Source organism: Hoplias malabaricus, chromosome 13 (genome assembly GCF_029633855.1).
Source record: "Hoplias malabaricus isolate fHopMal1 chromosome 13, fHopMal1.hap1, whole genome shotgun sequence".
Classification (NCBI taxonomy): Eukaryota; Metazoa; Chordata; class Actinopteri; order Characiformes; family Erythrinidae; genus Hoplias; species Hoplias malabaricus.
In genome coordinates, this window is record NC_089812.1 from 22816809 (window position 1) to 22951320 (window position 134512).

The 134512-nt window shown below is 38.9% G+C and overlaps 3 protein-coding genes and 1 long non-coding RNA gene across 6 annotated transcripts; 3 read left to right on the plus strand and 1 right to left on the minus strand.

Annotated features, from left to right (window-relative positions):
• Nucleotides 1-2600: 2600 nt before the first annotated feature.
• On the plus strand, nucleotides 2601-19920 carry LOC136664720 (uncharacterized). Of its 3 annotated transcripts, XR_010795170.1 has the most exons (11): nucleotides 8549-8645; nucleotides 10670-10702; nucleotides 10793-11107; nucleotides 12702-13010; nucleotides 13128-13403; nucleotides 16100-16384; nucleotides 16464-16790; nucleotides 16890-17027; nucleotides 17158-17331; nucleotides 17458-17985; nucleotides 19761-19920. XR_010795170.1 is itself a non-coding variant. In XM_066642081.1 (10 exons), the coding sequence occupies exons 3-10, from the start codon at nucleotides 10927-10929 to the stop codon at nucleotides 17655-17657; spliced, it is 1890 nt and encodes a 629-aa protein (XP_066498178.1). In that variant the 5' UTR covers nucleotides 2601-2699; nucleotides 10670-10702; nucleotides 10793-10926; the 3' UTR covers nucleotides 17658-19376. The 3 variants fall into 3 exon arrangements, 2 of the variants coding, with proteins under 2 accessions (XP_066498178.1, XP_066498177.1); XM_066642081.1 differs by lacking the exons at nucleotides 8549-8645; nucleotides 19761-19920 and adding an exon at nucleotides 2601-2699 and having other exon boundaries at nucleotides 17458-19376; XM_066642080.1 differs by lacking the exon at nucleotides 19761-19920 and having other exon boundaries at nucleotides 17458-19376.
• A 38146-nt stretch (nucleotides 19921-58066) lies between these two features.
• On the plus strand, nucleotides 58067-86592 carry LOC136664719 (uncharacterized). The gene is made up of 11 exons (XM_066642079.1): nucleotides 58067-58138; nucleotides 68617-68649; nucleotides 68834-69148; nucleotides 70639-70947; nucleotides 76109-76393; nucleotides 76967-77254; nucleotides 78492-78779; nucleotides 84353-84679; nucleotides 84778-84915; nucleotides 85068-85241; nucleotides 85470-86592. Exons 1-11 carry the CDS (start codon nucleotides 58108-58110, stop codon nucleotides 85658-85660), a joined length of 2379 nt encoding a protein of 792 aa, XP_066498176.1. The 5' UTR covers nucleotides 58067-58107; the 3' UTR covers nucleotides 85661-86592.
• On the minus strand, nucleotides 85481-92496 carry LOC136664727 (uncharacterized). Its single transcript, XR_010795171.1, has 6 exons — nucleotides 92362-92496; nucleotides 88634-88698; nucleotides 88102-88295; nucleotides 87748-87822; nucleotides 86957-87051; nucleotides 85481-85610 (listed from the first exon to the last, which is right to left on the minus strand). It is a non-coding gene; the product is annotated as an uncharacterized lncRNA (long non-coding RNA).
• A 4967-nt stretch (nucleotides 92497-97463) lies between these two features.
• LOC136664726 (scavenger receptor cysteine-rich domain superfamily protein) lies at nucleotides 97464-113828 on the plus strand. Its single transcript, XM_066642090.1, has 4 exons — nucleotides 97464-97554; nucleotides 107928-107960; nucleotides 108157-108471; nucleotides 111957-113828. Exons 1-4 carry the CDS (start codon nucleotides 97509-97511, stop codon nucleotides 112292-112294), a joined length of 732 nt encoding a protein of 243 aa, XP_066498187.1. The 5' UTR covers nucleotides 97464-97508; the 3' UTR covers nucleotides 112295-113828.
• The last annotated feature ends 20684 nt before the right edge of the window (nucleotides 113829-134512 follow it).

Below are 134512 nucleotides of genomic sequence, written 5' to 3' on the forward strand. Positions count from 1 at the left end.
TGATGCACAGGGCCCTGCTGGACACTGCATCAGACGTCTCTCTAATGTCTTCCACCTTATTCCCCCAGGTTCGAGCCATTGCTCGACACGAAAATTGTGAGCTACAGCTCCAAGACTGTGCTCTTAAAATTCAGTCGTACTCACGTGCAGGCCTCACAATTCAATCTATGGCGCTAATACACTTAGCCATCGGACTGATGACTTTGGTGCATCCAGTTCATGTGTCTCCTCTTGAAACCATTCCCTTTCTCATCGTCAAAGACCTCCTTAACCAATTCGAACCACTGATTGACTTCAAAAGGTCAAAGATCTTTTGAAAATTTGTCCTCAGATCCCAGCAACCTAGGGTCAGGAGTGTGGTGTGTTCTCCCCATGTCTGCATGGGTTTCCTCCGGATGCTCCGGTTTCCTCCCACAGTCCAAAAACACATGTTGGTAGGTGGATTGGTGACTCAAAAGTGTCCGTAGGTAGGTGTGTGTGTGTGTGTGTTGCCCTGTGAAGGACTGGCGCCCCCTCCAGGGTGTATTCCTGCTTTGCGCCCAATGATTCCAGGTAGGCTCTGGACCCACCACGACCCTGAACTGGATAAGGGTTACAGATAATGAATGAATGCAGAAATTCAGTTCTTATATTAAAATCCTTGTTTTGGGATTTTTGTTCCTAAAACTCAAGAAAAACAACAATCTATGTTATTCCATTTGAATATTTATTAAAAGTCTAAAATCCATATTTAATCATTTCAAATACTAATATTCTGAAATTGCACACCAGAATGACTCAACAGCACGTGACTGACATATTTAGTTGGTGTACTATTATTCTGCAGTAAAATTGGTGTGTGTAAAATCAAAGATATTTTAAATGATAGTCTAAATATAGAGCGAATATAACTGAAATGTGATCATATAAAGTGCTACTATTAAGAAAGTACACACCAGAATGGCTTGATATTATGGGAGAGACATATCCAGGTGGGGTTCTATCATTATGAAGTGAAACTGGTATATGCAACCTGGAGAATTCCTTTTAATAACAAAATTAGTGCAAATTTAGGCAAATTAGGTTTAGGCAAATATTACAAATGTGAACATATTAAGGGCTTCTATTCTGAAATGACACACCAGAATGTCTTGATATTAAATGAGTGACATATTCAGGCAGTGTGCTGTAATTCTGCAGTGAAAATGGAGTGTGCAAACTGGAGAATTCATTTTAAAAACAATAAAAACACAGCAAATATAACTGAAATATTATCATTTGAAGTGCTACTATTCAGAATGATGAACTAGAATGACTTGATATTAAGTGAGTAAAATATTCATGTGGTGTACTCTCATTCTGCCTTGCAAAATCCTTTTAATAATTGTCTAATTTGTAATTAAAACTTCAGAGATGTGATAACATCTTACAATGCTTTGATATTAAACATTTGACACATGTGAAAATGTGAAATCTTTACAAACTGAAGCATTCAATTTTAATTTTAATAACAATCTCAATTTAGAATAAAACATGAACAATAGAAATATGATCATTTAAAGGGCCTTTATTTTGAAATGAAACACCAGAATGCCCTGATATCATCATCGCATCCACAGAATAGCAAATCCTATTTTTTTTTTTTTCATTTTTCCCACGTACAGTTTTCACAAAAATGTTTATTTATTTCTCAAAGAAAATCCTATTTATTTGTTTGTTTACATTTGTGTATTAAATTAGAAGAGATTTTTATTTTTATAAAATGTATTTTATGAACAGGAAATCACATTCACTTCCTGTCCGCAACTTGTGGCTTTTCTTCTGAAAAAAACAGAGGGGGGCTAATTTGACCGAGCTTTTCTAAGTGGAGGTTGGCTTGACCACAGTATTACACCACGGTGAGGGAGCTCTGCCAACAGTCACCAGTCACTTTTCTTTTTCTTTAACAGTGTATTTAAATGATGCTGAATGGACCAGTAGTAACAACTGAAATGGTCCAAATGAAATTACTTTCCATTAACTCATGCAAAGTTAAGATTTTTTATTGTCATCCCACCTAAAAGTTACTAATTTGCTTAAACAAGGGTCTTCAGACAGTGATGATTATGCTTTTAAGAAACACGCTGCTTAAACTAAAAAATAAGAGCCACAAGAAACTTGTATGTTACACCATCTAGTGGTGATCCAGTTCATTAAAGTAAAACTTTCTGCAGCCAGGAAATATAACTGAATATTGTACAATGACTCTTTGCAGATCTTGAAATGATAAAATTAGAAAATTCATACCTTTTTAAAACACACAATTTTACACAGTGAAAAACTGAAGCATCTCAGATCACTTTCTGGTGTGGCTCCTGAACACTTGATCAGTGGATGGAGAGTGTGTCACACAGAGTTTCAGCTTTGAATCAACTCTCATGACTTTGTGCAGATCAGGATTGTTTGTGCTTCTGTTTACACAAGAGAAAAGTGGAGATGGTGTGGACCGTGTCCTAAATCCTGTCTGTACACTGTAACATTAAGTCTGTCTTTCTGTTCTGTAGAACAACAGCGCAGACCACAGGGTCTCTCTGGACGTTGACCTGTGGGATAAGTTCAGTGAGCTCTCCACAAAGTGCAGCATAAAAACAGTGGAGTTTGCAAAACAGCTCCCAGGCTTCACCACCCTCACCATCGCTGACCAGATCACACTGTTGAAAGCTGCCTGCCTCGATATGTTGGTGAGTCTCACTCAAAAAACCTTATGTCATGAGTGTGTTATATGCAGCAGAGTTTGGGCTGTTTGAGAGTTTCCTTTCATGGTGTCAGTGATGTTCTCAGGCTTTATCCAGACCCAGACTGTTGTCTTATCTGAACCTGGGCCTGCATCTGATGAAAAATTGAGCATGATTTAATTGTTGTTTGTTTCTTTTTGAACCAGAGTATTTTTCTAGCATTTTACAGTAGCAGTTTACTCAGGACACTCTCAGACCTCCATTTCTGTACATTTAATGAGCTCAGCGACCCACAGCTGAGGTACGAGGTGAGAAATAGTGGTTTGAGAAGAACGCAAGTCAGAGGAAGAATTTAAAGTGTGTGCTCTAAAAAGAGAAAAGCTGAAACAGAGCTGTTAACCAAAAATGGACAGAGTAGTACATGTTTCTTTTTCTCACGGTCTGTTAGAAACATGTCTCGTGTTCTGACACTGAGGCAATTATTAAAAGCAGCAGTGAAGCTCCTCTACGAGAGGCTTTATTTGATTTGACGCTCAGTTGCTGATGACATGAAGTGTTGATGTAACCAGGCTATTTCAGAGTAGTTTTTCATTGGTGCATTGTTACGATTCATAGTCACTTTTTAAATAACCACTGAAATCTAAACCGGGATTTGCTGTTTCACACTTGAAACAAATTAAAACAGCTGTGAATAACGTATATTTAAATCTGCAGCATTTATTTTCCTCATTTTTGAATTTGTTCAACTTCACCACCTCTTTGTTACCTGTATCTCAGAGAATAGATTTAACTATCCAGAGTGAACTGTTGTCTATTCAGTTTAGTACAAACAGGTCACAGTCCAAAACCTCCCTGAAATGACACTGGAGATTGTGCTGCTGGGAGAATGAACATTCACCTGTTAGTGCTGAGTTTCAGAGAATATTCTTATCAAAACTTGTGGCTTAAAGAGGCTAACGAAGCAAACCCAACGGCTCCTAAATTTTTGCTCCACCACTCGACTCCACATTATGCAAAACAAGCACAAACGTTGATGTGAAAGTGGGGAAATAAATCTAATGTGATGTCAGTACCCATGTGGAACACCAGGGTTAGATTAAACCGTCTAAAGAGCTTTAAATGGAATTCTAATAAAATAACAGTCATTATTTTAAGAGACAGATCTGTTTTTCTCTGAAAACTCTCAGACACCAGGCGGTGTATTGACAGACATTTCATGTGTTTGAATGTTCAGTGTGTGGTAACTCTGTGGGAAACCAAGTCTAGTTCTTAACCACCACTCTGCGCAATGCCCAGTGCAGCACATTCAGTTCGCTCTGAATAACTCTGTTTACAATAGAACCATTTCATTATGGAGCAGTTTTCAAAGAGATGACTGAATATGTCCTTTAAAGTGGACAGTTCATGAAACTGATCCTCCGTATTGACACAAACCTGCCTCTCTGTCAGCTCAAGTGTTACAGCTAATCATGATTCAACTAAATCATAATGTCAGCTGAATTGTGGGGTTTCACTCTAATCCAGTTTTCTGCTATAGATCAGTGTCGGGGCCATCACTGTACCTTTCTTGCAATACCTCCGCCTCTACGCCGTGTTCAGTGAGAAACTCAAGGCCGTAGTTTGAGCTGAAACCTTTCGATAAGCTCAACTGCTGCTGGGGTCTCACTTCCTCATTTCACTTCAACTATGCACACGACTTGCACATGAAGTTGAGCGTCCACTTGCTCTGAACTCCCGCTGGCTTCTCAGAAACCTGTGTTTTGTTTTTAAGCGTATGTGTGTATATGATAATGCTGATGTGAGCGATTCTCTGGACTCTAGATACTGCCCTGATGTTTCACTGCCAGTGAGCCACGGTGTACGGTCGTCCCCTCACAACTACACACCAATGAACAACTGTCCATCTCAAACACACACACACACAGTGTCCAGCACAAGACACAGATCTGTACTGCTCTAACACTTGTTACACCATCAAACGCACAATAAAAATTGTCTCTTGTATCAGTTCCCTGGATGATAAGAATAATCTTTAATAAAGACTCATGTTTTGTGTGTGTTTATGAGCAGTGTGTTTATGCTTCTTTACTGATGACGATTCTATGCACAATATGACAGAGGGTCAAGCCCCAACATAGCAATAAATATGAAGAGAAAAAGGAGCTCTTAACTGTTGACGTCCAGTGAAAGTGATTTACAGGGTCAGGTGTTTATTGTCCAATCACAGCTGAGGATATTAACAAATGATGAGCTTAGACATTTCCAAAAGAAATCTATAACACCATTAAATTGAGTCTCAGATCTACTCTATAGGATTTAAATGTGGACTCTGATTGAAACAGGATCCAGATCAGCTTCTGAATCATCTTTTTTGTGGATGTTGGTGCTTCGCTTTGGGAAGTGGCTCACTCTCGTATTTTATTCTATTTTTGTTGTAAATATCATTAAAAGTGTAATGTTTTAACCTTTTTATTATTATTCCTTTTTTTCACTAGAGAGTAATCTATTTAGGCCTGTTCCAGTTATTACATAATCATATGATCAGGTATTTAAGAGGTTATTTCCTATATGTTACACTCACAACAAACAGGATGTGAACTGGGTGGCAATGGTAAATTCAGTCAAAGCAAATAAAGGCAAATGTGAACTTTCAGAGAGCTGCTGTATCTTCAGAGTGCACAGGTTAGAAATGTCAGAGTTCTTTCTGTGGTCATTTGAGCACGAACACATACTGACAGCTATGAAGCAGAGTAGGATTTAGACTTTTTTAACACAATGAACAAAAATACAAACTTGCTCACTGTTCTTTAAAAAGGCAGTAAATCTTCAGCAAGTATTTCACACAGAGACTGAAGTTATTTCAGATCAGATTTTAGAGAGAGAGAGGTGAAAATGCTTTTTAGATTAAATTTCTTTCTAGAAATGAAACACTTATAGGAGTCTGAGGACCCCTATGTGTCCCATTGGTCATGAGTCATGTGCTGCTTCATGTTTTGTTGCTTCTCACTAAACTGCAGCTTCAAGTCTTTTACAGCCAGAGGAAATGACTGAGAGCCTAGTGCTTGGGTGTGTGTTTATATAAACTCAGGGTGTAGTGTTTAAAAAAAAAAAGTTTTGACCATATTTAGTTCAGAATAATGAGTTTCTGCTCGAGCTACTGAGCCCAGCTACAAAATATTTTAATTTATGAGAAGTGAAACATGGTGATTTCCTTAGACAGATTTATGGGAATTTGATTGTTTAGCTTCTCAACATTTGTACCAGCACAAACTGATTTTTATTGCAGAAAAAAAAATCTTTAATAAATATGCTCTCTCTCTCTGTATAGTTCTGATACGCCATTTCAGAAACACAAAATACCACTCATTAAACAGAATACACAAAATCTGTCCATTGGTATGTTACCGCCACCTGCAGCCTCAATTGTTTTAAAAGTGAAAAAACCCTGAAAACACCTAATGTCATGAATGACAAACCATTCTCAGTTGTTGAGGGTGAAGGATTGCCTCACATGAAGCCCCCAGATACAACACTGCTTCTTGAATATTGCGTTGTGAGATCTCACACCCAGCTCCATGCCATATTTCAAAAATGGCAATGAAAGCCGAGACACGTTCAAAATTTAACATAAATCAAAACACATTCATGACCCAAAATACATGACCCAGACGTTTCATTTGAAAGTTAACACTGTTAGAACACACATATATATTATTATATTATATATCCTATCACAGATATTACAGTGATAGGAGAATAAAATTGTCGGCCAAGTTGTTTATATATTCTTACACACTTGGCAGATACAGATGAGAATGCCACCCAAACTCTTCCAGCAAGATGTGTCCACGGCCTGAAAAATAATTTAATTCATGCTGGAGAGTCTGCTTGAGCAAAAGGAAGCCCTAACCTCATTCACAGTTGATTATAATCTGCCCGCAGAATTCACTAAACACCAGTGGCTGTTAATAGAAAACATTTGTGTAAGTAAAAAATGCCATAAATTCACTGCAGAGGTTAGTCCTCTAGAAGCAGAAGTGGAAAAATCTGCTGGAAAAAAATATTGTCACTGTCCACTGAGTGAAAATGATCACTCAGATCCAGGATCAACTGGATTTAATGGAAATTTCAGCTGACAATGAAGAAAGAATCAACAAACCAAAATTTGAGACCGACCACAAGAGCAGTTTCCTTACTGGAGTCCCCCACTCCAGAAATGATAGCCCTCTTCAACATTGGCACAATTTCTGTCCACTTTCCCAAACATGCACCCACAGCACAGAGATACTAATCTTCACCAGGCAGAAAGTGAGAATAGATAGTGCTGCTTATTGCAGTACATCATGTACTTGAGAAAGGTTATTTCATGAGAAAGCTTCTATTCTACAGTAGAACTTGACCCTATTTTAAAGAAAAAACAATAAATAAATAATTACAGCCCGTTTTCTAAGAGTGTTTCTGTTTGTGTAATCAGTTGGCAACATGCCACAGACCTGCCTTCTACAGCTAAGAGTCAAATTAGTTTCAGTACTACACTAACTATAACCATGCATTACAGTGTGCTGTTGTTGTTCAATCTCACCAGTTGGGTCCTGGATTTAATTTCAGCCAAAACGTTTTGTTCTATGCTTCAGTAGTTAGTTTTAAATCATATTAAATATAAAGGGCACATTTTAGAGGAAGCATTTCTACGAAAGGGCTCTGATGTCATATGTATATGTTGTCTGATGTTTTATATATATATATATATATATATATATATATATATACATGCTATTTTTGTAACAGCCATTTAAAACACTTCCCCACGCTTTTCCTCTAAACTCAGTAATGTGAGACTTTAATAATGACATGGTTCATCTGTTTTCAGCTTTCATCTTGTCAGCTTTCCTTTACACAGTCCTTATTTTTACCATATTTTCCAAATGGTAGCTGTTCAACATTGGTCCTACATTGATGATATAATGGTGATCTCATTTGTTTCAGATAAAAGAACGTATAATGCTTCTGACCAGAAACATTTATTTATCTGCAACTTTAAGTATTACGTATTATTAAGGTCAAAACCCAGTGTTCTCTCTACACAGAGAGCATTAAAGCGTGCTTCCTCAGCTAATGCAGTGGGGCATTGGTATCATCTTAAAGACGAAGTAAAAATGAGACTGACTTCTCTTTTCTAGAGGCTTCCTCTCTCTACATACAACTTTTTTGAACATTTTAGGAAATCATTATTGATTTTCTAGTGTTTTGAGTCTCTTATCCCCCACTTCAAACACAAACAATTAAAAACCAATTAAACAATGGATTTGTACCTTACTTTTTAAAGACTAAGGAAAATACATGTTATTATATCTTTATCTTGCTTATAAAATTAATGATTGTAGTAAATGTCTTTGTTTTGTATGCTGCTCTGTTCATTTAAAGACAGCCATAGTTAAAAGTGGGAGAAATATTGCCATACCAACCTTAGAAAGTGTTACAGGATCATAATTACTGAAACTGAATCTGACACTGATAACCTTCTAACCATTTCCACAGAAAAACAGGGACCAAGAGAATGAGACTCTTGGAAGCAGTTGCAAAGGAAACTATGGTCACCATGTCCAATGCCAACGGTGGGCTAGATGAGTATAAATCCCCCAGAACTGGGATTTTGAGTACTGGCTAATATCCCTAGTATTACTATATAATAAAGGGTATGAATCAAAAGTCCTGGACTATGCCTAATCCTTGTTTTGGAAACAATACCATAGTGTATTTGTTTTAGTTATTACTTTTACAAAACAGGAAAAGGGACAAAAGAAGAAGAGAAACTCGTAAGACGCTGCAATCAGTACTTCAGAGTGAAAGTGTCTGAACACAGCAGCAGTGCCCACTGCGGTGCAAACTGAACATTTTAACAAGGATTCAATGAAAGCAAAATGATTAGACCTCATCTCACCTTTATTCTCGGTAAATTCATTTGTTTTATTCTTTAAATTTGACAATTAATTGTTTTTCAGCAGAAATATTAACCGATTAAACTCAGTTCATGCTGTATGTGTAATTTATTCACAAGGCTGGGTACATTGTTTCCTTCAACAAAGAACATTTCTTGGAGACTAAGCCACTTGAATGGCTCTTTGAAATGAAAAGTTAAAATAATACCAATGCTATGGTTATGTTTTTTCAATATTGTATTGAAAAATATTTATGTAAATATTATGATGTAAATATTTATAACATTTGAGATAAATGAACACAGTATAGTATCATGTAATAATTTTTTAATATATCTGAGAGAGAACTTTATAATATTTACATTCAAATGCTAGGATGTATTATTTAATATAAATAAAACTTTTATATAGTAATTTTAAATATTTTTAAATATTCTCTTATATTCTCTCTATTTTTTAATTGATGATTAAATGAAGATGCACTATCGATGCAGCCAGTCACAGTCGCGCCAGGTTGTGCTTTTTAGTGTGTTTTTATTATGGGTTAAAATTTGTCTTTTCACATCTTTATTGTATGTCTATGGGAATGTAACATGTTATTTGACAAACTGGCTAAATAAGAATGACTACTTATAGAGCGTTTTCAGTATGAATGCACAGTGCCTTATCGCATTAAGCTTGTCCGAGATGCACTGCTCCTAACCTTGGAGGTCAGCGAGAGTAGCCAGTTGCATATGGGAGGGGAGAGTAGAAAAAAAGCCTTCAAGATGGACAGCAGCCATCTGTAGTCCATGAAATCTCTGACAGATCTCATTGTATTTCATGATATGAAACATCATAATTAAAATAATAAAGTAAACAATTCACTCTACAGTACAGCATGGCATTGTTATCGTGCCTTTAAGAGAGATAATGGAGATTTCACATTTTAGAATGAAAAGAAACAAAAGTCAAAACTGTCAGCTGACCTTCTAGCCAATGAGGATTAAACCATGCCTCTGGAACCTTCCAAAGACTCACATTGGCGAGACTATAACAGCATGTATCAATGTGACACACCAGTGGTGCCAACAGGAAGTTGGACAAAAAACTATCTACATGTGCCCCACAGAACCATGAGGCGATCGGTCTGCACAGTCCCAGGTTAATGAACAAGCCTCATGCTTACTCGGGGGATCAGCAGTTTATGCAACAGCTTTTTTTTTTTACCTCTTGGCTGGAGAAGCTCACAGAGCTGAGGTGGCCATACTGTGCCTGCCAAGTGAGGAATGAGCCTTGGAACAGGAGAAAGGAATGGAATGGAATGGAATGGAAAGGAAGGGAATAATAAACCAAACAAATGTTCTGGACACAGCGAGAATATAATGAGTGCAGCATTCCTTATTTCACAAAGTCCTGGCTCAATCAGAATGCACCAGATGTAACCCTAGTCACATCACAGTGAAAGAAGTAACTTGTCACATCCAGACACGTGTGTGGTGGGAATGTGTCTGTACTATTTGCAGAGAGAATTCACGAACTTGGTCATGTGTGCAGTGTATATTCCACCTTATGCCAATGCAGACACACCATGTGATCCACACTACCATCATGAGAGTGCAGAACCAAAGTTCCTATGTATTTACTGCAGTATCTAGAAACATCAACTACATTTCCCTCTCATTCCCGTCTGCCCATATTCAATCAGTTTGTGATGTACAGGACGCTGCACTGTTGTATGCCAGTGTTAAAGGACCATATAACTCCGCAGTTCTCCCTCCACTGGTCAATATGACCACAAACTTGTAATCCTCACTACACAAAAGACAAACTCCTGATTGTTACTGTTAAAGAAAACTGGATAAACCAGTGGCAAAGAACATTAGGCTTTACACTGTAAGTGAATATAAGATCAGCATACGAAAAAATAAAATGATCACATTTTTTTAGAACAAAATTCACATATAAATCTACAATATGAAAACTGACCAGTGAATTATTGTCTCACAGAACTGAATTTTTGTATTTTACTGTTTAAACTAATCTTGTTTATTTCAGTACTCAGTGCTGTGGGAGAGACCTGGTTTGCTGGTAAGTTTCTGTTTAAAAGTACAAATTATAGACTGCAGTTCTGTTGACTCAATCAATGTCAGAGTATGTTCATGTTCTCATTTGTGACAGATGCCTTAAACATACAACTCGTCAATGGCAGTGGTGTCTGCTCTGGAAGAGTGGAGGTGTATCATAACGGCGAGTGGGGAACAGTGTGTGATGACGGCTGGGACGTGAATGATGCGGCGGTGGTGTGCAGACAGATGGGATGTGGGAGAGCAATCAGTGCCCCTAAAGAGGCCCGCTTTGGTCAGGGAAGTGGTCCAATTCTTCTGGATGATGTTGGTTGTTCTGGAAGTGAAAGCTCCATTACATCATGCAGTCATAATGGATTTAACAAACATGACTGTAGTCACAGTGAAGATGCTAGTGTCGAGTGCTTAGGTAAAACAAAGTCATTTTCATTTTAAAACACTGTAATTGTCATGTTACACATACGCACACACACACACACACATCTCACTTTCTCTCTCGCAAACACACTCACAGACAAATTCGGAGCCAAAGGATATTCACACCGGTCAAAAACAGCTCTTTATGAACATTTCTCTTTATCTTGCTCAAACACATGGAGAGGAATATAACAGTTAGCATTTACAGTACCTTCTGTTACTAATAAAGTAGTTTCTACAGTAGTTACAGTTCCATTAACAGTCGTTGCTAGCACTATTTTACTCAATGTACATTATGTTTAGCACATCAGCTATGTTGCTGACTCAGTAAAACTAGGTAAAAAGTCCAAAAACAACAGAGAAAATCTCTACAATGTTGCCAATTCAATTAATATAAAATCAAATTACTGGCTGTGGTGTACTCGTCTGTTGTCATTCTGAGAACATTTTCAGATTTCCCCCTAACCATAACCTCCCACTTGCCGGTATCCGCCTATTAACTGGTCTCCGGCCTGTATGTCCCTCGCATTTGGTGGTCAAGCCATCCAATCAAAAATTACCTTTGTCATTTCTGATTGGCTGAAACTGAGGCACTTTGTAATGGTTGTAAGTGTGGAGGGAGCGAGCATGACAAGAGAAAAGATATGCAGGATATAGTGTGCATTTAAGAAATAATCTTGCTCTCTAAAAATATCCATGTGCAGAATTGTTGCCCAAAAGTAACGCCATAGAAGCAAGCAGCCCGCAGAGCAGTGAGAGAGGCAGTATCCTCCCTATTACAGGTCAGAAGAGCATTAAAATCATTTTGAATATATTTTCAAAATATTATACGTGGGTGCACATTGTGTCGTCTATATCATTACCACCATCACTTGGCCTTCGTAGAGCAAAATATATTAATCAAAAAATACCAGTGTGAAATTTTTTTTTTAGTTTAGAATTTTTAAATAAATTTTTTAAAGCAATCGTCAGCCCCTGCACAGTAATCAGCAAAAATCCATCCATTTCTGTTCAGGGTGATGATGAGTCAGGAATTACTGTGTGCAAAACAGGAACACACTTTGGACGAGGCACCACACGTTCAATCCACCTAACGTGTTCAGACTGTCGGAAAAAAACAGAGCACCGGGAGGAAACCCATGCAGACATGGGGAGAACACATGAAACTCCTCACGGAGAGTGACACGGGGTCTAGTTTGAACTCACAATCCCAGGACCCTGGAGCTGTGTGACAGTGACACCACATGTTGCGCTCTATTCACTGTGCCACCTTAAAATAAAATCAATTTCTTAGAAATGAAATACCTCTACAACCTACTCAATTAGAAAACAAACAGCACTTAAAAAGAAAAAGAAGAACTTAACTGTTTTATGCAGATTTCCATGTTAAGAGTTTCCATGTTCAAAATGTTAACAGTCATTCATAAAGACATTTTATTGTCTCTATATGTTTACAGTCAAACAATCTCTGGTGCTCATGCTTGATTGCATGGCAAAACAAACAAACAAATAAATAAATAAATAAATACTTTTTTAAAAATAATGATTTATTAATTTTTTTTTAAATTTTATTCTTGACAAATTAGACAATATTAGGCTGGTTAATGGAGGAGGTTCCTGCTCTGGTAGAGTGGAGATCTATCATAATGACAACTGGGGAACAGTGTGTGATGACAGCTGGGACATGAATGATGCGGCGGTGGTGTGCAGACAGATGGGATGTGGCCGGGCGATCAGTGCCCCTATAAAGGCAAGCTTTGGTCAGGGAAGTGGTCCAATTGTTCTGGATGATGTTGGTTGTTCTGGAAGTGAAAGCTCCATTACATCATGCAGTCACAGAGGATTTAACATTCACAACTGTAGACACAGTGAAGACGCTAGTGTTGAGTGCTCAGGTAAAGAAAGTTAGTATGACATTCTCTGTAATGATGATATTGCTGCTGTAGTCACTTCTCTTGCAATCCTTTTTTATTGTACAAATGCTCACATTTATGAAACTATTTCTTTTACAGACACCTTACAGAGCCCTGTATTGTCCTCAGACTCTACCGTCTCACCAGGAGAAACTGTTCAGATCAAATGTACTTCACCCATCCCAGAATACATATCTGCAGAATACTGTTTATACAGAGATGGGAGAACTATAAAAACCCAAACAGCTGAATCTTCAACAACATTTAGTTTCACAGTGGACTCCTCAAGTCAAGGCCAGTACAGCTGTGACTATTCCTACTGGAGACGTCCTTCTATCACATCATCCAGGAGCAACTCTATCAGCATTACTGTGGGTAAGGGCACATACAATGACTCAGTACATTTTAAAACTGTTTGGTAATATGTTTATTTGACTTCAGCCTAAATTAAAGGGGACATATATTTTTACCACACGTGAACATATTGTCCGCCATGTTGTCAATTTTGATATCAGAATCTGCGCAGTAGACACCAGCTGTGGAGACAAACCTGCCTCCTCATTTGGGTAGAAACGCTCTCTTCACACACTTCACTACAGAACTCCTTGGCAGCAATGGAGCAGAGCAGATTTTTATAAGCTGCAAACAACTTTAATTTATTTCTAAATATGCCTTCAACATATACTTGTTGTAGTGGAAATAGTTATGTACACGTTGCGGTGGCATAAGCACTACATAGCGGAGTCAATGATAATTAATTATTAATTGTTTAATAATTAATTATTTAATTAATTTGGTTGAGCTCCATGTTTGGGAGCCTTTAAATAATATGTAGTGTCTTTACCTGTCTAATTTTAGCTTGGAGAAGTTGGTCATCATGTTAGATGACTTTACATATTATATAGCAGAATTAGCTAGAATTAATTCTTATTAATGAATTATGCTCATTGACCCGCTGTAGGTTCTGTAGGCTCCGAAATTGAATCTGAACTAGAAGGAATAATTCCATACATGTAAGGTGTACACACAAACAAATAATCAAGGATTGGTTTTATCACACAACTGGTTTATTAATAATAATATCAAATAATTAATATTGGTTATACGCTCATATAATGAAATGGATTACAGCAATACATGAGGGAGCAGGGAGATTAATATATGAGGGTATTTCTCTATGATAATTACCCTAAATTCTAGAAAGTCTATTGTTTATCCCAGCAAGCATTCAGCACCAATCTCCTGAGCTATGAAAGGAATGAAACCATGTGACCTTACGTATCCCTGGAGATAGCTGGGAGTATGTCGCTGGCGCGCGTTGCTTTTCAGCGCGGCTTCCTAGAGCACTGCAGCCATGGACGTTCCTTTTCTCCCCCTTTTCAGAGACACGCCGACCCCTCCGTCGGAGCTGGTGTTGTTCTGAAGTTCTCTGTGGGGATTCTCCATCCTCACTGATCTGCCGCCTTGTGAGAGACACGTCCATGCAGGTCTCTCCTGGGCCTAATCTCAGAAGGTCATCCTGAGGTTGCGTGTGGCCGTTTTGTCCGTCGCTGGTCCGGAAGCTGTTGTCATCACTTTGAGGGTCAGAGGTCTGAGGTCTCCTCATGCCCTGGGTGGCACTGAATTTTGCTGGAATAAACTACAGCTCTTTTTACTATAGTTTTCTACTAGAGATAAAATTAAAATACAACTTCTGTTCTATCTGGACCACGCTTGAGGGGCCCAAGACTGTTTAGGGGAGCCATGAGAGAGTCTTTGCCTGCAGAGAAGTCTGCAGAGCTGGAGAGCTCTCTGACTACCCTATCTGAGAAGCACTGTCTGCTGGAAACAGGAGAAAGACGTTTTTCAGAAAAACTCACCAAAATTCTCTCGCCAAAATTTCTCAAAAAGTGTGTCTGTGTCATTTCGTGCCACTGGGTTTTTTATCCAGAGTTTAAAAAACCATACTTTGCACTATAAAAGATAATATGTTAACACAAAGTAATATCATTCAGACCATGTTTTACATAATTCTTAACCAAACAACACACAGAGTATGTGTCTACCTAATTTCTACATAAATTCATATAAAAAAACTGACTTTAAGCACATGTAAATTATTCCCACCCATTTTGATTGTCCAAATGGAATTAATTTCAAACAGTTGTGCCCATAGGCAACTTGTTCATCAGGTAAACCAAGGAGCTAATGAATATGATTATTTTGTTTAACAATCTTTCAAAATGTGTGAGAAGTTTTAATCAAAGTTGAGTCTGTGTGTCTCTCTGCATTCTGCATTTGAGAAGAGTTACATGACCCTCCAAGACCCTGTGTCGAAAACTGTCCTTAAAAGGGCCTGTAGTGTCAGTTTTATGACTCTCTGACACAGACCTTCAGGCACCAATTTGGGGCCAGTTAATGCTCAGATTCCAATCATGGCTTGGTGTGGCTTGGGGATGTCTCTGAGCTAAGAGAGGTCTTTCAGCATAATAAGATAGCTTTGGCATATTAAGTCCCCAAAAATATAATATCTTTTATTAAAATTAATCATCTGTTCATCTCCACTACATTGTAGTGTGAGAAGGACTTGCTTGACTTAGAGGAGAGAATGTAGCTCTATTTTCTACTTCCCACCAGAAGGCCAAATCTTCTCTTTATGAAGAGATTAATAAACATTTTTTTTACTTTACTTTCCTTAACCATTATTTAACCATAAACAATTAAAACAGCTTCTTATTTACAATGGCATGGCATTTCTGACAAGAAATGGAATAGATAACAAATACAGTATAAGACTACAACAATAACACTAACATATGTAAAATACAAAACTATATCATGTGAAATGTTTGGTTTTTAAAGTTTACAAAGTACTTTAAAAGCATTTTAGTGCAACAGAGAGGAAACAAAGAAATGCTAGAGTGCTCAGGGATGAAAAATGGAACACAGTGGGAAATGTATATGAATTTGAACATAAATTGAATAATAAATCTCTTTTTAGAAACAGTTTTTAATCTTAGTTTAATTAAACAAAATAATTACAAATAAATGCATTTTATATTTCTCATGGTAAAACTTTTATAATTTTACAGTAACTCTACCAACTCCACGGATCTCTCTCCATCCCTCAAGAGAGGTCACATGGGGAGAGAAGGTTGATATCAGCTGCTCTGTAGAAACCCAGTTCACAGGTGGATCCTTCTCTCTGATAAACAGCTCTGGGTCGTTTAGAGAAACCAGTGGGACATCAGTCACCTTCAGTTTAACAAAAGTGGACTTTGCTCATGAGGGGTCTTACTACTGCCAGTACCAGACCAGAGTCTCCAGTCGAGATTTCAGCTCTCCTCAGAGCAGCTCTGTCCGTTTCTCTGTTGTGGGTAAGATGGGTCTTGTTCGTAGTTCCTGTCAAATCGGAGCCATCATTTGCTTCATATTCAAGTCCCTCTTGTTTTTCAGTGAACCTGCTGCAGCCCAACATCTCTTTCAGTTCTTCTCCTGATGGAGACTTCCACTGGTGGCTTCAAAGCTCAGAGGTGACCAGGGGACACAGCTTCTCCATCATCTGCTTCACAGAGCCACAGTATCCAGGGGGATCCTTCCACTTGGAGTTCAGTGGTTCCAGCATCACCAGAACACAGTCAGCTGTGAATCACTCAGCCTCCTTCTTCTTTCCTGAGGCAGATTTCACCCACCAGGGAAACTACAGCTGTGTTTATGAAGTAGCCGTGTCTACACGCACCTTTACCTCCACTTCCACTCCATTACTGAGCGTCACAGTGAAAGGTAAAGTCTAATAAAGTACTAATATTAGTTCGTTATGCTCCTAAATGTGAAGTCAGAAATTTGAAGTGGGGTAAGTTTTGATGGCGATTTCTCCTGCAGCATCCCCTGTTCCCATCATCGCCTCAGGAGTGTCAGCAGGACTGTTCCTCATATTAGTGCCTATCATCATTTACTTCATAAAGAGAAGCAAAAAACAAGAAGTTCATCAGATGGATGTAAAGATGGATCCCAGACATCGTAAGTACAGACTTTTCTGAATTTATAATATATTCTTCTGGGGCTTTGCTGTTAACTTTATTATTAACAAAAAAAAGTACTTTAATAACACTAACCATAACCCACCCCACCCTATCCCAATCTTCTGTAGGAGTCAAAAACACATATGGAACAACTGGAGGGAACAATGAGACAGATGATGAAGATGATTATGAAAACGCAGAAACGGTTCTTCACCACGAAGAATATTCAGATGCTTCTGAAGAAAACTACATCAATGTAAACGCTGACAAAGTGAATAAAGCAGTGAACAAAAACAATGCAGGTGAAGTCTGTGAAAATCTTTTCCCTCTGCTATCCAGTATTGTCGTTCAAATTAAAAGAACCTCAGGCACTTTTACTGAAAGTTCTTTCTTCTTTAAGTAATTGTATTTTGAAAATCATTCCCCAGATGCCAACGACAGATATTGGACTGAGGAGGCATGGGATGAGACGGATGATGAAGATGATTATGAAAATCAGGACGGCATTGTCCATCAGGAAGAGGATGACTATGATGACTATGACTATGATGTTGATACAGATGAAGAGGCAGAGAAAAGTGTAGTGGACAATGACTATGAGGATGAGCAGATTTATGCAAATGTGTAGTATGGGAAATTATGCATCACTTTTATTGAAATTTGAAAAAAATATATATAATTTGCACATTCACGTATAATCAGAGGCAGTTTGTAAAACATTGTCTCTAAAATGTTATGTAGATGTTTGCACTGTGCATTCCACAGGCTGTTTAAATATCTCATTTTAACTTAAAAAATCATCAACCAGTCTTTATCTCCAATGAGTTTTCAGGTTATAAAAAAGCCATTATACTGACACCTACTGGCCTGGATTTGTCAGAGCTGTTACGGTCCCCTTTAGGGGACAGAGAGGATGTAACATGAGATGTGTGTAAAACAGTGACAGGAGACGACAGGTAAGACAGACAAAAATGCTGCTCTTAACCATGTTTACCTTGCAAGATGTAACAATACCATACACTAAAACATGAGTATTTAAAGTAACAAAAAACAAGTGATGCTACATTCGGTGTCTGCAAAGTTCAGCTGTGCTTTAAATAGCCAATTTAGCGTTGGCTGAATATTTAGTAGCAACATTAGCTCTGTATCAGTAACATTAGCAAGTTAGCAGCAACATTAGCTCTAGAACATTAACATTAGCAGGTTAGCAGCAACATTAGCATTTCATTAGCTTAGTAGCCGCAAAATTAGCTCTATAAATATAACATTAGCAAGTCAGCAGTTTGTGCACTCACATAGTGTTGTATGTTCTTTTTTTTTTAATAAGCTATAAGGTTCAAGTTTCCGTGTTGAATAAGTGTCTAATTGTGGTCTGTATTATTAGTTTTATTATCTGTGATGATATAGGGAGTATGGCACTACTTTGGGACATGGCCCGGGCTCCTCTACTGACTGACACAGAGCTGTTTACAAATGTGACACGGATATAATATCCATCATTTTAAAATCTAAAGGAGGACTACAAGTGTTGACAGAAACATTGAAACAATTTAAATATGACTGTGTTTATTTAAGTTGTGTTTGAGTAATGACTAGGTCAAGTAACTCTACTGTGACAACAGATTCATCACATAAATATGTAATATTCATTTCTAAAACGAAAGAAACAAGAATATGTAACATTAATTTAACAACAAGCACAATAAATAAATAAACAAACAAACACAACACACAAGATACAAACCAACACCTGCAACACACTCCAAAAACATTTGGAACTCAGGCATGTTTCCATTTGGTTCAACCACCTTACTGACACAAAGGCTACGTTCACACAGCAGGTAAATGTCGCCCATTCAGGAAAACTCTGAAAACATAGACATATTCTACATAATTTTGTTGGATGACTGTCAAATTTTCATGTGGGCTTAAGCTATTTCAGTAATGTCAGCAGATATTAAACTTGTTAGTTGGGATTTAACATTAGTCTGTCAGTCTGTGCCCACACTGTTATTAACAAGGCTGCTATTGGTTGAAGCATTTACTCAGGCATTGTGTTGCAGGTCGTCTCACAGTGTCACAGGTCATATTTACAATGCAAATCTGACTGGCAATCGATTTCTGAGATAATTCTGGTCTTTTTTGATATGATACAGTACCACCTCCCATTAAAAAAAACTTTCGCCTGATCCAATATGGTCACTTTCATGATGGCGGGCATGATTTGGACATAATCCAGTCTCCCACACCCATTACTAGCTGGGATATTCAGATATGTCATTTTCCCTTTAGCTTCTGCAATAAAACAGTGTCCTTTGACTTTTGATTCATCCTGTACATATAATAAAACAGCAATGTTGATAAAACTAATCTTTGGTTATTTATTTGTGTGTGTGCTGTTTTTTGTATGGAATTTTGGACAGATTCAGTTTCTGAGCCAAGAATCATTCAAATTAAAATAATTAATTATAACTTATTCTACTACACTGGGGAGTACGAAAACTGGAAAACATTTTGTGTGGTACTGGTGCCAATGATAGAATTGTATGCTATAAAATGAATAAAATAAATGCTAGAGAGGCTGTCCCTATAAATCTCTCACCTATTAAGCTCAATAACTCCACCATCTACCTGAAGCTTTATTTCTCACCTGGGGAAGTGTGCACACTGTGAGGATTATGTTATTATTGTTTTCATTCATTCATTATCTGTAACCGTTTATCCAATTCAGGGTCACAGTGGGTCCAGAGCCTACCTGGAATCCAGTCCTTCACAGGGCAACACAGACACACACACACATATGGACACTTTTGAGTCGCCAATCCACCAACCACACAGACAGTCATCCAGAGCGGGAATCGAACCCACAACCTCCAGGTTCCTGGAGCTGTGTGACTGTGACACTACCTGCTGCGCCACCCTTATTATTGTTTTGTTTATTCATTCATTCATTATCTGAAACCGCAATTCAGGGTTGCGGGGGTCCAGTACCTGGAACCATTGGGCGCAAGGCAGGAATACACCCTGGAGGGGGCGCCAGCTTCACAGGGCAACACAGACACACACACACATTCACTCACACCTACGGACACTTTTGAGTCGCCAATCCACCAACCAACGTGTGTTTTTGGACTGTGGGAGGAAACCGGAGCACCTGGAGGAAACCCACACGGGGAGAACACACCAACTCCTCACAGACAGTCACCGGAGCGGGAATCAAACCCACAACCTCCAGGAACTTCCTGGAGCTGTGTGACTGCGACACTACCTGCTGCGCCACCGTGCCGCCCTTATTATTGTTTTTTTTTCCAGTGCTTTTAGCACCATTAAGCCTAGGCTCCTGAGGGAAAACCTGGAACATTTACAGATGGGCCATCACTTATCTAACTGGATCCTGAATTATTATACTGTCTTTGAACAAGGGCCAGACATATTCACATAAATACTTACAGTGAATTCTGCTGTAGCATATGCTTATGCTATTTTTAAAAGCGTGTATATTTGTCACTTCACACATATCTCAACTCAGCACAGGCTACTAATATGGTTCCTTAATGGTCAGCTTTGATGTACACAGACATTTTCATATCTCCTTTTTATTTTTTTAATTAGTACTGTTCCACTACACTCACCAGCTTCACAGACATCTGGTGCATGTTATGGCTGCTAGCCTTGCTGTATGATGTTAAAAATATAGGAAATATTCAAATATCCAGAATATCTTGGTATGCTTTACACATTAATATTTCCCTTGTTATATCAAAATGTAAAACTGAGCAATCTTAAAATTATTCACATTATTTACTGTGCTATCAGATACAAATTTGAAAGTTTGAATGGCAAATATTATAATTAACAGAATTCTTTTATATGATTAATTGCATCTCTGCACAGCCCAGTCTGTATATTGAATATATTAAATGTAATTACAAGCAGAATTGCAAAGTACAGCATGAATATGCTTTTAAATGGGATGCCATGTGTATGCACTTTGTAGTTCTACAATTACAAGGTTTTAGCTCCTTTTCACTTTGTATTCCAATGCTCAGGACCACCGCAGATCTGGTAGATGACTTTCAGACACCGATGCGGTTAGTGTGTGTAACAGGACCAATCAGTTTGCTATTTTGGCATAACGAGTAGGAAGAGGCGTGTAGCCATTCAGAGTGCAACTGGCAGAATCCTGACAGTGAAGCCAGATTAACACACTTAAAGTATCAGGCTCAGTCAACTTTTGAGCGGAGCATCTGTGGCTGAGTCTAAGGTCACTGTGACCAGTGCCAGGGGAGTTTATGTTCCACACCTGTAGAGAGGTAGAACTGCTCTCTGGAGGGATGGCGCTTGATCAAATACCTACATCAAGCAATCTCAAAAAAAAAAGGAAGAAAAAGAAAAGGTTTAAGAAGCTCTAGTTGAATCCAGTGAAGTTTGGTACCACACCCTGGGCATGAAAGATACCTCAGGCCTCAGAACCCTGAAAGTTGTTTTGTTGCTTCTTACTGAACTGTAGCTACAGGTCTCTTACAGCCAGAGGAAATGACTGGGAGCCTGCTGCTTGGCTGTGTCCTCCTACAAATGCTGGGTATTTTATTTATTGATTTTAATTAATTTTTACAACTGATGCTGTCACAAGCAGCTTTATAAAACAGAACAGATAACAGTGTGAATGAAACACTCCAGGTGAGTAAGCCAAAGGAAACAATTCCCTTGAGGAGGAACAGTAACTCACAGGAAGGGCCCAACTTCCTCAGATCACACAAACAGCAGACATAGACATTAACAGTATCAGCAGTAAGGTCTATTATTATGCTCTAGTGTTTTTATATTATACTACTGATGTAAGAGGGATCTAAGTAATGGGGGTTAAGTCAATAATAATAATAATAATAATAGTGATAATGGCAACAATCTAGGGCAATGAGCTTTGTATTGGCCTGCTGGGCTGCGCTGCACAATATTTTTATTTTTGAGAAGTGAAACATGGTCTTTTACCAAGAACAGTAAGAAATTTCCTTAAACTGAGTTGTTCTTAACAAAATTTCAGGCTCAGTCATTTATCACATTGATGCACCAAATAAAATGTAAAGATTAAATAAAGATAAAGATGGTAAAGATTGTTTACCATCTCAAAATTGATAGCTGCACAAAAGAATAATCGTAAATAAAGACTCATGTTGACTGGGTGGCATCTGGCCTTGCCCTTCAGTACTTTCATTCATACCTCGCCGACAGACATCAGTATGTTACTATTGGTTCTCATAAATCTTTTTTGGCCCCGGTAGGTTGTGGTGTTCCTCAGGGATCAGTCCTTGGTCATTTTCTTTTTATTATTTATATTTTTCCTCTTGGTTAGATTATCCGCAAGCATGGTTTAAAATTACACTGCTATGCTGACAATATCCAAATCTACATCAGCATTTCTTTCCTTGCTGCCTCTGCCCAGGCTTTGAGTACATGCATTATGGAGTTAAACATCTGGTTACAAAACAGCTTCCTCAAACTAAATGCAGACAATACCTAAGTTTTATTAGTTGAAATGAAGACATCACTTTCTCGTGTATGAAATCTCTCTGACAGTATTAATGGTGTTGATATTAAGTCAGGCTCGTTCCGTTAAGAACCTTGGCTGCCTCCTAAATACGAGTCTCGCTCTTGAGTCTCATGTTAATCTAGTCACTAAAACTGCATTTTATCGTCTGCGGAATATTGCACAATTACATCCCATTCTTAGTGACACTGATGCTAAATTGTTGTTGAATACTTAGATTTTTTATTGTATTGTTCTATGTACTTCCAGTCAAACTGTTAAACTGTCTTCAATACAATCCAGAATTCTGCAGCTAGGGTCCTTAAATCCACCATGCGTACATCACATATTACACCTGGTCTCCTGCAGCTGCACTGGCTTTCTGTTGAGCTTTGGATTAAATACATAATCCTTCTCACATTCAAGGCTATACATGGTCTGGCCCCTTCATATCTGTCTGAACTAATTTCTTTGTATTGTTCTTCCCCGTCTCTGCTCCTCCAAATCTGGGTCTCCTCACTGTCCCCTCAACTAAACGTTCTACTTTGGGTGATAGATCTTTCAGTGCTGCTGACCCTAAACTTTGGAACTTTTTTTTTTCTGTCCCACTTTATGTAGTGTCCTTGGGTTTGGGAAAGGCGCTAAATAAGTTGAACTTATTAGAACTTATATATATATATATACACTTATGAACTTATATAGTGTAGCTGGTGTTATGAGTTCTCACTTTTACAGAACAGGAAAAGGGGCCAGGGAGGAAGAGAGGCTTGTAAGTCACAGCCATCAAAACCTCAGAGCAAATTATATCTGAACACAGCAGCACTGCGGTGCAAACTGAACATTTAACAAGGATTTAAATGAAACCAAAATGCTGAGGCCTCATCTCGTCTTTATTCTCGGTAAGTTCATTTGTTTTACATCTTTTACATTTGATCAGTAATTATTTTTCAGCTGAAATATTGACAGAGTAAATTCAAAATACAAAACCACTTAATTAAATAATTATAATCTGCTCATCAGTGTGTCACAAATCTTAAATAATCAATAAGACAGCAGAACAATGGGTATTGTTTGAACAGAGCTGCAGAAGATAATATGATGGAGAAAATGAAAAACATCAGGAGTATGTAATAAAATTACATTCATTTAGAATAATAATAAAAAAAGTTCAACTTAACAATATACTTAAGATTATAATATTTAAATCCAAATGCTATCATTTATGACTGCGTATTTCAAATAAAATGATTTTATATGTTAAATTATACTCTAACCTATGTTTTCAATTCAGAATTTTATAATTATTTACTAACTTATTATGAGTGAATAGATTTAACGTTACCTTGGTCTTTCGATACGTTTTGTTTTGTATTGTGTGTTACTGCAGGGGTAACTAAATACTAAACTAAAGCTTAGTTTAAATACTAAACTAAAGCTTTAATACTAAAGCTTAGTATTAATCCATAACATATCAGCAACTCCTCTTAAATGTTTTGATTTATCCACTGGGTGCATGCTGAATTCACAGTTTGAACGTATATAATGGATAGACAGGTGCAATGTGTTTTTTAAAGCCAGACACTGGGTAATTAATTGTTTTTGTCAAAATTGTAATAATCTGTAAGATAATTTCTGGCAAACTGTAACAATAAAAATAAACAATTTCTCTCAGACAGAACAAGATTAAAACTGTCATTCAATGCAGTTTATTTAGGAGAGCTTGGCTGCTTTAACATTTAATCACACATGACACATCTTCAACATGACTAATGCATTAAATCAGAGTGTGTGTGTGTGTGGGGGGGCTTTATGCAGCATCTACCTGTTTGCCAACTTTCTGAATTGAAATGAATCAATGTGAGAATTGTTAATCTTGTATGAAAGCATCTATTGTGATTTTTATGTATAAAAAATTACTTATAAAGATGCGTTGAGGGAGAATGAAATGTAGTTTCTACAGGATATGGCGCTAACATTAGTTCTATCTAAATGCAGAGCTGTAAGCTCTCAGTGCCACTGCCAAAAAAAAAAAAAAAAAAAAAAAAAAAAAAAAAAAAAACACTGTAGGAGGGACTGAGACTCCTTTGGCTGCAGAACTAAATGATAGACAACCCTGGCTGCTGATTGGCTAAATGGAAGTGACGACCAATAAGAAATGCACTCTGCAGGGCTCTGGTTCTCTGTTGCAGTGGAATATTTGCCCCTCCTTCCAGCGGAAGGAGAGTTGCAGAGCTTCTTTTTGCATCAAGCAAATTATCATCTTTAGCCTGGCCCACATTACAGGATACATTTGAAGGTGATTCAGTTCTGCAGACAATTGCAAGAGGTCTCTGAATTTTAGGGTGAATGTAAAGGATTATCCTCCCAGATTTTCCTATAGTGTGGTTAGTCAATAATCTAATCTTTATTTCTCCAATCTTTTCCCAGTGCAGTTGGGGACATGTTCAGTATGTACTCAGGCTCAGAATCCTGTAGTGTAGGGTGGTCGCCAATTCTCAGGTGTGAAACTCAATGTTAATGTCATGCCTGAAAGGTGATAAACCAATAAGAGTCAAGCTGGGATTTTTTTTACAATCATCCACAGAGTTTGTTTACATCCAGGCTGTGTCTGAAATGAGCGGAGTGCTGTTACTGAGGCAGTATTCTGAGCGAGTCGTAGCTGTAATTATTCTAGCGAAGGAGTGCTAGTGTACAGGTGCCCTGGCAATGTGCTGAAATATTGAATACTCCAATGTGACCTGGTTATAAATACCTTCACTTCTAAATGCTAAAGCAACAAGAGTGCAAGGTGTCTTCTGCTTTCTGTTTCGGACACGGCTTGAGTGTGTGAGAAACTCCTGCCTGCTCTCAGGAAAAACTCCCGCAAAGTTTTTGAGGAGCAGAGCTGTCTGTAAGTGTGTGTAATCTGAAAGTGTGTGGTGTTCCATTCATGGTGAATGGTGTAATAAAAATATATTATTAAAAAAATAATAATAATAATATGACATTTCCAAGGCACTAACGCTGTTACAGTAGGAGGACACATAAATGACAATAACATTTGGACAGTAAACAAAATGAAAAGAACAAATATTACATAACACAGTACAAAACTCAGCAGGAATAATAGAATGAATCGGCCTCAGATAGACTACAGGAAGTGCAGAGGTTACAGGCAACAGAAAGTGTGTCGAAAGTGCTCTTCGGTGTGTAAGGTTGACGAAGGTCTGATTAATAAGAAGAAGCTAAATGACTGAGATTTGAAGGTGAGAAGGAGGATTTTTAACTGTGTTTTAACTGAATGAGGAAATGAGTAGCAGAGTTCTGGACCATCTGAAGTTTATGGAGTAGTGGAGCTGATGCAAAAAGAAGTGAGTAATTGAGATTCTTGGAGACAGTAATCGAGAGGTTCAGCAACGGACTGGGAAAGAGTTTACGAACCACAAGCGAGGGGGACAGAGCAATCATCAATTGAGAGTGTGAGAGAACTGGTTTTATTTAGGGTGGATTGGAGCTAGTGAGGATGAGATCGGTTTTATTACTGATGTGCAATTCCCTGTCAAGCATTTAATAACCATGTTGTAGTTTCTAGATATTTATTTGACAGTGCTAATGCCTAAGTCCCCCTAATACATAATTCACCTGCTGTAAGCCATGGTCTATTTAAATTCCACATAGTCTCTCCTCATATGGTTGCTAAAGCCCTAAGCACTATCAACATTAAAAATGTCACAGGATAATATAAACTTGACCTCATCTTCCTGGAGCTTGCCTCTCCGGTCATTTTAGAACACGTTACAAGCAGTATCTGGAAAACTGCACAAGTAACTCCAAACTCTCAAACTCTCGTTTGTGTAAACTCGGTTCTGTCAGAATATCAGTCTTGATTTAGAAAGAAGCACAGCACAATCTCTGCTACCACACTCATTCTAGATGATCTTCTAACTGCCAAAAAGAAATACTGTGCTCTAAAGCTGTTGATACAGTTGGGACAAAGAAAAACAGAACAGCTACAAATCACTAAAGGTGTCCCCCAAGGATCAATTCTTGGACCAACACTTTTTAACCTTTATATAATCTGATATTGACACCCCCACAGTTGATTGCAAAATACATCTATTTGCTGATTTATATTCACTCTTTTATATTGATCAGCTGACCGCCTTACAGTCTGCCTTTTTTAACCACAAACTGGTTTTAAATGCTGAGGAATCTAAATGTATGCTATTTTCCAGATCACCTATCATAGATTTTAACACTTTTAAAATATCAACCATGAAGGGATCTGACATGGAAACAGTTAGTGAATATAAGTACCTTGGCCTATGGCTAGACGATAAATGTACTTTTAAACAGCATGTACCAAATTTACAGGTAAGCTGAGGCAAAAAGTTTTCTTCCTGTATCGAAACAAACCATGTTTTCAAAAAGAATAAATATTGCCAAAGCAACACTGCTGTCTGTGCTGTATTATGGTGATGTGATTTACAGACATGAATCTGCAGCTACATTTAAACCATTACATTCTATATATCTTTCGGCTTTAAGGTTCATTACTGATGACCCCTACAGCGCTCATCACGGTTTATTATTTGAAAAGATTGGCTGGACGTCTCCTGCTGTGTGCTGAGAAAAACATTTGTTTCTTTTTATCTTTAAAGCACTTTCTGGCCGTATGCCATCACACAGCAAGGCTCACTGAAAATAACACAAATTACCCAACTTGAACTTGCTCCAGAGACTGGATCACCCTTCAAAATCTGCTTTTATTTATAGTGCACCAGCTCTATTCCCTACAGGAAACACTAAAGCTCGCTGGTTTATTGTCTTTTTGTAACTTTTTTATTATTTTTTTTTATTATTGATTATTTTACTACTGTTTGTCTTATGTTTTTAGGTTGCACTGTTATTTATTAATTTACGTAGTTTATTCTTATATTATTCTTCTTTCAAGTTTAACTTCTATATTTATCATATTTATTTATTCTTTATTTTGTCTTATTCTTGGTCCCTTTGTTGTAAAATTGTAATGCTCGGCTACATTGTAAATGAGGGTTTCCATCAAAGTACTTTTAAGTGAAAATGAAGGTTTGATTGATTATGACTGGATATTATATTGCATTTTTAAATTTGCACCTTTTAAGGGGTTATAATATGTAGATAAACCAATTTGTGAGTAATAATGCAGACATTTAGCAGGCATTATAAGGTATCATGTATTTCATATAATGCATTATCAGTGTATTTATAATGCATTATAAAAACAGAATTCATAGGAAGTTTTACCAAAAGATCTTTTTTTCATTTCAGTAGTCAGTGCTGTTGGAGAGACCTGGCTAGCTGGTAAGTTTCTGTTTATAAAATAAAATTTTAATTAGCATATAGTGAAAAGTAGGGCGGCACGGTGGCACAGCAGGTAGTGTCGCAGTCACACAGCTCCAGGGACCTGGAGGTTGACTGTCTGTGAGGAGTTTGGTGTGTTCTCACCGTGTCCACGTGGGTTTCCTCCGGGTGCTCCGGTTTCCTCCCACAGTCCAAAAACACACGTTGGTAGGTGGACTGGCGACTCCAAAGTGTCCGTAGGTGTGAGTGTGTGAGTGAACACTGTGAAGGACTGGCGCCCCCTCCAGGGTGTATTCCTGCCTTGCGCCCAAAGATTCCAGGTAGGCTCTGGACCCACCGCAACCCTGAACTGGATAAGCACTTACAGATAATGAATGAATGAATGAATGAATGAATATAGTGAAAAGTGGTTTACTGAAAAATACCAAAATAATTTAATTTTTAATAATTTGCTGTAATGCATGTAAAATTAGGACTTTAATTAATCAATACTTTGTACAAATCCATGGAAACTTAGCAACTGCCATATACAGCTTACATTCTCTATTTGTGACAGATGCCTGTAATCATGCTGATGTGTGCCCAGGTAAAGAAATTTATTTACGTTTTAATGTTTTGAGTAAATAAATTGGTTGATTGATGGATTGAATTGTTGGTCCTAGCCTAACTTAATAGACCCAATGTCATAGATTCATAAGGATAGGCTGGCAACTTATTAGCATTAGGGGGTGTTGTGGTTGAGCAGGGCTCATGGGCACTGCTTGTGCATAGGGCACAGAATTTGGTGCTACACCCCTGCAGATCTCCGATACTTTTCATGCACATCTTTAGAAATGTAATACACGTTTAAGCACAAAGTGCAAAGGCTAAGCACCACTTAATTGACCTCCATTAATATTTCACATTATTTTAGTTACTGACATATATAAGTATGAATTAAAATGAAAATAGCAGCTTAATTTGCTTTAAAACTGACAATTTTATTAAATTGATGGAAAAACCCGAGCTTGCTACGGAAATTCTTGAAATTCTTGTCCACCATCTACGTCACATGCAAGACGACTATTAGAGTTTCAGAACACCGTTCTGAATCCTTGAATTAGTAAGAAATAACATGTTTTCTGACTATCAATAAACACAAGTTAGGAACTCAAATTCCACTGTATTTATTTGTTTGACACTTTCATAGAGCTGGTGCTTAGCCTTTAGGAAGCAAATGCTAAATATTAGGCATTCTTTGTTTTTAAGACAATTGTCAGGGTAGCTTTTATCAGTTCTTAGACTATTTAACAATGTATTTTACTGGCCAACTACTTTAAACCAAATGATAAAAATGATCCATAACATCCAAAGGTAGATATAATAAATTACAAATCTGAAGAATATCAACATGGTCTTTTTCTAAATCTCCAGGTTGAATTTTCTTCTCTCTCCTGAGCAGTTGTAACCTGAGCAGTTCAATGCTGCACAAAGTTAATGCGTTTAAATAAGTCTATGATTATCCTGGGAATCATCCAAAACATTGGCGCACAGACAAAGTATAGTGTATATCATCAATCACAGCCACTTTTCCTTTGCAAAGTGAAATATTTTCATCATCAGTCTGAAATTTTATTTAAATCTAGACACTGGTCAAAGACAGTTTTTAAAGCAAATATTTATGGAATTAATCAAATAAGGGTTATATTTATTTTGAGCCTGTGAAATTATACAAATTATAGTATTATACAAATACTTTCACAATGTGTAGTTATATGTTACCTTTGGCGTGCATGTGAAAAAAAAAGGATCTGAATGTGAATGTGAAAAAAATTCTCAGGGCACAGCAGTGAGGAGCAAGGAGCAGAAGCTTTGTTTTTAGCCATATTCCCTCTGTTCATCCTTTTGTTCCATTCTCGTTTTCTCAGTTTTCATTCTGTATTCAGAAAAACTTACTGGGTGGGTTTCACGGTATGTGAGTTGGTGGGTTCCATATCCACAAAATATGAACAAATTAAAGATTAAAATGCCCCTGTCTTAGGGCTGACAAGTCCTCTTCACACAGAGCTCCTTGGCAGAGCAGGAGTGGTTGCGAATTTTAATCAGCTGCAAACATCCTTAATTTCTTATTTTCATTTTCTCAAACCACACCTACTCTGTGTCTGAGAATTACCCATTCCACCTTAAACAGTGCAGCATTTAAGGTGAAATGGATAATTCTACATGGACCACATTGAAATCCCCTGTATTTGAGGTGGAATGAATCGTTAGCAGGTGACTTATGTTTTTTAAACACTCATTTATGTTCAATAATATACATATGGATATGGATGCGCATGACGCCTTCTGTCATTATGTGGGCAGTGATGATTACAAAGGACATATTCATTTACATACATTAATGGATTATAAATGAGTATTAGGGTAGAATGCATAATTATACTGGGACAAAATAATTTCTCCTCAATTTAAAGTTAAATTGAAAGTTGTGTATGTGCCATAATGTAGCTGTAACACATTTTAAATTAGAATTGTACATTCTGTAGATGACAGAACGTAACACTTGCACCATTTATGAAAGAGAGGAAAGCCAATGCCACTGTGCCCCATTTAAATTGGAATGAAATGGTGGTAAACACCAGTAAATTCTGTACCTTTTAGGGAGAGGTCTAGTAAGGTTGGTCTTTGAGGCTGAGAAGCACATGATAGTGTTTCTGTTAGCACAACTAACAGCAGAACATTACAAGACTTTCTAAATTGATCAGGTATAAGAAATTATATATTAGATAATAGTAATGCAACTAGACAGCTGCCTGTCAGCTCCACTACAAAAAAGCCTTGATTAGGTTATTGTGAAGTGGGCATGTCCTGCAGGCTGTCTCAGACCAGCAAAGGCTGTCAATCACTTTTGTAAGTATAACCCCGCTTTGTCATTATATAGCAGAATAACATTTGAAAATTGATTTTTATTTGTTCCCTTTGTCTGGTTTTCTTTCTCCTGTCTCTCTCGTGCTTTGAGATGTCCTGCTGCTCTCTAGGTGTTGCCCTGATCAAGCCCCTCTGTGTCCTGTACAAGATCCTGGCCTTGTCTCATCTACACTATCATGCTTGGCTGTGCTGTTTTATCTCAGATTAACTCTGCACCTAATTTTAACTCACACAGAATCACTGATCACCTCCTCCTTCCTCAGACTCATATATCACTAATATTCTACATTCACATTACTATAACCCCTTCATCTGTCATCAGTTCACTTTTACTTCTGTTCTCTGTTGTGTCTCCGGTGTCGACCCGAGGAGGATGGGTTCCCCGTATGAGTCTTGGTTACTTCCAAGGTTTCTTCCTCGTGTGCTGAGGGAGTTTTTCCTTGCCACTGTTGCCCCTGGCTTGATCATATGAGGCTTAGACCCGGATCTCTGTAAAACTGCTCTGTGCTGACTTTTTATTGTGAAAAGCGCTATATAAATAAAATTTGATTGATTGACTTCTAGTATGAGACTGAAATTGATTCTATTTGATATATTTTGATACATGAATCTATTTTTATGAAGTTATTTAAACAAAAATAATTAGAAGTACATACATTTTATCTTACTTATCATAAAATCTTCCTTTTCCAGTAACTCTACTCACTCCACGCATCTCTCTCCATTCCTCAAGAGAGGTCACATGGGGAGAGAAGGTTACTATCAGCTGCTCTGTAGAAACCCAGTTCACAGGTGGATCCTTCTCTCTGATAAAGAGCTCTGGGTCATTTAGAGAAACCAAGAGTGGGATCTCAGTCACCTTCAGTTTAACAAAAGTGGACTTTGTTCATGAGGGGTCTTACTACTGCCAGTACCAGACCAGAGTCTCCAGTCGAGATTTCAGCTCTCCTCAGAGCAGCTCTGTTCGTTTCTCTGTTGTAGGTCCAATCGTCGCCTTTGGAGTGTCAGAAGGACTGTTACTCATATTAGTGTTCATCGGCATTTACATCATACAGAAAAGCAAAAAAAAATATAAGCGCATGGATCCCAGCCATCGTAAGTATAGACTTCTGATTATTATAATACATTTTCGAGGCTTTGCTATTGCCTTTATTATTAACAAAATATCTGTTTTCAGTTTAGAAAAATGTGCATTTTACTATCAACCATAACCAACCATAACCCACCCCACCTCAAACACACAATCTTTTGTAGGAGCCAAAAACACGTATGAAACAACTGGAGGGAAGAATGAGATAGAAGATGAAGGCGATTATGAAAATGCAGGTCTAAATTCTGTTTATATGTTGTTCCCTTAATTTCCTGAAAAATTCAACTATACAGTATTTTAAGTTAGAATTAAAGAACCTCAGACACTTAGGAACTTCTGTTTCTTGGGAAAACAGTTAAAACATTTAAACAAACAATACATTGTTACTCTGTAGCATGTGCTTTACAAGGTAATTTTCTTTAAAATAATTATATTTTGAAAATCATTCCCCAGGTATCGACTTCACATATTGGATTGAAGATGCAGAGGATGAAACGGATGATGAAAACGTTTATGAAAATCAGGAAGACATTGTCCATCAGGAAGACCACTCGGACAATGATGACTATGTTGATATAGATGCAGAGGCAGAGAAAAGTGTAGCGGACAATGACTATGAGGAGATACATGTTTATGCCAATATGTAGTATGGGAAATAAAAGATTGATTTTATTCAAGTTAATGCATGTGAACGCACGCTGGAATCTAACATGTTAATATTTATTTTGCTTAATTAATCATTTTACTCAATTTGGCCACAGATTCCTCCCATATTCCACACTTTTAACAGAGTCTGTATTAGCGGTGGTGTTTGGTGTAAACACAACATCACTACTGTTGATTTCATTTTATTTATGCTTAAATATGTCATAAATATCATAAACCTGACTGTCTCTCTCTCTCTCTCTCTCTCTCTCTCTCTCTCACACACACACACACACACACAGAGCTCCTGTTTAAATGTTTGAGCTCATAGAGGCGCTGTAGCGTAAATTTTCTCTATTTAAGCTTCTCTCTGGGTCAGCACAGTGGTGCAGCAGGTAGTGTCTCTATCACAGCTCCTGGGACCTGGAGGTTGTAGGTTCGAGTCCCACTCCGGGTGACTGTCTGTGAGGAGTGTGGTGTGTTCTCCCTGAACTGGATGAGGGTTACAGACAATGCGTGAATGAAGTTTCTGTCTGATGCTAAAGCTCTCTCAGAAAATTCAGAGATACTAATCCAAAAATCATCAGAACTGAGATCTTATAATAAAGTAGAAAAAAGAAGGGATTCCTCTCACCAATTTGTCATGAATATCCCAATGACACAAAGTAGTACTAGAATTTTAACTTATTTTTGTGATTATATTTTTTCAATCAATAGACATTAATATGAATACAACTGTGTTTGTCTAACATTGATTTATTCATTGTACATTTAAATATCCTTTATTCAAAGATTCAGTCTTCAGAAAGTGATCATGTGATTAATCTCCATTAATTTCAGAAAACTGCAGAAATGTATTTTAACAGATCCACAGCACCATTAAATACATTAGGAAAACACATTCTTAAGTTTAATGACAGGCAGTTCACACCCAGCTGCCTCTAAATTCAGATGTATTTGCGTAATGCTTTCCACTGGCTGTTGAAGCTTCTTAGTTTATTTAAAGAAGCATTCAGTCATTCTCTTTAAGTTCTTCTTGAATTTAAATAAACGCTATTATACTGACACCTAGTGGATTTTATTTTAAATAAAATGAACATTTTTTCATTTCTGCATTTATTACCTGTCCTCCATATTTTCTGTACAACACAATCACTAACTAAAAACCACATGTAAACAAAGACATTGATATGAAGCACCAAAGCTTCCCCGGACCTTCCAATAATAAGGCTATGTATTTTGGGCTTTCCTGTTTTGGAAATACCAGAAACACCTTGCCTAGTTTATCTTTTCTCTTGTTTTTGTTAAAGGGGAGTCAATGTGTTTAAATGACAGCGCTATGCTCTTCTAGTGCTAAGCTGAAAAATGATGATGGTTATTAATTACTTCAGCACTTTTGTAAACTCACAACACACTATGATAAAAATGAACTGATACCTTTTGTTTTTTACTTACTACTTAAGGGCATTTTACTTTATGTGTGGTGACTGAAGTCATTAGTACCAGGGCATGTACAAAAGGCAGCATCCCCAGTGAATGAATTAGTAGAATGAGTGTGAGTGAATGTGTGAGTGTGTGTGTTGCCCTGTGAAGGACTGGTGCCCCCTCCAAGTTGTGTTCCTGCCTTGCACCCAATGATAGCAGGTATGCTCCGCACCCACCCTAGATAACTTGATAAGCGGATACAGATAATGAATTAATGAATGTTGAATTTAAACTAAGAAAAAGTCTATGTGAATTTCATATGGAGTTTATGTGAACATGAATTTGCTGATGTGTTCATATACATATGTTTTGAGGGGGAAAATGTTATTGTTCTGAGATGTGGAGTATAATTTCTGAACGTGAAGATTGTATTCATAGTAGACGAGCAGTACACTGTACTACTGTTGTATATACTACATATTGGATTTACTGCATGGGTCAGCTTTGATGGTGAGTACATCCCATTGGATCCTGGAACACTCTTCGACCTACACAATGAATTGGAGCTGAGCTGCCAGAGCTTTGGAACTTTTGACTGTGAACTGTTCGTCTTAACAGGAATCATTCATTCATTTATTATCTGTAACCGCTTATCCAATTCAGGGGGTGGGTCCAGAGCCTACCTGGAATCTTTGGGCGCAAGGCGGGAATACACCCTGGAGGGGGCGCCAGTCCTTCACAGGACAACACACACACACACACATTCACTCACACACACACTTAAGGACACTTTTGAGTCGCCAATCCACCTACCAACGTGTGTTTTTGGACTGTGGGAGGAAACTGGAGCACCCGGAGGAAACCCACACGGACACGGGGAGAACACACCAACTCCTCACAGACACTGCTGCGCCACCGTGCCGCCCTAACAGGAATCAGATAAGCACAAATATACATTCGCTTCCCAGGAGTCATGGGCCCTTACTTTTTTCAGAACTGACTTTCCTCAAAAGCTCTTGATATTATTATTATTATTATTACTGTTACTTATTTCCTTTCTTTGAATGGCCAATATTAGAAAAAACTCCAAATAAAAACATGCACTTTATAATAAATTCAACCAATTTGTATTAAGTACATTAAGTAAGTGTTTTTCCACACCTAAGTAATGTTATTGTGTGGTTCTTAGTTGTATTTATTTTGACTCTCTGAGAGTAAACTGCTACAGAAATGCAAAACAGAAATATCATCAGATGGATGTAAAAACAGATTCCAGACATTGTTATTATTGACATTTCTGAAATTATAATTTTTTTTTATGCTTTACGGCTAACTTAATTAATGTTATAATATATCTCTGTCTCAGCTGTGCCCTTCACTCCTAGTTACAGCTCATCTTACTCAGTTTGACCCAATTTCTCTTGAGGAATTGATTTCTATTGTGCAAGGCTTGCATCCACCCTCCTGGCCTTTTGATGTAGTACCATCAAAGTTTTTAAAACAGATTTTGTCGGATGTTGCCCCTTGCCTGTTACAGATGGTAAATGCATCACTCACCTCAGGTTGTGTTCCTGTTTTTTTTTTTTTTTTTTTTTATCAGGTTTGTATTGAGCCATTTCTGAAAAAAAGCCAAATTGGACCCATCAAATTTGAATAATCTTAGGCCTATTTTCAAACTTCCTGTTATTTCCAAGATTGTTGAGAAAGCCGTCTCAGCTCAGCTAGCACAGTTCTTTGAAGACAATATTTCTTTTGAAAAAAATCTATCTGGGTTTTGTGCAAAACATAGCAGTGAGACAGCCCTAATAAGAGTTTTAAATGACCTCTTAATGCATGCTGACGCTGGTGAAGTTTGTGTTTTAATTCTCTTAGACATTAGCCTGGTCTTTGATACCATCAACCATGGCGTTTTATTAGAAATAATAATATTTATCAGAAATGGGTGGGTTTTTCTGGGACTGTACTTAAATGGTTTTACTCTTACTTACTGAATAGGTCGTTTGTGGTGTCGGTGGGAGATAGGATGTTAACCCCAGCATCTCTTACCAGTGGGGTGCCAGAAGGCTCTATCTTGGCTCCTCTTTTATTTTCCTTGTATATACAACAACACCCAGATGTGATTAAAATCTGGATATCATAAACCTTTCTCAGGTTGAACAAGGACAAGACAGAAGGCCTAATTGTGGGTCCAGAGGGGGTGTCCAAAAGGGTGTAGTCAGTTCTTTGTTGTGCAGGGATGAAGGCTAGGCCCTTTGTTAAAAATCTGGGTGTGACCTTTGGCCCTACCTTCAACACTTCACATTAGGAAGCTTCTTCAAACATGCTTCCTTCACCTTAGAAATATCACTAAAGTTAAAAATGTTCTGCCCTTTTTGGACACTGAAAAACCCAAAATGCTTTTATCTCCTCCCAGTTGGACTACTGTAATGCCCTGTTCACCTGACTTACTAGACTCAACATTATGTGGGCACATTCAGGTAATGTACAGGGTGGGCCATTTATATGGATACACCTTAATAAAATGGAAATGGTTGGTGATATTAACTTCTTGTTTTTTTTGCACATTAGTATATGGGAGGGGGGAAACTTTTCAAGATGGGTGGTGGCCATGGCGGCCATTTGGATCCAACTTTTGTTTTTTTCAATGGAAAGAGTGTCATGTGACACATCAAACTTATTATTTTTAATTATTGGGAATTTCACAAGAAAAACAATGGTGAAAATTGTTGTAAATTGTTTTAACGTAACTTTATTCTTTCATGAGTAATTTACAAGTTTCTGACCACTTATAAAATGTGTTCAGAGTGCTGCCCATTGTGTTGGATTGTCAAACAGGAAGTTAATATCACCAACCATTCCCATTTTATTAAATCCATATAAATCCATATAAATGGCCCACCCTGTGCTATCATTTGTAGTACGGAAGTACTACATTAATAATAATCAAATTTATATATATATATATAGTAACAGTTTCCAAAAACCAGTTTCAGTAACCGAGGATCAGAATGCCAGGGCCCCCGACCGCCACCCGATCCACAATGCACCAGACCCGGATAACTACCTCTCCCACGGGTGGTGGGCCCATGGGAGAGTGGACCCATGTATCTCCTTCGAGCTAAGCCCGGCCGGACCCCATGGGTGAAAGTCCGGCCACCAGGCGCTCGCCAAGGAGCCCCTACCTCAGGCCTGGCTCCAGGGTGAGGCCCCGGTAACCCTGCTCCAGGCAAGGGAGGCTGTGTCCATGCTTGTATCTTGTTCATCCGAGTCTTTATGGATCACTCTTTGTCTGGCCCATCACCTAGGACCAATTTGCCTTGGGAGACCCTACCAGGGGCTATTGCCCCCAACAACATAGCTCCTAGGCTCACGCAGGCACGCAAACCCCTCCACCACGTTAAGGTGGTGATCCAAGGAGGAGCCTTCCTGGACGCCTTCCTGGAGAGGTGTTCCGGGCATGTCCAACGGGGAGGAGGCCCCGGGGCAGACCAAGAACACGCTGGAGAGACTATATGTCTCGACTGGCCTGGGAACGCCTCAGTATACCCCCGGAGGAGCTGGAGGCGGTGGCTGGGGAGAGGAAGGTCTGGGTTTCTTTGCTCCGACTGCTTCCCCCGCGACCCGGACCCGGATAAGCGGTGGATAATGGATGGATGGATGGATAGTAACAGTTTACTTAGGACCTCCATTTCTGTGCATTTAATGAGCTCAGCGAGGTACGAGGTTTGAGAAGAACGCAAGTCAGAGGAAGAATTTAAAGGGAGTGCTCTAAAAAGAGAAAAGCTGAAACAGAGCTGTTAACCAAAAGTGGGCAGAGTCGTACATGTTTCTTTTTCACACCGTCTGTTAGAAACATGTCTCGTGTTCTGAGACTGAGGTGATTTTTCAAAGCAGCAGTGAAGCTCTTCTACAAGAGGCTTTATTTAATTTGACGCTCAGTTGCTGACGACATGAAATGTTGATGTAACCAGGCTACTTCAGAATAATGTATCTGACTGAATAAAGTTACTGACTGTAAAGTATCTGACTGTGTTTACAATTACTCACTTTTGAATATAAAGCTCTTGTTTGCTCTGCTATAAGCTACATGCATGAAATGTCAGCGCATGTGCTGTCGAAATCGGGCAGGTTGCGCAAATCGGGTAACGACAGGCCCCCTCAATAACCTCATGTTTGCCTTCACTAACCAGCTGCTGCCACTGGAGATGGACAAGGCAGAGACGGCTCTGTCCATGGAGGTACTGCAGGCTCTGAGTTCTTAGGGCTGAGCTGACTGCTGTCTGCTCAGTTCAGTACAAATGTTTTTGTTTTATTTCAGTCTCCTCCCTTGTCTCCGCCTTGTCATCAGTGTTTCCACCTGTGTCTCCTTTGTTGCCCTGCCCTTGCCATACCCCTTGATTTCAGTACTCCTTTGTTGGTTCTTGTGTGTGAATGTGTACTTGACCGTATATGTCCTCAATGGTTCATTGTTGTTTTCAGTTTGTTTCTGCTTCAGTTTGTTCCATATATTCTAGTTTGTTTGTCTGTTTATCCTGCTTATCTTCTGTCTGTGCTTTTGTCCGCCTCCTCATCTCCCGACAACCTTGAAAATATGAATATATGAATATCTATATTGACAGGAAAACAGAACAGATCATTTGAAATGTTTGTCTTAGATGAATGATGCAGGAAAAAAAAATCATATTTTACTCTTCGTTGTTCCAGGAGAATAGATGTGTTCTGCCCACTGTCACCTTCACTGCAGGAGATTGTTGTGGAGGGTTATGGAGATTGTGTTTAACTTTGGCAAAAAACTAAATCGCATGGTTCACATCATGTGCACTTGCACTCTCACGCAACAAAACCAGTTAAAAGCAAAACTAAAACACACACACACACACACACACACATCATTGTAAAACATCATTGTTTTGAGTATTTTATGACGCAGTCAAAACCAGACGCCCCGTCAGCAAAGAGACGTAACCTCTGCCCCATTTCCCCACTGCCTCATGAACCCTACAACACCACTGCCTCGGTCCTTTTGAACAATCACCACCACCAACAACACCACTGCCTCCGTGAGACAATCACTTTACCTGTAGCTCCCCAACAGCACTGCCTCTGTACGCTGCTGGTCTACAGCAGAACCCTGGACTGAATCTGCTAGCTGATCCTTATTTGTGCTGTCAGTGATCTAATCTCGCTGAAAATCCTTCAGCACTGGAGCATCTCCACACATTATTTGGATCTTGAGTCACACATGATTTCCTCGAACAAATCCTGGCCGACCTCTGACCCAAACACAGAATGTGGGGGTTCCATTATTTGCCAAAAGACCATGATGCATTTAATGTTCATAGTTCATAGTTCAGTGTTTGAGCTGTAACCATGGTGATGGAGAGGGTGTGTTTAGGTGTGAAGTAGTTGACTGTAGATTTCTTCACAGTGGTGGTGAATTTGTACACAAATACAGCTTTTTATTCCTGCTTCACCAGCAGCAGCAATGACCTGCCACCCGTCTAAAGAGCTACATATGGAATTGTAATGAAATAACACTCTGTGCAATACCCAGTGTAGCACATTCAGATCGCTCCGAATAACTGTTTACATCAGAAACATTTAATTATGCAGCAGTTTTAAAAGAGACGACTGAAAATCTCCTTTAAAGTGGACAGTTGATGAAACTGATCCTCTGTAAAGTCATTTCCAGCACCCCAATTGAGGAAATAAAACCTCAGTTACCGACAGACATTTATACAGCATCCTCTTCTCTGGGTTTTGAACAACTTATTAATTAAAATAATGTAAGAAAACAAGAGTCTGTTCCTCTGTTGCAGAAATTGAAGTGACATGCTTTATGATCATGGTACATCCATGCATACAGTGTAGCTGTGGTTGCCTGTATGTGTTAACAGTAAGTCTTATTGCTTTTGCAGAACAGGAAAAAGGGCCAAAGAAGAGAAGCTTGTAAGGCACAGACATCAGAACCTCAGTGCAAAAGTATCTGAGCACAGCAGCAGTGCCCACAGCGGTGCACACTGAACATTTAACAAGGATTCTGTGAAACCAAAATGCTGAGACCTCTTCTCCTCTTTATTCTTGGTAAATGTATTTGTTTATTCTTACTTTATATTTGTTCATTAATTATTTTTCAGCAGAAATATTGACAAATTTAATTAATGCTGTATGTGTAGTTCAATCAGTAAAGGCATAATTCCCACAATGAAGAGATTATTTTCATGGAAACAGAGCCTCTTGAATAGCTCTTTGAAACTGAAAATGAAAACAATAATATTACCACTCAGAAGTGATTTTTGATTTTTTTTAATTATGCAAAGTCGATTATTAAAATTATTGTATTCTCTTCAACTCATGTTCGTCACAACTTTTAGATAATCAACAAGAACACAGAAAACATCAGGAATATGTAATAAAAGTAAATTAATTCAGAATTTTGCAAAAAAAAAAAAAAAAATTAGAGGAATATTAATTGAAGTTATGTAATAACCAGAGGTGATTGCTCTAAGACTGCAAGGGAAGCTCAGCTTCCCCTAAAATGTCAAAAAATAAGTGATCAAATATATACTGTTGTGTGTACATGTCATTGAATAAATATGCACTACAACACACTCAACCTTTGTTCAGAATCAGCTTCTTATCACTGGTAAAGACGCGTCTTTCCTCTCAGTCATTCCCGCAGCTTTCACAGTGATTTAAACAGCTTCCACAGAGTTCAATAGCAAAGCAGCGAAGTGCAGCGAAACGAGAAGAGTCATTAAATAAATGCTGGGCCTTGTCCCGCCCATCGGACGCTCAGCGTCTCTGTGGGGCAGTGTGGGGGTCTATGGGGCAGTGTGCTGGCCTCGGCTGGCCTGGACGCTCAGCTTCTGCATGATGATTGGATGATCTGTCTGAGGCTGAATCCCTTTTTGATTGACAGCGAAATGAGCGAATCAGTGATCCTTTGGTGTAAAGATCCGTGGGAGCATTACATTTTCATTCTGTTCTGAGTTGCACCGGAGACTTTCTTAATCCTCTTAGCGGCATTTTCTTTGTTAAAAACGAGTAGTGACAAATCTAGCTTCTATTTCTGGTGGGTTTTTTTGTAGCTGCTTGTGTTTGGAGACTTCTATCACTCTTTCTGACTTCTATCGCAGTTTCTGTCCAGCGGGTGCTGCTGAGCCCCTCCACCATCACAAAGCACTCAGAGGCGGGTACACTTCACATGGGCCAAGGCCGTTTAAGCAGCCTAGCTCTGCTGGCCACTGAGAGGACACTAGTCAAGTCCCTGGAAAAGACGCCTTGATGATACGACAGGGTCACAGATCATTTTCTTGAAAAGGAACGGAGGGTAGAATTTATGTATAAATAAACCGACACATTTTATGATGTAGGCCGAAATTAAGCTTCCCCTCCTTGAAAGACCAGCATCCGCCACTGGTAATAACACAATTTTGGGATTAGGACCACGGCCAAACTCCTCCTCTCAGCCCTATACATAACCCACAAATTCACGCCATTTCCGCATCAGACAAACTTTCTTCATTTAGTTCAGGAGACGGATCTCAACTCGACTGCTTCACTACGTCAGCTCGCTCCTCCGAGCTGGGTCATTCCTGCTGATCCCCATATTCTGAACCGTGTTCGGCCATTATCAAACCTACCGAGCCTCCTGTTTTAAACTTGCTCCCACCTCCACCCCGTCTTCACTTCTTTCTTGTATTCATTTATGTGGGGTGGGGGGGGGTGGGGTCCGGCATCATGTGCATTCTTAAGCCACCCTGAACTCCTCCGCAAAGACTTCACCTCCCCGTTTCAGCCTCTATGGGCGTGGTCCGTACTAGCAAACTGTATATTATCATGTAAAACTTTTTACACATACAGTTTATAATATTTAAAAATTATGATCCAATATAAAAATATAATACATAATAATTTGCAGCGTGAGCAGTATTGCCTATTTTGTGCAATATAACGCAACATTACCTTGGTCTGGTGACACCGTAGGCTCTGTATTGTGTGTTAGTGGTTTAGTGAAATCTCACCCACGCTCAGTTACATTTAAGAAAATTAAGAACACTAACACATTAAACAATCAAAATTTTGCCTATTTCTTGTGCAATGTTATTAGTTTGAGTTTAAGACACATTGTAAGCATATCTTTAAAATAACCTAGAGAATCATGCAGTTCATCTTAAAGTCATTTAAGATGGATGCTCTGATATACAACCATTTCCAGAACAGCTGTGATTTGTGTAAAATACAACTAAAAGTATAGCATTTATTGTTATTTACTTATTAGAATGACAAAATCACAATAATTTTTTCAATGTCCCTGAACAATTTGATTGTGTTTCTCAATTATATTTTGATGCCTGCAACACACTCCCTAAAATTTGGTAGGGAGATGAGTTTTCTGTTCCATGACCCCACTGTAGGAGACGGATTGGGACTGCAGGGCAGCTGGCATGTGAAGCCCTTGCACTGTGTCAACAAAATCACTTTGAATTGTCTAAGAGACCCATGCCATGGGCAAAGATGCACCCCCAATACCATGACAAATGTTGGCTTTCAGAATAGTGCTGTCATAATACCAATATTATGACTTTGATAAGATGCCTTTCTAAATATCTCAAAACAGATACTAAAACAAGTGCCATGGCAAACACTTTAGCATCAGAAAAAGTAATGGAATAATAGGTATGGCCCCCTCCAGGGTGTATTCCCGCCTTGCGCCCAATGATTCCAGGTAGGCTCTGGACCCCCCGCGACCCTAAATTGGATAAGCGGTACAGATAATGGATGGATGGATGGATAATAGGTATGGAGTATGGAATTCTTTTTTATTCAATAACAAAAAAGGAAAAGATATTTATTTTCCACTGTATACAAGTAAATAATCTCTTCTGTTTTGCCAACAAATTTATTTCCCTTTGCTTAACTAGCAACTTTAGTTTGTTACTATTATTTTAAATTATGATTTTATTGTGGTTACCTTTGTTTATCCTTTTATATTTTATAATTTTTTCTTTTTAGAAAATCAGTAAAGAATGTTGTGCTACATTTACACATGGCAGGTATTACTCAAATAAAAAAATATTATTATCATAACATTAATATAAAAAATGTTTCCTCACAAAAAAAAAAATAAATAAATAAAAAAAAAAAAATTCCATACCACCACATACTGTAGATGTGTAACTGTGTAGGTTTTCCACTAAAATATTTTGCTGCAGTACATGAAATCACCATTACAAACCTCTGCAAATATCAAATACAGATGGTGGAGATGTGACAGACTGTGATCAGCTGAGCCGTATCACAACAATATTTACAAACATGAAATACATTTCAGAATCGCTGCCCTCGAGAAAAAAGCTCAAACTGAAGCTGCTCCAGAGTCATTAGTTACACACTGCTTTCACAGGACCAGCTCTCTGCAGTTCTAGAAAGTGTGTTCTTCAAACTGGTTGCGCTGTGTGCATGAGCTTGCCCTGACTGTCAGCTGTTTACAGTGCAAGTGAATGAAAGGTCAATTTGCTGGATCAAAAATGACCAAAATTTCTTGGAAAAAAATCCACATCTAAATATACAATGTCAAAATGACTAAAACTGTCTCACAGAACAGTGTTTTCTGTTATCCCTGCCTTAAAAAACTCTTTTTATTTCAGTAATCAGTGCTGTGGGAGAGACCTGGTTGGCTGGTAAGCTGTTTAAAAAATAATAAAACTTAATATATAGTGTAAATCTGTTTTCTGAAATTACCAAAATAAATTTAGATGTAATGCATGTAAAATTAGGATTTTAAGTAATCAATACTTAGTACCAGTTTATGGAAACCTAGCAACTGCCTTAAAAAGAACATGTTCTCCATTTGTGACAGATGCCTCAAACATACGACTTGTCAATGGCAGTGGTGTCTGCTCTGGTAGAGTGGAGGTGTATCATAACGGCCAGTGGGGAACAGTGTGTGATGACGGCTGGGACATGAATGATGCTGCAGTTGTGTGCAGACAGATGAGATGTGGCCAAGCGATCAGTGCCCCTCAGAGTGCCAGCTTTGGTCAGGGAAGTGGTCCAATTCTTCTGTATGATGTTGGTTGTTCTGGAAATGAAAGCTCCATTACATCATGTCGTCACAGGGGATTGTAAACATGATTGTAGTCACGGAGAAGACGCTAGTGTTAAGTGCTCAGGTAAAGAAAGTCATTTTCACTTTAAAACACTGTAATGGTCATGTTGCTATTATGATGATTTCTTTAAACATTTCACCTTAATCTGTCCACATTATTTAAAATGACTTTAATCAAATTGTTTCTGACATGCATAAAATTACATTTCAGTGTCCCTTTACCTTAAAAGCACTATTTAATCATGACTTAAAACATAATGCTGTTTTTTTCCTTCTAGAACAATTATTTAAAAAAAAATATATATATATATATATATAGATAGATAGATATTTTTCATTTGTGGTACAAATAAAATGGAAGATTTGGGGTGAGGCAGATATCAAATAATTTTCCTACTGTAGTGAGATGAATGTGCTTTAATTTCTAATAAGAAATCTGACTTTCTGGGTTTTTAATACTAGAATTTAGACTGGTCACTTTCAGATACATCTTCACTTCCCCAAGCCAGATTGAAATCTGAGATGGCACCCAGACGTTCATAAAACCAACACTACAGGTCAACCCAGGCCCTGTTTATGACCCAAGGTCTCTAAAAGGGTCAAGAAATGAATTTTTGGTGATGTCAGAGACACTTCAAGGATCCACTTACGATCTCTGTAAAACTGTTTAATCAAGAACTTTTCAAACCGTAGAATTAAGCCTTAATTCCCATTGGTTTAAAAAAAAGTTGGATATGGGGTAAAATTAGTTCCAGTTCCAGTAATCCTGTGTTTAAAATGCAACCACCAAGGTCATCACATACTATGTGTGTGTTATTTCGTTAAGAATTATGTAAAAAATGGTAAAACAAAGTCTTTGTCTTGCCAAATGTCATAAATTATATATGATGTCACTACTTAAGGGAGGTTTTAGTCTAAACGAACATCCAATCAGAGGCAAAAAATGCTCCAATCCTCAATCCCTGAGGACCAATCAGGCCTTCAAGGCAAGGTTCCTGAAACCTGGTTTGAAAACCAGAGGTGATTAAACTTTTCATGTGAATTTTTTTTTTTTTTTTTTTTTTTTTTTAGTTCAGTTCAGTTTCCAGTCTGTAGGAACAAGAGAAATTTTACTTGGGAAACTTGGACTCCCATTTTGGAAGTTCCACACTGCAGAAATGAAGTGAGATGAAATAAATTAAACTTAATCTACTTCATTTAAGTTTAGAGCCCTGTGAAGGACTGGCGTCCCCTCCAGGGTGTATTCCCGCCTTGCGCCCAATGATTCCAGGTAGGCTCTGGACCCCCCGCAACCCTAAATTGGACAAGCGGTTACAGATAATGGATGGATGGATGGATTTAAGTTTAGAGCTGTTGCATCAAGGCAATAGGAAATCGCAAAGTTTTATTTTTATTTCAATTAGCAAAATTAGAAAGCTATAGTTTAATCCAGCAAAGCAAACATCTCAAACATAAAACTTATTAATTGCAAACAAAATATCCAGCTCCATGACTTGAGGACTCCAAGAGTCCTGTGTGTACTCTCTCAGGCTTGTGCGGAAGCTGCACAAGTTATGTGCACGAGCTTTCTGAGTTTTGTGCGCCTGATCCAAGTTTTGCAGGCAGTTTTGGCACAAACCTCTTGCGTGGGCAGGTTTTCTCAGCGGTGCCTTCTCATTGACTAATGAGTTTTTGAGTGTCTGTGTGGGTTTTCTCCCATGGTCCACAAAAGTGGAAGTTGGATTGGCGACTCAAATATGTCCATAGATGTGAGTGTGTTGATAAATGTGAATATGTTGCCCGGCGTTTGACTCCTATAACAGAGCCAGCCTTCTTAACCAATTTGTCCAGTTTGTTCAGGACACTTTTGTTGATGCTGTTGCCCCAGCTCCTGCAGCATCCACTGTTCCCATCATCGCCTCAGGAGTGTCAGCAGGACTGTTACTCATATTAGTGCTAATCGCCATTTACTTCATAAAGAGAAGCAAAAAACAAGAAGTTTATCAGATGGATGTAAAGATGGATCCCAGACATCGTAAGTACAGACTTTTCTGAATTCATAATATATTTTTGAGGCTTTGCTGTTTATTATTAACAAAATATCAGATAAGAAATTAGAAAAATGTAGCAATTTACTAACCATAACGCACAACCTCTCCACAAACACACAATTCTTCTGTAGGAGCCAAAATCATGCATGGAACAACTGGAGGAAACAATGAGACAGAAGATGAAGACGATTATGAAAATGCAGAGGTCATTTTTTACCACAAAGAAGATTCAGATGATTCTGAAGGAGACTACATCAATGTAAACACTGACAAAGTGAATAAAGCAGTGAAGAAAAACAAAGCAGGTGATCAAACAAACTCTGTGTAAATCTTGTTCCCTCTAATGTTCTGAAAAATGTAACTATTCAGTGTTGTAGCTGGAATTAAAGGAAGCTCAAGCACTTTTACTGAAACTCCTGTCTCTTGGGAAACCATTAAAATAAACAATAAAGTGTTATTCTGTAGCATGTGCTTTAACAGGTGATTTTACATCTCTTTAAGAAATTTATTTTGACAATCATTCCCCAGGTATCAACAACAGATATTGGATTGAAGATGAAAAGGAAGAGACAGATGATGAAGACGATTATGAAAATCAGGAAGCCATTGTCCATCAGGAAGAGGACTCGGACAATGATGACTATGTTGATATAGATGCAGAGGCAGAGAAAACTGTAGCGGACAATGACTATGAGGGGATACTTGTTCATGCCAATGTGTAGTATGGAAAATGAAACATTGTTTTTATTCAAGTTAACGCATGTGAACGCACACTGGAATGTAACACGTTAATATTTATTTTAATTAATAATTTTTCACAAATTCCTCCCATATTTCACACTTTTAACAGAGTCTGTATTCGTGGTGGTATTTGGGGTAAACACAGCATCACTATTGTTGATTTCATTTTATTTATGCTGAAATATGTCATAAATATCATAAACTCCATGACTCTGTCTCACACACATACAGTTCCTGTTTTCATGTTTGAGCTGATCACATGCACTGAGTGAATGTGTGTGTGTGTGTGTGTGTGTGTGGCCCTGTGAAGGATTGGCGCCCCCTCCAGGGTGTATTACTGCCTTGCGCCCAATGATTCCAGGTAGGCTCTGGACCCACCGCGACCCTGAATTGGATAAGCGGTTACAAATAATGAATGAATGAATGAATGAATGAATGAATGAATGAAAGGTTTTTGTCTGATGCTAAAGCTCTCCCTGAAAATTCAGAGGTACTAATCCAAAAATCATCAGAACTACCTGAGATCTTATAATAAAGTAAAAAAAAAAAGAAGGGATTCTTCTCACCAGTTTGTCATGAATATCACAAACGACCAATGTATCTCTCTCCCAATGACACAAAGTAGTTCTAAATTTTAACTTATTTTTGTGATTATATTTTTTCAATCAATAGACATTAATATGAATACAACTGTGTTTGTCTAACAATGATTTATTCATTTTACATTTAAATAGCCATTATTAAAGGATTCAGTTTTCAGAAAGTGATCATGTGATTGATCTCCATTAATTTCAGAAAACTGCAGAAATTTATTTTAACAGATCCACAGCACCATTAAATACATTAGAAAAACCCATTCTTAAGTTTAATGACATGCAGTTTACACCCAGCTGCCTCTAAATTCAGATGTATTTGCGTAATGCTTTCCACTGGCTGTTGAAGCTTCTTAGTTTATTTAAAGAAGCAGTCAGTAATTTTCTTTAATTTATATAAATATTTAATATTTTTATATTTAATTTATATTTTTCTTCAGTTTATATAAACGCCATTATACTGACACCTAGTGGACTTGATTTGTCAGAGATTCTGTAGTAAATCTATTTTAAACACAGCCATATTCCATATGGGGGACCTGTCTATGGAGCATAAACTGGTTCATTCAAGGACTTTTTTTTAAAAAAGTAATTCGATGCTTCATCTCATGTGAGCAGCACTTTAAACAAAAAAGAAAAACAATAAATATTTACTCTCTTAAGTATAGTTTGGGATAAACTCTTTTAAAAGTTACCTACACACCCTAGCTTCTGCTAATCATGTCCTTAGTCGGGAGTGGCTGTGAAAGGGGTGAATAAACCCCTCACTGGCTCACAGCCCCATGAGCCTGGACATATGCTTGTGAGAAATGAAACACTATTTACACACACACATTTCATATATAAATATCACTTTGTTTAATAATATCTGGGTAAGTGCCTGCTAAAACTCACATTGTTCCTCACGGGGCGCGTTGGTCTCGTGGTCGCTTCAGTTTTTGCCATGTTATATGAATCGGAGTTTTCATTAACATCGGGTATCCGTTCAGCGTGTGGCCATTTGTTTTCATAATGGCGTTTTCTGTATGTTAATAGGTGGACGTGTGGCTAGTGAGGTACCCACTACCACACGCTCCATTTAAACGATGGTAACATGTTTTAAAATACCGCTGTGAAAACTTGCACCCACACTGATGCGGGCGTTTCCCACTTCCACATCCATTATTAGGGACCTGGTTGGAACACGCACGCTGCTCTTAATGGCCCTTTATTGGAGGTTCTGGGGTGGAAGATGCCTGTTTTAGAAGGAGGGGTGTAATTTATCTCTAACATGACGGTGGTATTTACATTGTGCATGTTTTAATTTCTCAGTTCAATAATATGAATAATGTGTTGTATTTGGGTGCTTGGTGTTATTTTAAAGTGATAAAAAGTGATTTTTGTTTCTTTAGGAACTGCATGTTCATGGCTTACCATACCTTCATGGATGGTATATCCCAGGTAGGGTTAATGAGGGGAAGGTATTTAAACATGGGGTGTGAGGAGGAAAGTGGAGTTGGAGTGGGCCAGCTTGAGGAGAGGCTGCACCCAAGATAGCTCAAGAAATTTGTGTTTTCGTTTCCTTTTTTTCCCTCTTTGTTTTTGGTAATTATACCCAATAAAACAAAAAGATAAACTTACTCTGCAGTGACTGTACCTCTGCCAGTTATTGATACACGCAACATCGTCACATTTGGTGGCAGCGGTGGGATTTGTGTGCAACCAAAGAGACTGGAGGACAGGAGTGCTAGGAGGTTCCTCACACGGCAGGAGATGGCCTACAGGAGATTGGCAAAGGAGGACGAGGATCAACCCTCTGAGCCTGCAGAGGTGCTACCACTACTGTCTCCATCTGCAGAGGTGCTAGATGGAGACAGTAGTGGAGGAGCAGATCCCAGAGGAGGGAGCCTGGCCTCACTCTATCAGCTGCTGCAAAAGACTGTTAAGTCTCAGGAAAGGGAGGCTTTCAAGCAGGAGCAGCGATGGAGGAGTGTGCAGGTCCAGCTGGACCAGCTACGGGATGATCTGGAGGCAGATCGAGGTGAGGGAGCAAGGACAGAACGACAGGGACAGGAAGAGCAACCACCAACAAAGGAGGACAGCGCCACCGGGCCCACCATGCCCCACCATCCAAGTCCAGATACCAGCTGATCGGTGGCCAGTGCAGAACCTCTAGCATGGACCAGGGCGATGGTGCCAAAGCTGGAGGAAGGAGATGACATAGAGCAGTACCTGGCAACATTTGAGAGACTTGCATCAGCTTACCGGTGGCCAAAGGAAGACTGGGCGATCTACTTAGTCCCATATTTGAGTGGGAAAGCACGTGGGGCATATGTGGCTATGGACATGGGGGAGTCAATGGACTATGACAAGGTAAAAGATGTCATCCTTCGGAAATATGAAATTAATGAAGAGGTTTACAGGCAGAGGTTTCGGAATCCAGACATACGACCTGGTGAGACCCCCCGTGAGTTATACCAATGCCTGAAAGATTTATTCTGGAAATGGATTCGACCTGCTGAGAAGACAGTGGAACAGGTGGGAGAGATCCTGATTCTGGAACAGTTCCTTCGTATCCTGGGCCCTGAGCTCAGAGTATGGGTCAAGGAACATGACCCTCCAACTGGACAGAGGGCCGCACAACTGATGGAGTCATTCATGGCGGCGCGTCAAGGCACAAGGAGCTTCCGTTATGAATCAACCCTAAAGATGACAACCAGGGGTAAGTCTGAAGGGTTCAAAGGGGGAAGTGGTCCTGGGATTAGAGAGTTGGGTAAGGCACCGAATATGTTGCCCTCAGTACACTCTCACACAAAGTCTAGCCACTCATTGGGAGACAGAGCAGAGGTGGTATGTTATGTGTGTGGTCAGAAAGGACATATTAAGCCTGATTGCCCAGTAAGAAAAGCAAAAGCAGCCAGTCAATGTTGTCTTCCAAGACCTGAGGGGGAGGAGTCTGAGTTTATGGGGAGGTTGCAGACAGTGAGTGTGAGAGTCAATGGCAGGACAACCCAAGCCCTGTTAGATACGGGTAGCACCCAAACCCTAGTGCAGCCAGCTTTGGTCGATGGGAGAGATCAGGTAGGAGATAAAAGGCTTAAAGTACTGTGTGTTAATGGGGATGAGCACGAGTACCCTACAGCAGAGGTTTACCTGGAGGTGGGAGGACACATGTTTCTGCTCACAGTGGGGGTGGTCAACAGCTTGAGTCATCCGGTGATATTAGGGCAGGATGTTTTAGTTTTACCAGAGTTGGTACAAACAACCAAGCCCGTCCAGGTGGCATTCACCCGTATGCAGGAAAAGCAAAAGGGCGAGGGAGATAGTTCTGAGGTCTGGCAGCTATTACCTTTTAGAGGGGTTGAACTGGATAGAGAAGACCAAGGGAAACAAAGGAAGTCTCGCAGCCAAAGAAAGAGTGAGAAGCTTGTTGGTTCCTTATTAAAAATACAGCAGGTGGAGGGTGCCCCGAGGTCGGGGATGGCAGTAGAAGAAGTAGGTCCCTCTCAGATAGAGCAGATGCAGAAACTAGACCCGTCATTACAGGCGGCTTTCGCTAAAGTTGTTCAGGTAGACGGAGTCCCACTGTCGGGGGAGCATTGTTTAAAAAAAAGGGGCCTGCTTTATCACCAACCTGAGAGAGACCTGGGAGGAGCCACATATAGCCCCGAAAAACAGTATACTCTCCCATGTTTTAAAGATGAGGGAGAAATTGGAAGAAATGGCAGATTTGGTTCGGGAGAACATGAAGAGTGCTCAAAAGCGGCAGAAAGTCTGATATGACAAAACAGCCAGACAAAGGACTTTCCAGTCAGGACAGAAAGTTCTTTTGCTACTACCCACCACAGAGAACAAACTGCTGGCACGGTGGCAAGGTGGATATGCCGGGAAGGAGGAAACAGACACAGGTCTTTCATGTCAACCTGCTGAAAAAGTGGACAGAGAAGCAGGGGCTACCCAGCTTACAGCTTTTTGTACGAACTGTGGAGGAGGAGGAGGACTGTCCCAAGCCATCAGAAATCAGCATCCTTGAATCTGTCCCATCTTTCCCTACAGCAGCAGAAAGAACTTGCAGCAGTTATCCCGGCAAAGTTGTTCCAGGAGAAGCCTGGGGCTACGACAATGGTGGAGCACTCCATTTCCTTGAGAGATCCTATTCCATTTTGGCAGAGGATGTACAGGGTACCTGAGCGCCTACTCCCATCCCTCAAGGAGGAGTTAGAGGTGATGCAACATCTTGGAGTAATTGAAAGGTCCTACAGCGAATGGAGTAGTCCGGTCGTGCTTGTACCAAAGAAGGATGGTTCCATCCGTTTCTGTATTGATTTCCGTTGGCTAAACGCTCAATCCCACTTCGATGCATATCCGATGCCCCGGATAGAGGATCTGATCGAGCGCCTAGGGAAAGCACACTACATCAGCACACTGGACTTGAGTAAGGGCTATTGGCAAGTACCCCTGGCAAAAGAATGTCGGCCATACACAGCTTTCCGGACAGCACAGGGGCTCTTCCAATTTACAGTGATGCCCTTTGGTCTCCAAGGGGCCCCGGACACTTTTCAGAGATTGATGGACTGTGTCCTGGCAGGTATGGAGGCATTTGCGGCCGCATACCTTGATGATATTGTGGTGTACGGCTCCACCTGGAAGGAGCATCTTCATCATCTAGAGGAAGTGCTGCAGCGGATCCACCAAGCAGGGCTGACTGTCCATCCGCACAAATGTGCTCTGGCCCGTCAGGAGGTGAGGTACCTGGGACACGTCTTGGGTCGTGGAGTGATTCGTCCACAGATGGACAAAGTGGAGGCCATACAATCCTGTCCACGGCCTCAAACAAAAAAGGAGCTCAGATCCTTTCTGGGTTTGGTAGGCTGGTACCGAAGGTTCATTCCGGGATTTGCAACTCGAGCTGCCCCTCTCACTGACTTGACCTGGAAATCTGGGTCGAATCAGATTACTTGGGGTGTGGAACAAGAAAAAGCCTTTCGTCATCTGAAGGACATGTTATGCAAGGGCCCTGTCTTGCAAAGCCCAGACTTCAGTCGACCATTCGTGGTACAGACTGATGCCTCTGGGGTTGGCCTTGGGGCGGTTTTGCTCCAAGGAGAAGGAGTGGACCAGAAGCCAGTGGCGTACATCAGTCGCAAACTCTTTCCCAGGGAGACCAGGTATGCTGCTGTGGAACTGGAGTGCTTAGCTATCAAGTGGGCACTGGATACTTTCCGATACTATTTGCTGGGTAGAACTTTTAGATTGGAAACAGACCACCTAGCCCTTCAGTGGCTGGACCAAATGAAAGACTCAAATGCCAGAATTACTCGCTGGATTTTAGCACTGCAACCGTACCGGTTCCAGGTACGGTATCGTGAGGGAATGCAGAATGCAGTGGCAGACTTCTTATCTCGCCACCCTGGTGGCGAGCCTCAGAAGGAGGAGGAAATGTGAAAGGGGTGAATAAACCCCTCTCACTGGCTCACAGCCCCATGAGCCTGGACATATGCTTGTGAGAAATGAAACACTATTTACACACACACATTTCATATATAAATATCACTTTGTTTAATAATATCTGGGTAAGTGCCTGCTAAAACTCACATTGTTCCTCACGGGGCGCGTTGGTCTCGTGGTCGCTTCAGTTTTTGCCATGTTATATGAATCGGAGTTTTCATTAACATCGGGTATCCGTTCAGCGTGTGGCCATTTGTTTTCATAATGGCGTTTTCTGTATGTTAATAGGTGGACGTGTGGCTAGTGAGGTACCCACTACCACACGCTCCATTTAAACGATGGTAACATGTTTTAAAATACTGCTGTGAAAACTTGCACCCACACTGATGCGGGCGTTTCCCACTTCCACATCCATTATTAGGGACCTGGTTGGAACACGCACGCTGCTCTTAATGGCCCTTTATTGGAGCTTCTGGGGTGGAAGATGCCTGTTTTAGAAGGAGGGGTGTAATTTATCTCTAACATGACGGTGATATTTACATTGTGCATGTTTTAATTTCTCAGTTCAATAATATGAATAATGTGTTGTATTTGGGTGCTTGGTGTTATTTTAAAGTGATAAAAAGTGATTTTTGTTTCTTTAGGAACTGCATGTTCATGGCTTACCATACCTTCATGGATGGTATATCCCAGGTAGGGTTAATGAGGGGAAGGTATTTAAACATGGGGTGTGAGGAGGAAAGTGGAGTTGGAGTGGGCCAGCTTGAGGAGAGGCTGCACCCAAGATAGCTCAAGAAATTTGTGTTTTCTTTTTCCTTTTTTTCTCTTTGTTTTTGGTAATCTCACCCAATAAAACAAAAAGATACTTACTCTGCAGTGACTGTACCTCTGCCAGTTATTGATACACGCAACATCGTCTCAGTGGCCATTGCAAGGCATGGTGTAAACACAGGCGGGCTCTGCTGTGTTGTGTTTTGCTTCCATAAAGAAAGTGAAACCAAAGGAGAGAACTGGAATGTGGCAAGAAAATAAAGTGGATGTGTATGAGCTCTGCACACAGAGGGTGTTGTCATATAGACCAGCAAAACTATTTGTATGTCTCTGTACCTCAGTACAGAGCTAGGTCATCTGTGCCTACAGAGGCTGAACCAGAAACAATATGTTCAGATTTTGAGCAAATGTGGTATATTTTACTACCCCAAGGCAATGCAATTCTGTTGTTAAAAGTGCAGTAGTTCTTTAAGTGAAATGTGATTTAGCTGACATTTTCCCCACTCATTTTAGAACATGCACATATAAAGCTAGCAATCATTATCATTCAGAAATTCTAATCTTATATTTAAACCCTTGTTTCTGGTATATCTCATGTTTTTTTCAATGCCAGCAACATGTGCCAATTAAGGGATGTTTTTATTGAGTCCCTCTACTTTTCCTTTACTGACACTAAGCCTGTGGGAACTGAGGTGATTAATCACTTGATCAATTTTCCATGGAAAAGGGTTTTTTTACTTTTCAATTCAATGTCTGATGTATGATACTGTTAAGAGTCAAGTTATTTTGATTCTTGTAAATCCTTTAAATCAATAACACATTAATTACAACATGCGTGCCTTACAGTCCACTGTTGGTGTTTAATCTCACCAACTGGCCAAGAGTTTCCTGGATTTCATTTCAGCCAAAATGTTTTTTTGCCTTATTAATTCTATTTAAATTGTATGAAATAAAAAAGGGTGTGACTTCAAGGGCACACTGTTCTTAGAGGAAGGATTTCTGTACGATGGCTTTGACTTCCGCAGCACGTGAATATCATATATGCCAATGCTATTTTTGTAACAGCTGTTTAAAACAGTTCTCCATGCAACTTCAACAGCAACTTTGACTCAGGACACTAACATAGTTCATCTCTTTTCAGCTTTCACACTGTCAGCTTTCTATAAACATCCCTTTTCATGTTTCTCTAATCATCAGTTTCACAACTGCTCCACTCACTGTTTCTCTGATGGTTGTGTGTATTACCGTTAGCCTGAAATGGCAGTACTGAACCAGATCTGTGCAAGATCTGGTTGTCCCAAAAACAGGCATCAAATCTCTGATCCTTATCATTTAGAACAGCTGTGTTTCTTTTTTTACTGAATCACACTGTCATTAATACTTTTAATACTTCATTAATACCACTTTCTTTACATTTATACACTAATAATGTTTGTACAGAAAGAGATACTCCTTACGTTTTAATTTAAAAAATACCAGAGTAACGGTAGCAGAAAATAACCTCCCATACTTGCTATAAATAAATACGTTTACAATGGCTCTTTAAACACAAGCAATTATTGTTATCCAACAGTTCTGTAAGAACTATAGGGCCTTCATAAATCAGTCATCACTTCATTAATACCTCAAGCACACCATCATTCCAGAGAACATAGTTCCACTTCTCCACAGACCAATGATGGCAGAACTTTAATACTTGTTTTGCTTTAGCTGGGCATTGAGCACAGTAACATACGGCTTATGCGCAGCTGCTCCAGAGCCTCACATTTAAAATCACGTTGCTCTAAAAGCATTACACACCTGTGTGAACATAAAATTAACTAATCCTAAAGGGTGACTACAAATATTTAGACATATAATAATGTGGCGCAGCAGGTATTGTCGCAGTCACACAGCTCCAGGGTCCTGGAGGTTGTGGATTCAAGTCCTGCTCCAGGTGACTGTCTGTGAGGAGTTTTGTGTGTTCTTCCCGTGTCCGCATGGGTTTTCTCCAGGTGCTCCAGTTTCTTCCCATGCTCAAAAAAACACACAATGGTAGGTGGATTGGCGACTCAAAAGTGTCCGTAGGTGTGAGTGTGTGTTGCCCTGTGAAGAACTGGGGCTCCTCCAGGGTGTATTCCCACCTTGCGCCCAATGATTCCAGGTAGACTCTGGACCCACTGCGAGCCTGAACTGGATAAGTGCTTACAGATAATGAATGAATGAATGAATAATAACATTTTATGTTAAAAGCCCACTTCAACACATCCAATGACACTGTATAATAATGGAAGATATAAGTTAAAAAATATAAGATTAAAAAATATAAGATTAAATATAAATATTAAATAAAATTTTTTAAAAAGATTAACTAATTATATATATAAAGGTGGGACCTCAAGCTACTTTAGACTTGAGGGACAAAGAGTACGCACTAGAAAGTATGAGCAGTACATTAGTAAAATCTGAATTTTACAAAAGCATGGACTATGGTTTCAGCAGCAGTACGGGTAACAAAAGAGAATTTCTCCATCGCCCAAGACCCATTACATCTGCTAAACAATTCAAGCGGCTAGTATGTGTGGGAGGGTTTTGTATACATTCTTCTGTGTCCTGCTTCAATGACTATCGTCCCGTTGCACTCACACCTGTCATCACAAAGTGCTTCAAGAGGCTTGTCATAAGGCACATCAAAACCCTACTTCCCCCCACACTGGACCCTCTACAGTTTGCGTATCGTCCTAACCGTTCAACGGACGATGCCATATCCACCACGCTCCACCTGACACTCACCCACCTGGACAAGAAGGACACATACGCCTGAATGCTGTTCATAGACTTCAGCTCAACATTCAACACCATCATTCCTCAGCACCTGATCGGGAAGCTGAATATACTGGGCCGTAACACTTCTCTCTGCAACTGGATCCTGGACTTCCTGACTAGGAGACCTCAGTCAGTCCGGATCGGTAGGAACACCTCCAGCATCATCACACTGAACACTGGAGCCCCCCAGGGCTGCGTGCTCAGTCCACTGCTGTTCACACTGCTGACCCATGACTGTGCAGCGATGCACAGCTCAAATCATATCATCAAGTTCGCTGATGACACGACTGTGGTGGGTCTTATCAGTAAGAATGATGAGTCAGCATACAGAGAGGAGGTGCAGCGGCTAACTGACTGGTGTGAAGTCAACAACCTTTCTCTGAACGTGGACAAAACCAAAGAGATGGTTGTAGACTTCAGAAAAACAAGGGGTGAGCACTCGCCGCTGAACATCGACAACTCTGCTATGGAGATTGTCAAGAATACCAAATTCCTTGGTGTTCACCTAGCGGATGATCTCACCTGGTCCACTAACACCAGTAACATCAGAAAGAAAGCCCAGCAACGTCTCTACTTCCTGCGAAGGCTGAAGAAGGTCCATCTCCCACCTCCTATCCTCACCACTTTTTACAGAGGAGTCATCGAGAGCATCATGACCAGCTGCATCACTGTCTGGTTTGGGAACTGCACTGTGGCAGATCGCAAGTCCCTCCAGCGGATCGTGAGGACAGCTGAGAAGATTATTGGTGTGTTTCTTCTCTCCATCACAGACATTTACACCACTCGCTGCACCCGCAAAGCACTCAGCATTGTGGGAGATCACACACACTCTTCAACCTACTGCTGTCTGGAAAAAGGTATCGAAGCATTCGAGCCCTCACATCCAGACTCCGTAACATCTTCTTCCCACATGCTATCAGACTCCTAAACACCTAGAGACTGAGACTGCACTGAAGAAGCGCACCCACACACCTTCACAAAACACTGGTTTGTTGGACTTAAAATGATATACGGAAAACGAGTGAACTGTTTACAAATCCTGTTTACATCATGGTTACATCCAGTTACCGTTTACAGCACAAATACACTTTAAATTGCAGTGTCTCTCCCCCTCAGCAACCCCCCACCCCCGTACTTATGGTTTTACACTGTCCTGTATTGTATTGTATTGTATGGATATTGTTTTGTATTTTCTTAACCATGACTTTTGCACTTTAATGTGTGTGCACTGTTTTATGTTTGCACTAGCTTTGCACTAGTTGCATTTTAATGTTGTGTATTGTTTTGTTTTATGTCTTTTGCACTTTAATGCGTGTGCACTGTTTTATGTTTGCACTAGTTGCACTTTAATGTTGTGTATTGTTTTATGTAGCACCTTGGTCCTGGAGGAACGCTATTTCATTTCACTGTGTACTGTAAACACTGTATACTGCTGAAATGACAATAAACTTCTTGAACTTGAACTTGAACATGGAGCTGTGTGTAAATGTATGTGATGTAGTTGTGGTGTTAACAGTATGAGTATCCGCTTTTACAAACAGGAAAGGGGGTCAAAGAGGAAGAGAAACTCCTCCTGTTTCTTCTCTTTCCTCTGCTCTTCAGAGTGAAAGTGTCTAAATACAGCAGCAGTGCCCACCACAGTCACCACTCAACTTTTCAGCAAAGATTCAATGAAACCAAAATGCTGAGACCTCATCTCATCTTTATTCTTGGTAAAGTCTATTCATAACTTTTCTTTCCATTAGATTGCTTATATTTTTGTAATATTTATAATAATACATTAATTAGGTTAATTAAAGGTTAAAATCTTATGGAAAACAATTTGAGACAAAATACAGTATATTATCATATAATCATTTGTTGGACACTGTTTTTGAAATTACTTTTAATAAATTGAGTACATAGTTTACAATATTTAAAGACTATACCATATTTAAATATAAATATTATGCTATGTTATTGCAAGTAAAATACATATATGATACGTTAAAACCTACAACCAAATTCCAAGTGCCCATTCCTTTCAAAACTTCCTACAGAAGTAGTTCTTGAGGAATTTAGTGTATTTCTTTGCACTGAAACTGCATATTTATGGATTTTTAATGATCTTTTACTGCTACAGATTCAGGGGATTTTGCCATTCTTATGATTTTTAATTTCACATTTGAGTTTGACACCATAGTGTCTCTAGCTCTCATTTGGAGTAATGTGTTGGCATTTAAGGAACTGCTCTGGAGTGGTTTATGTCTTATTTTGCAATTGTAAATTTCCTCAGAGCCTCCCAGGTGCCTCTCTCGTGTGGGCCCCCGAGGGTTTAATTTTTGGGCCGAATTTATTTTCACAGTATATGGTCCCCTGAGAGTTCAAATTTAGGAAATAAGTGAGTTTCCGTTCATTACCAAGCAGAGAATATACAGATATACCCGATTATGTAATTTAAACTTGTGTGAAATAAAAATAAAACTCAAGTTTTTGGAAACATGTACGTCTCTGATGATTACAGGGATGTATAGACACACACACACACACACACAAATATATATATATATATATATATATATATAAGAGATTCTGTAAATAATATAGGTGTGATAATGAAGATCAAATTTAAATTTAAAGAAAAAACAGATCAACCCAGTCATTAAATCAACTCCAAAGTCAAGCCCTTTTTATGTTTTAATAATTCTGTAAAGTTAAAACATGCTTTTTTATTACCCAGATTTGGCTAATTTAAAGCCATTAATGTTGGTGTTGGTCAGGCCTCCATCTCACAGTTTACAGTTGGTCTAAAATGCTGCAACTCATATTTTAAAAAGAACACACGAGTGAGCACATATTTCTCTCACACTTTTTTCCCTCTATGTTTTAGGACTGATTTTAAGATTTTGCTGTTTGTTTTTATACATCTGAATGGGCAAGCTCATATCTGGTTCTCTGAACTGTTACAACCATGAAGTTCACTTAGATGGCCCATATATGTAGGTTGAAGCACAGGGGAGGACATGCTTTTAGTCCTAGGCCCTTTTTATTTTTTTTTACACTGTAATTAGTTTGGGGGTATGACACACTCTAACCACATTTTATAAATACTTTCCAAAGTCTTGCATCATTTAATTTTCTGTTCTTCATGTCTAAATTTGACTGCACTTCCTTTTGTATCCAGCAATGTGTTTATGATGGAAATGTTGACATTAGTGAAAGCATTTGATTAATCTGGAAACACATTAAAATTTTTTAATGCAAATTAATCATTTTACTCAATTTACTCCCATAATATAAACATTTTACAGAGTCTTGTGACATATTAGCAGTTTCACTATGCGATGTAAACACAGCGTCGCTACTGTTGAGTTCAATAGGTAGATTACATATATTTTTTTTGCTGAAATATAGATTAAATGTTATATTATTATATTTCTCTCTACCTTCAACCCACTAAAAGAGTAAAGTGTAAGTTTTTATTCACTGTTTGAATTAACACAGAGTCTTGTTTTTAACTCGAGTTGTTTAGGCGACTGAGAACTTTTATTGTTGCAGTTTTGCAAGTGGAAATGTTGCCCACTCTTGTTTTATACAAGTCTTTAGCTGCTCATAATTGGTTGATTCTGTTCTTGATTATAATCTTAAGAGAAATCTGGACTGCAGACAAGTCAGGCATGCACAGTGCATATGGCATGCATATCACTGCTCTTCTGGGTGATCACCTGCAGTATTTTGGAAATGTTCCCTCTTTATCCTGTTTTCTGCCCTCTGTTTAAAATAAAATGTGCAAAAGCACCCCTCCAGTTTATTAGGCTGTAATTATCCATTTCAAATTAGCTCATGTTCAGAAACTTTACATATCCATTTCCAACACTGGACAAGTGAGCTAAAAATATGGGAATGGCTGATAGGTTCATAGCAAAACTCAGATGCTGGACTGAGGAAGAAATATGCAGAAAAATACATGGTCAGAATACTTGAGATGTTAATAAAGTTTTACTGAGTACTAAAATGTTAGATATAGAACTGGAGCTTTTAAGATTAGTGTCTGACTCTAAGTTTTATTCTGATGCGGTGGTGGTGTGCGAGTGTGTGTTGTCCTGTTATGATTGGATCAGACACTGAAGTGATGCTGAAATTTGTCAACCCCAAAATTTAACTGATAAACTGTCACAGAAGGAGATTTTAAGATTAGTAATGCAGGTTTTATGTTGTTTACAAATATTATTTAACAGAATGTAATGTACCTTTAGGAAACACAACTGAACTTTTTTTCACCATGGCACCTTTAAAGGCACATTTACACTGTCTGTAACTTTACTGATAATAATGAACCAGTACTTTTTTTTCTGAGAGTGTATGATCAAAAGTATGCAGAGAACTGCTCACTCATTATTCTTAAAAAGCAGTTCCCCTGCTCCATGGCCCATACTGGTCAAGAACATCCTGTTTCATTTTTTGTTCTTCTACAGCAATATAACAATATAAATGTGTGTGTGTGTGTGTGTGTGTGTATACACACCACATTAAGAAAAGGACATACATTTTTAGAAATGCTGTATTGTTCTTAATCTTAATGCTCATCTTTCCTGTAGACAGCTGTGTCATGTGTGTTTTTGTATTGTCTCCGCTCCAGTGATTTTCCCTCAAGCACCCTCTTTGTAAATGTTGTAATGTGACTCAGTTCATCCAATTTCCTGCCATCATGTCTCCGCTTTCTGTACACAATATTTCACTTTAAAAGCCCTCTGCATGCATTTCATAAAACTGAAGCAGTGCCTATTTTAACTTAAATAACAAAGCTCTAAAATGCAAATGTGTTTAGTGCCATGGAATCTCCTTTTCCAAATCATATGTGATATTAAAGCCAAAGATTTTGCAGGATAATTGTAATTTTGCTGTAAGAATGATATAATCAATAGAAAATTGTATTTTTATCAGTCTATATATAGAGAGAGAGATTTAACCAAAGACAATCAAGTGGACAGAGCAGGAGTCTATTGAAATGTGTTTATTTTTATTTCTAAAATATTATATAGAGGAGGTTTTATAAACTGGTCAAATTCATTTTTTAAGACTTTTAAAGGTACATATAAGTTGTGGGTTTTTCTGGCATTATTTTTGTGGCTTTTTTATGTCATTTATATTAATGTCAAGATGAAATTGTAGTGAAATTAAGAACTATATTGTGATATACATTTTGGCCATAACACCAGCCCTAACAATACTGCTGTCAGAGATCATTTCCAGGCACAAATCTTTCTCTAACTGTCTACCATCTGCAAGAGACTATATAGTTCTTGAATGAATTGATTTCATCCTTTGATGAACCACTTCATCCTTTTAAGGTTTATGGTGGGTCCAGAGCCTTCATGGAATCATGGGATGCAAAGAGGAAACACATCCTGGACAGATCACCAGTCCATCACAGGGCATCATACACTCACCCAGTCACTCACCCCTATCCCCCCCACCCCCCACACACTCTCACACTCACACCGCCCTGTTCAGAATGGCTGGTTAAATGCCCCCTTTTAAAACCGCAAATGTTCATTTCCTCCAATAATGTCTACAACACATGTAAGAAAAAAAATGCAGTTGTGGTTTTAACAGTATACATTTTTGGCATTTACAAAACAAGCCAAAGTGCAAAAAAGGGGGAGGGAATTTGCTCTTGCAAAGCACAGCCATTAACACTTCAGAGAGAAGAGCTTCTGAACATAGCAGAAGGGCATCTGAACTTTTTAACAAGAACTCAAGAACCAGTATGTCGAAACCTCACCTCCTCTTAATGCTTGGTAAAGTTATTTTCTTTTTGTTCCATTAAATTTAATCATAATCAATTTTCAGTAGACATATTGACAATATCAAATTAATTCTATTATGTGTTTATAGTTTAGATTATAAAGGTGTATCTATTCTTACAGAAAATATTTTGTTTTTAAGGCAGGCGATGTCTACAGAGTTTGATACTGAAACAGAAAGATTAGAATCACTGCACTAAAGAGAAACAATTCAATTATTATTTTATTAAATCTGTTACAAAATATGTCAGAATTTGGCACAAATACCTGTTATGTGTCTAAAATCCCAAAAGAGAAGTTAATGTGGACAAAATTATCTTGTCATTATCAAACTCTGAGGCATGGAACATCTTAGGAATCTGTACAGATTTGCTACAAAATATAGATATAATTTAGCTTCCACGTTATATAAGTAATACATCTATTAGATTTTCTATTTAGATAAACATATCCCAAATTCTAATGAAGCTTACAGGATATTTAATTCACCAATTAGTAGAGAGCAAGGAATTGAGTGATTAGGCCCAGTAGTAAACCTCCTGTCATATCAAATTCTTTACAGAAGACAGTCGCTAAAACAGCTGACAGAATATTCTGACTCTTAAGCGCTACTTCAAACCTAGCACCTGAGATTTAGAAAACACAGGAACGGCATGTTGTAATTTCCTTGATGTTACCATTGGTTTAAAGTGGTAGTTGGGCCAGTTGTTTGTTAAGACTGAAAGAGACGTTTGTCTCTTTCCTACATTAGCCCATATAAACTTGCAATGGAGGCATAAAATGTGATGGAGCAGACATCATTTGAATACCCAAGTACTTTTGTTGTTGTTAATTTGGTGTTCATGTGTTTATTTAGGCATTTTAGGCTGTCTATGGTAAAAAAGTTGAGATGACTACTGACAGTTTTCAGAGTAGTCATCTCAGTTTGGTCATGAAATGCCTATGCAGGCACACACAAATAATGCGGGTTGGGGTGCACACAAGAGTAATGTTACAGGGTCTGGTACCTTTCCTGACTTAACGTGGCCTACTACAGCAGGGAAAGAAATCTGACTGACATGCAACAAGACCAATCACAATGTAAGGAGGAGGCATGTAACCAATCAGAGTACAACTGGTAGAATCCCGATAGTGAAGCCAGTCGACTAGTTGGCGGAGCCTCTTTGTCTCTAAGGTCACTGTGACCAGTGCCAGGTGTGGCACATAAACTCCCCTGGCACTGGGAGGTAGAACTACTCTCTGGATGGATGGCGATTGATCTAATACTTTTGGGAAATATTTGAGAGGTGTTTGTGCTCCAGAACTAATTATCTCACAACAACTGCAAATTAATCATTTAAAGCACGGCAACAGTCACAATAAAACAGATGTTTTCTGGAGGACCCTGAAAGCTGTTGCACCCCTAAAGATGTGTGATGTGTGTACAGAGACCAAAGCCCTGCCAGAATCTGACTCCATTCGTGTGCGTGTGTATCATGAAGCACCACAGGCCCAACAGATTACTCACGTCTCCTGTGGTTTCTGTTAAAACAAGTGCTAAACTTGATGTTTTCCTTACATCAAGCACCAGGAAAATACTGAAGCAATAGTTGTACTGCATTTAATAAAACGATTACCGTTTGGTTTACTGGTTGGTGTAGAACACAGGATTTTTTTAATCAAACACATCTAAAAAAATTAAAATAAAAATAAAATAAAGGAAGAAAATGAAGAGGTTTAAGAAGCTCTAGTTGAATCCAGTGAAGTTTGATGCCACACCCTGGGCATAAAATATACCTGAGACCTCAGAACCCTGAAAAGCATTTTGTTGCTTCTTACTGAACTGCAGCTACAGGTCTCTTACAGCCAGAGGAAATGACTGGGAGCCTGCTGCTTGGCTGTGTGCTCCTATAAATGCTCTGTGTATTATTTATTTTTTAAATACATTTTTATATCAATTAAAAATGATTTGTATTGCACCTTTACAACTGATGCTGTCACAAGCAGCTTTACAAAACAGAACAGATAACAGTGTGAATAAAAAGCTCCAGGAGAATAAGCCGAAGGAAACAGTGTCAAAAAAAATTCCCTTGAGGAGGAACAATAACTCACAAGAAGGACCCACCTTCTTCAGAATTTATCTGACTTTTATTTTATTGAGGCATTTATAAATATTTTTTTTACGGTCATGAAAATAAATATTATGTAAAAGCTTGTAAAAGTAGAAATTAATATATTTTGTCTTTTGTTTTATGTATTTTCCTCCCTCATAGCAATATGCACACACACATTTTTTCAGAAGGTACCACACTGTTGCAACTCATGCTCATGACCTCACAGCTGCAAACAGTTCAACCTTGAGTTTTATCACTGGTACTTAGATTGCGGGCCCCAATCTTACCAAGAATTTAACAAACCAATAGGTAAACTATGAGTTTAATCTTCAAGAGAATTAGTAGATCTGATAAAGTGCATGTGCTTTTGGTGTGAGTGTACATCGCCCTGCAAAGGACTGGCTCCCCATATAGGGTGTGTTCCCTCATTGTACCCTGAATCGATAAGCGCTTACAGACAATTAATGAATGTTTAGTGCAATTTCTTGTGAACTTAATGAGAACAGTTCTTTCATGTGAAAAGGGAAAAGATAAGTTTCTGCGTCTATGGGAAAAAAAAAATTCAGAAAAAAATAAAAACGTAACAACATTAAAGTGCGATTTTGTTTGTGTAATCAGCTGGCAACAGGTCACCAATATGTCTGCTACAGCTAACAGACAAATTAGTTTGAGTTAATTGTTAATTCATATAGTTTCAGCTGAGACTATTTTGTGAAATCCAACATTACATTAATTAGAACCATAAATAATAATGTACTCTTGCTGTTTAATTTTAAAAGAAAAGAAAATAGGATGTGATTTCAAGGGCAGGTTTTTCAGAGGAAGTGTTTCTATGTGAAGGTTCTGTTGTCATGTGCCTGTGGTAAATTCTGCAGCATGTGAAAATCATATATGACAATGCAATTTCTGTAACAGCTGTTTAAAGCATTGCCCCATGCTTTTCCTCTAAACTCAGTAATGTGTGACTTTGGACACTAACATAATCCATCTGTTTTCAGCTTTCACATTGTCAGCTTTCTGTAAACATCTCTTTTCAAATTTCTCTTAAATCATCTGTTTTACAACTGCTCCACTCACTGCTTTTTGTGTGTTATTTCTGCTAACTTACAGTCACCATGCACAATGTCAAGGGTGGTCTAGAGGGTATAAAGCCCCCCAGAATTGAGCTGTGGAGCACTGGCTGAAAACCCCATTTTTTAGTCCTAAAGAAATTCAGCTTAAACCACCAGGTTTGCAGAATGATAACTGAACACGAGGTCTTTGCAAAAGGACAATACACATTTTGCTAGTACGGACCACGCCCACTGAAATGGGGAGGTGAAATCAGATATATTGTTTTGGTAGGAGTTCAGGGAAGCATTGGAATGTGTGTAAACCCATCACCCCCCCCCCCCACACACACACACACCCCCCAGGGCTCTATACCCATCTAGCCTAAGCTTGGCATTGAGCATAGTGACTTTAGAATTATGTGCAGCTGCTCCAGAGCATTACATTTAACTTTTAAATGTTTAATTTAAAATTAGCTGAATTAACTAATCCTAAAGGTTGTTTAGACATATAGTGTAGCTGGTGTTGAGTTCTCACTTTTACAGAACAGGAAAAAGGGCCAGAGAGGAAGAGAGGCTTGTAAGTCACAGCCATCAAAACCTCAGAGTAAAAATATCTGAATACTTCAGCAGTGCCCACAGCGGTGCAAACTGAACATTTAACAAGGATTTAAATGAAACCAAAATGCTGAGGCCACATCTCGTCTTTATTCTCTGTAAATGTATTTATTTTTCTTCCTTTAAATGTAATCATTAATTATTTTTCAGCTGAAATATTGATATAGTAAATTCAAAATACAAAACCCTTCATTTTAATGATTTTAATGTGCTCATCTTGTCACAAATCTTAAATAATCAATGTGACAGCAGGCAGATAGAATGATATATACTACGATTGCATAGTATAAATAAAAATAAAATTAAACCACATTAAATCTATAATAACAATCATTCAAATTCAGCTCATATGTAAGTACAATTTATTTTGATTACAATATTTTGTATCCAATAATGCATATATGTTGGAAACTAATATATACACAATTTCCAGAACAGTTGTGTATTTGTGTGAAATATAACTTAAACAAAAATCTGTGTATATTTTTATTTTTTTTTTAACAATTATTTAAATGACCTCATCACAAAGACCATATTTCCAATGTTGTATCTGAATAACTCGATTGTATTTTGTAAATATAAACACACTCCATAAAAGTTAGGAGCGAGATAAGTTTTCTGCTGTGCTCCATGACAGCGTCGCAGGAGAGGGGTTGTACACAAGTCAAGCTATTGTCTTGACTTGTGTACCACACACTGTCTACAAAGCTATACACTAAATAAGACCTGTCATTGTCTAATGGCGCGTTTCCACTGCATAGTACCTGCTATATTCAACTCTACTCTGCCCAACATGCTTGGAACTTTATTTGTTTTTCCACTAAAAAAATTTGAGCGTTGTTTACTCATGGTGTATTGGCGTGTTGTTGTTGTTGTTGTTGGGGACAGAACACAGCTCCGTCATTAGTTCAGACAGTTCAGTAGAGTTTGTTCCTTCCTTGTTGCAGCGTCAAGCTCTCGCTGGATTTTTTTTCATCGACCACAGATCCAAGGAGCACATTAATAAATGAAAAAAGAGCCTTAAAACATTTCTGTTTAAATCACAATTCATCTAGTGATATTTTGGCCACTTTAACATTGCATCAACATTATTTCTCATTTTTATTACTTATTTTCCTAAAGAATATACTTAGTGTACCTAATCACTGGAAAGCATCTCATTGCAGTGCCGATCCCAAATGCTGGACAAATGAGGAGAGTTGTGTCAGGAAGGGCATTCAGTGTAGAACTGTGCAAAATTGATGGTGCAGATTGGTGGATGCCCTATGGTAACCCCTGACGGGAACATCCAAATGAAGAAGGAGATTTTCCTTTAAAATATATTTTTCCTCTTTATTTACTTTCTATTCTTTTTTCACTTTCATTTAAAATTATGATTTAATTGTGCTTACAGTTTAATAGTTTTTTTTTTCTTGTAGAAAATCTGTAAACCACTTAATGCTGCATTTATTAATGAAAGCTGCCATACAAATAATTGTTATGTAATAACATAACTTTGGGAGTAGGACGACGCCCAAACTCCTCCTCTCAGCCCTATATATACCCTGCAAATTCACGCCATTCCCGTGTCAGACAAACTTGCTCCCACCTCCACCCTTTTCTTGTATTCATCTATCCAATGTGAGGTCCGGCTTTATACACATTCATAAGCCACCCTGAATTCCTCCCCAAAGCAAATGAAAGTCAGCAAGGAAACAAAAAAGGGGAGGAAAACCCAAAACAGGGCAAAAGCCTGACATACTAGCAAAGTAAAATATTTTCACAATCTATAGTCGTGTATCACCTATTGTGTGCACATTATAAAATTAAGAGTTCACCTCCCCATTTCAGCCTCTATGGGTGTGGTCCATACTAGCAAAAGATTCTTATTATTAAACTGGCATAAAAATAAAAAATTCCTCATGGTTTGATCAAAACAAAAAAATTGCATGCCACCACATGGATGTGTTGGCTCCTAGGTCTGTGTAGGTTTAAAGGAGTTTTTCTGCTACATATATTTTGGTGCTGTGGTGGCTGCTTCAAAGTTTTAGGAAATTACATAAAATTGCTTTTAAAAACTCTGTGAGAATTTTATTTTTAAACATTTACAAACATGAAATCCACTATAGAAACTCTACACTTGAGGGAAAGGCACATAGCGAAGCAGCTTCAAAGTCGATAGATAAACACCGTTTTGACAGAGACCTGGAGGTTGTGGGTTTGATTCCCGCTCCGGGTGACTGTCTGTGAGGAGTTGGTGTGTTCTCCCTGTGTCTGCCTGGGTTTCCTCCGGGTGCTCCGGTTTCCTCCCACAGTCCAAAAACATGTTGGTAGGTGGATTGGCGACTCAAAAGTGTCCGTAGGTGTGAGTGAATGTGTGTGTGTGTCTGTGTTGCCCTGTGAAGGACTGGCGCCCCCTCCAGGGTGTATTCCCGCCTTGCGTCCAATGATTCCAGGTAGGTTCTGGACCCACCTCAACCCTGAATTGGATAAGCAGTTAAAGATAATGAATGAAATGAATATATAAAGAAAAGTAATGTCAAGAAACATTAGATCATACAGTGAATGAAATGCCTGGACATAATTTGCTGGACATAAAATGAGCAAACTTTCTTGGGAAAAAAATTTTCTTTTATCACTGCTTAAAATATCTTCTTTATTTCAGTAGTCAGTGCTGTTGGAGAGACCTGGTTGGCTGGTAAGTTTCTATTTAAAAACAGAAATAAGTATGTAGAGGAAGTTTACTAAATACCAAACTATGTTCATTGTATAAATTTGCTGTAATTCATGTAAAATTAGGATTTTAAGTAATCAATTCTATGTACTAGTCTATAGAAACAAAGCATCTGCCTTAAACAGCTCAAATTCTCCATTTGTGACAGATGCCATAAACATGAGGCTTGCCAATGGCAATGGCGTCTGCTATGGTAGAGTGGAGGTGTATCATAACGGCCAGTGGGGAACAGTGTGTGATGACAGCTGGGACATGAATGATGCGGCGGTGGTGTGCAGACAGATGGGATGTGGCCAAGCGATCAGTGCCCCTCATAGTGCCAGATTTGGTCAGGGAAGTGGTCCAATTTTTCTGGATGATGTTGGTTGTTCTGGAAGTGAAAGCTCCATTACATCATGCAGTCACAGAGGATTTAACATTCACGACTGTAGTCATGGTGAAGACGCGAGTGTTGTGTGCTCAGGTAAAGAAAATCATTCTCATTTCAAAACACTGTAATGGTCATGTTGCATCACCTCATTTTATACAAATAATTTAAAGTAACAGCTTTTATCAAATTGTTTCTCTTGTGCATAAAATTATGTTTTAGTAACCCTTTATTTTAAAAACATTAATCATTATCTAAAACATAATTTGCTTGGCTTTATTTTCATCTTTTTTCTTCTACACTAATTATTCAAAAAAACAGTATCAATGTGTAAATGATATAGTAAACGTTGGGCTGAGGCAGATATCTGATGGGTTTCATGCACCTGCATGCATCTGTAAAAATGTAATGCTAGTTTAAGAAGCCAAATTCAAGCTTCCTAACAAAGGAAAACAAAGGGCTATATATACACAGGACCATAGACAAGAAACACCTGGGAAAAATAACGAAAGTGTAGGGCCACAAAGAAGGCACAAGTGGGAACACTAATGACAAAGTGGGGACTAAGGCAGCGCTAATACAGAGACAAGTACTAAACAAAGCAGAATCATGTGTTAAGAAGCAAATGACAGTCAGCAAGGAAACAAAAGAGAAGAGGAAAAACCAAAACAGGGCAAAAGCCTGACATACTAGCAAAGTAAAATATCTTCACAATCTATAGTTGTATATCACCTATTGTGTGCACGTTATAAAATTAAATATATGAAATTTCATGTTTGTGAAATAGTAGTAGTCACTGTGACCCTGAAATGGAAAAGCGGAAAAAGAAGATGAGATGAGAGATGAGAAATAGTAGTAAAGAAAAAGTAGTAAAGTCGCAAAATTACACACAATTTTCAGATATGTAACCTGAAATATTCTGCGTATGAGTGATTACAATTTTTGCAAGATTATTTTTATCAATGAGGTTTCACATGCCAGAGGTGTGGACACACACAGTTCATACATATGTGCGTAACACTGAAGTTACAAGCTCGAATCTCAAAACACACACACACGGCTCCCTATTTACATCAGCCTAAACAGATCTGATTATGATACAATTGTGTCCTAATTTCAATAATAAACACAAAAAAATTTATTTGAAAAAATACAATCACAGTGTGTCTGGAATCATTGGGCACAAGGCAGGAGTACACCCTGCACAGAGTACCAGTCCTTAACAGGGCATCACACACTCACATGTTCACTCACTCACACCTGTGGACACTTTTGCTGTCCATCCACCCAAGGACACAGAGGGAAGTCACGCCAAACTCCTCAAGGACACCACTTGCACCACTGTGCCACCATAAAATAAAATCAACTTCTTAGAAATGAACTAAGACAACAAATTTAAAAAAAAAAAGCACACAGAAAGAACACTTAATTCATTTTCTGCAAACTTCCATAAAATACAAACTTTCGTAATGATTTATACTTTACTTTCTGTATATTTGTTTACTGTCAAACAAGTTCTGTTGTTTTTGCTTCTTTTTGTTACAAATAATAAAATAAATAAAATAACATATTATTTTGCAAATCAGGCAATATCAGGCTGGTTAATGGAACAAGCTACTGCTCTGGTAGAGTGGAGGTGTATCATAACGACCAGTGGGAAACGGTGTGTGACGACAACTGGGACATAAATGATGCAGCGGTGGTGTGCAGACAGATGGGATGTGGGAGAGCGATCAGTGCCCCTCACGGTGCCCACTTTGGTCAGGGAAGTGGTCAAATTCTTCTGGATGAAGTTGGATGTTCTGGAAGTGAAAAATCCATTACAGCATGCAGTAATATTGGAATTAATAAACACGACTGTAGTCATGGTGAAGACGCTAGTGTTGCGTGCTCAGGTAAAGTATGTTTTTTCACATTCTCTTTAATGATTATATTGCTGCTGTTGTCATATTTCTGTCAATTAAAAAAATATAAAATAATTGGAATGGAAAGGTGGTAAACGCCAGTAAATGCTGCACCTTTTAAAGGAAAGTGATAAGAAGTTTCTGAAGATGAGAAGTGCATGAGAATTGTTCAGTGTTTCTGTTAGTGCAACCAACAGCAGAACATGACAGGACTGTGTAAATGTAATAGTCATAAGATAATTGTAATTAAATATGTGATAGATATAATAAATTATATCTAATTAGCTGCCTAACAGATCTACTACAAATATGCCAGTCTTGAAAAGGTCAGTGAGAAAGGGACAGCTGCTGCAGACAGTCTCAGACCAGCAAAGGCTGTCAATCACTTCAGTCCTCAGTATAAATCCACCTTGTCATGAAATAGCAAAAAATAAAAAAAATGCCTGGGAGAAAATAAAAGTTAGCACAGGGAAAACTGGGAGACAAACATTTTAGAGGAGAAAAATGAGATTGAAAATGGGCTGCTTTGCCACAAAAAACATGATGAAAGGCAGTTTTACATCATCCAGCAACCAGCCACTAAACCTGTGCTGACTTCAGCGTTATGAGACATTTTGCTCTCCATTTTATTTACAGTCATTGGTGTCTGCATATTTAAAGTCTATTGTACAAGGCATTTTTTTAATTATGTGTTTAACATACACTTGTAGTTTGAGACTATCCTGTTCAATTAGAGGAGAGAATGTATTTCTAGTTGCTTCTTATTATCAGAAGGCCAGACCTCCTCTTTATGAAGAAATGAAACTAAAAGAGAAAAATGAGGAACAGGCAGGAGACTGAGGTGCCCAGTCATGAAATAGGAACACAGAGAAAGAAAGTATAGTAAGATTTTAAGGAGGCTTTAGGAATGGTCATTTTCCCAAAAACATTTTATGATTGTAGAATGAGAAGTACTTGGGTTTGTATTCTTGGTGAGACTGAGACACCGCAAAAATTCTAATGGATTATATTACTGCTGAGTTCTTGGGTTGTGTACAGATTAATAATGGACTAGAAGTACTTGACCTAAGGAGGATTCAGCTTGATCTGGAGGCAAGAGATCAAAGTATTACTTCTTAAATTATTTGACCAGGGACATGGACTATCTCTGTTGTAGATACTAGGATCAAGATGGCGCCGGTGTGTGTGGCTGGCCGTCTGCTGCTCTCACTTTGCCTTGTGTTGTTAGTGTTGCTAAGCTTTGGCACTTCACATGTGAAGTCTCTACTGGTGTATGATCGCCAGTTTCTCCTGGATCTTAGATATAATACCTGTGATGTAGGTGTTTTTAATCATAGTGGACAGAATCCTGTGCCCCCGCACCTATCGTGTATTCCGAATCACCTGCGCCGGGCCTCGGCCTTCAGCGAAAGCGTCGCCGCGGTAAACGTGGCGGTCGGCTAGTGAAACTAAAGGTCTACCTCTCACAATCGTCATCCAGTTCCCGGCCACGACGTGGATTATCCCCCCAATTCGTGGTGTCCTGGCGTTTCCTGGAGCCCATCAGCATCTCCCTGGTACCTGTCATCGGCCTGGATGAGGGATCCCGTCCCCGCCGCCCCTGCTTTTCCCCGCAACCTGAGGACGCCGCTTCGTGCTCCTAATCTGTCTAAAGCACAGGCCTCAGCTCCTGCCAGGATCGGCCTTGTGAACGCCAGATCACTGGCAAATAAAACTTTTATCCTGAGGGACTTCTTCTCTTCTCAAAGCCTGGATTTTCTTTTTGTGACAGAGACTTGGATTGGTGCTGGTGAGTACAGTGCTCTCGTTGAACTTCTGCCGGCTGTCTGTGGTTATTTCAATACCCCGCGGACGTCAGGCCGAGGAGGAGGAACGGCGACTGTTTTTAAAAATAATTTTAAATGTAAACAGCGCGCTGTATCACCCTCATTTTCCAGTTTTGAGGTCACTTTATTTGAGGTGGGCCGCTCTGACCCGGTGCTGTGTGCTGTCATCTATCGACCCCCTAAATACAATAAGGATTTCATAAATGACTTTTCTGATTTTTTGGCGGGACATATGCCGAAATATGATCGCATCCTTATCGTCGGGGACTTTAACATTCACGTGTGCTGTCCAGATAAACCGCTGGTGAAGGACTTTGTTAACATCGACTCTTTTAATTTAGTGCAGTATGTGTCCGGGCCCACACATGAACATGGACATACCTTAGACCTTGTTCTTTCTTATGGGCTGTCTGTGTTAAATTTAGAGATCCATGATAGTGGGTTTTCTGATCACATGCCTGTTTTATTTGATGTTGTTTTCTCCTGTGCTGCTTTTAAACCTTGCGCTCCTGCTCGGCTTGGTCGGAGTTTTAACTCTTTCACTGCCGGTCAGTTCACCTGCGCTTTCGACCAGCTTTGTCCTCTTCCTGACTCAGCCTGTGTTAATACGGAGGAGCTCAGCTCCTGGTTTCACTCCTCCTGCCGAATCATACTGAACTCAGTGGCTCCATTAAGAACGAAACAGCCCAAAGTTAAACCTGAGCCCTGGTTCAATGACCGAGCGCGTGCAGCAAAGCAGAAGTGTCACAGAGCTGAACGCCGATGGAAAAAGGATAAGCTGCAGGTTTCATTTCAAATGTTAAAAGACTGCTGGCGTTCTTACCAGAGCACCATCGAAGAGGTTAAGAGAGAACACTTGTCAAATATTATTATGGCAAATTGTCATAAGCCACGTGTGTTATTTAAAACCATTGACTCTGTTCTTAAGGCCCCTCAGCCTGTCTGTTTGGAAGCATCTCCTGACATGTGTAATGACTTTCTGCACTTTTTTATTGATAAGATTGTTACTGCAAGAGCTCTTATCACAGCTCCTGCTGTTGACCCCTCTGACTCTGCCCCTTGCTTGGCTGTGTTTGATAGGTTTGAGCCGGTGACTCTGTCGCACTTGGAGGATGTGGTGGGCCATTTAAAGCCCTCAGGTTCTCCTTGTGATGTTTTGCCTCCTCACTTTCTTAAAGAGATTTTTCATACTCTAGGGCAGCAGGTTCTGGCCATTATTAACAGCAGCCTGTCTTCTGGTGTTGTTCCTGTGAGTTTTAAACATGCTGTAGTACTACCCCTGCTCAAGAAACCTGGCCTCGACCATACAGTATTGGCTAATTATAGGCCTATTTCCAAGCTGCCTTTTATTTCAAAGATCTTGGAGAAAGTTGTTTATGCTCAACTGAAATTATTTTTGGATGAGCATAATATTCTGGAGGTTTTTCAGTCTGGTTTTAAAACCTTGCATAGTACAGAGTCAGCGTTGCTCAGGGTTTTTAATGACATTCTCCTGGCCAATGATTCTGGGGACCATGCAATTCTTGTCCTGCTGGATCTAACTGCTGCTTTTGACACAGTGGATCACAACATTTTAGTTTCCCGCTTGCAGCATCTAGTCGGCATTTGTGGTAGTGCTTTGGACTGGTTTAGGTCCTATCTGACGGACAGAACTTTGTGTGTGAGTTTTGCTGGCTCAGAATCCTCCTCAGTTCCCCTATCATATGGAGTTCCACAGGGCTCAATCTTAGGACCCCTCCTTTTCTCACTTTATCTGCTCCCATTGGGCTCTATCTTGAGAAAACATGGCATTGCATTTCACTGTTATGCTGACGACAGCCAGATATATGTCCCTTTAAAGAAGAAAGATGCTTTCTCAATTAAACCACTGTTGTTATGTCTCAATGACATTTAAAGACTGGATGGCTTTAAATTTTTTACATTTTAACGACAACAAAACAGAAGTGATGGTGTTTGGTCCCAGTGGTCCCTGTGAAGCCCCTCCAGTTGATTTGGGCCCCTTGACTTTGTATGTGAAGCCAACTATCTTAAATTTGGGTTTTAAGATGGACAGTGATTTTAAATTGGACCGCCAAATAGGCACAGTAGTTAGGTCCAGCTTTTTCCACCTGAGGCAGCTGGCAAAGGTGAAGCCAATTCTCTCTTACGAGCACTTTCAAACAGTAATCCATGCCTTCATCACATCCCGATTGGATTACTGCAATGCACTGTATTTTGGAGTCAGCCAGTCCTCCCTCAGACGTCTCCAATTGGTGCAAAATGCTGCTGCCCGACTCTTAACGGGATCACATAAGAGGGAACATATCACTCCCATTCTGGCCTCTCTCCACTGGTTGCCTGTGCATTTTAGAGTACATTTTAAGATTCTTTTATTTGTTTTCAAATCTTTAAATGGACTCGCCCCACCTTACCTCACTGAGCTGCTACACCCCCACGTCTCTGCTCGGTACCTCAGGTCAGCTGATCAGCTGCTCCTGGAGGTGCCGAGGTCAAAACGTAAGCTCAGAGGAGATAGAGCTTTTTCAATTGCTGCGCCGAAACTGTGGAATAGCCTACCATTACAGATTAGGCAGGCTTCTTCACTTTCGGTTTTTAAAACTTATCTTAAAACCCATTTTTATTCCTTGGCTTTCAACTCAGCATGAGACGTTTGTTTTCTTTTATTAATTTTATTAGTGTTGTTTTTATTTAAGTTATTTATTTTTCATTATTGGTTATTTTATTTTGTTTTAGTTTGTTTTATAAACATCTTTTGTACAGCACTTTGTTTTAACTGTTGGTGTTTTTTAAAGTGCTCTATAAATAAAGTTGAGAGTTGAGAGTTGAGACTAAGAAAGAATAACAGATACACAATCTCTTACTCTATTTGTTTTTTTGACAAATACTTTCCTTTATTATACACTGTCCAAATGAACTAGTATAATTACTCACAGAATATTTGGAAATCACTGGTGTCAGTGGCATTCATCTAGTCAATATGTGACCCGCCTCGGGTCACTGCCTAAGCGGGTTTCCTCCAGATGGTCTGGTTTCCTCCCACAGTCCAAAAACACATGCTGGTAGGTGGATTGGCTACTCAAAAGTATCCTTAGGAGTGAGTGTGAGTGATTGTGAATAAATGGTTAACATGATAAGAAATGTACCACAAAAGATTGATCTGAACCTTTTTAACCTTTTTTACCTTGCTGTACCGCACAATGAACATTTGAACTTTAATCAGTTTTATATAGAGCGATGTGTCACTTTGAAACATTTTATCAAGTTAATAAAATAAAACGAAATTCCTGATTTTTCCTTTGTTATAACAAAATCTGTTCCTTTTCCAGCAACTCTACCCACTCCACGGATCTCTTTTTATCCCTCAAGAGAGGTCACATGGGGAGAGAAGGTTACTATCAGCTGCTCTGTAGAAACCCAGTTCACAGGTGGATCCTTCTCTCTGATAAAGAGCTCTGGGTCATTTAGAGAAACCAAGAGTGGGACCTCAGTCACCTTCAGTTTAACAAAAGTGGACTTTGTTCATGAGGGGTCTTACTACTGTCAGTACCAGACCAGAGTTTCCACTCGAGATTTCAGTTCTCAAAGCAGCTCTGTTAGTTTCTCTGTTGTGGGTAAGACATCTGAATTTTACAATTTCCCTACTGAGAGTTTGTCTAATGTTTTAGACCCTTTCAATACAAGTATCTAATGTTTATTTCTACAGAATGTTAAAACAATTGCAATTAATGAAGGATTATCACTTAATTTTGTCTCATTTCCATATGATACTTGAATAATGTTTTAAGTCAGACTGATTAGTTAGCCACTAAGCCAGAACTCCTGGACTAAGGAAGATCCTGCCAGATCTGCAGGATTGTGATGAGTATTTTGTATTTTGAATATGATGAGACATGCTTAATGTCACAAGGGATAATTAGTAAGAAAGTTACAATAGTTTATATCTACCTGTCTCCACGAATCCATGGTTTTCCTTTACTACACATTACTATTGCAGCCTAAACTTAATTGACCAGGTTAAATATTCAAGAACATTTTGAAATCACTGCCTTCATTCCTATTAATCTGGAAACATTTCAACCTATTATGAAATTGCATTAAGTTATACGATATAAATTAACTGGAATTTCTTTTTCTTATTGTAAACGAATTATAGTAAATTTTAATTAAAAACGTTCCTTTTCCAGTAACTCTACCCACTCCACGCATCTCTCTCCATTCCTCAAGAGAGGTCACATGGGGAGAGAAGGTTGATATCAGCTGCTCTGTAGAAACCCAGTTCACAGGTGGATCCTTCTCTCTGATAAAGAGCTCTGGGTCGTTTAGAGAAACCAAGAGTGGGACCTCAGTCACCTTCAGTTTAACAAAAGTGGACTTTGTTCATGAGGGGTCTTACTACTGCCAGTACCAGACCAGAGTCTCCAGTCGAGATTCCAGCTCTCCTCAGAGCAGCTCTGTCCGTTTCTCTGTTGTAGGTAAGACATCTGAATTTTACAGTTTCCCTACTGAGTGTTTGTCTCATGTTTTAGATCCCTTCAATATAAATACCTAAAATGATTTCTACAGAACATTAAACAACCAATTCTATTACAATTAATTAAAGATTATCACCTCATTTCCACATTACCTTTGAATAATGTTTTAAGTCAGTCTGATTAGTTATCCACTAAGCCTGAGCCCCATTTGGACTAGGATTACTAGGATTCTCCACTGGGACACATCATCAGTTGTGTACCAGAGCAACACAGGATGTTTCAGCCATCTATCACAAGACACCATCAGCTGGGGCAGACCCACCACAGATTGATCAAGCCTGGGTGTGTGTATCTGAGTTGATCTGTTTGCCTTAACAGCCCAGATGTTATTTTTTTTTCATCCACAGCCAGTGACTGGTCCTCTCGGCCATGTCGATAAGCTCTTTGCTTGCTCAACTATGAGCCTGTCCCCTGACTCCAATCTCCCTAAGAAGCTCTGCTGTTGTTCTGGCTACAAAACCCCTGCACCCTACCTCCATCTGGCACACCTTAATCTTCCATCCTCTGCCTCCACTGCTAAGTTGGAGTACCAAAGCTTTTTCTGCTCATTAGCTTCCTCGAAGGTATCTTCCCAGAGTACTGTCAGCTCGATTATATATGCACATCTAGAGGAATTAGACCAGAGGACGAGGTTTGGCTGCAGAGAGGTCATTGCGATGTCTGGAGGGAAAATAAGCCTTTGCTCCAGATCAACTCACATCTGCCAGTCCCTGGCTGCGTTTAGTAGGCTCAGGTCAGGTGTTAAGGGACTCACTCTCCGCTTCTCCCCCTCAAGAACAAATGATGATGGATGTTGGTTCACATCCTGGTTGTTGATGGGTCGGGCATTGATGGAGATGCTGCCAGATCTGCAGGAATGTGATGAGAATTTTGTATTTTATGATGAGACATGCTTAATATCACCAGGGATAATTAGCATTACAATATTTTATACCTGCTCGTCTTCACGATTCCACGGTTTTCCTTTACTACACCTTACCATTGCAGTCTAAACTTAATTGACCAGTTTAATATTCAAAGAACATTTAGAAATCACTGCTTTCATTCTCATTAATCTGGAAACATTTCAACTTATTACTAAATTACATAAAGTTATACAATATGAATTTACTGGAATTTCTTTTTCTTATTGTAAACAAATAATAATACATTTTAATTTAAAACTTTCCTTTTACAGTAACTCTACCCACTCCACGCATCTCTCTCCATTCCTCAAGAGAGGTCACATGGGGAGAGAAGGTTGATATCAGCTGCTCTGTAGAAACCAAGTTCACAGGTGGATCCTTCTCTCTGATAAAGAGCTCTGGGTCATTTAGAGAAACCAAGAGTGGAACCTCAGTCACCTTCAGTTTAACAAAAGTGGACTTTGTTCATGAGGGGTCTTACTACTGCCAGTACCAGACCAGAGTCTCCAGTCGAGATTTCAGCTCTCCTCAGAGCAGCTCTGTTCGTTTCTCTGTTGTAGGTAAGACATCTGAATTTTACAGATTCCCTACTGAGTGTTTGTCTCATGTTTTAGATCCCTTCAATATAAATACCTAAAATGATTTCTACAGAACATTAAACAACTAATTCTATTACAATTAATTAAAGATTATCTCCTCATTTCCACATTACTTTTGAATAATGTTTTAAGTCAGTCTGATTAGTTAGCCACTAAGCCTGAGCCCCATTTGGACTAGGATTACTAGGATTCTCCACTGGGACACATCATCAGTTATTTACCAGAGCATCACAGGATGTTTCAGCCATCTATCACAAGACACCATCTGCTGGGGCAGACCCACCACAGATTGATCAAGCCTGGGTGTGTGTGTCTGGGTTTATCTGTTTACCTTAACAGCCCAGATGTTTTTTTTTTTCATCCACAGCCAGTGACTGGTCCTCTCGGCCATGTCGATAAGCTCTTTGCTTGCTCAACTATGAGCCTGTCCCCTGACTCCAATCTCCCTAAGAAGCTCTGCTGTTGTTTTGGCTACAAAACCCCTGCACCCTACCTCCATCGGGCACACCTTAATCTTCCATCCTCTGTCCTCTGCCTCCACTGCTAAGTTGGAGTACCGAAGCTTCTTCTTCTCATTAGCTTCCTCAATGGCATCTTCCCAGAGTACTGTCAGCTCGATTATATATGCACATCTAGAGGAATTAGACCAGAGGACGAGGTTTGGCTGCAGAGAGGTCATTGCGATCTCTGGAGGGAAAATAAGCCTTTGCTCCAGGTCAACTCACATCTGCCAGTCCCTGGCTGCATTTAGTAGGTTCAGGTCAGGTGTTGAGGCATTCACTCTCAGCTTCTCCCTCTCCAGAACAAATGATGATGGGTGTCAGTTCACATCCTGGTTGTTGATGGGTCGGGCATTGATGGAGATGCTGCCAGATCTGCAGGAGTGTGATGAGAATTTTGTATTTTATGATGAGACATGCTTAATATCACCAGGGATAATTAGCATTACAATATTTTATACCTGCTCGTCTTCACGATTCCACGGTTTTCCTTTACTACACCTTACCATTGCAGTCTAAACTTAATTGACCAGTTTAATATTCAAAGAACATTTAGAAATCACTGCTTTCATTCTCATTAATCTGGAAACATTTCAACCTATTATGAAATTACATTAAGTTATACGATATAAATTAACTGGATTTGCTTTTTCTTATTGTAAACACTTTCATTTTCCAGTAACTCTACCCACTCCACGCATCTCTCTCCATTCCTCAAGAGAGGTCACATGGGGAGAGAAGGTTGATATCAGCTGCTCTGTAGAAACCAAGTTCACAGGTGGATCCTTCTCTCTGATAAAGAGCTCTGGGTCATTTAGAGAAACCAAGAGTGGGACCTCAGTCACCTTCAGTTTAACAAAAGTGGACTTTGTTCATGAGGGGTCTTACTACTGCCAGTACCAGACCAGAGTCTCCAGTCGAGATTTCAGCTCTCCTCAGAGCAGCTCTGTCCGTTTCTCTGTTGTGGGTAAGACACATCTCATCTAATGTTTTAGACCCCTTCAATATAAGTATCTGAAATTGATTTCTACAGCACTTAAAAAAAAAAAAAAAAAAAAAAAAAAAAAAAAGCATATTCCAAATAATGGCACATTATCACCTGTCTCATTTCCATGTGAATGTTGGACTATGTTTTAACCAGTAAGCCAGAACTCCTGGACCAGTGGCATAGCCAGAAATTTACCTTTGAGTGGGCCTGGGCACAGCTATGGGGGGTGTTTATTGGTTGTGCGTTTTACACAGTGTCTCCATTGCACTCCAATCACATCTAAGGTTGCCAACTTTCTGAATTTAAATGAAGGAATGTCAGAATTGTTAATATTGTTAAGAAGATTGGTTATATCTTACTTTAATTTAAAATTATCTAATGAGATTTGTATGTATAATGAAGCTTTATTGTCATCACGGATGTGTTGAGGGAGAATGAAATGTAGTTTCTCCAGGACACAACTCTAAGATTAGTGCTATCTAAAAGCAGAGTTGTAAGTTCCCAGTGTTTCAGTACTAACCTGCTGTCAGCGCGGCCACAAAACAAACTCCTGTAAGTGGGACTGTCACTCCATTGGCTGAAACACTGACTGAAGGAGAGTAACTCTGGCTGCTGATTGGATTGATAAATGTGATTATCAATGAGAAGCGCATTCTCTGTTTAGGAGCCATAAAATATCAGCCCCTCCGCAGACAGAGAGAGAGAGCAGTGGAGCTTCTGTCTCAAACAAACCATCATCCTATCAGTCTAACATCAAAAATATGGAATAAAACATATATACATCACATATACATTCAAAACCGTAGTTCAAAATAGTTTTTAGCACCCCAATGTGGGACAACTGGCCCTAACCTTGCGCTTCACTGCTGAATCCGACTCACGGGAATGGGTGTTTGTGAGGAAAAGTCCAAAAGAACAGTGAGTCCACTCGTGCAATTGCATGCAGGGAATTAGCTCTGGCTGACTGGGTGGGCCCCAAAAGAGGTCACATGGGGAGAGAAGGTTGATATCAGCTGCTCTGTAGAAACCAAGTTCACAGGTGGATCCTTCTCTCTGATAAAGAGCTCTGGGTCAATTAGAGAAACCAAGAGTGGGACCTCAGTCACCTTCAGTTTAACAAAAGTGGACTTTGTTCATGAGGGGTCTTACTACTGCCAGTACCAGACCAGAGTTTCCACTCGAGATTTCAGCTCTCCTCAGAGCAGCTCTCTCCGTTTCTCTGTTGTAGGTAAGACATCTGAATTTTACAGATTCCCTACTGAGAGTTTGTCTCATGTTTTAGATCCCTTCAATATAAATACCTAAAATGATTTCTACAGAACATTAAACAACCAATTCTATTACAATTAATTAAAGATTATCACCTCATTTCCACATTACCTTTGAATAATGTTTTAAGTCAGTCTGATTAGTTATCCACTAAGCCTGAGCCCCATTTGGACTAGGATTACTAGGATTCTCCACTGGGACACATCATCAGTTGTGTACCAGAGCAACACAGGATGTTTCAGCCATCTATCACAAGACACCATCAGCTGGGGCAGACCCACCACAGATTGATCAAGCCTGGGTGTGTGTATCTGAGTTGATCTGTTTGCCTTAACAGCCCAGATGTTATTTTTTTTTCATCCACAGCCAGTGACTGGTCCTCTCGGCCATGTCGATAAGCTCTTTGCTTGCTCAACTATGAGCCTGTCCCCTGACTCCAATCTCCCTAAGAAGCTCTGCTGTTGTTCTGGCTACAAAACCCCTGCACCCTACCTCCATCTGGCACACCTTAATCTTCCATCCTCTGCCTCCACTGCTAAGTTGGAGTACCAAAGCTTTTTCTGCTCATTAGCTTCCTCGAAGGTATCTTCCCAGAGTACTGTCAGCTCGATTATATATGCACATCTAGAGGAATTAGACCAGAGGACGCGGTTTGGCTGCAGAGAGGTCATTGCGATGTCTGGAGGGAAAATAAGCCTTTGCTCCAGATCAACTCACATCTGCCAGTCCCTGGCTGCGTTTAGTAGGCTCAGGTCAGGTGTTAAGGGACTCACTCTCCGCTTCTCCCCCTCAAGAACAAATGATGATGGATGTTGGTTCACATCCTGGTTGTTGATGGGTCGGGCATTGATGGAGATGCTGCCAGATCTGCAGGAATGTGATGAGAATTTTGTATTTTATGATGAGACATGCTTAATATCACCAGGGATAATTAGCATTACAATATTTTATACCTGCTCGTCTTCACGATTCCACGGTTTTCCTTTACTACACCTTACCATTGCAGTCTAAACTTAATTGACCAGTTTAATATTCAAAGAACATTTAGAAATCACTGCTTTCATTCTCATTAATCTGGAAACATTTCAACCTATTATGAAATTACATTAAGTTATACGATATAAATTAACTGGATTTGCTTTTTCTTATTGTAAACACTTTCATTTTCCAGTAACTCTACCCACTCCACGCATCTCTCTCCATTCCTCAAGAGAGGTCACATGGGGAGAGAAGGTTGATATCAGCTGCTCTGTAGAAACCAAGTTCACAGGTGGATCCTTCTCTCTGATAAAGAGCTCTGGGTCATTTAGAGAAACCAAGAGTGGGACCTCAGTCACCTTCAGTTTAACAAAAGTGGACTTTGTTCATGAGGGGTCTTACTACTGCCAGTACCAGACCAGAGTCTCCAGTCGAGATTTCAGCTCTCCTCAGAGCAGCTCTGTCCGTTTCTCTGTTGTGGGTAAGACACATCTCATCTAATGTTTTAGACCCCTTCAATATAAGTATCTGAAATTGATTTCTACAGCACTTAAAAAAAAAAAAAAAAAAAGCATATTCCAAATAATGGCACATTATCACCTGTCTCATTTCCATGTGAATGTTGGACTATGTTTTAACCAGTAAGCCAGAACTCCTGGACCAGTGGCATAGCCAGAAATTTACCTTTGAGTGGGCCTGGGCACAGCTATGGGGGGTGTTTATTGGTTGTGCGTTTTACACAGTGTCTCCATTGCACTCCAATCACATCTAAGGTTGCCAACTTTCTGAATTTAAATGAAGGAATGTCAGAATTGTTAATATTGTTAAGAAGATTGGTTATATCTTACTTTAATTTAAAATTATCTAATGAGATTTGTATGTATAATGAAGCTTTATTGTCATCACGGATGTGTTGAGGGAGAATGAAATGTAGTTTCTCCAGGACACAACTCTAAGATTAGTGCTATCTAAAAGCAGAGTTGTAAGTTCCCAGTGTTTCAGTACTAACCTGCTGTCAGCGCGGCCACAAAACAAACTCCTGTAAGTGGGACTGTCACTCCATTGGCTGAAACACTGACTGAAGGAGAGTAACTCTGGCTGCTGATTGGATTGATAAATGTGATTATCAATGAGAAGCGCATTCTCTGTTTAGGAGCCATAAAATATCAGCCCCTCCGCAGACAGAGAGAGAGAGCAGTGGAGCTTCTGTCTCAAACAAACCATCATCCTATCAGTCTAACATCAAAAATATGGAATAAAACATATATACATCACATATACATTCAAAACCGTAGTTCAAAATAGTTTTTAGCATCCCAATGTGGGACAACTGGCCCTAACCTTGCGCTTCACTGCTGAATCCGACTCACGGGAATGGGTGTTTGTGAGGAAAAGTCCAAAAGAACAGTGAGTCCACTCGTGCAATTGCATGCAGGGAATTAGCTCTGGCTGACTGGGTGGGCCCCAAAAGAGGTCACATGGGGAGAGAAGGTTGATATCAGCTGCTCTGTAGAAACCAAGTTCACAGGTGGATCCTTCTCTCTGATAAAGAGCTCTGGGTCATTTAGAGAAACCAAGAGTGGGACCTCAGTCACCTTCAGTTTAACAAAAGTGGACTTTGCTCATGAGGGGTCTTACTACTGCCAGTACCAGACCAGAGTCTCCAGTCGAGATTTCAGCTCTCCTCAGAGCAGCTCTGTTAGTTTCTCTGTTGTGGGTAAGATGAGTCTCGTTTGTAGTTCCTGTCAAATCTGAGCCATCATTTGCTGTTTCATATTCGAGTCCCTCTTGTTTTTCAGTGAACCTGCTGCAGCCCAACATCTCCTTCAGTTCTTCTCCTGATGGAGACTTCCACTGGTGGCTTCAAAGCTCAGAGATGACCAGGGGACACAGCTTCTCCATCATCTGCTTCACAGAGCCACAGTATCCAGGGGGATCCTTCCACTTGGAGTTCAGTGGTTCCAGCATCACCAGAACACAGTCAGCTGTGAATCACTCAGCCTCCTTCTTCTTTCCTGAGGCAAATTTCACCCACCAAGGAAACTACAGCTGTGTTTATGAAGTAGCCGTGTCTACACGCACCTTTACCTCCAGTTCCACTCCATTACTGAGCGTCACAGTGAAAAGTAAAGTCTAATAAAGTACTAATATTAGTTCTTATGCTCCTAAATGTGAAGTCAGAAATTTGAAGTGGGGTAAGTTTTGATGGTGATTTCTCCTGCAGCATCCCCTGTTCCCATCATCGCCTCAGGAGTGTCAGCAGGACTGTTCCTCATATTAGTGCCTATCATCATTTACTTCATAAAGAGAAGCAAAAAACAAGAAGTTCATCAGATGGATGTAAAGATGGATCCCAGACATCGTAAGTACAGACTTTTCTGAAATCATTTTTGAGGCTTTGCTGTTTATTATTAACAAAGTATGTGTTCAGTTTAGAAAAAAACAGAAAGCCCTTGCAATTTAACATCAGGAAATCAACCCCCATCTACACACACACTCACAATTCTTTTGTAGGTGACAAAAACACGTATGAAACAACTGGAGGAATGTATGAGACAGATGATGAAGACGATTACGAAAATGCAGAAGCCATTTTTCACCATGGTGAAGATTCAGATGGTTCTGAAGAGGATTACATCAATGTAAATGCTGACAAAGTGAATAAAGCAATGAAGAAAAACAAAGCAGGTGATCAAAGCAGGAACCTCTTGTTCCCTCTAATATCCTGAAAAATTCAGATGTCAAATATTGTAGTTGGAATTAAAATAAACTCAGGCACTCACTAAAACTTCTGTCTGTTGGGAAAATAGCTAAAACCATTAAAAATGCTATGCCGTGACATTTTGCTGTTACAACCTGCTTTACCAAGTAATTCTTTCTTTTTTAAGTTATTGTATTTTGAAAATCATTTCCCAGGCGCTGTCAGATACTGGATTGAGAATGCAGCGGATGAAACGGACAATGAAGACGATTATGAAAATCAGGAAGCCACTGTCCATCAGGAAGAGGACTCAGACAATGATGACTATGTTGATATAGATGCAGAGGCAGAGAAAACTGTAGAGAACAATGAGTATGAGGATGAACAAATTTATTCAAATGTGTAGTATGGGAAATTAAAATGTTGCTTTTATTGAAGCTTGATTTAAATATATCAGTATAAACATATATGTAATTTGTATAGTCATAGATAATGAAAGGCAGGGGCAGCTTCCTTATAAACATTTTGACACTGCTTCTAAATTCAGGTGTTTGCACTAGGCTTTCAACAGGCTGTTAAAATGTCTTAGTTTGAAACCTCTGGAGTTGGAGATCCTGCCGGAAGGAAAAATCAGAGCTTGCGCCAAAACACTTCAAATCAGTGCGTTTTTGTCCCAGAAACATAAAAGGTCTATTTTGAGGTTGAAAAGAAATTTACTTTTACTTGGTTGTTATAGAAAGATAAGTAACAAAAATCACTTCTCTCTCTGAGACTAAGACCTTGTCCCTTGATGGCCCACCAATTCGTAATTATATGAAAATATCATGATAATCCGGTCGCTCTTATTGAAGGATTACAACGTGTGAAAATTTTCATTTAGTAATATAAACAAATGCACATGACTGTGTTTTCAAACTGAGCACGGAGCTTCAAAATGTCATAGTCACGCATTTCAGCTGCATGAGGAGGAACAGTTTAATTTTGTGATGAGTAAGTGAAATATATTTGAATTGTTTGGCGTTGGTTTTCTTCGACGCTACGCTACTTCGGTACTATTTTCTAGCAATGGAATTTGTGAAGCTGATGGTAAAAGTTTTGTAAATGTGAAGAGACCAGTTGACAGAAGGAAAAGAAAAAGGCTTGTAGTAATATTTGGGTGTTCTCTGCTGCTTTCAAACAGTGGTCTAAAGCTCATATGTATTCATGTATGTATATGTAGACTGTGCCTTTGCTAAATCAATAAAGAGCACTATTTACAAATTATTCAGTTGGTCTCATTGGTGGTGTGGGGCTAATGGGATATAATTTTGACAGTAGGGAGAGGATTTCTCACCTGTGTTTCACACCTATCTCATGAATGTGTGATCCTCAGGTAATGAGAAAATCAGTGTCACATCAAATTCATAGCAAAATAATTAAATAACAGAAAGCTATAAACACCAGTGTGTAGCCAACACCCATGTCTACAGAGTTCAGAGCTATAAAGAAAACAAATGTTCACAATGTGTTTTTTCACATTATATCAGCAACTTTGAAAATCCAAGTTTAGAGTTAATTTACACAAAAACAGATGAATGGCATACATACATCTCTCATGTTATTGTTGCTGAGTTTGTGCTACAAATTAGTATGTGTAGATTTTTAGGAACAAACTATTTTAGGTAGGTGAAATTTGTTAAAATATGAAGGCATGTCAGATCACCTCAGACGTGGTTGAAAGGCTCCAGGGGGTTAATGAACAGTCAGTCTTTCTTGCCAGTGATGTTGAGGGTGCCTGCCACCACTGCTAAAACAATTCTAGAAGAAACACTAATATTAATGTTGTTAATACTTAGCTTGTTACCTCTATCTACCACTGAGTTCCTTTGATACTGGAACACTGGTAGCTTCCCCACTGTGAGTGTATTAAAGAATCATTTCAGCAGTCACAAACTAACGGCCTGCAGGCCACATCCGGCCTTTCATACGGCCCTCAGCATTCACAATTTAGATATAAATCTGCCAAGGTAGTAAAGGACTCAGCTTGACATTTTAAATTTTGGTTAACACTACAGGGCTGAATACACAGAGAAAATATCTAATTGCGATTCTGCTGGGAAATAATGCAATGCTGATTTTAAATTTTCAATTTTGTAATTTAGAGCTTGAGAAAAAGTTTAATGTAGCATATGATTGAAACTGCAGATGTTGTGAATTGAATATTACACCCTTGATACTAAAACAATTAATCATTCAGCCCTACAAATGCATCATGTGGATCCTGTTAAATGGAGCTTAAATCAGGCAGAAAGGTGGATAACTGGGTCAATCATATTGCTGATGTTGTAAATTGATTTGTAAAGTTTGGAGTTGTTGTAGTAAAAGTGTGGGTTGCAGTTTGCTGTTGCACAAGCTAAACTATCATGTGTAAAAGGATGGTTTAGCAAAGAAACTCAAAAAAGAAAACACCAGATTAGGAACATTATAAGACATGTGACTCACGATTTCACTTACAGCCAGAAGAAAATACACTTTTGCATTCATAAGCTTCCACCACTTCTTCAACTGACCCTGCAGGAGGCATTTCACCTACAATTCAGTGAAGGAGAAAGAGAGGATGAGAAGTCTTACAATGTGCATTTAAAAGTGGACACAGATTCTAGTTCAAATAGCATTTTAGCAATAAATGATTATAAACATTCATTCATTATCTGTAACCGTTTATCCAATTCAGGGTCACAGTAGGTCCAGAGCCTACCTTTAATCATTGGGTGCAAGGCGGGAATACACCCTGGAGGGGGCACCAGTCCTTCACAGGGCAACACACACACTCACCTACTAACACACTTGAGTCACCAATCCACCTACCAACGTGTGTTTTTGGACTGTGGGAGGAAACCGGAGCACCCAGAGGAAACCCACGCAGACACGGGTAGAACACACCAACTCCTCACAGACAGTCACCCTAAGCGGGAATCGAACCCACAACCTCCAGGACCCTGGAGCTATGTGACTGCAACACTACCTGCTGCGCCACCGTGCTGCCCCTTGATTAGCCAAATCTGTGAACAGAAAACATACTCTGGGAACAATATTAACATGTGGTTTTCAACTGTGGGAAGAAACCAGAGCATACAAAAATAAACTTGTTAATTTATAAAACACAGAATTGTGTTTTTGTATTTGTAAATTTATTAAATATGACATTGCATGAAAAATTATTTTTGATACATTGTTTCAAAAGATGGATTAAGTGACATTGTCCACAGTTCTGTGGACAATGTGACTGTGTAAGTGTAAAATTATTCAAGTGTGTGTGAGTGACTGGGTGAATGTGAAAATTTGTTTACAGTTGTGAGTGTTAGTGACTGGGTGAATATCCAGTTTGATGGATGGGCACCTTGTTTAGGGTGTGTCCTGGTCTGCGCCCCATGATTCTGGGTAGGCTCCTGACCCACAGCAACCCTGACCAGGATGAAGCAATTACAGAAAATAAATGGATGAACAAATTAATTAAAGATTAGTTGAAAGTACTATTTAATTTCAGGATATTAACACTTATATGAGATGGGAATGCTGGTTTATCTAGCAAAGAAAAATGCTGAACATTTTTTTTAACAAATAGCAGTATCAAGCAAAAATTAGAGACGCATTTCATGCCCTACATCCTCTTGTCAGGGGGATGTGAAGGGCGGACTAACGGAGGCGGACGCACTCGCTACAACACAGATAATTTATTAATGAAATAACAAAACAAACACAAACGAACTTGAGGGTAAACACGAAATAACACGACTAGAAACATAGCAAGCAAGACCATTCAAAACAAATGACCGATCAAAGGAAGTGACAACAACGGAACTTAAATACATGAACAAACAAGACACACCTGACACAGATAATGAGGGAAAATGACAAGGAGGCGGAACAAAGGCGGAGACATGGACAATAACAGACAGACAGAGCCATATGGCGGGGGAAAACAAACAAGATTGGCCAGGATGTGACACCTCTCAAAGCTGCAATTAAAAAAATTTAATTAACTATTAGAGAACAGGGTAAAAAATGGTAATACAAAACATCCACAGAGTTGTTACAACACAGCAAACAAAAACGGCTACTGTTGAGTTTCATTTGATATATCTACAGTCATGGCCAAAACTACATTATCCCCTGAACTTCTTTTAAACAATTCCAATCTCCCCAAAACATCTTGCAAATTAAAATATGTTGGTATTCAATTATATATTTTTTGTTTCTTTGATTTTCAAACTCAGGTCTGAGATAATCAGACCATCTTTATTTATAAAACCCAAAAATTATTTGTATAAAGCAGAGGTCCTCAAACTTTTTAATCAAAGCGCCAGCTCACAGTTTAAAAAACACTATATACCATGTCATAAAGTCAAATATTTTGAAGATAATGTCATATTAATCATGAGATTAAAGTCATAATACTTCAAAGATTTGAAGTCAGTGGAGTACAGAATGCCAGTTAGTTCCACTTGCGCGTCTATGTTGAGTTTTATGGTGTGAGTGCACTGGTGAAAAGCACAGATATTGAATTTCCAAAAGAGCTGAATTGAAGTTGACCTAAAACACCAAAGTAGCTAGTGGCACTGTGCCAATATGAGACTTGATGTGAACGGCATCTCTCACGCAGCAGCATGTTTACAGCACTTTATCTCCCTACAAACACAACCTCACACTTCAGGGAAAAACGGCTTGGGTTTGGGAGCCAGCATAGAGGATGAGATCTTAACTATTTGTACCAAAAACACTGACTAAACACTAATGGACTAATGTATTGTGTTTCATCCAAAATAATTGCTAGGGACAATTCAGTTGTCACTGGATTGCTATAAAGACATGTCCATACTTTCCAACTCTACACCCTTTGCTAGACAACATGCAGTAGTGCTGGCCGATACGAGCGCAAATCAATATCACGATTACTTGTACATTTTACCATGATTACAGTTAATTAACAATTGTTTAGTTTTTGTATTTTTTTACCCTCATAAGTTAAGCTCCAGTATAAAATATGGGATATTTTTTTCTAATTTTGCTGGGAGCTCTTATTTTTTGAACATTGTTCATATTTGGTGTGTTATTGTACCTTGGTCATTGAAATTGTTTTTTTGTTTTGTTTTGTTTTTTCAGCTATTTCATTTGACTTCTTTTTGTTTAGTGAATTAAACAAATTTTAGTGAATTTGTTTAGTAAATTAGAATTAAAGTCAATACACAACAGGTCCAAACAACAGATGCTGTGATTGTCTTTGGTACGAGCTGCTCAAGTCAATTGGTCAGCCTCAGGGACACAGCATTATTCAGACAGTAAGTATAACGAGTGCAAATAAGGAGCATATATGTAAGCATTATGTGTGTTTTTTGCTTTAAATAAGATATAAGCTGGAGCTTAGCAACAAATGTGTAGAAGTAATAAACTGTAAAAATGAATCTGCTAATTCAGACACATAATCCAAACAATGTAAATTATGGGGTTCAGCTCACGTAGGTGATGAAGACAGGACATAAATCCCTTTAGTCTGCTCATTAACTGCAGTGTGAAACCAAAACTAAGTGGATCAAATGTATTCAGTGCAACAAAACATGAACCTTGATTCAGACCATGTTCTGGATATTCATGTTTAATAACACCCTTAAAGAAAATTAAGGACTTTTGGTACACCTATATAGAACAAGATTTGTTTTATCTGTAGGATCATTCCGTTTTTTATTTCAGTAAATATTGGTATCTCATTTGTTTAATCTGAATTTTGCAGAATGAAGCCTTTGATATGGCTGCATTGTTGTTTGGTTAGTATAAATTTGTTTTTTTTTCTTGAGTTCTATGATTACAAGTCCATGTTTGTTTGTTTGTTTTTTGGGGGGGTTGTATTTTTGCGGTTGTAGTTTTATTTTGTTTGCTATAACATTTGCACCGTTTTTTTTAGTTAACTGATGTTTGAAATAGATGAAATGTGAAATACTGAACATATAATTTTGAAAGATGCTATAATTGGGTTCACTTACCATTACGCAGAAGTGTACAACATAATAATGACATATTTGGTGGAGAGCTAAATTTATTATTGTCACGCCCTCGTCTTGTCGTGTCTGTTTTCCCCGGTCATGTGCTCTTTCTAAGCACATCGCTGTTTTGTTTATGTTCTTGTCTCCGCCCTTGTCCTGCCTTTGTTCCGCCTCCTCGTCTGTGTCATCTGTTAACCCGTCCTCCTCGTTATCTGTCCAGGTGTGTCTCATTTATGTCTTGTATTTGAGCCCTCTTGTCTCACGTCCTGTTTGTCGTTTATTTCACTTCGTATTGTACTGTTGGTTCCCCTAGTCATGTCGTGTCTTTTGCTATATACCGAGTCTTGTTGTTTTCCTCTGTCCAAGTTAAAGTCTAGTCGAGTCATGTCGTTTTGTTTAATTTCCCAGTCGTATTGTTTCACCTTTGTTTGTTCCTGTTCATGTCCTGTTGTTTCTCTCCAGTCCAAGTCCTGTCGTTTAGTTTAAATTTCCAGTATTGTTGTTTCCTCTGTTGTCTGTCTTGGTTTTGGTATATCGTTTGTTAAATTAAATCTCACCGTGTTTTAGCAAATGCGTCCGCCTCTGTCAGTCCGTCCCGTGATCCGTGACAATTATGGTATTTAGTACAGAATATGTAGATTAAAAAAGAGCTCCTGAATAGCCTAGATAATCACTTTGTTTGTTTTGAGAGCTAATTAAAAATTGTTAAAAATTGACTGGACATTTTAAGTTTTGGTAAATCCTGTGTAACAAAGGATTTTATTAAAATTGTATCTTTTGTGATCTGAATATTGCACTCCTTCATATTAAAGTTTTTGCTATTGAAATAATTAATTGTTCAGCCCTACACATTTATCAAACATATCCCTTACATTGTAGTTTAAAACAAGACTGAAGGTGAAAATCTGGCAACCCAATAGTGGCATATTCGCACTGGTGTAAAACTACTTGTAAAATTGTTGTAGTAAAAGAGTAGGAGGCAATTTGTTGGTGTACAGGCTAAATCACCCTGTGTAAATTGAGTCAGTTTAAAGAAATACTCAGCAAGTTAAACACTAAGAGTAGGAACATTATAAAACAATTGACTCACACTTTAACTGACTGCCAGAAGAATATACACTTGTGTCAGTGACTCTTCTGATTCCACTGATCCTGTGGGATGCACTACTCCTACAAATTTGTAAAATATTGTCCATAAATACTAGAGGGAAGCAATTTAAATTGCATATTAGCAATTTAAATATATTAGCGATTTTTACACAACTGCAGATAAAGATTTGAACTGAATGTTTAATGTGGGAAAGTTAAGAAAAAATATTAATGAAACTAAACATTTAAATACTCAAATCAATAAATACATACAATGTAAAAATCGTACAACTACACACATAAAAACACAGACATATGATAAATAAATAAATACTTATATGAAATCAGTTTAATGGCATCATGGTTGCACATCAGACACAGTTGCTGCCACACGAAGGCTGCCTGTAGTTGTGCCTGTGTTTGTGTGTGTTTTCTCCCCATGTCCACATGGTTTTCTTCTGTGCACGTGCTCTGGTTTCCTCTATAATCAAAAAACACAAACACATGTTGGCAGGTGGATTGGTTGTGTGTATGTGATTGAAAATTTTCCAAAGGTGCCCTCCGTTGTACTAGCGGTGACATCGCGGGTTCCAGACCCACAGCAACCCTTTAATGAAGTGGTTATGGAATATGAATGAATTAATGAATGAGGATTAATCTAATGCAGTATTACGTTTCAGTATCTTACTTAAGTGTTAAGATGAGAAAGCTGGATAACCAAGCAAAGAAAAAATAATTTGTTTTAATTAATAAGCAGCAATGTGTAGCAGAAATGAGCCTCACATCATACAATACATCTTCTCAAAACTTCGATTAGAAAAAGCTGATTAAGCTTTTATTCGCCGAGCGCAGATTAAAAAAATGACTGATTAAAGAAAGCTCTTCACCCACAAAGTGGCGCTGTTTCATTACATCTGACACGTTAGTCTTTTTTGATTCTGACTTTTGTATTCAGAGAAAATCACGCAAATCTTTATCCGCTACATGGATGCGGGTTTTTTCATAAATAAGAATAAGTTCTGAAAAAATATCTAAACACCTGGTCAAGAGTCAGTACTCAACTGCTTCACCAAAAGATGGAATGAAAAACTTTAATCAACCTCGTCACGTTTAAGGTGCAATAGACCCTTGCCTCACAGAAGTATTTAGCTAGCGATAACCGTTTAATGTGGAACAAAAATTTTAGCGAATAAATCGTTTTAGCCTTACATCGTTGTGCCCTTTAAGGTGGAATGAACATTTCGAACATGGCCTGAGTAACTTAATCGTAGGTTCATTTTGTTTCACCGTTTAAGGTGGAAAGAAATTTTTGAAAAATAACAGCCTGAGGTGCCACAATTTAAGTGCAGCCCCTTTAAGGTGTTCTGAAAAATTAGAATAAGTTTAGCTTTTTGAATTCGCCCAGAAATAGCATTTGTAGATACAAATCACATTCATCACTGTTCTACTAACCCACTTTATCTTGGTCCAAGTCGTACTTTTCTCGTTTTAAATATTATTTAAGCAATATTTAAGAACTAATTCCCGTTAAACAGAAGCGCGGGTTCCCTCCCGAGTGACTGTCCGTTGACTGGAACGGTCGCGTGGGCGTGGCCTCATTAAAAACTACCATTGGTTAGACATTTGTCCTGTTTATTTCCAAAAAGAAGTTTTATTTTTATTACACGTGACGTCATTGTATAGTGTAGCCACAATTTTGAGGGCTAACACATATCTTTGTATTATGAACAGCAATATTTGTATATTTTCCTATATGCCTCTGTTAATGTGTACTATCATTTTACTGTCAATAAAAAAAAGGAAGAAAAAAAGGCCTTACACATTACTCAAACAAAAACTGAGAGGTGTAAATTGATTTATTCCTGTCAAAGCATTTAGCTCTCTTTTGGACACGAAAATGTAATCTGCTAAGCTTTTAAGAAGAAGATAATCCCACTAGTCGAGGAAGGTGACGATGATGAAGCTGGTGGACTGAAAATGTAGGGTCTCTATGATGTGCACCTGAGAGAGGGATTACTGTGAGGGTCTGTGCATTATTAATTATAATTTGTGCTCAGCTCGTGAATGTGTACACTAAATGTGAAGGGGAGAATTTTATTCTTACTGAAAGGTATAGCAGGGCCACATGATGGCGCTGCAGATTGTCTCTCTGCCACACAACTCCGTTGGTGGTTTCTATAACCACCTCGGGTTACTGACTTCTTTATGGTGTTTTCTCCCTGTGTCTGCATGGGTATCCTCCAGGTGCTCCACATTCCTCTCACAGTCCAAACACATTGGTGATTGAATGTATGACACTGTCCACAGATGTATGAACATGACGGGGTGAGTGCATGGAATTGTCCACAGGTGTGAGTTTAGTTCAGTTCCTGGGTGTGTTCCTGTCTTGTACCCAATACTTTTGGGTAGGCTTAGGACCAGACAAAACCCTGATCAGAATTAAGTGCTTGTAGAAGATGAATGAATGAATTATTGAAAATTATTCATTATTATTAATGAATGATATATATATATATATATATAGGTATATATATATATATACCCACAATGACATTTTTTATCTTGGAAATAAAGTTAATACAGAATTATTTTTGTGTGAGTAATACTGTATTTGTCGGATCCTCTTGATTGGAAAAGCTTACAGTCAGATCACAAACACCAGAATCTTTGAGCTATTAAGTTCTCTCTGCAAGAGCTCAGGAAAAATGGGGGCAGTATACTGAAGGATCACTGCTTTCTTCCCCCTTAACATCCATGGCATAGGGACTCTTGAGCAAGGCAATTACAGCTTGTAAGCCCCTTCTCCTGGTGGAACATTTTTCCCCGAAATGTAAAGGCAGTCAATGTAGCAAAGAGGAAACCGGATTTACACAGATATTCTGACACATGGATTATTTTACTAATTTTAATTATTCAGTCCAAGACATAGTAAGGGTTAAAGGAATACAGTTACTCTGTAAATGTGTCTAATATTTTGTCTGATATTGTGTTAGTCTCTGTAAACATCTACCAACAGAAGCCTAGAGGAAGTAACAACAGCAAAGAGAGTTTAATGCTTCAGTTTTGTGGTGGTTTTATACTTTTTAATAATGAGAGCCTTTTGGGCACTGCCTGCTTCTATCTATTTTTTTTTTGGTAAACACCACAGTTTTACAGTGCACAGCAAAATAGCACTGGACAAAATAATGGAAACGCAATGGCAAAGATGGTCTTTTGGTCTACACCTGATTTGAGTAAAGGGAACTACAAAAATCGCATTAACCTGGAAAAGCTCCTTATAGTTTCTGGAAAAGTCTGACATTGTGTAAACTGCAGTAAAAGAAATGATTTCCATAGTTGTCTCTGAACAACCCGACTGTATTGTTTAAATATAAACACTATTAGAATCTGACACCTGCAACACACTCCAAGAAAAATTCACGACAGAAGTGAAAAAAGAGTGGTCACCTTTTTGTGCCGAACATCGTGAGAGAATCAAACAGTTGGAAAAGAACATTTCTCATTGCGAGATCTCATAGAGTTTAGGTTTCTCACTGTCTACTGTCCATAACACTTTGAAAGACTCAGGAACTCCGGAGAAATCTCAGTCCAAGACAAAGCTGGACACCACTGCTGAACAAGCTGGCATTCCAGCCCTCAGACAGCTTTGCAGGAGAAACCGTCACGCTACGTGGGCTATAGGAAAGACAACTGTCAATGAATACAGTCCACTACTGCATCAAAAAACGCAACCTGAGGCTGTACCCAGACAGCAGAAGGTTGGCCCAATGTGGCACAATTGCAGTTAAATCTGGGCCAAATCGACTTGTGGCCCATGTCTGGCCCAACTGTCTGGTATTACACAAGGTGAATGACACATATGCAGCAATACTTTTGAGATCTCTGGGACCAAGCTGATCTCAAATGGTCTGATACCCAACAGAAATAAATGCTGTGATCAGATGAGCCCATGTTTTAGTGCCAGAGCTAATCAGTACATACCTGATCTCATTAATGTTCTCATGTGTGAATGCCATCAAAACTTCACAGGAAGTCTCTAATATCAAGTGTGAAGCAGTCCTAAAAATACAGTGAAACAAAAACAATAACAGCACATACATGTTCACATACATGTTGTGATGCTCTACTGAGCTGGAAAACACAGAATAGAGCCTGTCTGCAGAAAATGTACCATGTAACTTTCAGAATGACTACATTTTCACCACCTGTTCCTTTAAATGATAATGAACCGTTCATTCATGATAATGAACTGTTCACCACGACCTGACCTTTGGTTTTTAGCCATTTTCACTTGGTTCTCTTTCTTTTCTGTTCTCGTTTCTCCATTTTTACTCAGTTCTCTTACACTTCCACACTCGTGTCTGTCTTGCTACATTTAACCTCGTCTTTGTGCTCTCACATAAACACAGGTCCAGTTTTACAGAAAACTGACTGGGTGGCCTTGTTTCACAGTGTGTGGGTTGGTGGACTCTAGATCCACATTTTAATGTGAACATACACCAAACAAGGGATTTGTTTCATAGAATGTCCCCTGTAAAATAATTTTGGTTTATGTTTTTGAGGCCTCTGGGGTTTGTTTTTGTTACCTGTCTTACAGGAGCTGTTGTTATATCTTATTTAATGCTGGGTTATTTCTCACACCGTCTTCACTGGTGTGGTGTGGTATCGCTGTAAATAAGAGAAAAGGAAGTTACAGTCTCTTTAGCACCTCATTTGTAGAGTCATGAGAATTGAGATAACCCTTAATTTACTGCACACACATGAATGGGGCTGGGTTCGTTTCCTGCTGCTCTCAACTTGACTTTACACAGACGCTTTATCTCCTCAACTCCAATGTAAAATAACAAAATAATGCTCTGGTTACTTAAGGTTATTTACTTATATTTACATCATCCCTTGACCCTAATTTCCATTAAGTGTTCAGTAAAAAAAAAAAGAAATAAGCAAAAACAACAGAGGTACAGTAAAGGTGTGATTAAATCGTGCAGTAAATCTGGTGGCAAATCTGGTTAACATTTTCTTTCACAAGAAATAAAAGGAAGCTGAAGCTCCACCCCCTGAACCTCAATGAGAGTCCTCAGCTCTTCAAGGATTAAGCTGGTAGAGAAGCACTTCAGTGTAGTCAGAACTTAGATACAGAATAAAAACATGGATCTAAGGACCAGGACTGGACCTCAACTCTCCTTAATGTTTGGTAAATCGATTTCTCTCTTCCTCTGTAGAAAAGGTACAGTACAGGGCACTAAAGGTATAAACAGTGTACATGTACCGTTAAAACAACAACATTGGTTTTACAGTCCAGTTGTGTTCTAAAGACACACTGCATTCTGTTCTCCAGGAGAGGTGAATATGTGTAAGCTTTAATTATGGACCTGTGTAAATTAAAACAAAAAATCTAAGTTCTGAAGATGAAGTAAGGCATATGTATGAATGTATGTATGTATATATGTGTGATGTCTATATATATGTGTGTCAGGAACGCGGGGCGGACTGACAGAGGCGGACGCACCCGCTAAAACACAAACTTTATTTACAAAAGAATATAACGAAACAGATACATGGAGGGAACTAAACAGATGCAGATACAGACAAACCTGGACTGAGCAAACTAACCTTGACACAGAGAGCCAAACAGAGATCTAAACCTGAACAGGGAGAGCTAAAAAGACTGAATGGTATTGACAACGAGAGACACAAGGAAGAAATCAGACAGAGAACAAACTGAAGTGAGGGACAGACAGACTGGACTGAGCAACATGACAATGGAAGCAAAACAGCATGACTAAGGAGAATGAAACAAATGACCGACAAGAGGAAGTGAGACAAGGGGACTTAAATACATAATACAGACAAGACACACCTGGAACAGATAACGAGGGTAATAAGGCACGGACGAGGAGGAGGAACAAAGGCGGGACATGGGCGGAGACATGGACAATAACAAACAGAGCCATGGGCTAAGAGAGCACATGGCGGGGAAAACAGACATAACAGGATGAGGGCGTGACAATGTGTCTGTATATGTGTGTGTGTGCACAATCAAATGCTTTAATAGATTAATAACTAAATGTATAAGTATATAATACATACATAAAAAATAATAATACATACATAAATATACGTAAATTAGTGTGTAAGTTTCTGTGCTTAAATAATTAATTATTTATTACTCATTCATTGCTGTGTCTAAATTTGTTCATACAGCACAAAATCTACAAAGCTACAACAATGGCATATTAGGCAGGCACCTTTCTTTTTTTTAACCATTCATTGTCTGTAAACGCTTATCCAGTTCAAAGTTGTGGTGGGTCCAAAGCCTACCTGAATTCACTGGGCGGACGGGGCGCTCTAATGCATTCAACTCACACTTAATGAAATTTTGAGCAGTCAATCCGCATTCCAGCGTGTGTTTTTGGACACCCGGAGAAAACCCATGCTGACATGGGGAGAACACACCAAGCTCCTCACAGATGGTCACCCGGAGTGGGACTTGAACCCACAATCTCCAGGTCTCTGGAGCTGTGTGACTGCGACACTACCTGCTGCACCACCGTACTCCTCAAAGACAGTCACTCGGAGCGGAAGGATCTGAGAGCTTTATTACAATGACATTAACTGTGCCATCCCCCCTACATTTACAGGGTGGGCATTTACATGGATACACCTTAATAAAATGGGAATGGTTGGTTATATTAACTTCCTGTTTGTGGCACATTAGTATATGGGAGGGGGGAAACTTTTCAACTTTTCAACTTTTGTTTTTTCAATGGGAAGAGGGTCATGTGACACATCAAATTTATTGGGAATTTCACAAGAAAAACAATGGTGTGCTTGTAACTTTATTCTTTCATGAATTGTTTACAAGTTTCTGACAACTTATAAAATGTGTTCAGAGTGCTGCCCATTGTGTTGGATTGTCAATGCAACCCTCTTCTCCCACTCTTCACACACTGATAGCAACACCAACAGCAACAGTTTCAGGTGCTGCACATCTTGATGGTATGGTGTGGTATATGGGGTACAAAGACAGTGGGGCCATTCTTCATCAATGGAAACCTCAAGGCCACTGGATATGCAAAATTGGTACATGATGTGTTTTCCTCTTTAAACACTGAAGCTGGCATGTTCCCTGAGTTTTTCCAGCAAGATGGTGCACCACCACATTATGGGTGCCAGGTCAGAGCATTCCTAGATGAACAGTTTCCTGGAAAGTAGATTGGTCATCGTGGGCCAGTTGAATGGCCCCCAAGGTCTCCTGATCTGACCTAAATAGACCTAATATCTAATAAGATATTTATCTTTGGGGTCATCTGAAGGCAATTGTCTATGCTGTGAAGATACGAGATGTGCAGCACCTGAAACTACAGATACTGGTAGTCTGTGCTAGCATTTCTCCTGCGATGTTGCTATCATTAACAGGAAGTTAATATCACCAACCATTCCCATTTTATTAAGCTGTATCCATATAAATGGCCCACCCTGTACGTTGCCTAAATATAGTATGTAGTACATAATATGTATTAAAAAATATCTGCTTTACAACAAAAATCCCCAGATGAAGCAGTCTAAAATCAGAAAAAATATACAGTACAGGTAAATTATGGTCACTTAAAGTACCAATAAATCTTCTTTTAAAGGTATAACAGTGATTCTAGGATGTGTTCAGACTCAGCTTTGGTCTAACTGAAACAAACCCTGGAGCTATTTGTTAGAGTAAATTGAATTGCTCCTGTTCTAACCTTGGTACACACCCAGCAAGTGGACAGAGATGGCCTGAGCAAAGAGAAGAACTCTTCATGTGAGTGCAACATGAACCAAAGGCATCAAAATGAACTAAAGACAGGATGAGATGTCCAAGCAAGGGAATAGTTTGTGTAAAAAAAAACAAAAACAATGTGCAAAACAAACTTCCTTAAATCATCTCTATAATAGTTGGTGTTGTTTATACGGTGGATGAATTTCAGGTGCTGTTTTGTCTCCTTTTATTCATTTTACCACCTCTCACTGTGTTTCCAATTGGTACAACCTCCAGGTAAACACACAAACTCACTTTAAGCACAGCTGACAACTCTTATGATTTGTTTGCAAAATAAAAATCATATGTGCATTACATACCACACTTTTTTTACTTAAAAGTTTCAGTGTGAACTCAAACCAAGCCAGGACTTAAATTTAACAATATATCATTTGGGGCAGCCTTGACCTAATGGATAGAGACTGGGCTCGGTACCGGAACGTCACCTGTTCAATCCCCAGGATTGGCAGGAACATTGACGGTGCCGGGGATGGCTGCCTGCCGCTCAGGGTGTCTCCACAACCCCTAGTGCACCACCGGAATACACAATGGGGGAGTTGAGCGTTCGATTCTGGATGAATGCCAAACGTCTGCTGTTCTATAATCTGTGGACTAGTCTCAGATGTGGTCTACCTTGCTTGGCCAAATCAAATTTACAAGCTTCCAATTAAAGGGGAAGCTTTTGTTGAACAATAAAGAAAACAAATGAACAAACTAAATTAAAAAGACAAGTAACAACTAACTTAAAAGTACTACTTCTTTCTGCAAATGGTTCAGTTCTTAAAATGGAGTCTTCTTTGTTGAGAGAAGTGTTGTCCTTTGTTCAAAAGTTCAGATTTTGTGTCAGTTCTCCAAATGTTTCCCAAAGGTGATTTTTCCTCTACTAGTTGACTCCAACTCTAATTAACTTGCTGACTGTAACTCTGACTGCTGAACTCTGAATGAGTTCAGAGAGCTGCTGCTGATTGGCCCCGAGTGGTTCAGGGTGGTCCTTAGTCCTTAGAGCCTGCCCTTTAAATATGGCGGCAGAACATAATCAACAAAACATACGAAACATTAGAAAAAGACATGTTTCCTAGTAACTTTGTATTCTGTTTCCTTGTGGATTATTCTATCCATCCGTCCATCCATCCATTATCCACCGCTTATCCGGAGCTGGGTCGCAGGGGAAGCAGTCGGAGAAAAGAAACGCAGACCTCCCTCTCCCCAGCCACCGCCTCCAGCTCCTCCGGGGGTATACCGAGGTACTCCCAGGCCATTCGAGACATGTAGTCTCTCCAGCGTGTTCTTGGTCTGCCCGCAACACCTCACCAGGAAGGCGTCCAGGAGGCATCCGAAGCAGATGCCTGAACCAACTCAACTGGCTCCTCTCAACATGGAGCAGCAGCGGCTCCACTCCGAGTCTCTCCCGGATGTCCGAGCTCCTAACCCTGTCTCTAAGGGAGAGTCCAGACACCCTGTGGAAAAAAAACACATTTCAGCAACAAATTAATATTCATTCAACCTCTATTGAGAGCCCTGATATTAATACAAGATGTGACATTCCTCATGAGTATAGAGATATTATTGAAGTGTTCAGCAAGTTAAAGGCCATGTCACTTCCTCCACAACGTTCCTACGATTGTACTATAGACCTCATAGAGGGAGCTAATCTTCCTAAGGCTCGGATTTATCCTCTCACACAAACCGAAAACTAAGCTATGGAGGAATACATAAAGGAAGCATTACAACAGGGTTTCATTCGTCCTTCCACTTCACCCGTATCAGCGGGATTCTTCTTTGTGGAGAAGAAAGATGGGGGTTTAAGACCATGCATCGACTATAGAGGTCTAAACCAAATAACCAAAAGATATCCATACCCATTACCATTAGTGCCTGAAGCTTTGGAACAGATTAGGGGAGCAAAGGTTTTTACTAAATAAGACCTCGGTAGTGCTTATAATTTGATAAGAATCAAGGAGGGAGATGAATGGAAGACCGCTTTTTCAACTAGTAATGGACATTATGAATATCTAGTGATGCCTTCTGTCTTCCAATCTTTTATCAATGATGTACTGAAAGATATGCTGGGAAAATTCGTTATTGCATATTTAGATGATATTCTGATTTATTCACCAGACCTTAAAACTCATGTTCAACATGTCCGTCAAGTTCTCCATAAATTGTTAGACAATAAATTATATGTAAAAGGAGAGAAATGTGAGTTCCATGTACCAAGAATCTCTTTCTTGGCCTATATAATTAGTAGTCAAGGGGTAGTTATGGACGACAACAAAGTAGACGCTGTTATTAACTGGCCAGTTCCCACTGCTATAAAGGGTCTTCAACGATTTTTGGGGTTCGCTAATTTCTACCGCCGCTTTATTAGAGATTCTATTATCAATTCTACATCACCCTAATCCGAAAATGCCTTTCGTTGTGGAAGTAGATGCTTCCGATGTAGGTATTGGAGCGGTTCTCTCCCAACATTCAGCTCTTACAAAGAAACTACATCCCATAGCCTTTTATTCCCACAAATTAACTTCTACAGAAAGAAACTATGGTATAGGGGACAGGGAATTATTAGCCATTAAATTGGCTCTCGAAGAGTGGCGTCACTGGTTGGAAGGGGCACTACATCCATTCATAGTTTTAACTGATCATAAAAATCTAGAATACTTCCGTAATGCTAAAAGACTCAATCCCCGTCAAGCTCGTTGGTCACTTTTCTTTTCGCGCTTTCAATTCAACATTACATATCGCTCGGGTTCACGTAACACTAAAGCTGATACTTTGTGTAGACAATTTGTTACTGCAGAGGACATGGAGAAGCAAACGGAGGAGATACTGTCACCCGGGGTGGTAGTGGCTGCGGTTAGATGGGAAGTAGATGAGAAAATTGATAAGGCTTTAGAATCCCTGAGCATTCCCTCTCAGTGCCCCGTTAACAAGAAATATGTCCCTATTGAATTCAGAGACTATTTAATCACTTGGGCTCATTCTTCACTTACCTCTGGTCACCCAGGGGAGACACGTACTCAAGAATTGGTAAAAGCTAGATATTGGTGGGAAAACATGTCAGCGGATATTCGTGTTGTTGTGTCTTGTACAGTCTGCGCACAATGCAAGACCCCAAAGACTTTGCCTGCTGGAAAATTGCTTCCATTACCTGTTCCTAACCGCCTATGGTCTCATATAGCCGTTGACTTTGTCACTGATTTACTTCCTTCACAGCAATTCACCACCGTGTTAACGGTAGTAGATAGATTCTCAAGAGCTGTGAGATTTATTCCATTTTCTCAGATACCTACAGCATTTGAAACTGCAGAAGCCCTGTTCAATTATGTGTTTAGACTGTTTGGAATCCCTGAGGACATTGTATCAGACCGAGGTCCACAATTTACTTCCCAGGTGTGGGCAGCATTCTTTGAACATCTGGGGGTCAATTTAAGCTTAACCTCTGGTTATCATCCTCAGTCCAATGGACAATGTGAGAGAGTGAACCAGGAACTGGGTAAATTCCTTAGATTATATTGCCACAAGAACCAGTTAGAGTGGGCTCGTTTTCTCCCCTGGGCTGAAATGGCACAGAATTCCCTAGTAAATTCAACAAAGGGTATCACTCCATTTGAGTGTATTTTGGGTTATCAACCTCCTATCATGCCCTGGACAGCGGTGACTACCGAAGTCCCAGCTGTAGACAGCTGGATGAAAAGGAGTGAAGAGGTCTGGGAATCTACTCACCAACACATTGAAAGGGTACTAAACAGATATAAGAGCTTTGCTGATAGCCATAGAAATTATACTCGGCCTGGAGATCGGGTCTGGCTTTCAACGCGGGACTTCAGATCTGAATGGGGTTGTAAGAAATTGACTCCTAAGTATATCGGCCCATTTAAGGTTATGGAAATGATTAATCCAGTTACGTATAAGTTGGATCGACCCAAACAGTATAAAGCTTCACTGTCTTTTCATGTATCCCTTCTAAAGCCTGTGGTTCCAGGTCCTTTGGACAAGGTGATACCAGGCGAGGCACCTCCGTCTGCGGTGGTTGTGGATGGAGTCCCGGTGTACCAGGTTCGTGGGTTGCTGGACTCCAGGAGGAGGAGAGGTCAACTGCAATACCTGGTAGACTGGGAGGGTTATGGTCCGGAGGAGAGGAGTTGGGTTCCTGCCCATGATGTCCTGGATCCTGCCTTGGTGTTGGAGCTCCTCCATGTCCTTCCTGACAAACCAGCCCCTCGTCCTAGGGGACGCCCCAGGTCTCAACCACTTGGCACGGGCAGGGTTCCTACTGCTCGACGTTCTGGGGGTCATCCTGGGAGGAGTTCTTCCGTTCAACACCTTCTTGACTCAGGTGGTTCAGGGGGGCTTACCTGCTCGTTCCGGTGCGAGTCGTCCTGGTCGACCTCGTCCTACGACTGCGCCGGACTCCTTGGGGGGGGTACTGTCACGCCTGTCTCTGCGGACGTCTCGCTTCCTCCCTCAGTTCAGGACGCAGTACCACTTGAGGCTGTGAATGACTCCGAGGACTTCACTTCCCATGGTGAACTGATGGTCACATGACTCCACCAACCAATAGAAACTCTTTCGTGCGCTCCGGGTCACCTGAGTTTTAACTCACAGCTGTTCTGTTTTAATCATAATCACTCACTGACTATATAAACCCAGGCTGTTACAGTTACTACTTGCAAAGTATTGCTAACCTTTCTGTTACATACCGAGCGAACCTTATTAATGAAAGCCAAACCATGTTTGACCCTACCTTACGTTCTTCTTGACTCTGTGTTTTTGGATCCGGACTGCTATTGTTTAGTACATTGTGTTTTTGACCTCAGCCTGTACCTCACTATTCTTTGGATTGTCCCTTTTGCTGTGTCTGCCTTCTCTTTACGGTGTGCTTTGCACATCTTTGAAGTAAATCTCTTCCTGCTAAACACCCGCGAGCGTCTCTCTTGTTTACCAAGCCTGACAAGCCACTTGTACTCGCGATCTCGTTCTTTCGGTCACTACCCAAAGCTCGTGACCATAGGTGAAGGTTGGGACGTAGATTGAACGGTAAATCGAGAGCTTTACTTTTCTGCTCAGCTCTCTCTTCACCTCAATGGACCGGTACAGAGCCCACATTACTGCTGATGCTGCACCGATCTGCCTGTCAATCTCCCAATCTCCCTCACTCGTGAACAAGACCCAGAGGTATTTAAACTCCTAAACTTGAGGCAGGATCTCACTTCCAACCTGGAGAGAGCACTCCACCCTTTTCCGATTGTGTACCATGGACTCAGACTTGGAGGTGCTGATCCTCATCCCTACTGCTTCACACTCGGCTGCAAACTGAGCTGGAGCTGGAGGTCCTGGCTCGATGAAGCCAACAAGACCAAATCATCCACAAAAAGCAGACATGGAATCCTGAGACCACCAAATCGGACACCTTCCGCCACTTGGCTACGCCGAGAAATTCTGTCCATAAAAGTTATGAACAGAACCGGTGACAATGGGCAGCCCTGATGAGCTGGATTTACTGCCAGCCATATTAACCAGACTCCTGCTCTGTTTATACAGGGACTGGATGGCTCATAGCAAAGAGCCCAGTACCCCATACTCCCCAAGCATTCCCCACAGAATACCCAGAGGGACATGGTCAAATGCTTTCTACAGATCCACAAAACACATGTAGACTGGTTGAGCAAACTCCCACGCACCCTCCAGGATCATAGCGATCCCCTTTTTTAAAAAGGGGACCCACCACCCCAATCTGCTAGTCCAGAGGCACTGCCCCCGATGTCCATGCGATGTTGCAAAGATGTGTCAGCCTGGACAGCCCCACAACATCCAGAGCCTTGAGGAACCCGGGCTGAAATTCATCCACCCCGGGGCCCTACCACCAAGGAGTTTCCTTACCACCTCAGCCACCTCAGCCCCAGTGATAGACAAGCCCCCCTCGGGGTCCCCCAAATTCTGCTTCCTCTGCGGAAGGCATGCTGGTGGGATTGAGAAGATCCTCAAAGTATTCCTTCCACCGCCTAATGACGTCCCCAGTCAAGATCAACAGTTCCCCACCCCCACCATATACAGTGTTGGTGGAAAACCACTTTCTCCTCCTGAGTTGCCTGATGGTTTGCGAGAAACTTCTCGGAGCCGACCGAAAGTCATTTTCCATGTTCTTACCAAACTTCTCTCACACCCACATTTTTGCCTCAGTGACACCCGAAGCCGTGAGCCGCTTGGCTCCTCGGTCACTTTTGGCTGCCTCCGGAGTCCCCCGAGCCAACCAGGCTCGATAGGACTCTTTCTTAAGATTGCCACCATGACAGGTACCGACAACCTTGCAGCCACAGCTCCATTCAGCCGCCTCAACAATGGAGGTCTGGAATATGGCCCATTTGGGCTCAATGTCACCAGCCTTCCCCAGGATGCAGTTTATGCTCTGCCGGATGTGGGAGTGGAAGACAGATTCCTCTGCCAAACGTTCTCAGCAAACCCTCAGCACACATTTGGGCCTGCCAGGTCTGTCCTGCATCCTCCCCCGCCATCTGATCCAACTCACCACCAGGTGGGGATCAGTTGACAGCTCAGCACCTCTCTTCTCCCGAGTGTTCAGAACATATGGCCACAGGTCAGATGATATGACTATAAAGTCGATCATGGAAATGCGGCCTAGGGTATCCTGATGCCAGGTGTACTTGTGGACACCCTTATGCTCGAACATGGTGTTCGTAATGGACAAACTGTGACGGGCACAGAAATCCAATAACTGAACACAATCCAGGTTCAGATCAGCGAGGCCGTTCCTCCCAATCACGCCCCCCCCAGGTCTCACTGTCATTACCCATGTGAGCGTTGAAGTCCCCCAGCAGAACAATGGAGTCCCCAGAATGAGTGTTCTCCAGCACCCCCTCTAGGGTCCCCAAAAAGGCATGGTACTTTGAACTGCTGTTCGGTGCATAAGCACAAACAACAGCCAGAGCCCTTTCCCCAACTCAAAGGCACAGGGAAATTACCCTCATCCACTCCTGCCTTACGCCTCTCACCCTGGGCAACTCCAGAAAGAACATCCAGCTCCTCTCAATGAGATTGGTTCCAGAGCCCATACTGTGTCTCGAGGTGAACCCAACTATATCTAGCCTGTACCTCTCAACCTCACGCACCAGCTCAGGCTCTTTTCCCACCAGAGAGGTTACGTTCCATGTTCCAAAAGCCAGTTTCAGTAACCGAAAATCAGAACGCCAGGGCCTCCGACCCGTGTCAGAACGCAGCCGTGCCACATGATCCACAATGCACCAGACCCGGATAACTACCTCACCCACAGGTGGTGGGCCCATGGGAGAGTGGATCCATGTTACTCCTTCGGGCTGAGCCCAGCCGGACCCCATGAGTGAAAGTTTGGCCACCAATGCTCGCCAAGGAGCCCCTCCCCCAGGCCTGGCTCCAGGTTGAGGCCCTGGTAACCCTATTCCGGGCAAGGGAGGCTGTGTCCCTGTTCTTAATCTATTCATCTTGGTCTTTATGGATCACTCTTTGTCTGGCCCATCACCTAGGATCAATTTGCCTTGGGAGACCCTACCAGGGGCTATTGCCCCCGACAACATAGCTCACGCAGGCACGCAAACCCCTCCACCACGATGAGCTGGTGATCCAGGGAGGGGGGATTATTCTAGTGAATGTTGTTTTATTACACCTGTGGAGACAAGTGCGGAGACATTCATTTAAAAAAATCATAATAGAGACAGAAGTCTTGGTGACAAACTCACTTATCACTTAAGTCACTTTTTTAACTTTGTTTTTTGTTTCAGTACTCTGTGTTCATGCAAAGACCTGGTTTACTGGTAAGATTTTATATTCAACTTAATGAAATTAACCAGTGCAATTATGTTTACTGAATGGAATTTCAACATAATTACATTATATTAAAATTGTACGTTTTGTTGTATGTGACATTACGATATATAGAAATGAAGACTTTGTAACAGTGTGGAAACCAAGCAACTCTTTTAATGAGTTCAGTTTCTCCATTTGTGTCAGATGCCTCAAACATACGACTCGTCAATGGAAGTGGTGTCTGCTCTGGTAGAGTGGAGGTGTATCATAACGGCCAGTGGGGAACAGTGTGTGATGACGACTGGGACATGAGAGATGCGGCGGTGGTGTGCAGACAGATGGGATGTGGCCGGGCGATCAGTGCCCCTCAGAGTGCCCGCTTTGGTCAGGGAAGTGGTCCAATACTTCTGGATGATGTTGGTTGTTCTGGAAGTGAAAGCTCCATTACATCATGCAGTCATAACGGATTTAACATTCACAACTGTGGTCATAGTGAAGATGCAAGTGTTGTGTGCTCAGGTAATGATCGTCATAGTTTATTGCGTAATTGCGTAATTAACAAGGAAATGGACATCCCTAAAAAATCTGCCAGATTCATGAACACCAGATTTTTTTATCTTAGTGAATACCATTTCTCCTTTGCCAAGATAATTTATCCACCTCACAGGTGTGGCATATCAATATTAGTGATCGACCGATATATCGGCCATTTTTTATACAACCGGCATCGGCCGATATTTTAGCGCAAGAGGCCGATATTTACACAACGTGCACAAGCAATGCTGTGGGCATCTCCGTCATTCTGGCTGTTAGAGCGCCCCTTGCATCCATTTTGTCATCTTAAAAGCAGACATCATTGAGTACAAGCCTGTAGCTGGATGCCGTCTCATCAGAGAAAGCTGTATGAATTATTTTCTCTTCTTCAGCTCTCACTATTTAGTATGACTGTTGTCATAAATGACTGAGTTGATAGTTGTAACCTAGAAACCCAGCGTTATTTAGCCTCTTATTTTGCTCATTGGTCGGCGGCGCCTATAAAAAAAAACTCATTGTTATATCCGTCAGTATATCTCAAGTACTACAGGTACAAAGTCGACAGTTAATGTACCAAATTAAAGCTTAAATTCACTGAATTTCATTGATTTAATCACTTTATATATAATCTCACTCATAAATAAGTATTTTTGCTGTTACTGGAAATTGTTATGAAAAAATATTAGTGACAGTACAGATTTTCAGATTTTTCGCGGCACCATATTTGAGTCAATGTGTACATATCATACACCAATCGAACGGGCAGGCTGTCAGGATCACAAGGATATACGCTAAAATGAAGGACTAAGGAGTTAAAGCAGAAAAAATATCATAATCCAAACTTCAGGTCTCTTCCTCACAAAACTGCTGCTTCTCGAAGCCTGAAGAGTCCACACGCAGCTCACACACAAAGTTAGCACAGCAGCGTTTACCTTAGATAGTGCCCTTCAAAATAAGACCAAATCTGAGTCTCTCTGTCAAACCGTTTGTGAGTAATCCTCATGTTTGTGTCAAGAGTGCTGGCCAATAAATAGTACACATTTTCAAAAAATAATTAAAATAGGATCTCAGAGGAGCACCGCCACGTCACACCTAAGCTTAGGCTCTCAGCTTTCCAACGACATGTCAATCAAGTCTGTAAGCCAATCAGGGGCAGAGTTATGGCGATGTGCACCCAAGGAGGAGGGACAAACCTGCAGCAGAGCACATATGTTTTCAGCGCCTAACAGACACAGACACAGCGCGAGAGACTCAACGGTTCTGTTTGGCAGCCACAAGCTCCACAAACTGACATATTTCAAGCCTTAGATGTCTTTTACTAGTTACATTTCCCCCACTGAGGACATTTAAATGCAGCAGGACTGTGGGGAAGGTTGCGTTGCGCTACAGCCAATCAGAGTGCAGCTCTCGCCTTTTAACACGGCAGTCATTTAAAGGAACACTGTACTCGGTGAGAAACAAGTGTAAACATCAGAAATAAACTCAGTACATCAGAATAAAATGCACCATAACTAAGGGTTTTTACTGTTTGGTGAGGGGTAAATGGCCACTTGGTGAGGGGCAGGAGAGTTTGTCATAGAAAGTAAAGAAAAACACTAAGATGTTGACATTAGGTCTAGACAAGATATATACACTGTATATTTGTAGTAAACGTAATCATTTTCCTTATGGAGAGCTAAAGAGACACTTGGAGAGGCCATCTGTTTACTGTCTGCTCCAGCTTGAATAACTACCAATCAGTAGGAGGTATCAACTCCAAATTTTACCTGATGAAAGTAGACCCCTGGAGACACACTTTTAAAAAGAAAAAACTAATGGGACTCATGAACTCTTCAGTTTATAGTCACTAACATTTTTGTTATCAAAAATAAGACACACACCTACATTTTTTGTGGTTTTCATAAGCTTTTGACCACTTCATGGATATTTCAGGACCTCTAAATGGTTTCTTTTACAAATTTGAGTTTTCTGTAAAAAAAAATTATGATAATACCTCTAGTTTATTCACTGCCTGAGGAATAGGAATATCGGCTTTACATATCATTGGCCACTGCTGTCTAAAAATCGGCATCGGCTATCAAAAAACCTATATCGGTCGATCAGCATCGCAAGATGCTGATTAGACAGCATGTTTATTGCGCAGTAGTTCTTTATCCATTTTATATTATCGGATGAAGGCTGTTTAAATGTGGATAGGGGAAATAGTAAACCCATTGTCACTGTTGTCCTCTTTCAGCAACATCAGTTCATGTATGGCCTTTAATTATGGCCACCCTAAGGCACACCTAAGAAAGAAGCTCTTCTCATATTTACTTTATAAAAAGACAAATTTCCATGAGTTTTATTTTCTCATAAATGAGAGATAGGAAACTGGATTAAGAAGTGTCACAGGATTTTTGTTTTCCAATATTTTACGAAGCAGAAATTCTTCAGATCATATATACTCTTGCATAGTAAGTTTGTGGCTAATTAGTGCACGTATACATATACAAATAAACTGGACTAAACTAGATTTACCTAAATGTAAAACATTGATGGTTATATCATCATTTCACATCCCATCTTTCTGAAGTTTGAAGTTTCTCTGTTGTCTTCCAAGTAAAATCACAGTGAAGGTCAAGCCTCCTGTGGTCAAAGAGCTGTTTATAAACAAAATGGCCAAACTGGAATGTGTTATAACTGGTGATAAGCTGCAGGTGGAAGGAGCTGAAATATCCTGGACAGTGGGAGGGACTCATGCAGATAAGTGGCATATTACAAGTGGTGGAGTTGATCAAAATGGAAAACTGTTCACTAAGAGCAGCTGGCTGACCATTGAGGAATCTGTCTGGTTCTCTGGGTCAGAGGTGAAGTGCTCCACTGAAAATGACAAATTCTCTGATCAAATTTAAATAAAACCAGGAGGTAAGTATCCAAGGTGTGTGTATTTGTTGTAATTTCATACAATGTGTTGTGAACATGTCTGTCATCACTTTCCTGTTATTAAAATTATAGATATGAACCCTCTGAAAGTTCTTCAGGAAATACCTGTACCATGTTCTATTTGGTGAGAACAAGACAGTATAAAGTGTGCACAGAGCACTGTTAAAAGAAAAGCAGGAATATTTAGATGAAAACCAGATAATATCTGGTGCTCACTACATCATATGCTGTAGTCTGAATTCTTTTCTTCAATTTATTTTTATTTCTTTAATCTCTTCATGTATTTTGTCCTACATCTATCTGATATAGTCTGTCAATCCTTTCACATATCCATCTCTCTCTTCATTATTAATTTCCTTTTTCTTCCTTAATTTCTCTCTTCTCCTTCTGGATATTAAAATGCTAGAACTCAAATCTTGTGTATCAATTTTTTTCATTATTTAATAATTAATAATTTTTGCCACATTATGTTTCAGTGCATCATGTGCCATGTATTATTTAGTATAATGTACACTAAAATGTGTTACATATTTTTTTACTATTTATAGCTAAAAGCTGCTCTGTCCAAATCTATGAGCCTGTTGAGCCAATGGTGGACAAGTTGTCTCTGCTGTGTGAGGTCAGCTGTTCTCCACTTGGGGACATGTACATCATGTGGACAAGGAACTTCAACATGATGGAAGAAGGGGTCATGGTCCCCCTCCAAAACAACAAGAAGCCCACCTCTATCTTCAGCATCCTGTCTGTCACAAGAGAGGAATACAACAAAAATACCATCTACACCTGTCTGGTCAAACATGCCAACATGAAGAACTTCTCCAGACCCAAAAGTACCATAATATCAAAGCGTAAACAAATGTGTCCAGTGAGTCCTAAATTTTTTTAAATGCGTTGAGTGGCTGCTCTAAAGAATTTAGGCACCTAGGGCTGAATGATTAAATGGACATAATATTAAATGGGTGAACTTTTCAAAATTGAAATAAAAATAGAACTTGAGCAAATCTTCCATATTTAAAGGAGTAGACAGTTTATCTAGTGATTTTTTAAAAGCTGTTAGACACCTGAGATTCTGTGGTTAAACACTGATAAACAGACCTCATTCATGAAAGGTAAATAGAATGAATTTGCACGTAAATTTTTTCATTACATTTTTTTTTTTACATTTTTCGACTGAATTTTAAATAAATGTATAAATAATTCATTAAAAAGCACAAACTATATAATCAAATAATAAATAAATGTTTCAAAATAAATATCTTATCACAATTTCATAAAAAAAGTCCTCAATAGAGCCTGTTATTCACAGCAACTTCCAGTATCTAATGGGCAATTCTTTGTTTAGTCATTTTGTTACTTAATGTTACTAATTACTAATATAAAATTTTCAGGGTTTGTATACAGATTTTTGTAAATGGCTGACGCTGCACTGCTGTATTAATTAACAGACAGCTCTGCACAGAGAACTTTAATGTCTTTGGACGTGATACAGGTTTGTGGTTTATTAGCTGAGTGATGACTTACTGGCTAGTGAACTATCAAAATCCATTTGTTAAGTATTTGTGCAACATATTACAACCAGCTTTGAAAAATTAGTTCAACAGATTTCGTGCTGTGTCTAAACCTTTTCAGGCACTGTCAATATTTGGTTCCTTAGACAGTGTAAGGTTTAAGACAGGAATTAGACACTGGAAACGTTTAAGCTCTCCATACTATACAATCGCAATGCCTGATCATGCATTTACTCTGCACCCTGTCACTGCACAGTCATGCACCTCTGATTTTTAACTTGATTCATACAAATTGAATGCATCTGAAGGAGCTCTTGGAAAGCAAAAAAAATAAAAAATTCAAAGGCGTATATCCCTATATGAGAGACTATAGAGACTGTCAAATGGCCCTCATAGAAGGATGTTGTGTAAGGAATAAATGCCTTTAAAGTTTCTGTGCTGGTTCCCCCACCTTTAGAAGAGTCATGCAGGACAAACTGCTGTGAACATGCAGTACTGTGCAAATGTCTTGTAAAATTATTATTTAAAATTATTTATCTTCTCAGTAAGTGTGTTTCTTGTATAAATGTACAAAGAACAATGAATACAATAAAATTAAAAATATTTTTTAAGTGGTTGACGTGTGAGTGAGTGTGAAGGCCAATTTTTTTTCAACACACTTGATTTAACATAATGAAGTATTTATTAACCAGTAAAACTTGGGATTGGATGATAACCTCAAATTGCACTGGACTGCAATGAGGAGAGATTTGGAAAGGGTTAACCAAAACATTTTAACACAAAGAATATCACTACATATTGTAATAATGCTATTTGTTTTTATTCCAATGTTCAAACATTTGCACAGTACTGTGTAATTTAGGAGTAATGCATCTAATTCCTTGCTAATAAGTTCTGGTAAGTGAGCAACAAATACACATGAAAGGAATAATTTACTGGTTTCAATGACTTTCAATAAAATGTTGATTTCCACTCAAAATCATTGTTTTCTTTTACTTTTCTGTCCTCAGTCCAAGTGCTTCCTTATATGGTGTTAATTGTAAAGAAATGTAAGAAGAAACACTTACAAACATTTGCTATTCGGTAATATTGAGTGTTGCTAAGAAAAGAAAATATTATTATGGGAGATTTGTACTAGTTTGGGAAAAACTACAATGGGTTTGGTTTCTTTTCTGAATGCTTATGCTAATCTGGGTTCTGAACAGATTTTGAACAATTAATTCAGAAGACTCAGGGTATCCTAATTTGTGGTTGTGATTTTATTATTAGACTTCATCCAATGCTGAATACATCAAAACCTTTTTACCCAGGACAGAAGAAAATTACCAAAAATATAAAGTTAATTTTAAAGGAGCTTGGAATTTTAGATATATATAGAGGGAACTAGACCCAACAAAGAGGGACAATGTTTTTTCTCTTACCCACATTGTATTTATTCAAGACTTGACTATTTTTATTTTTCAAATTGATTTATCCAGGGTTATAAATTGCCATATTGGGACCATGGATTTGTCATATCATACCCCAGTCTCCACTGATTTAATATTAGGTCGGGAGGAGAGAAATATCATCTGAAGGCTAAACATAAATATTCTAAATTAAATGAGACAGCAGCTACAAGGGGATATAGAAGATTACCTTACCATAAATGATAATGAGGATGTATTGCCGCCAATTTTTGGGAAGCATACAAAGTAGTCCTTAGGGGGAAAAAATCATAGGATATTGCTAGAATTTAAAAAACATGGAAAAAAGATCCATTTGAATGGTTACAATTAGAATTAAAAACATTAGAGAATATTCACAAAATTACATTGGATCAAGAAACAAAAATGGATCAAGATAAGAAAAAAAATTTATGACATTTAGAAACTGATATACCTTAAACAAAGGTATTATGAAGCCGGGGGAAAGTCAGCTAAACTACTTGTTTACAAACTAGGAAAATAACAAGCACAAAATAAAATGTATAAAATTAAAGACCCCATAAACTATGCAATATAATCTTAAAGATATTCATTTGAATCAAATTTGATTTGACAATCATTTGAAATATATTATAAAAATGTCTTTACATAGCCTAAAATATATGAAACAAAGATGAAAATATTTTTAAACAATACAACTGCCAAAAGTGCAAGATGAACAAATCAAGTTACTAATTATTGAAATAACAGAAGAAGAAATTTAAAAAGCAATATCAAATTTAATAGTCAATAAGGCAGCAGAACCAGACGGATTTCCATTAGAATGGTACAAGGAAATAAAAGACCTGTTCCCAGTAATGAAGGATGTACTCAATCTTGTACTCAAGACGTGCAAAAGTCCTCCTTCTTGGAGTGAAGCAGTGATCTTTCTGATACCAAAAGAAGGTAAAGACAAACTCGAATGTGGAAACTATCTGTCAATAAGTGTAACCAAGATAATAGAATTTTTATTTATATTTTAGCAAAAAGAACTGAAAAAAATACTCCCCCAGATAATTAGTCTTTGTTCCAATATAAATGAATATAACTGAATATAAAAATAGAAGAAAAAACCCAGGAAGTATTCTTGGGTCTCGATACAGAAAAAGCTTTCGAACGGGTTAATTGGGAATACTTATATAAGGTGTTACAAGCCTTTGGATTCCATCAGACCTTTATTAAACTATCCAAGCACTGTACTTGGAGGTATATCAAACCCATTCATCCTGGAAAGAGGTACCAGGCAGGGCTGTTCAATTAGACCATTATTGTTCTAAATGTTTATTGAAGCATTAAGCCACAGTATTATTCAAGAAAAAAAAACATTACAGGTATAAAATATTTGGACAAGAACAAAATCTCTTTATTTGCAGATGACATTTTAACTTATTTATCAAACCCAGAATCTTGAATCTGTTATCATTCTTAGATTTCTTAAAATCCATCTCAGGATATCCCAAATCCCAAAAACCCAAACACTAAGCTTCAATCACGAACCTAGTCAAAATATTAGTTCTAAAATCCAGTTGGATTGGAGTTTGAATCACACGAATTATTTAGGAGCAAATATCTCAAAAGACAAATGTATGTTTTAAATTTTGCTCACTTGAGCCAGAAATTAAAAGGGGACATATAGAGATTAAATTTAATTCCATTATAAATTCCATTATAAAGTTTGAGTCTGAATCGAATCTGACACTGGAATAGAAAAAGGAATGGGCAGAAGTTAACCCATCCTTTAATTAGATATCTGCTCAGTAAAAAGCGAGAGATTGATAGCAAGGCCAGATTTCTTATATAGGTGCTCTAAACGCCTGACCATAGCTTTCATGAAGTGAACCCATGGGGAAGTACGAGAGGAAGAAACTAATTTAGTCGTGACAGGAACAATGGGGTTCATTATTGTTGAGACGGTGCTATTGAAATGTGTGACTACATTTTCAAGAGAAAATAGCTGAGAAAACTGAGATAAAGCAGAGGTCTGGAGATGATGAGAAAACGCATGCGTGGAAAATAAAAGAGAGATTATGAAATGAGAGAGTTGATTTCCCAGAGGGTTTAAAAACTCAATGAGTTTATGGTCAGAAAATACAACAGTAAACCCAGTGACTGAAATAATATTAACTATTGACCATGAGTACAAATCAGGTCAAGGATATGGCCATGAGTATGCATAGGGAAATCAATGTGCTGTGTAAGGCCAAAGCATTCAAAGACATTAGAGAGATTGGTAGAGAGTACAGAATTAGAATCAATATAGGTTAAAGTCACCCAGGAGCATGATAACAGTTGATAAAGATTAAACTATATTGAGAAATTCATTCAACTCAGATAAAAAAAATTAGCAGATGATTTTGGTGGATGGTAAATCAGCAGCAGCATCAATGACAGAAGAGAGAACTTTTAGAGCTAAATATTCAAAGGTAGTAAAATCATGAAAGGCCGTTTGTTTAATGTCCAGGCTTTTCTCCGGAATCAAGTGTGGATAGAGTGCAGATTTAGAGTATTTGAAGGAAAAAATCCTGTATCAGTAGACAAGTACGTTCGATTTAGCAAGAGAACGAAGATGATACGATGATGAGAAAGAAGAAACCAAGGTTCACAAGGGGGGACCTTTCCTACTCTGTTCAATTTACCTACTAATTATTCACAAAAAATAAAAGAACCCCATACATCACATACAGTGGTGTGAAAAATTGTTTGCATGTTTGTAACTCTTAAATGTCTCAGGTCCTCAAACACAAAGTAAACACAAAATGCAGTTTTTAAATGAAGGTTTTTATTATTAAGGGAGAAAAAAAATCCAAACCTACATGGCCCTGAGTGAAAAAATGCTGACCCCTAAACCTAATAACTGGTTGGGCCACCCTTGGCAGCAACATCTGCAATCAAGCATTTGCGGTAAGTCATAAGACTTGCTTTATGTTTAGCATTTAGCCTTTGTGTGTAGTCTCCCTATTTAGCCTTTACCCTCCCTGTCTAGCCTTTAGTTTCCCTGTTCATTTTTAAGTCTCGTTTGTTCTCTCTCTGTCTCTTGTCCGGTGTGTTTAGTCCCTAGCATCTGTGTTTGGCCTCCCCTTTTAGCGTTTAGCTTTCAGTCTCCCTGTTCATGTTTTAGTCTTGTTTGTTCTCTGTGTCTCTTGTTCAGTGTATTTAGTCTCCCTGTTTTGTCCCCTTGTTCTATAATTTAGGTTTATTATCTTGTGTTTATCTTCCTAGGTTTATGTATAAATCTCCTGCAATCTTCCTTGTGCTTCTACCCAACCCCAACGTGACACATTTAAGAACACTTTCAAATTAAATAAAACAAAAAAATGTTTTGAGCTACTCATTAAATACTCCCTAATCCAGCAATCTGATACGTCCTTGTCATTTTTTAATCAAACACCAATAACATTTGCCAATGTTGAGTTAGCCCCACTTTTGTGCATGCTGTCTAAAAATAGCAAGAGCAGAATCCTTCCCACTGAGGTGATGTTAGCAGGTCAGGTTAGTAAACACCAGATGTATGCAGTGGGCAGAAACAAGCTCCAACTACACATTGTAGCTGCTCTGCTGCTGCTACAAAGCTCCTGAAGACTAGTGTAGCTGATGCTGACTCTCTTGTAAATACATGCCAGCATGGCTGTAAAAATATGCTAGTTTAGTCATACAGTTTCTTTTAAGGACATACAATACAATATAATATAAAGATATCTCATGCAAAAATAAGACGTTTCACAAACTCGCTGCTCTTTTCCACTTGAAGTGGTGCAGCAGCTCAGTGTTCCATTCTACATTAAATGGTGCTGTAATTTCAATTGCCCCCCCCCCTCCCCATTGTTCAAAATTCAAAATTTTTACACCTTAAACTTTTCTCGGTTTGGGCTGCCTCGTGAGATTCAATCAGATCGTGGTTCAAACTTTACATCTGGTGTTTTCCAGGAAGTAATGTGTGAGCTAGATATTAAGCAAATTTGTATTCATTAAAGGAGCAGGAACACTCTTGTCTGTGAAACACCTCTGTTCTCTGAGACCTCCTGTAACAAAATGCACATATGGCATTTGTTCAAAACTGTGATCTTCAAAATAAAATTTGGGCATTTAAATCATCTAACAGCGATTATGGAAAAGCAAAGAACCACTGTGTTAGTACACGATAGGTTTCTGAACAGGGGCTCAAGCACTCATGAATAATAATTTACAAATAAACAAATAAGCGCTCATTTATTCTGTTTCATCCTGAGTAAACAGACATGGGTGTGCATTTACCTCAGATCAGTATCTGGTAATGAGGGACAAACAGGTTTGTACTCACAGTAAAATCTTTAATGCTTTGTTTTAGACAGAATATTACCTCAATATCTGCATTGATTGTCGAAGTTTGCAGGTATTTCATCGTTTTAAAACAGTAAAGTACAAAGAGAATTTGTGTGTGTGTGTAAAGTTGTTCACTCTTTAATGTTAAAATCTTTCCTGTCTCTCCGCTGCTGAGCTGCAAGGAGGTGTACGCATGTGCAGTCCAAAATGCCTTGGGCTCTGAGTTGTCACTCAAAAACTCATTAGCCAATGGGAAGGCACCCCTGAGAAAACCCGCCCACACGAGAGCTTTTTGCCAAAACTGCTTGCAAAACTCAAGGATCCAGTGCACAAAACTCAGAGAGCTCTTGCACAGAACTCGTGCTGCTGGTGCACAAAACTCTGAGAGCACACGCAGAACTCAGAACTCACACACTAAAGCCATGGAGCGATTCATTTTTGGCACAAATCTGATTCCATAATCCTTGGAATCCTGAAGGTTCCAAAAAGCTGCGCGAGCCTATTCTTTACTTCACTCAGCACATGGAGCATTTACAAAAGAGGCGCGAGCCTAATCTTTATTTTTTTTAGCGCATCTGTAACATTCCAAAATGCTGCGCGAGCCAATTCTTAATTCTCGTAGCAACCGGAGCGTTAAAAAGGGTGGCGTGAGCCTGCTGTTTATTTTTAGCGCATCCTGAAGATTCCAAAAAGCTGCAAAAGCCTGTTCTTAATTCTTGTCGAAACCGGAGCGTTCCAAATGATGACGTGAGCATGCTGTTTATTTTTAGCATGTGCTGAAGGTTCCAAAAAGCTGCACGAGACTATTCTCAATTCTCGTAGCAACCAGAGCGATCCAAGTGGTGACGCAAGCTTGTTGTTTATTTTTAGCGAATCCTGTATGGAACCTGATGGGTGCCAAAAAGAATCGCACAAAAAACAAATTAATATCAAACATAAAACTTAAAGGTAACCCTCTACTCATGTGTTTACCTAGCTTGACTGGAAATAGGAATCCCATCTTGATATATACAGTTATACATTTTATGGACTAGAAGAGGTCTCTATATCTCAGCTTTGGGATATGGTAGAGCAAAAATAACCACACCACTGTCTTTGTCAGGACTTCCCTGACACACGGTGTGGGTTTGGAGAAGATCTGAGGAGGTCACAGTTTAAATTTTTATTTTTTTTTTTTTTGTACTAAATTTTTGACCGTCTCAGACTTCCTCCAAACTCACGTTGTTGATTTAGGAGACCCTGACTTACACAGGGGTGTGATTATTTTCATCCCAAAGCTGAGATATGAGGGCTAACGTAACTGGGATTTTCTCTCAATAGAGTTAATAGTGTTGAATATATTGGAATTAAACATATGGGCTTGTTATACGTCCAATAAAACACAAACTTTACAGGTTTTGCGACACAACAGAGGTGTTTCTGCACTTTCTGGCCTATTTCAAGCCAAAGTCTTCCATTTCCTTTGTTGCTTTAGGGTGTCTACATGCTGTTTATAGAAAAATCCATAGTCAGGATTTTAATTGTAAATATTAAATCCTCTTGTAAATACATGCCAGCATGGCTGTAAAAATATGCTAGTTTAGTCATACAGTTTCTTTTAAGGACATACAATACAATACAATACAATATAAAGATATCTCATGCAAAAATAAGACATTTCACAAACTCGCTGCTCTTTTCCACTTGAAGTGGTGCAGCAGCTCAGTGTTCCATTCTACATTAAATGGTGCTGTAATTTCAATCCCCCCCCTCCCCATTGTTCAAAATTCAAAATTTCTACACCTTAAACAATGCTCTGTAATATTCTGCAAGTTCCAACTTAAATGGTTACAATTAAAAATAATTTTTGTGATCTAGGAGCTGTATGAAATAAACATGCCTCTTTAAATGGGACCTTAATTATATCTATGTAACACACATTTCCACAAATCTAAATTGAGGTTCATTTATTTATTATAACCAATTATCTGTTACACATAAAGCTTTATAAATAGAGATGCATGGATACCAATACCATGTTCATTTACTTTTACTTGCAAAGGAGACTCCCATATCAACATCCAATACCTTGTGCCTAATGAGCAGACAACTCAGCATGCTGGTGATCTGGAATTACTTCACAAGTCCAAGTCCAATAAGCCTTCATTTCTATTCCCGGTTAACACAGCCATGCTATCAGGCGCATATACTCATGCTTTTACTGTAAATGAACATTACAGACCCATTCCAAAAAATTTGAATATCATGGAAAATTTGATTAATCTCCATTATAGATGCAGGGCCCACAATTTAAACGATTTCAAGTATTCAAGTTTTCAATTTATTTATTTGTTATATTCTCATGTACTGTGGGTGCATTTTGTGTAGTATGGCGACCCCCTGCCAGAACACAAGCCCTCACATAGTGAGAATGCATTTGGGGCACTCTCTTGACTGTCCTCAGACAAGGTGGGTTTTTCTTCTTCCAAATTGTATTTTCATCCCGGAAAATTTTTCCCGTTTGTGAGAGCACCGTTTGCTGCCTGACATGTTTTTTTTTTTCCCCAAACAAAATAATTTTCTCAGCTCGTGAATTTTGTATTGGCTCCGACAGCGTAGAACATGCTGCCGCTCTTAATGAATAAACACTCCCAAGTGTGGAACCTTTACTTTAACGTTGAACACTTAAAAATCTATTACTTGACAAATTCTATAAGCTGCTTCAAGCTCGATATGGAAGTATACAATTTGTAACCTAAAGAGTAAACTGAAGTTGACTGGTGTAGGGTTAGACTGTTATTCACACACCTTATGCAGAAGTGTACCAATTTGCCTTTTCTTTAAAGTACTGTCTAAAGTATCTAAAAAATCACAAATGTAGCAAGCGATGGCATAACTGATATTTGTTTATGCAAACAAAAAGTGCACTGTGCTGTAAATTGTGTTCTTCAAATATCATTTAGATAATGTGAATTCTAATAAGGAAGATAACCAGTATGTCATGGCTATAGTTTTTTCATTTGAGTTTTTTAATTTCAAGCAAATTGGCCTGTGCCCTATGTTTACTGAGTGATGCCGAAACAGCTTACTTCCTTAAATTAAGTCTTCCTCAGCAGTTTTAAATATATAACCTTCCATAATCATCTGGCTAGCTAACTGTTCCTATTTTCTAAAAAAAATCTTCTTGCTGGTATCATTTCCCTTTAGTTATAACAGAAAATGTATTTTACAACATTGTCAGCATGTCCTTTCCAAAAATTTCCACTTTTTTCCAGCTGTTTGGAATGTATTATTTCAGTTCTCTCTTTAAATTTATTGACAGCATCAACATCAAAACACTATGAAGTGTGTTTTGAATTCTCTGTAACACTTTATTTTATCGTGCTGTTCTTAAGGGTACATGACACCTACATAAAGCCTTTATGACAATGGACATAAGCATACATTAATATTTAGAAAAGTTTATTGCAAAAGGCGGCGATTGTCATAAAAGCTGCTTTTGTCAACACTGATGTCAAGTGGAGATAACAGCTTTGTAAAGTAACAGATTTTTGGTGACATTAGGGTGTGTGTCATAACATTTTCTGGGGTGACATGACATAGTACATCATGACAACTGACATTGTAGCATTTTTGTTGTTGATGTTTTGTCAGATGACAGTGAAGATGATGTGACATTGCTTGCCAAATGGCATTGGCTCTTGACATTTTTAGAATTTGGATTAATGTAGTCTCATTTTATGTTTTAGTTTGTATTTTGTTTGGCTTTACACCTTGACATTTCTGAATCCTTAAGCAAATACCATGACACCATTATGAAAGTGTATCTTTTTCCCATTAAAATTGTTTAGCCCCCAGGGGCAGAAGAATGCATCAGTGCATCTTTTTCAAGCTTTCACAATGTTTCTTTTAAAATCTTGGTGATAACAGAGCAGAAATACAGTCAAAACACTCTCTAAATGTGTAGAAACTGCTCTTTATATAGCATTTCATTTCGAGATTATATGGAAGTTATATTACGAGTGAGCCTGTGAAGCTGGAGACAGGCCACCTCTGACACTTACCGTGTCTAACTGGTGGATTCACTTGTCTGTCATCTGTATCTCTTCTGTAATTGGTGAATTTGTGCGTCCATCAATGTTTTAGTTTGAAACTGACCAATGGAACATCAAGAAATAACTAAAGACTTACCCATCCCTTCAGTTGCTCTCTATGTTTTATTCAGTCGAGTCTGAGAAATGGCTTTAAAAAGTTTGCATGCACTGAAGTTGGTGCAGCACTTTTTGAAAGCAGCAACAAGGAGAACAGAGCTTCAGGGTTTTATTCATATGACAAAGAGGAATACGAAAACACATTTTATCCATTTTAAGATGGGTGTATTAACTATTTTCATTGTATTTTATAATTGACGTGATACTGTAGTCATGAACTTTGACAAAATTCTGTCTTTTCTACGACTGATAGCGGTTGGTCATCAAATGTAATAAATTCATTGGATTTCTAAGGACTGCTTCTTGCCATGAGTTAATGTGGTTCTTTGTGGTTGCTTGAATGAAGACACTGTGTTCTTTGTCATGCCTTAGCTTTAAATGCTTAATTAAATTAAATGTATTCAAGTCTGTGCTGGTTGTGCCACCCCTCCACACTGGTGTTGTATATTTTGCAACAGGCATTTGTACTACTGTTCATTTGAAGCAAGAAATAAACCACCACATCCATACATCAGAATTCATCTAGTGGCACAGATGCATATCTGATTCATGGGGAATGTACCAAAAAGTGCCCTGTGTGTTCTACATGTAGGGAATAGTGAGTAGGGGAGCATTTCCATCACAACTAGGGTATCAGTGCTGTCTGTATCCAATTGGTTTGCCTATTTGACCAGTCTATGAAACTTTAATGATTAATCCCATGTTATGTATGTTATTGTCTATCAAAATGAATATTTTTTTCTATATTATTCGAGTGTGCTGTGTTTGTGTGAAATTTGCTCATTACACTCAAGTCAAGTGTAAATCAGAGAAAAGGACCCCTTTATTAATTGCAAATTTATCCCTAAAGTTGTTTTTGTTACCCTCTCAGCGGATAAATCATAATCAAATTAATCAAATAAAATGTAATTAATTTTCTCATTTACCATATGTCCAGCCAAGCTAAACAAGCGCTCACATGACTGCTGTAGTTTGAACAGTGAATCTTTGATTGCGCTGCTGCTGCCCTCGCGTGGTGCACATATGTAAATGCAACCGGCACAAATAAGTTTGGAGACACTGACCGGCTGATCACAGGTTATGGCTGATCACACTAAAAAAGGGGCCTTATCCAGTAACAGCTGAGCAGTTGGTGTATCTCTAGTATCAAATAAAATCTTAGAATATTTTTAAAAAGTGAAATTAAATTAGCAAAGTAAGCCGACCCAGCTTCCTTTACTAAAGCATTAAAAGAAAAAATAAGATTTTAAAGATACAGGCAATGCACTTCTAACCCTTCCATAATCTCTCAGACTTTAAACACTTTTGTTTCAAATAACGAACCTCATTGGTCACCCAGTGTGATTTATTATTGATTGTCCTTGACCTGACCTTGAAAAAGGTGCCACTTTCTCCAGTAACACAGAACTATGCTCATTACAATACTACATTAAAATCTCAACATTATAACCATTTCTATTAAGCCTCTGGAGTCACCACTCCCACAGAAGGATAATTAAGAACTTGCGGCGAGATCCTAGAAACATAAACATACTCCCAGAAACCTTAAAGTAAACCTTAAATATATTTGAGTTTGAAAATAATTTTATTTTTACTTGTTATATAAAGATAAGTAACAAGAGGCACATCTCTCTCTGAGACCACAACCCTTGATGGCCCACCCATTCATTCATTCATTATCTGTAACTGTTTATCCAATTCAGGGTCGCGGGGGGTCCAGATCCTACCTGGAATCATTGGGCGCAAGGCGGGAATACACCCTGGAGGGAGCGCCAGTCCTTCACAGGGCAACACAGACACACACACACATTCACACACACCTACGGACACTTTTGAGTCGCCAATCCAGCTACCAACGTGTGTTTTTGGACTGTGGGAGGAAACCGGAGCACCCGGAGGAAACCCACGCGCACACGGGGAGAACACACCAACTCCTCACAGACGGTCACCCGGAGCGGGAATCGAACCACAATCTCCAGGCCCCTGGAGCTGTGTGACACTACCTGCTGCGCCACCGTGCCGCCCCCCACCCATTCCTATTAATATGAAAATAGCATGCTAATCCACCTCTAAACAGAGGCTAAACACAAGAGCTAAACACTAAACACTGGGGTTAAACACTAAACAAGGAAAGATGAAAAGGGGCAAGACACTAAGTTGAACAAGGTTAACCAAGGCTAAACAAGATGGCTAAACAAAAAAGCTAAACAGAGCAGAACACAGAAAAACTAAACATAGCAAGACTCTTAAGCAAGGACATGAACTACAAACATACATACAAGCACAATGACCCACAAACAGCAAACACTAACCTGGACTATAAAAAGACAACACAAACAAGAAACACCTGGGACAGATGTCAGGAGGCAGGAGGAACACAAAGGAGGGACAAGAGGGAGGAGCAAAGGTGGAGACAAGGCAGGCAGAAACAAAACAAAGAGCCATGTGCTTATAAACACATGACAAACAAAGGAAACGATGATACACAGACAGCAGGAAAACTCTAGACAGGGCTATACATGACAACAGCTTCATTTTGTGATAAGTACCTGAAATATATTTGACTGGTTTAGTGTTGGTTAGCTTTGACACTATTCTAGTTCAGTGGCATAGAAATTTTTGAAGAGGGGAATAACAGCTTGTAGTAAAATTTGGGTGCTGAATCTGTATGTATTCATGTATGTATATGTAGTCTGTATTCGCTAAACCAATAAATATCACAGTTTACAAACAAATATTCAGTTGGTCTCACTGATGGGGTAGTGTGGGAACTAATGGGCCATTATCTTTGACAGTGGGAAGGGGATTTCTCACCTGTGTTTCACACCCATCTCATGAATAGTCCATGTGTGAGCCCCAAGTAATGAGAAAAACAGTGTCACATCAGATTCATAGCAAAACAGAAGAAAAACAGAGTAAAATACCAGAAAGCTGTAACCACAAGTGTGTAGCCAACACCCATGTCTGCAGAGTTCAGAGCTTTAAAGAAAACTTCATAAATGTTCACAATGTGTTTGTCACTATATATCAGCACCTTTCAAAATATGTTTTTCCACGTGCAGTTAATTGAAACAAAAACTGATGAATTACATACATCTCTCACATTATTGTTGCTGCGTTTTTGTTGAATATTAACATGTGTAGCTTTTTGCTTAATAGTAGTTATATTACTTAATAGTAGTTATATTGACATCTAGTGGCCTGGATGTGTCAGATATTCTGTACCTATTTATTTTGAGCATGACCATGCACTATGGAGGGACATTTACTATGAAGTAGACATAAAATCATTGACAAAAGACATGAAACAATATATAAATTTGATTTCACAATTATAATGCCCAAAATTACAAAAACTTACAAAAATAATTTCACAAATTTTATATTGAAAACATTATAAAATAATATGAACATCAGAAAAAAGTCATTATATAAAGTTGAAGTAACAGTAATATTTTTCCCTTAAAATTACAGCTTGATAAACATCGAGATGCTTCACTGAGCTGTAATAGGGAAAATAGAGTATCTTTAGAGTGTCGTTGCTACTCTAGGTTCAGTACTTTTTGGAGGAGAACAGGAAACCACCTCCCCATTCAAGTGGCTATAATTTCAGTACAGTGCTGTAAAACTTAATTACACTAGGGGGAGCCCCAGTAGCAAAAACCCCAAATCCCACAGTTCCTTTAAATAATCAATGTATTAGGTTTTACGTTTAACAGGTTAAAAGCATTCATAACTTTATAACCCTCAATTTTGTTGTTTTTGTGGATATACCTTTGCAACACACACAAAATTAAAATACCTTTGTAATGGGACCACTATATGGATCCTAGAATGTAGTAGCGAACATTCACACCATTAAATGTTCCTGATGTAAGGTGGAAAGTGGTTGGCACGGCTAACTGATAGTCTTAACACTCAAGCATCATGCATACTCCCAGGCATTTCTGCAACTGTATTCCAGAAAAGTCCTTTTCCATCTACAACACCTTGCAAGATGATGGAGTGCCAGTCCTCTATGTGTGAGCCATCAATAGCACCAATACACTGTGGGAGGCCCCATCTGTTTTCAAAGTATTTAGACTTTTCTGTTAACTTCTCCTGCTCTGGAAAACGAATTAATTCAGGTATCAACAAAGCCTCTGCAGCAAAACAGAAATCTTGTACCCACAGATAAACCGTTGTTATGCTCACTCCAAAGAGATGACCAACATTTCTGTATTCAGAGCATGTTGCAAGCTTCCACAGTGCAATAGCCAGTCTCTTATTTAGAGGAACACATTCACGGAAGGTCGTGTCTTTTCCTTTCATCATTGGGCACAGTTGCTTGCACAAGTACAGAAACTTTTCTACAGACATTCTGAAGTTTTCAATCCACTGGGCATTTGTGAATGTGGGAATAGTCCTATCCCACCAGTCTGTAGCTCGGCTGAACGCCCAAACAAATGGATTTCTGCAGCTTAGCAAAGTTTAACAGATCTGAAACACAACACACACAGCATTCAGTTTGTACTACTATTTATTTATTATTATACAAACATTGACAAGCAAAACATTAGCGGCATTTATCATTTTACATATATAAAATTGTCTTTAAAAACTAACAAAGTGGAGACAATAAAAAGGGAAATAAAATGCAGTTTTCTAGATTAAAATAATAATAATAATAATAATAATAAAGAAGTATATAGATCACAATCAGATTCTATAGATGACAGAAAGTGCAGTAAAAATAATAATTAATTTCAACAATTATCAGTCGATACTTCATGTTTCATTTCATCAATTCCAAACAGTGCAAAATATATCAGCTGGCCGATTAATTGGGTCGATTTTTGGCATTTTTATATAATCGGCATTGACTGATATATTACTGCAAGAGGCCTATATTTACACAAATATTTACATTTATATGACTATAGAATAGCTGGTTCAGAGAATGGAAAAGAAAAAGAAAAAGAGAAAAGAATAAAGATAGAAAGCATATTTAGACTAAAGATGATGTTCTCAAGGAAAGGCAGAGAAAAAGAAACAAACAAAAGATAAGAAGTATGGAATTATAACTTCTAGTTCACATTCCATTTCAGAGTCAAGAACCCACGGCGGGTCAATGATCATAATTCATTAATAATAGTTAATTCTAGCTAATTCTGCTGTATAATATGTGAAGATGGCTTTCTTGTCTAAGCTGAAAATTGGATAGGTAAAGACACTACATATTATTTAATGGCTCCCAAACATGGTGCTTGGCAAAATGAATTAAATAATTAATTATTAATAAAATAATAATGAATTATCATTGACTCCACTATGTAGTGCTAATGCCACCGCAACGTGCGCATACTATTTCCACTACAACATCACTGTATGTTCTATCATTTTATATATATATAAATTAATATAAAAATGCAGGATCAAGTTTCTTACACAAGGACTGTAAATAATACACACGTGCCACAAATTTACCTCATAAAAAAAATAAATAAATAAAATTGGTTGTAGTTCTTTGTTGTGGTATAAAATTATTTTTGCAGCTTCATAGAGTTTCTTTAGTAAACTGATGTTTAAAACAGATGAAATGTAATTCTGAACCTGGGTTTTTGAAAGATGTAACTGGGTTCACTTACCTTTATGAAGACCATAGGCTATGTTCACACAGCAGGTAAAAGTGGCCCAAATTTGATCTGTTTCATCATATGTGACACAGATATGTCATTTTTGTGGCTGTGTAAACGGCACAAATCGCATTGAATCTGACTATTTAAAATCAGATATGGCCACTTTCATATGTGGTATTGAGATCCAATCCATCTGTGGCAATGCGACTCTGTCTGAATAGCCAGATTGGATTTCATGTAACTTTTACATCATTCCAGCCGTTGAGAATGACAATGGTCCAAAGCACTTTCGTCTTAATTTGAGGACATGGAAACGGACTGGTCAGAGCATTTTTGTTTTGTAAAAAACATTGGGAAACAAAAATGTGTGAACCTCCTTAATCCAGGTTCCTGTCTCTCATTTATGAGAAGATAAAACATGTGGACATTTGTATGAAGCGTTTTTATTACACAAACAATAGAAAAGCTTATTTGTTAGTCGTTTTATATCAGTTTTCTATGGTTCATGCTGGTATGAAGCTGTATAAATATGGATCATGGAAATATTAAACTCATGTTGGCCCTCATCTAGTTCTCTTCGGAGACGACGTGTCCGTGAGAGACTCAAGAAAATTTGAGCTTAGAGTAAAAGAAACATCCATTCATGTTTTAATATTCTTTACAGTCTTTAATTAATACTCTGTCTTTAACATAGCTCTCACAAAGAAAAGGGTGGTTTTGTGATACATTTCAAAAACTAAAGCGCTTTGTATGAAACAGACTGACATTTTCTTCAGGTCAGCGCTTGTCCTTTGTGCATATAGAAACTGTTTGAACAGCAGAAAAAAAATCAGATTTGGCCACTTTTACCTGCTGTGTGAACATAACCAGAATGACATATTTTGTGGAGTCTAGTTTTTTTAGTTTTTGGTAAGTTCTGTATAACACATGCTTTGATTAAAATTATTACTTTTGTGATCTGAATATTGCACTCTTTTGTGTTTTTGCTAATGAAACTATTACAATGGAGTTTAAAACAGGACTGAAGATGAAAATCTGGCAACCCAATAGTGGCATATTCGCACTGGTGTAAAACTACTTGTAAAGTTGTTGTAGTAAAAGAGTAGGAGGCAATTTGTTGGTGTACAGGCTAAATCACCCTGTGTAAATTGAGTCAGTTTAAAGAAATACTCAGCAAGTTAAACACTAAGAATAAGAACATTATATAACCACTGACTCACACTTTAACTGACTGCCAGAAGAATATACACTTGTGTCAGTGACTCTTCTGCTTCCACTGATCCTGTGGGATGTACTACACCTACAAATTAGTGAAAAAGAGGTCTTACAATATGCATAAATACTAGAGAGAAGCAATTTCAATTGCATATTAGCAATGATTTTTACACAACTGCAGATAAAGATTTGAACTGAATGTTTAATGTGGGAAAGTTAAGAAAAAAATATTAATGAAACTAAACATTTAAATAATTAAAATCAATAAATACATACAATGTAAAAATCATACAACTACACACATAAAAACACAGACATATGATAAATAAATAAATACTTACATGAAATCAGTTTAATGGCATCATGGTTGCACATCAGACACAGTTGCTGCCACACGAAGGCTGCCTGTATTTGTGTGTGTTTTCTCCCCATGTCCACATGGTTTTCTTCTGTGCACGTGCTCCGATGTCCTCTATAATCAGAAAACACAAACACATGTTGGCAGGTGGATTGGTTGTGTGTATGTGATTGAAAATTGTCCAAAGGTGTATGCCTGTCTCGCGCCCAGTGATTCATGGTAGGCTCCAGACCCACAGCAACCCTTAAATGAAATGCTTATAGAAGATGAATGAATGAATGAATGAATGAGGATTAATCTAATGTAGTACTACGTTTCAGTAACTTATTTAAGTGTTACGAAAAACGTGTATTTTTAATAAGCAGCAATGTGTAACAGAAATGAGTGTCACATAATACACTACATCTTTTCAAAATTTTAATTAGAAAAAACTGATTATTTTTTCGCCAAGCGCAGATTAAAAAAGTGACTGATTAAAACCCTCCAGCCACAAAGTGGCGCTGTTTCATTATATGTTAGTCTTTTTTTTTTATTTTAAGACTCCTTTAGTCAGAGCAATTCACGCAAATTTTACTCACTACACGGATGCGTCTCAGTGTTAAGAATAAGTTATGAAAAAATCTAAAACCTCGGTTAGTACTTAACTGCTTCACCAAAAGACTGAAGGAACTTTACTCAGACCCTGACCCGAAACACCAGTGTGTAACTGAATCAATTATAGTTTAAAGTAAGGAAGAATAAACCACTTGCTAAACCATAATGACTTGCTAAAATTAGACAAGCAAAACAGTCTTGGTCAACATCGTCCCGTTTAAGGTGCAATAGGCATCTGCCTCACCGAAGTAGTTAATCATTTAACGTGGAACGAAAATTTCAAGGGGAAAAAAGCCTTACATTGTTGTGTCCTTGGAAAGAACATTTCTAATAAGAACATTGCCTGAGTAACTTTTCCTAACTGTAGCACTCTTTAAGGTGGAACGGAGAATTTAATACTGACCTTCAATGAAAATATTTCCTAGTTGCAAATGAGGTGCAGTAATGAAATTAATTTTGTTGCACCATTTAAGATGGAAAGAACTTGGCCTGAGGTGCTACAATTTAAATGCAGCACATTTAAGGTGGTCTGAAATATTAGAATAATAATTAGCTTTTTGAATTCGCCCAGAAATAGCATTTGTACAAATCACATTCATCACTGTTCTACTAATTCTCTTAATCTTGCGCCAAGTCGTACTTTTCTTGTTTTAAATATTATTTAAGCAATATTTAAGAACTAATTCCCGTTAAACAGAAGCGCGGGTTCCCTCCCGAGTGACTGTCCGTTGACTGGAACGGTCGCGTGGGCGTGGCCTCATTAAAAACTACCGTTGGTTAGTCTTTTGTCCTGTTTATTTTCAAAAACAAGTTTTATTTTTACACATATCTTTGTATTATGAATACTAATATTTGTATATTTCCTATATGCTTCTGATAATGTATACTATCATTCATGTCAGTTAAAAAAGGAAGAAAAAAGGGCTTATTCAAACAAAAACTGGGAGGTGTAAATTGATTTATTATACCTGTCAAAGCATTTGGACTCATTTGGACATGAAAATGTAATCTGCTAATCTGAAGCTCTTACAGAATATAAACCCACCAGTCGAGTAAGTGAGGAAAGTGACGATGATGAAGCTGGTAGGATTTAGTGTCTCTATAATGTAGTACATCTGAGAGAGTGATTCCTGTGAGGTTGTATTGCTATAAATTTTGGGCTCAGCTCATGAATGTGTACACTAAATGTGAAGAGATTTTATTTCTAACTGAAATGGTATTAGTAGGGCCACAAGGTGGCGCTGCAGATTGTCTCTGTGCCACACAACTCAGTTGGTGGGTCCTATAACCACATCGGGTCACTGACTTGTTTATGGTGTGTTCTCCCTGTGTCTGCATGGGTTTCCTCCTGTGAATGACAGGGTGAGTGTGTGGTACCTTGTCCTGGATTTGTTCCTGTATTGTGCCCAATAGTTTTGGGTATTATTGAAAATGATTCATTATTATTAATGAATATATATATATATATATATATATATATATATATATATATATATATATATATATATATATTGTGTTGACATTTTTTATCTTGGAAATAAAGTTAATACAGAATTATTTTTGTGTGAGTAATGCTGTATGCATCCTCTTTATTGGAAAAGCTTAAAGTCAGATCGCAAACACCAGAAACTTTGAGCTAAACCTTATTAAGTTCTCTCTGCAAGAGCTCAGGAAAAATGGGGGCAGTATACTGAAGGATCAGTGCTTTCTCCTCCCTCAACATCCATGGCATAGGGACTCTTGAGCAAGGCAATTACAGCTTGTAAGCCCCTTCTCCTGGTGGAACATTCTTCCCCGAAATGTAAAGGCAGTCACTGGCAAAGAGGAAATCGGATTTACACAGATCTTCTGACACATGCATTATTTTACTCAGAATCAGAATCTCTTTATTTCGCCTGATTTTAATTATTCAGTCCAAGAAATAGTAAGGGTTAAAGGAATAGAGTTACTCTGTAGATGTGTCTAATATTTTGTCTGATACTGTGTTAGTCTCTGTAAGCATCTATCAACAGAAGCCTAGAGGAAGTAACAACAGCGAGAGTTTAATGCTTTGGTTTTGTGGTGGTTTTACACTTTTTAATAATGAGAGCCTCTTGGGCACTGCCTGCTTCTATCTATCTTTTCTGGCAAGCACCACAGTTTTACAGTGCACAGCAAAATAGCATTGGACAAAATAATGGAAACACAATGGCAAAGATAGTCCTTTGGAGCTGAGAATGACTTTTCTGAACACACCTGATTTGAGTAAAGGGAACTACAAAAATCACATTGACCTGGAAAAGCTACTTATAGTTTCTGGAAAAGTCTGACATTGTGTAAACTGCAGTAAAAAAAAAAAAAAAAAAGAATCTGTGGTGTGTTCATACTCAAAGTTTTATTTAACAACTGAAACTCAAAGAAATTATTTCCATAGTTGTCTCTGATCAACTCGAATGTATTGTTTAAATATAAACACTATTAGAATCTGACACCTGCAACTCACTCCAAAAAAAGTCAGGACGGAAGTGAAATAAGAGTGGTCAGCTTTTTGTGCGAACATTGTGAGAAACAAACAGTTAAAAAAGAACATTTCTCATTGCAAGATCTCACAGAGTTTAGGTCTCTCACTGTCTACCGTCCATAACACTGTGAAAGACTCAGGAACTCTGAAGAAATCTCAGCCAGAGCTAATCAGTACATACCTGGTCGGATTTATATTATCATGTGTGAATACCATCAAAACCTCCCAGGAAGTCTCTAATATCAAGTGTGAAGCATTCCTAAAAATAAAGTGAAACAAATCAATAACAGCACATTCGTGTTCATTGTGATGCTCCATTGAGCTATAAAAAAAAAACAGAATAGAGCCTCTGTCTGCAAAAAATACACCCTGTAACTTTCAGAATGACTACATTTTCAGCACCTGTTCCTTTAAATGATAATGAACCGTTCGCTGTTCACCACGACCTGAGCTTTGGTTTTTAGCCATTTTCACTTGGTTCTCTTTCTTTTCTGTTCTCGTTTCTCCATTTTTACTCAGTTCTCTTACACCTCCACACTCGTGTCTGTCTTGCTACATTTAACTTCGTCTTTGTGCTCTCACATAAACACAGGTCCAGTTTTACAGAAAACTGACTGGGTGGCCTTGTTTCACAGTGTGTGGGTTGGTGGACTCTAGATCCACACTTTGATGTGAACATACACCAATCAAGGGATTTGTTTCATAGAATGTCTCCTGTAAAATAATTTTGGTTTGTGTTTGTGAGGCCTCTGGGGTTTGTTTTTGTAACCTGTCTTACAGGAGCTGTTGTTATATCATTTTTAATGCTGGGTTATTTCTCCACCTCTTCACTGGTGTGGTGTGGTATCGCTATAAATAAGAGAAAAGGAAGTTACAGTCTCTTTAGCACCTCATTTGAAGAGTCATGAGAATTGAGATAACCCTTAATTTACTGCACACACATGAATGTGGTTGGCTTTGTTTCCTGCTGCTCTCAACTAGACTTTACACAAATTAATCCTCTGGTTACTTAAATATGAACAGATAGATAGATAGATAGATAGATAGATAGATAGATAGATAGATAGATAGATAGATAGATAGATAGATAGATAGGGCAACAGAGAGGAAAACATAAAAAAGTGAAAAGAGGAAAGAACACCTGAAAGCAAAAATTAACACCAAAAAAAATGTAAGAAAATTTGAAAAAGGTCTAATAATGGACCATTAGGCTGTGGGGCAGTGGAACAGTGTTCCGTAGATGGATGGAATTCAGCCCAATGTCTCAAGGGCAAGTTTTAGTACCCGAATCAATTGTCCAGAGTCTTGTGTTTGCCATTAATTTCTCACAGCAGTTTTCTACCATCTAGATCTATG

Excerpts from the sequence above, each read along its gene's own strand:
- LOC136664726 (XM_066642090.1), top strand. The coding sequence starts at position 97,509 with ATGGATCTAAGGACCAGGACTGGACCTCAACTCTCCTTAATGTTTG. Across the intron at positions 97,555-107,927 it reads TCAACTCTCCTTAATGTTTG|TACTCTGTGTTCATGCAAAG; the intron begins GTAAATCGATTT and ends TTTTTGTTTCAG. Across the intron at positions 108,472-111,956 it reads TGCAAGTGTTGTGTGCTCAG|CTAAAAGCTGCTCTGTCCAA; the intron begins GTAATGATCGTC and ends TACTATTTATAG.
- LOC136664720 (XM_066642080.1), top strand. The coding sequence starts at position 8,615 with ATGATTAGACCTCATCTCACCTTTATTCTCG. Across the intron at positions 11,108-12,701 it reads TGCTAGTGTCGAGTGCTTAG|ACAATATTAGGCTGGTTAAT; the intron begins GTAAAACAAAGT and ends TTGACAAATTAG. Across the intron at positions 16,385-16,463 it reads TGTCCGTTTCTCTGTTGTGG|TGAACCTGCTGCAGCCCAAC; the intron begins GTAAGATGGGTC and ends CTTGTTTTTCAG.
- LOC136664719 (XM_066642079.1), top strand. The coding sequence starts at position 58,108 with ATGCTGAGACCTCATCTCATCTTTATTCTTG. Across the intron at positions 77,255-78,491 it reads TGTCCGTTTCTCTGTTGTAG|TAACTCTACCCACTCCACGC; the intron begins GTAAGACATCTG and ends TTCCTTTTACAG. Across the intron at positions 78,780-84,352 it reads TGTTCGTTTCTCTGTTGTAG|TGAACCTGCTGCAGCCCAAC; the intron begins GTAAGACATCTG and ends CTTGTTTTTCAG.